The sequence below is a fragment of the Watersipora subatra genome, chromosome 8, assembly GCF_963576615.1.
Source record: "Watersipora subatra chromosome 8, tzWatSuba1.1, whole genome shotgun sequence".
Taxonomy (NCBI): domain Eukaryota; kingdom Metazoa; phylum Bryozoa; class Gymnolaemata; order Cheilostomatida; family Watersiporidae; genus Watersipora; species Watersipora subatra.
In genome coordinates this window covers 32,543,160-32,687,338 of record NC_088715.1, presented here as the reverse complement: position 1 = coordinate 32,687,338, position 144,179 = coordinate 32,543,160, and the positions used below count along the sequence as shown (strand labels likewise).

At 35.3% G+C, this 144,179-nt stretch overlaps 3 protein-coding genes across 5 annotated transcripts; 2 read left to right on the top strand and 1 right to left on the bottom strand.

Annotated features, from left to right (window-relative positions):
- Positions 1-26,867: 26,867 nt before the first annotated feature.
- Positions 26,868-94,527, bottom strand: LOC137401741 (cyclic nucleotide-binding domain-containing protein 2-like). 2 transcript variants are annotated; one of them, XM_068088209.1, is made up of 13 exons: positions 94,437-94,527; positions 92,369-92,532; positions 67,770-67,932; positions 54,311-54,462; positions 47,350-47,427; positions 47,018-47,202; positions 44,815-44,978; positions 41,036-41,227; positions 37,121-37,270; positions 33,097-33,183; positions 30,407-30,466; positions 28,758-28,881; positions 26,868-26,995 (listed from the first exon to the last, which is right to left on the bottom strand). In XM_068088209.1, exons 2-13 carry the CDS (start codon positions 92,404-92,406, stop codon positions 26,883-26,885), a joined length of 1,506 nt encoding a protein of 501 aa, XP_067944310.1. In that variant the 5' UTR covers positions 92,407-92,532; positions 94,437-94,527; the 3' UTR covers positions 26,868-26,882. The 2 variants fall into 2 exon arrangements, with proteins under 2 accessions (XP_067944310.1, XP_067944311.1); XM_068088210.1 differs by lacking the exon at positions 37,121-37,270.
- Positions 59,637-73,383, top strand: LOC137401742 (interferon alpha-inducible protein 27-like protein 2A). Of its 2 annotated transcripts, none has more exons than XM_068088212.1 (3): positions 59,637-59,713; positions 70,928-71,041; positions 73,042-73,383. In XM_068088212.1, exons 1-3 carry the CDS (start codon positions 59,638-59,640, stop codon positions 73,164-73,166), a joined length of 315 nt encoding a protein of 104 aa, XP_067944313.1. In that variant the 5' UTR covers position 59,637; the 3' UTR covers positions 73,167-73,383. The 2 variants fall into 2 exon arrangements, with proteins under 2 accessions (XP_067944313.1, XP_067944312.1); XM_068088211.1 differs by lacking the exon at positions 59,637-59,713 and adding an exon at positions 68,881-69,026.
- LOC137402125 (interferon alpha-inducible protein 27-like protein 2A) lies at positions 81,751-90,264 on the top strand. Its single transcript, XM_068088593.1, has 3 exons — positions 81,751-81,874; positions 87,972-88,085; positions 90,015-90,264. The coding sequence occupies exons 1-3, from the start codon at positions 81,796-81,798 to the stop codon at positions 90,098-90,100; spliced, it is 279 nt and encodes a 92-aa protein (XP_067944694.1). The 5' UTR covers positions 81,751-81,795; the 3' UTR covers positions 90,101-90,264.
- Positions 94,528-144,179: the final 49,652 nt, after the last annotated feature.

The window sequence follows — 144,179 nt, the reverse complement described above, 5'->3', positions numbered from 1 at the left end:
GTGGTAGTATTCAAATAATGGTCGCGTTCAAATAGAGGTTTTATGGTAAAGACACAATAATTCTGGAAGGTGAATAATTGGAGCAAGATATTAGTGCAATAGGTAAAGATGAAGAATGTAGCTGGTTGAAATCTCGTACAATACAATCCCTTTCCCAAGGATTAATCATGGCCTCAGATAAACGGACACAGCTCTTATTATAGTAAATACTAGTACCCTGATAGTCCAGTGCACTGTGAGAAATTGTCAGGTGTAATAATTATACATACGAATATTCAAAATAATCTCAAAATAATTCAAAAATCCCGTATGATGCAATATTGTCCCCAAATGTCAACCGTGGCTATGGACAGATAGACAAACACGGCTTCTATTGTAGTCATGAAAAACATGAACAAAATAACCAATATAGATAAATATTAAAAGAAATGTTTTTAAACATAACAAGAATATTTAAATGATACCTTTGTAAAAATGATTGTATGTTTTTGTTATTCAAAACATGAAATACAAATTGTTTAGCAAGAGACATAAATTTAGAACGAGTAGTTGTCCTGCTATAAAGAGCCTTTTTGAACTTAAAAAGCACACAGTTACTTGAAGCCTTTTGAGTAGTATTTGTGGGTGAAAGTATAATAACTGAGAGAAATTAAAAGTAATGCAAGCAGGAAGCGTAATAAAGATATGAAAATTAAGTTCGACTATATTTAGTGTAAATAATACTTTTGCCTACTCATTGCTAAGTTTACACTTCTGCTTACGCAATTCTAAGGCAAATACCAATAAAAGCCTCTTTTTACTAATTTATATTTTATTAATTTCAGTTTCACATATTTTTAAATATACTTTTTACATCGGTTTACTCAACTCTTTTTTGTATTGTTTTTTTTAAGTATTTAAATATAGCTTTACATCAGTTTATTCCACACTTTTTTAATGTTATATATGATTGCTTAGGATATTTATCAGTGTTTTACGATTTCAAAAAGAATTATCAAAATAAAATGCATTATCCTTAAAATTCTTTTTTGCCAATAAACAGTTTTGACATACAAACCAAATACTGAAATGGATTAAATTTGTATGATGGAATTTCGGCTGTGTGTCATATTCAAATGACTTTTGAAACTGGCAAAGTGTTTTTGTGGCGTATTTATTTTTAAAACATATATTTACCACACATGATAACTTTAACATTCTCATGCTTACGCCAGAGATAATTTGGGGAATTGTTTTCCCACTGATCCTATGCCTGAGTAAACTCAGCTGCGTAGTTTTGCTCTGTTCTTTTGCACTTTTTGTAGAAGTAGGAAATTCTGACCGCTTCTTGAAAAAACAATTTGGGAACAATCTTAAAGTTTTGAATTGTATGGATTGTTACGTCTCGAAATATTGACATAATACGGAAGGCACCTCAAGGTAGAAATGAAAAATGGCTGCTGGCAGAACAATACTTTCTAATGAGAGCTTCTTCTTCTGATCAACAAGAGCTTCACAATAGAACTAGTTGTTTTTCTTTTCGTACTAGAAACACTCTATCAGACCCGGTGTACTGCAAGCAGCATTATTTTGATACCTCTAAAACATCACTTTTTTAAAAGACTGTAAAAACTTTTTTCTCTATTTGATTTCTGCTGTTTCACTAGTTCATTCATTGCTTTCATGGTTTCATTTTCTGTTTTCATTCAATGTTTTACAAGCGTGCAGATTCAATATAATCCATCGTTTTTTTGCCGTCATCAACCGTTTGCACATGCGCTCGTTCATAAAAAAGCCGCCATATTTATGAAAAAAATGATCATTATTTTTTAATTTAATAGTATTTTTTGGTGTTGTTTTGATACTATAAGAAAAAAATTGCAAACAAAAAGATAGTTTTCAAAAATTCATCACAAAAGCTTCGTGTTTTAACAATAAAAGTTGTCTATAAAGATGGTCGACAACAATAGAATGACGTCACGAAAAAAACATCATAATCAGTTCGAATGGAATTGCGCTATTCTAATTGCTTACACAGTCGATGGAAAGCTGTTAATATGATCTAGGATCAAGGAACTGTCTTGTATCTACACGACTAAGCTTCAATGTGCTAAGTCTAGACTTATCTAATGACCGGGAAGAAAGTCATAGAAAAGCGGAAAATACTGTAAAAATTGGTTAAAAACATTTGTATTTAAGAACGCAATATAAGGACTTTAGTTCATTTGGTGGTTATTTGTAATACATGTAATTCTAAAATGACTTTGAAAGTCATACCCAAATTTTAAACAACCAATTGAAATTAGGACAAGCTACAAATAGGGCGTGTGTTAAGAAAATCAAGAGCAAATGAATGCAGATAAGTAACCGATATTAAAACTTTGAAACTTAATGTTAAAATCTAAAAATAGAGCTTAGTAGGAAATTCGCGTAAAATTTAGCATTTATCTCAATAAAATTTAGCTATATGGAAATTTGTGCAAGTGAATCGTTTATCAGGCAACTTCACATGAAGTTTTTGCATGATGATTGAGTTTATGTGAGTAGTCTGTTTACTAATCCAGGAGGTTTCAAGTTGTATACGCTATTAGTTTTTGCAATATTGTCGTAATAGGGAGCGCACATCGAGGTAGAAATACAAAATGGCTGCTGGCAGAACAATACTTTCTAATGAAAGCTTCTCCTAGTCAACAAGAGTTTTGAAATAAAACTCTTTGGTTTTCTACTCATTCTAAAAATAAACACTCGATCAGACTCAATGTATTGCAATCATTATATCTTTTCAGTTACCGCTAGAACATCCACCGTTGGAAGGAACCTTGCAGCTTGGCGATGTGATAATAATTCTTTCTCAGTCTTTAGGTCTATATCCCTAACTCATTTGATATCTTAATTAGGTGGTTGAAGCTACTTGAAGTTTTTAGTATTCTCATATCAGTATACAGTGCCGTCAGAAATTATGAGACCACCTCACATTTTAAGAGACAAGGTGGTAGCAATGATTTACTGACTTAGTTTTACAAAAAACTATCATAAACCATATACCATTAGATGCGGAATTTTCTACTGATTAATATGAAGCAAATTTCCATCACATAACAATCCATACTTATTTCTTATCTCAATCGAAAGGCATATGCAACTGATATGAATAAAAAAACGAAAAGATATTTTCGTTTTTTTATTCATCTTATTATTTTATTCATTTTTTATTTTTTTATGCCAAACTATTTGACTTTGTGAGATTACAGAATGCACAACACATAGTGATGACATCACGTTTTACCACTAACAAGCTATGTGGTCGGACACTGAAGAGATAACTTGATGACACTAATTCTAGCACCAATGCTGTAAAAGAACAATGAAAGACTCCTGATTTACTTTACTAGAACAAGGAAAAATTTCTGCATATAATGATGTACAACATGTGGCAAATGAATGAATTAATATGGTGCCAGCAGAGGTGCAAAGTTGAACAAAGGCGAGAATTATTGGGTGGTCTCATAATTACTGACAGCACTGTAGCTATCTATAGTAAATCCTATAGTTATACAATTGAAGAGCGATTAGCCAGCTTGCTAAAGTACAATATCCATGATAGTTTTCCATTAATTTGAGAGTTGTCATGAGCACTGGCAAATAAAATAGAAAGGCTGAATTGAGGTACTTCTAAAAAAAATCAGAGTGATATAGAATTAGCCGTGGAAGTGTCTGATTTCTACAAAGGCCTACTGGGCTCCTTTCAATACCAACTTGACCATCCCAGTAGACATGTGAGTACACAGATTCGGGTAATAAAATAGTGAAATAAATTTTTATACAACATTTAGCTATCAAAAAAGCTTGCATAAATGTGGTAGTATGTGTACAATAATAAGTATCAATTCAAACATTAGAACACTGCAAATGGAACTATTTAGAGCAGTGGTTCTTAACCTTTTTCAGCGTATTTCCCACTTTGAAAAACCACACTTCGAGATTTCCCCTCTCTAACAGCTAAAAATTGAGGTATTTTTGCCATTCTCAGATTGTCGGAGGAGGCTTTTCAGATAGCATTTTGACATACAGTCACAATGAATCAATTATTAATTGAACTGTGATAGAAATTATATTTTATGGATAGTTTTTCATGATAGACTTTTTATTTATGGAAAAATAAAGTTCAAGATAAACACAACAATAGAGTAATTTAAATATCCAATAAGCTGCTTGATACGTCACGAGGCTTGGTTTCCGTATTAATACAGTTTTACCCACAATAAAAGCATGTATCTGCACCATGTATGTATAGTGAAAATACAACACAACAGCTATATCCTTGAAATGCGCGTAATCAATATTCCCAATTTGAAGCTTGAGAATTTCCCACCTCAAATCCTCAAATTTCCCACTGGTTAAGAAGCCCTGATTTAGAGGATAAGCATGGACCTTAATCTTAGATATTTGCAGTTTAAACAAGCAATTAAAAACTATTACTACACGCGCAACCAGAAAAAATAACGTAAATTTTAATATATTGAAATTAGGTAGACACATGCAAACTTAATCCAAAGACTCTTCGGATGGTGTCCTATATAAGTAAACAACAATATGACTCTGCTTTCAAACTAGCTCAAGCCCCAAATAAACTACATATAAGCCGTTTATTGCTATCTTAGTTCTCTACTGCATCAAGTAGTAGAGTCACATACAACAAAGCGGACAAATAAAATGTACTTGCAGCTTATTTAGCTGTGGGAGAATGAAAAACAGGAACTGCCGAGAGGGAAATGTAGGTTGGGATAATGGAAGGGTAAAGGGAGTGACGGGGGATTCATGCAGTTAGAGAAAGGGATGAACAGGAAGCTGGACTGAAAGCAATGGTGAGGGATAAGAAAATATGGGGAAGGGAGAAAGGAAGTCGCAATAGGCTAGAGTGAAACAAAATGTGAGATTGTCCTATTTGATGGTTCAATCTAACTGCAACAAGAATGTAACCTTAAGCTTAATATTTAAACAAATCCAGCTTCACTAGTTGCGGAAATGACTGATAAGGAATGATATATATTATGATTTTTTAAAGATTTGAAACGGCACAAAAATAATTACTATAAAGATTATCCATTTTTTGTGTAAATCTCAACTTCGCTTGCTGGTGTTGACAGTAAAACAGTATCTGCTTTAGATGTGTATTAAATGTCAGGCATCCGGCTAGCTGGTGTCATGTGGTAGACTGTCTATATAAAAAGAAACTAATATATGCTGTTGCTTTATTTAGCAGTTAAGACAAACCAAGATAAGATTATGGCTTGTATAAGCATTTCCTTAACGCTATTGCTGCACTACGGCCATCTGATACATGCTAAAACGAGCAAGCAACTCATGGGCGGCTGCATGTGCGTAAGGAGAAGTAGGTGAGGTTTGTTTGGAGTCGACGTCACATTATTTCTTATCTGATATCCAATGAAAAGGTTAGGATTCTAGAGGTAGTCTAAAGAAACAAGAATTTGACAACGCATCTGTAACGAAGGCGTACCATCCAGCAATGTTTATCCTGTTATGTAGTGTAAATAAAACGGTTTACTTTAAACTTAATGGTGGCTAACACCGGCAAGTGTTTCCTTGTAGGTAGGACGGCGAGAGATCTGCGATTTTGGGTGCTCCCAGTTGTAGCAAGGATAATAGCAAAATGCTTTTAAAGGCCAGCATATCAGATCCTGATAGAGGTGAAAAAGTTGCAGAATAGAATCACTGTTTCCATTGTGTGGATGATACAGATTTGGAATCATGCACACATGGAGTTACCACGCGATAAGTGTCTCTATGGAAATAAGTGTCTCTATGGAAGTTCGCATGTTGCAGATTAACGCGGGCGCTTTGTTAAAAACATAAATAATTCTATGAAAGTGGTTATAGCAGTGTAATTCTATGATAACAGTTATAGCAGGGCACTCCTGTCTTGCTTAGCAGCTCACTTTCGAAATAGGAAGTATGAAAAATGTTTAAAATGGAATAGCTTGCATGGAATTTTTGCGCACCATACGCAAGTGCTGTTTCCACCTTTCGCAATCTTAAACATCTGATAAAATGTGTAAGTAACACAAATCGCTTGACTTTCGGGGTTCGCATATTATACAAATTTGCTGTTCAACAGCGTCATGGAGACATAGTAAATAAGTGTCTTTGTGTTAATGAGGTCAATCCAAACAAGATAATACGCTCAATAATATATACGCCTTATAATAATACAGTCACACAAGCGCCTCAACAGATGAGAAAATCAAGATATGAGCAGAATTTTGAGCAAGGGATGAGAAAAAAATTTGAGATATGAGCTAGTGTTGATGCAGCCGTTAGATGGCCTAATAAACGAGAAACCGCTTTGGAGAAGATTTCATCATCAGATCTGTCTGAAAAAATCTTCTTGTCACTGGTTATTTTCTTCTAAACAACGTCAATAGATCGTAAATAGTAAGATAATAAATAACGATAAAGCAGACTTAAAACAACTAATTAATTTTTTTTCACAACATGATTACAAATATTATGTCATTTCTAAACTCTAATGTTTCTATTTTTACTTGAAATTGAATAGCATTTTTGAAATACAATATCCAACAATACTTTATATTTTTAATGTATAATGTATTACATTATATCAACGTTTATTTGATTTTAAATTACCATTTACTATCTAAATAGTAATTATTATATTAATTATAAATATGAAATGATATTATTAATAGGTTCTACTAGTTATATTTTTATTTAATATAATTGGTATGACACTACATTAAAATATCATCTAGGCTCAGATTACAGCTGCTTTTAGTAAAAAATTATCTTTCACTTCCGTAAAATATTTATTATTAGTGTTTCAAATGTTATCAACAATTGAACTAGTCAGAAAAAATAACTAATTTTTAGTAAGTAAAATTGATGAAAAATAAATTTTAAATATTACTAACTAAATAAAGATAGCTTTATTGACTGCAGCATCTGTATACTGATGCAATTATATTAAATTTTGGCGGTATACAGATGTTGCAGTCAGAATTAAATCTCTTTTTATCTAATAATGGTTATGGTGTTGGTTTCTATGCATCAACGAACCAACGATGTTTTATGTAGCTGGTCCCCTGGTTCATAGCTATGTTGTCACATGCGGATGAAGAAGCATAGTGTATATTCTATTCAAATTTATTATTTATGCTTGTCAACAACGTGAAACTACAATAAAACAATAACTTGATTGTCAATAGAAGGTTGTTGAAAGTATGTTAATTAAAAAGTTGGTATTCTGCAAAGCCATTTCTAACATACCAAACAAAACACATAAAATGAAAGATATATGATTTACCTTAATAACATATCCAGGAGATTGCCAAATAGTATGTGATTCCCCTTTTGGTTAACTCGTGATTATATATGTATATGATATTGATGTAATGATGAAACTTAAGACAAATAAAAGAAAGTATCAGCATTGGAAAACGGAGCTGAAAAACTACATGTTGTTGGCTCAAAGGCTGACAGAATGATGACTTCAAGCACACCTAATCAAATGCATAACACTATGGCAAGTCAGACAGACCACACAAGACCCACAGACCACCTAAGATCAACAGATCAACTGGCATTCCTTCTGGGCAGGAGCAGTGAATCATACAGGGTGTATAGATTATGAAGTGCACTATCAAATTAGGAAATTCAACAGAAACAAGTAGAAGCTTCAATTTTACATACCCTAGGACACTTATGTATTCGCGGCATCTAACTTTCGCGTTTTCGCGGTGTCATCCTCTCGCGAAAGTTTCATGTGCGAAACTAAACTGTCATAACAAACGAGCGAAAAAGCGAAACTAAATAGCTTTGTTCATTGATACTGTAGAATGGAATTTTATAACGACATTTATTTTAACGTTTTTAACGACCACTATAGCATCGTTAAAATATAAACCAACAAAATAATTTGACTATCAAAATTTATTACGTTATTATTTTGCAATTAATTATGATTATTTCCCCATTAAGAATGATTTATAATGATAGGAATTTGATGTCAATGCACACGAATTAGTAGATTATTGTTTGCTGGGGACATCAATCAATGCAGTGAGCACCGTGTGTTGAAAGAAAATAAGACACATGCACTGACACTCGCAGTACTACACAAGCAGCATGGCTCTGGAAAGGTTTGGATTCACCACTGACACCTCTTCAATAACTTGTATTTTTTTTAGATTTGTTCTGTTTTAAGTGATGTGACTGATGAGACGTTTTTAAATTAAAATAGGCAAAACATGGCCGCAGTTAAAATGCTCAGAAAAAGACATCTTTTTCTTTTGAGCGTTTTAACAATGATCAATTTTGCGGATTTTATTTTAAGTTCATTCGGAGGCTTTTACGTTTTCGATGGGACATGGCCAAGCGGGTGTTTGATAAAACTTAATCTTCTGCAAACCTTTATAAAAGTCGTTAACAAAAATATTTTGCCTCTGATGATGATAATAATGATGCCTAAGAACTACTAGAAGTTGATGTTTGTCTCTATGGCTTGGAATGAAGTGATATTCCACAGCGAAAAAAACCGCGTCCATGGCCGTTAGGCAAATAACTTTTCGAATAAATGATGTTGAGGTCGAGTTATCTGAAGGAATTTATCATTGCGTTGGAACTGACCAAACAAATCCGTTTGAGTTGACCTTGTGTTTGAGATGAAATGTTACATTTTATCTGAGGGCGAGTTATCCGAGTTGGACTGCACTTACCGTAAAAAATTCCCAAAAAGTTGGGGCGGCTCAGCCGGCCAGCTAGCTGCCCCAGTGAAAACGGGCCTGTTCATAGTCCAAGAAACAAATGGCAGCAAGCGATCAAATTGCATTATTGACCTTGCCCACACCATTCTACCTGCGGTTCACAATTACAAACTAGTCGCAAATTGAAATTTTTTTTTATCAGTGAACTGAACCTGAGGAATCTAATTATGTTTGTTCCACTGCATTTATTTTCACATCACTATATTTTCGCACTCATCAGAGCTGCGAAATTAAGTTGCTTCGAAATTTTAGTCTGCGAGCTACTCACGAAACTAAATACTAGCGAAATATAAGTGTCCTAGGTTATATTGGTTTAGTAAGAAAGCACAATAATACCTGGTACAATACGCTACTGATGCAACTAACATATGCCATTTCAAATGGACCTTTAAGAAAAATGCCACCTAAATTTAAAAATTCTACAAGTTACCAAAAGCTTTGCAAAGAACAGGAAAAATGAGCCGAAAACAACAGGCAGTGGTATCATATTGATTATTACAATATGAGTGAGGAGAAGAGACAAGCTAAGAGATGCAAAGTGTTCAAGACACTAAAACAGTGTAATATATTCTCGCAAGTCAGTAAACAGGGTGTCACATCATGCTGTGCTATCGAGAAAGATCAGTGTCTTATGACTATCAAGGGTCAATTTTGTCTCATGCATTTGCATCTAGATGAGACGTTACAAAATTGTCAATATATCATGGATAAATAAACCGATTTTAAAAATTTCCAGTTTTAGATAGATAAGATGTTGTTTTAAGACATGCTAGAATTTGAGAATGTTCGAAAAACTGAAAAATTCACCAAATTCTACACAAGACTTTCATTATGAAAAATCTTTCCCTTGTTTTATATAGGAAATATTGCTTTGAGATACAGGAACATTGACATACGAGTTCAGTCTGTATGCGGTATGGCTTCGTGGTCAAATTTTTCGTGGTCAAGCACAAATTTAGCCAAGGATTGAAGTCGTAAATTTCAGCACATATAGCTTAAGCTAAGTTTGGCATGAAACCAAATTTCAGACAATCGCAGAATCAAAAAAACTGAATCACGACTACCAAAGATTGTGTGATAAAACTTCAGAATCAAACTTTGCAAACATCAAAAAATAAGTATTCGTAAACCAGCGACGAATCGGGACAAATCACAAGAAATCGCAAAGAACAACTCCTGTACTGCAAACCACAAACCAGATTGGAACAAAAGGGTGAGTGAAAATGTTCGAAAAAGCAGAGAGCACCTGAGACAACCTGTCGGAAATGATTGCTAAATACTAGTCAGGTCATTTTAAGACATTTCTCAACCTCCTGTTGAGAAACATCCCAATGATAATCTTTGACCTTTTGTGTGCTATCAGCATTAATACACGTGTGACAGCGGCATGTGCATTGAATTTATAGATAATCAGGGTTGAGTCAGAAATATCATTATTAACTAGTTGCATTGGCTTATTGAGCTTGGGAGGAAATGTCTTTATGAATTGCTGGTACTGGTATCATTGAGGTATCAGCAATTGTACATACATATGAGATTGTGACAGGATTGACATTTGCTTAAACCATAACTGCCACGAACAACTTTTATCATATTTACTAGGTGAGTCAGACATGCTGATTCCGATTTTGTAATCAAAATAAAGATTAGGCCACTAACTTTTAGAGTAATGAAGAACTTTTTATAGCGTTTTAATATCGGTCTCGAAAACAACACGATCGGCATAACAAGCTCCGCCCATAAATACTTGACGTAACCTAGCTTTTTAGGAACAGAAGTTACGTAGGGATGTTTAGACCGATTTAGAATAATAGAGATGGGCGTTTTAAAATCCATTAATATCTAAATTCAGCCTTAAAAATAATATCAGTCTTTTCTGAAAGGTAGATAAGCTATTTAGCATTGCATATTTAAAAAGCTAAATAACAACGCTAGCTCGTGATAAAACCGCGCTTTTTGAGCTGATTTTTCTCGGCGTCCAGCCCATTTAAACGTCATGTAACAAGCTGCGAGCAATTTTAAATAGTTTATATCCCTTTCATAAAAAACTGAAACTATTTTACAGGCTGGATTTAGATAATAATGGGTTTTAAGACACCCATCTCTATTATTCTAAATCGGACTAAACATTCCCAACTTCCGTTTCTGAAAAAGCTAGGTTTCGTCACATATTTATGGGCGGAGCTTGTAATGCCGATCGTGTTGTTTTTGAAACGGATATTGAAACGCTTTAAATAAGCCTAAATGACTTTGAAGGTTAGTGGACTTATCTTTATTTTGAGTACAAAATCGGAATCAGCGTATCTGATTTACATAGAAAATACGATAAAAGTTGTTCGTGACAGTTATGGTTTAAGGCTTGTCAGGTGATTATCTAACATGATATACCGTAAGTCCTTATGCTCAAGCCGCGCGGTTTGTCGTTAGGTGCGGCTTCTGGTTCAAGGTCATAGGCCGCGGCTAAAGCCAAGTTTTTAAAACCTATGCGAGGCTTAAAACGGCTTCTCGATAAATGCGGTCTCTGCTCAGTTCCGTGCTATAACCATAGAACCGCAGTCATGATACACTTTTATGTATGGGATTTCGGCGACCTACTTGTTTATTTTCAATGTCATGTTTATGGAATACTTTAGACTAAACAAGAATTCATCACTAATGTTTAACTCACCACAGTCATAGGTTATTAAAACCGTTTCATTCTTGCCCGGCATCTTTCCATGAACGTGAAGCCCTCTACCAGCGCAATAAAAATCTAGCTGAGACATGGCAAGTAAGTTCTTGATGCAAGGGTTTAGGAATTTTAATTCGAACTTGGAAGTAAAAGAAAATTCTTTTTACATGTACTGATGTAGCCTGTTTTCTTATTCAAGAGAACGGGGGTATAGCGAAAGCCTTCTCAACACTCTCGCTCCTGAAGGGGTCAAGGACGACAAAACCTCAGTCATTAGCCGCTGTCTGTGGGCATACGTGGCTTGTTGGAGGATTATTTTTTCTTTCGTGAGTCATCTGGTTTTGAGCAAAAGCCGCGTGGCTTGAGCACGAGGATTTACGGCACTCAAAAGGTGCACGAGCCCAAACTCAGCGAGCCTTAGTGCTCACGTAAACATATGATCATCACATCACACTGATTTCTCACAATACCTTGCAAAACTAGCAGCTAATTGACCATCCACTGGGATTAATTTCTGCCAGACACGTTTTTAAAAATAAACAGATTCGAAGAAAGTAAGAACACCATAAAAATGTGAAAATAACAAGAAATTGTAAACTGTGAGTTCAGACTTCTCCAGGATGAGTTAGAGCAGGTACCACGCACCTCTACCTCTGCGACTCTAAACCTACACATTATCATATCTACCTACATCCCCATTCTGGCATCTCTAAAAGTAAAGCAGCAATAAAAATATTTTTACGGATTGTTATTACTCTATAAATTCCGCTTTTAAAGATGAGACTACACCATTGAAAAGATGCAATTAAAAATAATATTGTCATAAAGCAAAGAGATCAAGATTCATTTTGATGTCATTTTTGTCTTCATAGACTTATCTACTCGAGAGAGAAAATAGTTAGAATGAGATACTTTGTTGAAACGTTCAGATTAAAACGGAACTGTCATTATTGTTGCACTTCAGTAAAGGGACTGACCAAACAGAGACTCAAAACACAGTAACTTGAGCACAATAGCCGATATCAATAAGAAGAGAGATGGACAGCCGAGCCATCTCTCAGGGAGTAGCTCATTCAATAATCAGTAAAACAAAACAATCCATCGTTTTTTTTGACGTCATTACTCTGTTTGCACATGCACTCGTCCACGAAAAAGCTGCCATATTTGTAGAAAACGATCGTTATTCTCTTGATTAATAGTATTTTTCGGTGTTGTTTTAATGGTAAAATAAAAAATTTGCAAACAAAAGCATCGTTTGCAATGATTAATTGCAGAAGCTTCGTGTTTTTAACAATAAAATGTGTCCATAAAGATGGTGGACAACGATAGAATGACGTCACGAAAAAATTAAAGATTGCAACAAACATTGCATGAATGGAAATTTTCTAAAACCATTTGATCAAGGCAAGAGTTGTCTAACCTTTATTGTCATTTTCAGAAATTCTTTAAACTTTTAATTTTTAAAAATTCTTACAGTCTATAATTTTTGTAGAACTTTCCATTCACACAGAGCATGAGTGAATAAAACTGCTTCGACAGAGATTTAGATTTATAGTTTTATCATGTCTTAGCGAGGTGAGGTCATCTATATAACGTAAAAAATCATTTATTCCACTTTTTGTATTTAAATTGTAATTTCTTTTTCAAAAGCTAAATATTTTCAAAAATATGTAGTATAGTATAAAGTACAGTATATAATGTAATGTATATAGGTCCTGTTAATGTCATTTTTCCTGCATATAGGCCTATATATCATTTAGTACATTTGTTAACTGTACCATACACTAAACTACCCACTACTCCTATCAATCTACTTGGCGATGGTCCACTGCATGGTTAAATCCATTCAAAGCATTTAGTAGACGGGGTATGTTACAAAAATAAATCAAACGAAAATTAAATTTTCTGCTCATTTAAGATTTCGTTAGTTTTACCATAAAAAAGCTTAACTTGATCGGGCAATATATTAAATGAGCAGAAATTATTAAAAAGATAAAAAACCAGTAAATAGCAATATTAATAGTAAGAAATAGTTTTTGAGCAGCAAATTTATTTTTATTTAACATATAACAACAGTTATCATTCTAACTTTTACACATCATATCATGAAAAAAGGGTACAGTTTACAGTTAAACTATACAGTTAAAATAAATAATAGAAGAAGTAAAAAAACTGTAAAGATGTTTAAATGTAAATGATAAATAATTAGCGAGTAATGTAGCCATAGCTAAATAAAATCTGGCTAAATAAAATCTGTTTTGCTACGATTACAATGAAAGATGATTTGATAATGTTGGTGATTCCATTTCAACGCATTTTTCTTCTTAAATCTTTTAATCTTAAAGATGTAGTTGCGTCAAAAATGAAATTAGGACCCATAAAAGGCTAAAACATCAGCTACAATTTGATGCCATTTTTGTCTTTGTAGACCAACCCTGTCCAGAGATATATGCGTTTGAATGAGGCCCTCTTTTAAAAAGCTCACGTTCCAGCGGGTGCCTATTTCGTGACGTCACAAGCAAGGTATCTGAAACGAAACCACGAGCAATAAATATGAGGTCGATTCGTTAGCCAATCATGCTTGCGAAATTTTTATATAGGCCGTAATATATGTTATCACTCGTAAAACGCGTTGTCTGTGATCTCGAAGATTCTCATCGTTAGAGAATTCATTTTCATCGTTACTGATTCAACGCGTTTCAACAATTACTAAGTTATACATAGTTTTAAAATGGCTTCAAGTTCGAGCGACCGCTACTCAGAGTTATCTGAGCAACTTTTAGTAAAAGATTAGAGTAGCCAGCCTATGGCCAAAGCAGACAGGCGTCAGCAGCGTTTTGCTGCAGAAGAAGACAGAATGGAGGTAAATTAACTTAGAGTCTTCTATACTTTAGTAAATGTAATATTTTTTATAGTCATAAATACATATACTAATTAATAAAATGATAATTCTTTGCTATCTCCAATCATCGTTTCATAGCTTATCTGCCGTTTTACCTAGCTATAATATTTTTTTCGAATTTTCTTTGGTACATTAGAGTCTTGATTACAAATTATTTTCACTCGTAGGAAGTGGGTAAAATCGATTGATCGTTGCAAATCTTTAATCTCCAGAACCAAAGCTTCGAATCGTTGGCTTGGCGTACTTGTGCCTTTATTAAATGTTTATTCGTTTTTAAAATTACACTCGCAATCTATTTAACTCCCAATTTGGAAGCTGTCAATAGATACGCTTTAGAATGACATATCTATGAATGACATATTTATTGCATCTACTTTGTTTACATTTACTTGTTTTACTGATTACAGAACGTTTATGTCGTCCCACCAGCCGAAGAAGCTTTGTCAGTGTGAAAACTGCCATAAAGGAGAAAGCGAGACTTGAATGCGTGCTGGATGATGTTTTGTTTGAGTTTGTTGCAGTAGATGAATTTGTCTTATTGTATCAGCTAATACTATGTGAGTGGCCACGACTTGATGAATATTTTTAATAAAAGCTTTATGCCGAGATGAAAATATTTTTGCTTGTAAAAATTACATAATAAAATAATATTGTTGAAGATAATGCAAAACATGATTTGCAGAATATTGTAGTGAATGGTATATGGGTGTCCGCAGAACTGGAGAATGTGAGTTCAAATCCAGTTTGCAGCACACTTCTCATCCTTGAAACTCTATCCCTGTCTATATTCTTTTCAAAGAGGTGGCTTGCTTATTTCACTTATTTAGTATTCGGTAAGAATACTAGTAAGAAACTAGTACGTAGGCAATAGGTAATAGGCGACATAATGTGGGCGGGGCTTATGGGAGGCTGTATATCGTTTATATGGGTAGCTGCAGAACTGTGCTGATACAAAGACCGCGTTCTACATAAAGTGACTTGACAGAATTACCGTAGACCGGTAGAATTGGTAGTCGGTACCCAAATGTTTACACAACATTTGGAGAAAGTGAGTAGAACAAACTTTCAATTTTCGTTATTTGAGGCCTTTTAAACATTCATAATAATGCATCTGTAGCAGGATTTAAAATTTTATTCTAGCCAACATGAGCAAATACAAAATAAGATATATGCCAATAGAGCCGCGTAAGACTAGCCTTTTATCGCAAATACCCGATGTGAATACGAGAGATAGAGACAGGTTGCCAAACGCGTGACATCATTTTGGGCAAGTCTGGGCACGTCTTGGTGGCCTGAGCGTTTTTACGGCGATCAGATTTTTTCGGTTGTAATCTTCAAATATCTTGGCAATGCGATCGCGTAACACAACAAACAACATATCAACTAATAGAGAAAAAAAAATGCTTTCTTTTAAGATCAACTTAAATTTGACGCAACTACATCTTTAAAACATCATTTTATTCAGATGTCTTCAAACATCAAAATCAATCAAATGATAGAAAAATGCTGACAATTTTTGATGAAATCTACTAAACTTTGTGTATGTTCATCTTTAGACAAATATTTTAGTTTAGCTTTTATTCAATTTAGTTTAATATAATAATAATTAATAATATATATTTAGTTTTAGTTTTATATAATGCACTTGTTTTAATGCTAGTTGTGACTACTGCATGGTTAGGTTGATGGGCTATGAACAAGCTACATGAAATATAGACGCTCGTTGAGATATTGACTCCAACATACAAGTTTTGAGATATTGACTCCAACATACAAGTTTTGAGAGATGAACAAATTTTAAAATGAATAAACATTACATGCAGAGGTTTGGCTGAAACATAAAATTTCAAGACATTCCTCGCACATAGCATTAGCGATATACTATCTCTTGTTGACAAGTGGACAGCACATGAAATTCAGCTGTGATAGGAATGCAGCCAAAGTAATATTGGCACTAAAATCTTTTACTACAACAAATATAAAACTATTCTACAAAATTCTACAAAAACCTGCCTCCCTTTTCGAACGATCTGATCCTTGGGTAAAAACGAAAAATTGAGCCTACAGCGGATTTTGAGCTTTTGAGACAGCTTTTGTAATAAACTTACAGCTGAGCGTCTCCTCTTCCTGGTACGATCTTTTATTTAGCACCAAATGCTACATAACTTTAAATTATTTTATTGTATTTTAAATTTGAAAATATATTTTCATTTTATAAAGTTCTATATTTAATAAAGCTGCATAAAATATCATTGTACTCATCAATATGTTTCTACAGATTGCAGCCAAAACTGGCTTTTTATGTGCAATAGAGCAGGAATTACAAGAGTCAATCAATTGTAGCAGAGTTTATATAACCACAACGATTCTATCACCTAATATGCTATAAATATGCAAATTAATGCTTATGAAAATAATCTATCAATAATAATAATCTATTTTGATTACAAACAGTTTTTCTTTATTCGCGTAAAAGTCCTACATGTATTCTAAAGTGCATCACATAAAAGTTGTGCTCCGGTAAAAATTGTTCGGACGCTAATATCCACTAGCTCAGCTGAGCAGAAAATGAGTCAGAAGTAATTGTGGAAGGTATTGAACAGTCAGAAGAAAAAAAATTGAAACTTAGAGCCCCATGCTATTGAAATGAAGGCTTTATGATATATTGAAACAATGAACTGGTTGATGGCACAAAATCGGTGTTTGCAGCAGTGACCACATTCAAACAGCATTCTTATTAATACACCCATTTTGTTTTGGCCAATGCTGAGGAAACGTGAATGATTTGAATTGAACTGATCATCCAGCTGCAGTTATAAAGCACCAAACATGTCAATGAGTATAGTGAGGAAAAAAGAACAAAAATTTGTTAGAAACGGGTGACAGGATGTGATGAAATACCTGGAGAACATGTAGTTGTGGTGGAGCTCACAAGGTGATGAGATGAGAATTTCAAGGAAGAGAAAGGCACGGGAGTCAACATTTCTCATCTTTGATGTACCCCATCCTCTATAATGCAGTTTAAACTTCCTGTTAAAGTAATAGGTGTTTGCACAATTGAGGAAGTCGATAGAACATATATTAAATATTCAAGCACATATGTTGGTTACTTCGTTGAAACTAGAGCTTCACAATTTCCAGAATCACCAGACGATTCATTATTGCAAATAGACGATTTGCGATATTTACCGATATTATTATTATATTAGAAACTTGTTAATTTCTGTTAATGTTTGTGTTTATTTTAACGTAAACGGAAACTGTTTTGTGTCCGCGATATTTAGAAGCATTTGTTTCATAAATGTCCGACGCCTGGAAGGTCATGAAATGAGCGTATTATAAGAATAGAAGGCCCATGTTTTTAGTTCCAGGATCACTCACTCTGAACATCGTCAGGTGTGAGATAAATCACCATCATACGATTATATCGTTTACACGGTTGGCGATATATCTTCAAATGGCGGTGATTCTGAAATCTTTTATCTAAAAATCGTCTTATCGTGAAGCTCTAGTTCAGACCATGGGCAGCTTTTTTCAGCTTCAAATTGGCCTTTTTGTTGCTGGCTAAACAGAAAAAAATTCAATGTATTTTTTACTGCAAAAATCGATTGTTAGTCTGGCATTATATAGAAGTTGCTTTCCTTATTGATGAAATAACACAGTCATAAAGAGCTATCACCGTGTTTGTCTTGTAGAAAAACAAAATCCCCTTTTTTCATGGGGAATCCCCTCCAACAGTTCCTTTCCATAATAAAATATTCAGCAGCTCTGCAGCAGTGAGTTTTTAGTTGCAGCAATGGCAAGTGCAGCAAAGATTATATAAAAGCAAAGCAAATAATAATGTCATTGCAATAACTGGACAAAGTTGATTTTTTTCCAATTTTTATGAAATTCTGAAATTTTATGATGTTAAAGCAATATCTGAAAATTCATGCTATGAGCATTGACATTTTGAGAAACGGTGATATAGGGAAATAAAAATTATTTTTCCTGCATTGGTCGTTAAAAGTTATAGGACATAGGTGATGGGGGCCTTTTATCAAATTACTATCCGAAAGTGGTCTTAAGTCTGGTTCACACTATATCGCCGTATGTCGGAGTTGTCACTTCAGCGTTGGTCATCGATCATGTGAACCGTAAACAAATGGTATCAACGAAGCAACGCGGATACGTCGGCAAAGTTTTCAACTGTCGAACTTTCCTGATACTTCGTCAAGCAACAACGACCGACTTTCAAATGTGAACAATTTTGGCGATGGTAATTCGCAGTCGTGGATAGCGTGATTTATTCATATCCATTTATGATAGTTGCTGCGGGACTAATTTTTGATTCCCACTTGCGAAAACAAAGAGGTGTTTTCGTGAAAATTTTAAAAGATAAATGTAATGGAATATTTCCTGATGCAAACGCGGATGGGTTTGTGATAGTGTGAGCATTTTTATCATCGACGATCACCGAAGTATTGTGGCATCAACGCCGAAATATGGCGATATAGTGTGAACCGGCCTTATACCCAAAAAGGTTGCCCACCCATGCTCTAGTTGAACTTAGATAAATATGCATTGGCTGCTATTAAAGCAGTTCTACCACTACTACTGAATACTAGTTGGTCATCACCAGACAAATCGGCTTTGAACTCTATAATGGGTTTAAACGGAAAATTTAGAAACATAGAAAGAAGCTATGATATGGAAAGAAGACAAGAGAAGAAGTGAAAGTAAAAGGTAAAAATGATACCTGACTCACAGGCAGGTATCTATCAATCACAGCATAGAAGATTATATTCTAATTCTTACTATAACAAGAGTAGTATCTGTTCATCCAACTTGACGGTCAGAGGTTGTTAAAAAATATTGCACTGTACGGGAAACCGACGGGGTAAACCGTACGGGGTAAACCGATCATCTGTCCACTCACATTGCGGAACAACTGTGTACACATAGTTATTACCATAGATATAGTAAACCCTTACTTTACTTTACTATCTCTACTATATCTTAGGGTTTACAATATCTATGGTTATTACACCTGATGATCTCTCATGGCACACTAGACAGCCAGGTTACTAGTATTAATAATAACAACTATCTTGTTACATAGTGGAATAATTGTATAAATAGTTATTACACATGATGATCTCTCACAGCACACGAGACTACCAGGGTACTAGTATTAATAATAACAACCATCTTATTACATAGTGGAATAATTGTATAGATAGTTATTACACATGATGATCTCTCACAGCACACTAGACTACCAGGTACTAGTATTAATAATAACAGCCATCTTGTTACACAGTGGAATATTTGTATAGATAGTTATTACACCTGATGATCTTTCATGGCACACTAAACAGCCAGGTTACTAGTAGATGTAACACAATAAAGCGAGCCGGCGGGGAATAGTAGACATACTACCCTAGGACACTTATGTATTCGCCTCATCTAACTTTCGCGGAGTCATCCTCTCGCGACAATTTCCTGTGCGAAACTAAACTATCATAACGAACGAGCGAAAACGCGAAATTAAATAGCTTTGTTCATTGATAGCCCAAGAAATAAATGGCAGCAAGCGATCAAATTGCATTATCGATCTCGCCCACACTATTCTACCTGCCGTTTACAATTACAAACTAGTTCCAAATTGAAAAAAGTTTTTTATCGGTGAATTGAACCTGAGGAATCTAATTATGTTTGTTCCACAGCATTTATTTTCACATCCCTATATTTTCGCACTCATCAGAGCTGCAAAATTAAGTTGCAGCGAAATTTTATTCTGTATGCTACTCACGAAACTAAATACTAGCGAAATACAAGTGTCCTAGGGTAAAAGAGAGCAGCATAATATGAGGCTAGTTGTAAACGGATCAGGTATGAAAGGCAATAACAAGGAACAAGCAACAAAAAGTGAGAATGAAATTCTGAGCCTAGTAAACTACTAGTCATCTACAAAAAATAAAGCAACTTCTGCAATAGTCTCACAAAAGAATAATTTTCAGTAAGAATGAAATTAAAGAAATGAAGATTTAAACAACTTCTCAAGCGCTCCAAAAGGCTAAAACTTGTTCATTCTAAAGTGTTCATCAGCACTGATTTACGGCACCCATTCTAAACGAAAGAACTCATCAGAATACAAATTGTACAAATTTTAATATAATGAAAGTCATGCCCGCCCGTCTATCGCCTGCTAGGTTTAGGAAAAACAATTACACCAGGGAGGAATTGAACCCAGATATTTGGAGTGTAATCTAAGCGCGCTTCCTATGCAACACTCAACAACCTTTCCATTAAAAATCTCTCAGAGCTTGTTCGAAGCCACAGTTTATATACAGTCAAACATGGATAACTCGAACTTCACGGGACCGAGCAAAAGTGTTCGAATTATCAGAGCGTTCAAGTTATCAGAGCACTGTCACAAGTCCATGTATTTACTTATTTATTAGTAGATACATGTACATATACAAACTATAATATAAATCAAAAGCACAAATGGCTTGTTGCAAACTAAATGCTTCTAATGTAAAGTTTAAAACGTTTTTATCAAAAAGTATAGAGATTTTTCAATCACTTGAGATTGGTTCGTTGTTTGAGGTGATGTTATTGCCAGGATGTTTTTTAGATTGAGATTGGCAAAACTTGATCGTTGTTGAAATGCTCAAAAAAAAAGACATCTTTTTCTTTTGAACGTTTTACCCACGATCAATTTTGCCGATTTTTCTTGAAGTTTATGCAAAGATTACCTTACTTTACCTGGGATTCGTTAAGAGCAACACTCCCAGGCAGTTCAAATAAGTATTACGAGGTTTTACGGTACGTTGTATATCACTCACGCTTTTTGAATGGATACTTATTGAATGTACACACGTATTCTGTGTTTAGGTCAAACGATGAATAGTTTTTTAGCTAAGACAACGTATACGTTTAATTACAACAATTTTTAAGACGTTTTAAACATTCAACATTCCGACGTTGATTCAACACGGAATCAACGTCGGAAAACTCTTTATCACGGGCTAGCCGGGTCACGCACTCAAGGATTTTCGCCACGCACATACAAAACAAAAACAACATGCTGTTTTTGTTTTGTATGTGCGTGGCGAAAATCCTTGCGCGCGTGACCCGGCTAGCCCGTGCTATTCATCGTATAGCAGTACAAATCAAATTTCACCAAACCTTTAGAAAAGTCGTTGACAAAAATATTTTGCCGATGGTGGTAATAACGACGCTTATGAATTACGAAAAGACGAGGTTTACCTCTATGGCTTTGGATAAAGTGATTTTCTAAAGCGATAACAACCGGTTCGGTAGCCGTTGGGCAAAAAAACAGTTCGAATTAACAGTGTTGAGTTCGAGTGATCTATAGCGATTTATCATTACGTGGGAACAGAGCAAAGAAACCGTTCGAATAAACCATGTGTTCGAGCTATCCGTGGGCGAGTTATCCATGTTTGACTGTATTTATTTTTATTTCATCATACGGATTAGGGACTCTCTTTATTGGTATAGAGACATTATTTGTATTGCATCATATGATATTGGCAATTGGGACTTTCAGCGTGGTAGACTGATGATCTATCAACTGCATGAATCTACCACTTGCTCAATCATGTTGATATAGTGCCATCAATCAGTTAACGCATACGCCTGTATTTAAACTGTTATCTCATTTTGATAGCAAGTTCAAATAGGTAACTGCACTGCTTACAGCAAGGTCAAATTAATGAAGATAGTACCAGTCAACCAGTCAATTAAGAGTTTGCAGTCAATTAGGATTGCGCTGCCATTAAAGGTTGACTTGCAACAAAATTCATATTACAGTTATTTGGAATCAAAAGATTCACTATGTCTTACTCTAGTTGTGTTGTAGGTGCAAAATCTGTGGAAATGTGATTACAAGCTCTTAAAAGCTTAAAAATGATCGATTAATCGCAGCTATCATAAATTGGTTTTTAACAGCTTGTAATCACATTTCTACATAATTTGCACCTACAACACAGCAGAATACGAAATGGTGAATCTTTTAATACCAAATAACTGTAATGTGAATTTTGATACAAGTCAACCTTTAAGGAACAGGTGTTAAATTGTGAAGCTGTTCGACAATGAGTCGCAAACAAATAGAAGCCATCTATGCCAGCCAATAAGCAAAGTCCTAAGCAAAGTGAAACTATTTGACAGTGGAGAACACTAACAGTACTTTGTAAACCTTAAGATATGAAGTTGGGACATTTAAACCTTAAGATATGAAGTTGGTACATTTAAACCTTGAAATATGAAGTTGGTACATTTAAACCTTAAGATATGAAGTTGGTACATTTACACCTTAAGATATGAAGTTGGTACATTTAAACCTTGAAATATGAAGTTGGTACATTTAAACCTCGAAATATGAAATATGAAGTTAGTATATTAAAACCTTGAGTTAGTAAGTTAGTATATTTAAACCTTAAGATATGAAGTTAGTATATTTAAACCTTGAGATATAAAGTTAGTATACAGTCAAACATGGATAACTCGCCCACGGATAGCTCGAACACATGGTTAACTCAAACGGTTTCTTTGGTCCGTTCCCATGTAATGATAAATTGCTATAGATAACTCGACTTCAACTCTGTTAACTCGAACAGTTTTTTGCCAAACGGCTACCGAGACGGTTGTTATCGCTTTAGAAAATCACTTTATTCCAAGTCATAGAGGTAAACCTCAACTTTTCGTAAATCATAGGCGTCGTTATTACCACCGTCGGCAAAATATTTTTGTCAACGACTTTTCTAAAGGTTCAGTGAATTTTGATTTTCACCAAACATCCGCTTAGCGATCGCCTTTCGGAGGCATGGAAAAGTGAGGTGACCTTCGCATAAACTTCAAGAAAAATCGGCAAAATTAATCTCGATTAAAATGCTCAAAAGAAAAAGATGTCTTTTCTTCTGAGCATTTTAACAACAATCAAGTTTTGTCAATTTTAATCTAAAAAACGTCCTAGCAATAACATTACCTCAAACAACAAAACAATCTCAACTGATAGAAAAATCTCCTATACTTTTTGATAAAAAAGTTTTAAACTTTACATTAAAAGCATTTAATTTGAAACAAGCCATTTATGCTTTTGATTTAGGCCTATATTATAGTTTGTATATGTACATGTATCTACTAATAAATAAATAAATAAATACATGGACTTGTGACAGTGCTCTGATAACTTGAGCACTCTGATAACTCGAACACTCGCTCGGTCCCGTGAAGTTTGAATTATCCATGTTTGACTGTATTTAAGTTTTGAGATATGAAGCTGATATATTTAAACCTTGAGATATGAAATTAGTATATCTAAACCTTGAGATTTGAAGTTGGTATATTTAAATCTTGATATATAAAGTTAGCATATTTATACCTTGAGGTATGAAGTTAGTACATTTAAACCTCGAGATATGAAGTTAATACATTGCGATACATGCATTGTAGGTCAAAGCCTAAAGTATTTTGATGAAAACACGGTGAATTTGTTCCAGAGGCCAAGGTTAACGACTTTAAATAACCACGTAGCATGATAAACTGTCAAATAAAGCTATAGAAAATATAACTTAAGATATAAAACTTATAAGCTAGGTAAAAGTTAAATGAACAAACCGGAACAAAATACCAACACTAAACTAATGAGGTAGTTATCAAGAAAAGGTTTTATAGTTACTATAGACTAGACACCTTTGATCAAACACAAGCACTTTACATTTTTTGCTTACAAAATTTCAATCTTTTGAGAAACTTCAAAAAGTATATGTGAGAGATTGAGTAATCCCCAATTTTATTTCTTACAAGCTTTTTGTATTTTTCCTTATAGAAGTTATAGGTACGAGTAGAGACAAGTTATGTTTTTTTACATTGCATGTAAAAAAACTGAACTATAAATCTGAGCTAGTATTAAATGTTTTGTTAATCATATGTAAATAGCTGTTAGAAAAAGTCACCATTTTATAAAATACAGCTAGTGGTCGATTTACAAATGCGTTTTGTTTCTGCCAGCTATAAGTCAATTCAGACGTAAGTAAATTCTGTATATTCTGCCGATTTTGATGTAACCTCAATGAATTTAGCTTACTAAACACATACTTGAAAGAAGTTTTCATATGTATTTTAGTGAACTTCATACTTTTAACCAATATTTTATCATTTATCTGTTTGCGAATCCGTTTTTACCATAATGGATAACGATGAACTCGCCATGGCGAGCAAGATATCTCTTAATAACGTATATAATCAGCACACAAATCGCCGAATTTTAATTTCGAGATAAATTATTGTTGATATCGTGTGCCAAAAAATTCGCACTGACGAAAAACAACGAAAAAGCTTTATGAAAATAACGAAGAACGGCCTAGGCTACGCCTCGCACTGACCTGCCTGACCTTCCCACGAATGTGGCGGTAAAGTTGCGTGGACATATGTCGCATAGTTCCTAAGTCGACGACTACCTGTAATTAAGTTTTAGCGGTAAAACATCAATTCAATCTACAAATTTACACGACAAGAAATTTAGGCTGGGCAAGTAGGGGGAAGGGTGACCTTCAAAGGACGTGATGATATGTTAACCTTCAAATGGTGATTCCCTTTGAACATGATTAAACAACAGGCCATGATTAAAATGGATGGTTCTGATAAGGAGAGCCAACCGACACCTGGAAAGAGATAAAGATGAAGACGTTCTTGACCAATCAGATCACTTACTGCATCCTACTAAAACTTAATCGTCTACCTAAAAGAGTGATAACGCAAAGTAAATATGTTGTCTTACGTCAACTTCAATATTTTTTACCCATGCTATCAGTCTGGAGGTTTAATATATTGCTGTTTGTTTGGAATGTCTCTTAAGCCTGGTTCCCACTAAAGTGCTGTGGCAGAATAACAGGGCTATCCACGAAAAAAATAGGAACCTTACGCGCCGAGTACAGCATGTAGTTTCTGGTGGTCAATGCAAGTGTTGTGCATTGTTCAACTTTTGCGAGGCGCAGCAGGCAAAACCTTCATGAAATGCAATGTGCAGGTGAAGGTCAGCGCTTTCAAAACGGCATGGCGAGCAGCCATTATTACGCAATCATCAGCGACGCTGCTTTACGTGAATATAAGCCGACAAGTCTAGCGCCGCAAGTGTTTGGCTGCGCGAGATTACTGCCGGGGTCTGGCCGCTTTATGGGAACCACACTTTTGAGCTGAACACCCTTTTACCTTTTACAAAGTTATCAAATTGATAACATCATGACACTGATCATAATATAATCGGATTAGAAATGTACTGAAAAAAAAACTATTCATTCTAAACGAAATAACTCACTAGAATACAAATTGTACAATTTTCACTGTAATGAGAGCGGTGTCCATCCGTCTGTCTGATACCATGCTACAAGCATTAGGAAAACATATGCACCACACAAAAATTGAACCCAGATATTCGGAGTCAAAGCTCGGGGCACTTCCTTTGCCCCGCTCAATCATCTTCCCATAGTTAAGAATAACTATTCATATAGTTATTACACATGACACCCTCTCAGAGCGCATGGGGCTACCAGCGTATTGGTGAATATATCTATAGTTGAAAGAACATATGTAGCAGAGTAAACATCTGCTATTTTATTTAGACATACGAGAGACCACTGATCTCTCCACTTTCAACATAACACAAAGCTTTACTGTGACATCAAGCCTTGATGAGAAGTTGCAATGTAATATCAGACCTTTACAACAAAGCATGATGACTCGCTACTTGAGAAAGTTACCTTACTACTTTTAGGATGAGACAACTTTAACTAAATTTATTTTCCAGACTTGAACAACCTCAATATAAAAATTTCTTTTAAAACTGCACACAGATCAAAATTAGGTAATATTTTTTATTAAAATTTTGTTGTATTTTTTCTGTACTGATCAAAAATTTCAATACTTCAGGAACATTTGCTTAATTTAGTCAAAAACAGCTAATCACGTTAAACAGGAAGTTATAGCTATAACTCCAGAGCAAGGCATGTGAGAGCCTTGATCAGTCATCAGAACACATGAGTGCATCTAGTACAAAAATAAACAAATACTTAAATAGTTTTCTAAAAAATAATTGTTAAATTGAAATGCAAGCAAGTTTGTAAGAGAATCTCAAAAATAATCTGTCACGCCACACAAAACTAGATGAGACCCGAAAAGCTTGAGACAAATATGCGGCAAAAAATAGATTTGTTCATCGAAAAAATGAGTTTTTCAAACAAGATTTTAAAATATTTGAGCGAAACCTTAAACCATAGAATCAGAGAAAAGCTTCAGGGTGCCTGAACTAGTACCATTATCAAACTATTTAATCGAAGCCAATACCTGCTTGGTAAAAAAACCATATAATTATTTTTAACTTGACAGTTCACTATAAACTAAAAATACAGCTGAACGTGTGGCTAATCACTGGAAACAGGTCACGGCTCAGTAGAATCAGAGCATTCATCTCAAGGAAACTCTAAACATAGAGAAATAGTGTGACCTTAGCGAGTTGAGTTCAAACAGGGAATGAAGCATGCATCAAAGCTTTTCGTTCAGCAATTCGTTCTTGTGACATTTGAAATACATCTTCTCTGTATTCCTCCCACCCAGTCTTCAGTTCTAAATTTCCTGAAAAAGTGTTGACAGATTATAAGCAATTGCTACTGAGTCCAGTGAGAATATTATGACAAGGCGTTAATTCAGTCAGTCTGACAAAGCCATTGTATTTAGCTAAAATTATTGTCGCTCTTGACATATAGTTTTTCTATGGTTGACATCCTCTTTGAACAACTCTAGATGTAATCAATTAACACCACAAATACTTTACGGATCATAGGATGAGCTAATGGCGAATCCGATAACTACATTTTACCATTTACTAAAAGTATTTGTTTGACTGTAGGTGGTCGACTATTGCAGCCTACAAAGCATTGATTTTGTAGCATATACATGTTCAGAAGGCATTTATAGCTACAGAGCTGAGCAAAGTTATGGCAACTCTCTAAACGATATGACATAGGTTATGTTTCATTTAGATTGCTGCGCTAGAAATCACCAGAACTAAACTCTATATATCAGTTTTAAACAGAATTTATGAGCAGTTCAAATATGCAATTGAAAATTTAAATACCAACTCTTTTGTCTTCATTCAAAAAAATCCTGACACGCGTTTCATGCTGCTAAAAGCTTTGGAATGACATGATGAGTTTGAGCACAAATTTACAGTCAGCTGTTTGCTTTGAGATATTTCTGCATGTTGCTAAATTCCACTGGTGTTTCTTGCATTTCTTTTAAATAAACAAATATATAATATGCAATGGTTGACATGTTACTCTGAGTCTTGTTCTGTATGCTGCTTTTGCCGTCAAAATACTTTCATCTACATGTAATTATGCGAAAAGATGACTTTTCAAGTATTTTAATTACTTTTCAAGCAAAAAGAAAAAGATGCAAAGATTTATGCACTTTGACCTAAGGTCAGATGAGATATGATAAGATCCTTCTATCAACAAAGAACTAGAGGGTTGCCATAAGTTTTTGCAGCACTGTATATTCTGACATAATCATCAAAAACACTGCCCTCATTTATCAACGATTGTTTGGAATACACAACTCCACGAACTCCCAATTTACCCAAAATGAATATTTAAACCACATAAATGATTATAACCTATAACCTTGTCACTTACTGCAACCCAATGGATTAACCCTTTGAACCCTGGCCATTCTTGACAATGCGTGTCAGTAACCCTGAGCAATTTGTCCAACAATCCGAAGTTATTAAACTTTTGTTAAATATATGTAAATGTACTCATAATACAATGATATTTGGTCAAACACTAGTAAAAAAAGTCGGGCATCCAACAGCAAATGTCATCAAACATAAAAAAACAGCACTTCATCATTATTCGGGCTAAAACTAAAAAAAACCTTTAGTCATATTATATCCATCGAGCACATGCTCATCATCATTTCATGACTCAATATATACTAGAAAACTATAGTTAATATCATAAAATTCTCTATTTGCAGTCATTTATTACCTACCAACGAACGAGTCGTGTTGACTTTCTGCAATATCGTCCTAATAAAGATTTGTTATTACAATGAAGGAAGTAGATAAATATCTTTGAAAAATGTTACAAATGGAAGTAAGATTTCTGGTCTAACATCCTGAGCAAGAATTAATTTGATTACTTTACGCTGTTACTTAGAAACAGCTTTTGTAAACAGAGTCTTGTCAATGCCGCTTTTGCGGCCACTGGGGTTTCACACACACACTATGTACGGCTGCAAAAGCGGCCGTTAGGGTTGAAAGGTTAACATATCATTTCCTAAAGTTTTGTATAAATGAACAGACAATTCTACTAGTTTTAGCCTTAGAGCTTACCTTGTAAAACCTCTATCTCAGGGTAGGGACGTACTAGAGACATCACGGCATGCCTAACCTCCTGTGGAGCATTGTCTATAAAAAACTGCTTCTCTACCATGACACACTCTGCACCTCGACTAACCTGTAACAAAAAGGGAAAGTTGGTTCAAACACAGACTAACGTATTTCCTTTTCAAATATATGATTACATGAAGCATCCTTTAACATCTCATGTGGTCATACATACATGGAGTACAGTGTCTTTACAGTAATATTGTGCTCATTCTCAGCTCGGTTATATTATAATAACTAAAACCGTACGTAACTATAATAAAAAACTAAAAAAGTCGTAACTAAAAACATAAAAAACGTAATTAAAACCACCGGTGGCAGGACAACAAGGCTATCAGCGATGAAATGGGAATGGAGGCGCCGATCACCGCAGACATTTGCAATAAAGTTCAGAGATGAACATCTGCATAAAAATTCCTAAATGCTGGAAGGCAGTCGATTGGCACAAATGTTGTCAAGCTATCAAGCTGAATGTCAAGGGTTCAAATCCTGTGTGATGCAATCTTTTTTCCCAGCCTCCAGCTGTGGCTACTGACACAGACAGGGCTTGTGTTATAGTAATGATCGTTATTAGTCTTACCTTTGAGTAGTTGATCATAAGTTATACACTGTACTTCTGCACATAATTTTATCCTGCAGAAAAATCAGCGTATGAAAGAATACGCACTAATATCCCAACAGTTTTGTGAACTGGTAGGATTCCGTGAGAAAGTGTCAGGCTAAAACTTCATCGAAATTTCAAGCGGTCACTTTAAAAAGCGTAAGCATTCTTTATGCAGGCATTCCAGAAATAAAAATTTTGTAAATTTTCAAACTAGTTCTGAAGAAAAATAAATGATGAAAAAAGAAACTTCATGAGCAGAAAGCTAGAATATAGGCCTACAAACATTATAACATATTATTAGATATTATAAATAATACCATTTTATATTATCTGAAACACCATAAAACACATATTTTATGGTACTAGTTGGCTATTCTGACAGACCATCATTCTTTTTAAAAAAGGTAGCAAATAAAGGAGAAAACATATCATTATAATTGTCACAGATTCTGAGTGCTGTATATAGTATCATAAACAATGTTATAGCAGGACAATAGCTATTGCGCAATACGCTGATGAGTCATGATCATAAATTTAGAAGCATTGTTCTATTACTAGATTTTTCCTGAATGGATTTTCTGGAAGTTTCTAGAATAATTGTAAGGAGGTATAAATAGCCTGACTGCAGCAGTTCACCAGAAGGAAGAATTCAGTTTACAGCGTGCATGGCTACAAGTCAGCAATAAAGGATTATATCATACACTCACAGCAATCTCCTGCATATTATTACTTATACATAGTTAGCCGCAATATTACACCCGGACGTCTTAACTCTTAGCCTTGTGCAGACATCAGGATACAATCACAACACCAGATATCTCGAACCTGTCACATTGCATCACCACTTTGTGACAATAATGCTTGTGACATTGTTGTAAGATATTTCAGACAACAAAATATAATATCCGTTGCCGAAAATCGCTGACAGCTCACAACGCTGCTGCGGATTATTATCGTTGATACGAAATCAATGATTGGCCTTGATACTTACCAAGCTGACATTCAGGCTTTTGTTTTCCATAAACTCATCAAACTTGATGTTGGTTAAACCCTGAAACAGTTATTAGGATGCATCAAACTTTATTCCTATGATTGGTAAGATGCCGGAGAATACAGCATAAACAGTGATAAGTTCTACACTTCACACTTGATACAGATAAAACACGAAAGAAAAGAAAAATATGCACCAAGTAGAGTAAATCTTAAAAAACATGACTAGACATGAGGGCCTTAAACCACAACTGTCACGAACAACTTTTATCGTATTCACTAGGTAAATCAGACATGCTGATTCCGATTTTGTACTCAAAATAAAGATTAGTCCACTAACTTTCAGAGTAATGAAAGCTTTTTACAGCGTTTCAAGATCGGTCTCGAAAACAACACCATCGGCACAACAAGCTCCGCCCATAAATACGTGATGTAACCTAGCTTTTTACGAAATAAGTTACGTAGGGATGTTTAGACCGATTTAGAATAGTAGAGATGGGTGTTTTAAAATGTATTAATATCTAAATTCAGCGTTAAAAATAATCTCAGTCTTTTCTGAAAGGTACATAAGCTATTTAGCATTGCATATTTAAAAAGCGCGATAAAAACGCTAGCTTGTGATAAAACCGCTTTTTGAGCTCATTTTTCTCGGCCTTCAGCCCATTTAAACATCATGTAACAAGCTACGAGCAATTTTAAATAGTTTACATACTTTTTATAAAAAAACTAAAATTATTTTTCAGGCTGGATATGGATAATATTGGGTTTTAGAACACCCATCTCTATTATTCTAAATCGGACTAAACATTCCTAACTTCTGTTCTTGAAAAAGCTAGGTTTCGTCACATATTTATGGGCGGAGCTTGTAATGCCGATTGTGTTGTTTTCGAAACGGATATTGAAACGCTTTAAAAAAGCCTAAATTACTTTGAAGGTTAGTAGACTAATCATTATTTTGAGTACAAAATCGGAATCAGCGTGGCTGATTTACCTCGAATATACGATAAAATTTGTACATGACAGTTATGGTTTAACACGGAGATATAGAACTTGAGCAGACGGGAAGAACTAGAGATCGGAGGTTCAAATCCCAGTAGCTCCTTTTCAAACGAACTAAACTGGATTGCAGAAACTGCCGAGCTGTTGGGCTTGAGCCATATTTAATCAACGGAGCAAGGAGCCTCTCATCACTCGGAGGTTTAGTTTCCAATAAACAAATGCTTATCTTTATCACCATGTTTCCACGATGCACAAATTTGATCCAATCCGCAAATTAACCGCATCATGAAACAGCATAAATCCGCAAGCTAAGCGAGTTTTGCTATTCGCAATTCTTTATCGAATCCATCATGCTTGCGAATGATGGAAACCGCCCTCGCAAATGATGCGCATTAGAATATCGCTGACTGTTCCATTATAAACATTTTCATACTTGAGTCATTATATTTTAGATTTCAGCTGTCTCACTGGCCAATGTTCCGAATGATTGCTGCTAAGCTAGCGTGACAAGACTGCAACTATTTGTAGTCATTAATTAGGCTAATACTTGACCTATGGGGTCTAGTGCTGGCGTTGAACGCATTAAACGCGGCTGCATCGTGCAGGTGTTCATTGGAACACTGGATTGCTGAAGTAACTCAACTCCCACTCGCACAACCCCAAATGTGAGAAACGTAGTGTATTTGAGAACTAACTGAAGTTCACTAACTAAAGTTCACAAGTGTAAAAATTATCTATTTGCGTGACAAAACCTTTGTTTGCCAAACAAGATAATCTCACAAAATGAATGTTTTCCCCAATAAGTTTCAATATACATACTGGTGAGGTAGTTGGAAAGTTTAAACTCAAAAAGTGTTGTTTTCAAGTAGAAAATGCCAAACGTAGTCCAGTCCCCTTCGTAATAGCAGCAAGGCGTGATAGTAACAAAGACTAGCGCTTGTAAAATATTTACTGGACAGACAACTCCAGTTAATATGAAGTATGATTGGTAATGCCTCCTATACTGTTCATAACTGAGGTTTTTATTGAAAATTGCCTCCGGGTGCTAAATATCAAAGGCCGTAAATACTGATCCAAATACCAAATCTACCTTACCAAGTTGAATTCTTTCAAGACCTGCTATGTCTAGCTGTTACAGTTACAACCTATCAAAGATTAATTTACACGCAATTTTACTAGAGTTTTTCAGAAAATATTGGTATTTTTCTATTATTTGCAATTGTTTTTTATGTTTGAAAGTGATCTGACTGGTTGTTGTTTCAAGTTTAAAATACGCAAAACTTAAATGCGATTAAAATGCTCAGAAAAATATTTGCAAAATGATATCACTAGTTAATATCATTGCTACAGTCGATATTAGCTACTGCATTCAAGTTACAGCATTATCCAACCTTATTCTGTATGCAGCTTTGTAACTAAAGACGTCATAATCGCAGTTTCGCTTAGCGTGAGCAATTTATCGGCGATCAAGGGTTGTCGATTTTCATCTAGAAGCGTCCCGAAAGTGTGTTCACCTCAAACATGAAACATTACCAAATGGTAGAAAGATATCGATTCTTTCTGACAAGATCTTAAAATTTTGTGTAAGTTCATGTATGATTATTAAACTTGTTCAGTTTGGTGATCGGGTTGCCAATTTTTAAAGAAAGCAAAAGCAGCTAATAGATCAGATAGACAGCACAAGAAACTCACGAAAACATCTCTGGGCTTAAGGAGATCCACTTGTACGTAGACTGGTGCTGGGTCTCTCCTTACATGAGTTTTTCCATTCGTAGCTTCCTGTGGAAATATCACACCTGTTACGGCATAGCGATATGACAGTGGCTATGAGGCTGTAGAGAGCATGAAAAGTATTTCGATGAAAACTATTCAACTCTGAACTGACTGCTTTCCTGCCTGATTCTAGTTGACTACGTAATGAAGATAAGCATAACGTGGCAGAGCATAACACCCCAAGGCACCACAACATAGAGCCCAATCTCACAGATCATAATCACTACCCTAGGACACTTATGTATTCGCGGCACCTAACTTTCGCGTTTTCGCGGTGTCATCCTCTCGCGAAAGTTTCATGTGTGAAACTAAACTATCATAACAAACGAGCGAAAAAGCGAAACTAAATAGCTTTGTTCATTGGTACTGTAGAATGGAATTTTATAACGACATTTTTTTTAAAGTTTTTTAACGACCACTATAGCATCGTTAAAATATAAACCAACAAAATAGTTTGACTGTCAAAATTTATTACGTTATTATTTTGCAATTAATTATGATTATTTTCCCATTAAGAATGATTAATAATGATAGGAATTTGATGTCAATGCACACGGCGGTTAGTAGCGTTATCGTTTGCTGGGGACATCAATCAATGCAGTGAGCACCGTGTGTGGAAAGAAAATAAGACACACTGACACTCGCAGTACTACACAAGCAGCATGGCTCTGGAAAGGTTTGGATTCACCACTGACACCTCTTCAATAACTTGTAATTTTTTGAGATTTGTTTCGTTTTAAGTGATGTGACTGACGAGACGTTTTTAAATTAAAATAGGCAAAACATGATCGCAGTTAAAACGATCAGAAAGAGACATCTTTTTCTTTTGAACGTTTTAGCAAAGATCAATTTTGCGGATTTTATTTTAAGTTCATTCGGAGGCTTTTACGCTTTCGATGGGACATGGCCAAGCGGGTGTTTGATAAAACTTAATCTTCTGCAAACCTTTATAAAAGTCGTTAACAAAAATATTTTGCCTCTGATGATGATGATAATGATGCCTAAGAACTACTAGAAGTTGATGTTTGTCTCTATGGCTTGGAATAAAGTGATATTCTACAGCGATAAAAACCGTGTCCATGGCCGTTGGGCAAATAACTTTTCGAATAAATGATGTTGAGGTCGAGTTATCTGAAGGAATTTATCATTACGTTGGAACTGACTAAACGAATCCGTTAGAGTTAACCTTGTGTTTGAGATGAAATGTTACATTTTATCTGAGGGCGAGTTATCCGAGTTGGACTGTATTTACCGTAAAAAATTCCCAAAAGGTTGGGGCGGCTCAGCCGGCCAGCTGCCCCAGTGAAAACGGGCCTGTTGATAGTCCAAGAAACAAATGGCAGCAAGCGATCAAATTGCATTATCGACCTTGCCCACATCATTCTACCTGCGGTTCACAATTACAAACTAGTCGCAACTTGAAATTTTTTTTTATCGGTGAACTGAACCTGAGGAATCTAATTATGTTTGTTCCACTGCATTTATTTTCACATCACTATATTTTCGCACTCATCAGAGCTGCGAAATTAAGTTGCTTCGAAATTTTACTCTGTGAGCTACTCACGAAACTAAATACTAGCGAAATATAAGTGTCCTAGGGTATGTTTCCATGATCCGCATAAAGAGCATCATACGGATTTGGAAATGTGTGAGAGTTGTGTTACCGTGCGAATTCAGTGTTTATATGGATATTCGCATGATGTGCACACTGGCGCCTTGTATGCTAAAATGTAATAATTAGCGACGCGCGTGTTTGTAACACATATAAGTGAAATTTAATCGAGAAAGGTCGATGGAAGCATTGAAAATGTTTAAAATTGAATCGCTGCCGCTGTATTTCATTGCGCATCATTTGCGAGTGCTGTTTCCATTATTCGCAAGCAATATGGATTCAATAAGGGTTTGCGAATCGCAAAACTTGCGATTAACTTGCAAACTAGCTCAAATTTGTGAATAATGCGTATCATGGAAACATGGTGAGCCTAAACAAAAGGGTATCAGCCTAATTTCCTCTAAAACAGCGTCGGCGAATGTTCGCATGTTCCACAAATTTTGCTTTTAATGATCTGCCTAAGGAATCAAAGAGCAGTGATGAATCAACATGCCTGTAATCACAATGACAATACGAAAATAGTCAAACGTCTTGTATTACAAGGGTTGCTTCAAATGAACTTGCAAATCCTCACAAGTTTCACAGTGAATAGAAGCTGGCACATCTTATAAAAATTATCAACGGAAACTCACAAAATGTTACTGGGCCCAACTTGAAGGTTGACTTGCAACAAAATTCACATTACAGTTATTTGATATCAAAAGATTCATCATGTCTTACTCTGCTGTGTTTTAGGTGCAAAATATGTAATAATGTCATTACAAGCTCATAAAAGCTTAAAAACGAACAGTTGATCGCAGCTATCACGAAACTGCCATAGATTGGAATCAGTTTATTTCTCTGATGTAGTCATTACATTTGGTTATTGTTTTGTCACGTGACGTTCTCACGTAAATTGAGAGGCCAATAAAAGGCTCGATATAAAACTTCTCGTAGCACTAGTTTATGACAAACACTTTGGGTTTTATCGAAAAGGCTGTATCAGATATAGACGCTCGCTGCTTTACAGTTTTTTTTCGGCTTGGTCTAATCGTCTAGTCGTAATCTGATCATGTGACCCAATACTTCGCGAATAAATTCTGCAACATTTTTTGATTAACACAGGTGGCCAACAGGCTCGTCATGTTTATCAGACAATGATATGTACTCTTTCGAGCTAAGGTTAAAAAATTAAACAAATTTTTACGGTAAGTTATAAGATATCAGTGCTAAAAGTGACAGCATTACAATGACGATTAAATAGACATGTAAGAACAATAGACATGGTTATATTGAATGCGTGAAGTATATTTGTGAAAATATTTCAACGAATGAGGTTGCATGAATGTGTAAACAGAAACCATCTACAACAACTGCGTCCCATTTGAGCCGTTTTGGAAAGAGATTCCAATCTACGGCGGTTTCGTGATGGCGGCAATTAACTGTTCGTTTTCGAACTTTTAAGGGTTTGTAAACATATTTCCACATATTTTGCACCTACAACACAGCGGAGTAAGACATGGTGAATCTTTTGATACCAAATAACTGTAATGTGAATTTTGTTGCAAGTCAACTTTTAATGTTCACAAGCATCTCACAACCTCTAATACAATTGAGCGCATGTGACACTTTAGATGAAAGTTGTGTGCATGTGACATACTTTTCGGACTATTAGCCATTACTTTTTTCCGACGATTTGAGCCATGCGGTTTATATAAGGGTGCGGCTATTCTGTGGTGTTTTCTTTCACCGCTAGGGTGCATCATCCAGAATCTCCAGTTAGTGCGCTTCTAGCGGTGAAAGAATATACCAAACAATGCCTAACGGTACTGTTCCGTTAGACACTAGGTTATACAAAGCGTCGGTTAATACAAAACAGTGCCATTAGCCACTGTTCCGTTTTAAACAGCGAAGTTGCTGCCGCGTTAAAAAGCAACGTCCTGAGTTCTGCGGCCTATACAAAGGTGCGGCATATGTATTGTTTTATTATGGTTTTTTGGAAAATAAAGCAAATGCGGCTTATATAGGGGTGTGGTTTATAGTCCGAAAAGTATGGTATTTATAACACCCACGCCTATCTGACCACATCTTTGTAAGAATCTAACTACAATATTTATATGACATTTCACCACAAATTGCCAACACCCGAACAAATTAATGTTGTATAAGGGGGGGGGGGGGGGTCCACTGTATTGTAACATCAGGTGAGACATGTTCCCTATAGCAGTCTTCAATCACAACTTTAGGTTTATAAATAAGAAAGAAAACCTTCGAAACAACAGCAAGTCTTAATGCTGCAAAGTAATTGCTAACTCTCCATCTCATTCATGCATGGGAAGTTAAAATGATTACCTTTGATGAAAGCGAGGTAGCCCGAGGTCTGATAGAATGTTGAGCACTTCCATTGTCATCTTCTTTAGGTGAGACATTTTCAATATCTTCAATGAACTTAACCTTTGTTTTTCTGCCCGTCTCCACAGCATAAGGGGGTGGAGAGAGAGGCTGCAGCAATACAGAGACATATTAACTGCCGTATATCGAAAGTTGGATCAACATAGGATGGGCTACTTTTAAAACTCATTAAAGATCAACTGACACAAAATTTTTATAAAAGATGTCAAAAAGTGTCAGTATTTGTCTATCATTTGTGATTGTTGATGATGTTTGAGTAGATCTGACTGCCAGGATGTTTCATGATTAAAATCGACAAAACTTGATCATGATTTAAAAAGGCTCAGATCAAGTGAAAATGTGATTATGATGTCTATATTTAAAAAGAAACAGACAGAATAGAGACACGTAACGCATTAACTTGAACACAATAGCCGATAACAGCCTTTTAGCGTTTTAAGCACGATGCAGTTTTATCGATTTTAATGGACAAACATGCTGGCAATCAGATCACCTCAAACACCAACAACAATCACAAATGATAGCAAGATATCAATACTCTCTGATAAAATCTACCAATTAAGTTCATTTTGATAACTAAATTAAACAAGCGCATTGTAAGACACCATATGCACCCATATAAACCAAAATCGTCATTACAAAAATAAATATAAATTTTACAGTAATTTTTGATACTATTTTACTATTCTATGATAACTTCTCATGTTTCCCAAGGGAAAAGCAAGATGTACCAACAACAGGAAAAATTTCTTAAAGAATGAGCTTTCTGATGTCTCATAAGACCTCTTTGAGACTCCGGCCTTGACCTCCGGCCTTGACCTTTAACCTGCGGCTGCTCTCTAATGTTCACATAAACTTATAGTTACATACACACACTATTTATGTAATTCGAATAATAAAACACAGGGGGATGATAACTGCCCAGACCTTCCAGCTAATTTATAATTGAAATTAAAACAAAGAATTGTTACAAGCATTTTTATTACCATGGGTTCATTTGAGTGATAACCACCGCTCTACATTCATAAGCCTCCGTAACGGACAAACGATAAATAATCCATGTATATTTAATTCGTTGAACTGAGTGATTCTCTTTAGACGGATTACAATTTCCACTGTAAGCTGTACTCAACTGTCCAATGGAAATGTGGTAATATGTCCTCATTGGACAGTAATCTGTCCAAAGAGGACAGATTACCATATTTCCATTGCAATTCGTTCTATGTTGAATCAGTTTCATTGGGAAAACATTTATTGTGGACTCACAAACTCGTTAATAAAAGCTGACTATTGAATTAATATCGCTTATCAAAAATGATCAGGTGCAGTATGCGCATCAAACCCTTATATTTCACGTTAAATTAGCAGTTTTTAAATGCGTCAACTTTCATGCAACCATAAAATTTTATACATGCAATCAATGAGACAACTAAGATGTTGGTGGACATGAGGCTAAAACCCTTGACATTCGGGTTATCACGTTGATCCCCCTAATCAACTGAGCTACCTTTTGAAGCACCTGAACAATTGAGCAAATCAGATGAAAGATATATGATTAAAATGCCTATCCCTGATAAAGAGAAACAACTGTCGCCCGGCAGGAAATAAATACGAGCCAGTTCTTGACCAATAAGACGGCTCATTGGCAGTCATTGCATCTTTGTATACTAAAAACTAATCTCGCAAGCCAAATTTAATCGCTACAAGCTTTTCTGTATTTTTACTTACAAAATTTATAGTTTTTGAGAAAAATCGCTCTTAAGCTAAATGTCGAGAAAGGTATCTGCTCGAATTTTACATTAAAAACTGGGCTGTAGATATTAACTGAGTTCATGATTGACTCTACAAGGTTTCGTTAACTCAGATGCAGTTAACAGTCTGAACAAGCTGCCATTTTGTAAAATTAGTTAAGTTTTAGCAGTAAAACATCATTTTAGTCTATTAACTTCGAGGACAAGACTTTATACAACAGGACATGATTAAAATGCATACACCAGATAACATATCTTTAGTCTCGAAATTTACAATGGGCTTGAGCCTGGCGCGCAGCTTTATAGACTGATACTCTAACTGCACTAATCAGCCTCTTCAAATCCCTAGAATAATCGTGCCAAACTTTTTTTCTTCGCTTTATGAGAAAAAAGTCGGGCGGGCATGGGCCAGTAGTGGTGTGATGTTGCTGCATTCATACGTCTCATACAAACTTCAGGCATCCATGCAATGCTATTGGATAGAATATTTCAGCAATGTTTCAAGGCAAATTAGAAAGGTTCATTTTGAGGATCTGAGTTGGCTGGTCGTCTATTAGGATCTATTGTACAGTTTGTTTAAAACAAGTGAAGATTTTTTGTGATGTTTCTTATTGGACCAACATAGAGAACCACTGGAACGCCTTAAAATATTACGTTTTAATACAGTTTTCTTGTATTAAAAATGCCATGTTCTATTAACTACTGTTTTATAAGCACACCTTTGCTATCAAAACCGAAGTACAACTACAGTCATACCTCAACATAAGAGTACCAAGCATATGAGAAAATTGAGATAGAATCCAAATGTCGAGCAAGTTTCTGCCTTGAGATATGAAAAATCGTTGAGATACGAGCCGTTTCTTGATGGTCATTAAATGGTCAAGTACGAAATAGCCTGTTTTAAGAACAGCATCGCTCGATCGTTCTCATCAAAATAGTTCCAAAAAATGTGAAAAAGATCGGCAAAAGGTTATAGTGAAAGCGAGGCAAAAAGCGCCAAGCTGGAAACAAATAATAAAAAATGAAAAGAAAGAAAAATCAAAGTTAGGTTTAGGAAAGACTTTTTAGCTACAAGCGTGTGTTTAGAAAGCAAAAATCCTTTATGTTACGCGACGTTACAAAAGTCTAGTGTACCGAACACGTTGTTGTCAAGTCTCTCTCACACCACCGGTAGCGACTATGTCAGTCTAGAAAGTAAGAACTCCACTCAGTACCGTACGTTTTGCTGCACGATAAAACAATATTGCACGATAAGTGTCGATTTTGTGTGGGACGATATCACTTTGGGGTGTTTTGTAGGTCGATTTCGTAATCGGGTATATCAATGTATCCATATTATGTCAAGACGATAAATATCTGTGTTTAATTGGCATAATCAACATCGATTATCGCCGGCTTTTGTGACTCAATATTGGCACAGTGCTAGTTCCTTAAAACTTATTCACGAGCCCGCGGATTTCCTTTCTCTTTGAGAATCCTCTAGAAACGGACCGGCGAGGTAGAAAACGTTTCATAAAAGTTTCTTAAATAAAGTTAGAGAGAAAGGACAACTCCTAATTTCTTTGTATTAGGACACAATTATATTCACCCTTGTATATTTGTATATTTACCCTTTTATTTGTATATACACCCTTGTATTTGTATATACACCCTTGTATTTCTGTTTTTGGTGAAACACCACAATAATCTATATCGAGAGAGCTCAACTCCAAAGTTTCGACACAGAACGATATCGATAGCTCACAGGGCCAATATATCGTTTTGGCATGTAGTGTCATAGCGTACAACACTAACCGCACATAGTAAAGTCACATTTTATTGCTGAACACAACAACTAAATGAGTATTCGTTACTTTGTGAGGGTAGGTACTCAATTACAACAATTCAAAACACATCTTTTCATCCTAATAGACTGTTTTAGGTAGTTTTTTAATAATATAGGGGTTATCGAATAATTTGTACCTAGTTATTTTATATAAGAAATACTGCATTCAGATACGAACATATTGACATACGAGCTCAGCACCAGAACACATTAAGCTCGTATGTTAAGGTATGACTGTACTACAAACAGAAAGTTTAGAATCACAGGCTATCTGCTTACTGCCAGTTGCTTCTTCTTGTTCTTAATGACTGTAAGCGCGTTATATTTGCTCTTCGTATAACCGACATCCATTTTGCTGTTTCTAGCAGCCGTGCGATGAGGAGTTGTGTTCTCCAATGGTACATCGAGACCGGCCATCTTAGCTTGGTAACTCTCTCTAAATTCTTTGTCTGTTTCGAGCTTCTTTTCCATCTAATAAAGGAATTTCTGTTAAGAAACTTATGACTAGAGTTGTTGTTAAAGGTACATCTGAACTAAAATGTACATGGTAATACAACATTAAGTCCAGTTAGTACATCTACTATATAAACGGCAATCGTTGTCTGTCTGTCTATCTATCTGTCTATCTATCTTTCTATCTGTCTGTCTGCTTTATAGAGTACCGTACTTTTCGGACTATTAGCCGCTACTTTTATATAAGGGTGTGTCTATTCTGTGTTTTTTTTCACCGCTAGGGCGCATTAACGAAAATCTCCGGTTAGTACACGCCTCTATTATAATAGGTAACCTGCTATTCATCGTAGGGATGGACGATAAATACTGATGTGCTAATAGTATGAGTTGTCTTCTCGATATATTGAGTCACCGATAACTCCCAAATATGAGCAGTATAAATTAGAGTTGCCCCGATTTTGGTAACGGAATCGGTGCCGATATGGGTGTCAAGTATCTGAATCGGTATCGGCCGATCTTTTCTTAAAAAATCTGAACCTTCCGATACTTTTTACAGATCAACCATTTAGCAGAAAACTGTATTTTAGCCTGCTATACTAATAAAAAAGCATCATCAACTGTAAGCTTCTCACTTTTACTTAATGAATTTCAGGCCTGCCACGCAATTTATTTCATGTCTATAGCCTGATCAACACAGCGAAGGAAACTTTTTAGCCAGAACGTAAACAAAAAGTGTGGTATTTCCCAATTACAGCGATAGGATTTATTGCAGGCAATCACGAACAAGATAACAAAAATGGGAGGCAAGAACGCAGTGTAATATTTCTATTTACTAGCATTACGAAAGTAATTTAAACAGTCGACACATAAAGTTATCTATCACTCTCTTGATCCTGACGATACAATGGATCGTTTGTATTGTACAAAAAACGGTAACCCCAGTGGCGTATCGGTATGTAGCCTGTCCTCCAACATCTGTGGCAAGTCAATCCCCCTTCAGTACTCTTGGCTACATTGATAATGATGGAAGAAAGAGACGTCTTACTGAGATAATTGAATCACTAACGGTAATTAAAAGAAACATTGATTTGCTCTAAACTTGTACAGGCACAGCAGTTCATCCAACAATAGAAGAGGGACTTCGTTATCACAGATAGAACTGCACTACTAACAGTAATTACCTTTATTTACAAATTACAAGAAACATGGACTGTTTTGTTACTACATGCACGGTATGTCAGTACGTGAATATGTATATATATTTTTTCCATAAATGCAAACAAATACATACAAGAATATTCATGTTTTCTTTGCATTATGTTTGTATTTGCATAATAAAATGAAGAACTATCTATGCAACACAAAAGATCTGAATCGGTATCTGAATCGGATTATTTTTCAATTAGGATCGGTATATCGGATCGGTATCTGAATCGGCTGGTGAATTTAGAATCGGGGCATCTCTAGTATAAATAAATTATATGGCGGTCTTTTTTTTCGATTCGATCGTGCGAAGCAAACTTAATTAATATGAATAAGTAGTAAAATTAAATTAGTAGTAAATATTAGTAGTGAATTAAATAAAATTTACTACTCTTTAAATAAATTAATGAGTAGTAAATTACATCTAATTAATATTTACTGCCGACGTGTACCGGGAAGGTCATGTGAAGGTTGTTTCTTGCAACCACTAGAAAAACGCTGTTCTCTATCTACTATATAAGGGGGGAGAGGGGGGGAGAGGGGGAGAGAGAGAGGGAGAGAGCGAGGAGGACAGGGGAGAGAGAGAGAGAGGGAGAGAAAGGGAGAGAGAGGGAGAGGGGGGAGAGAAGGGGAGAGAGAGGGAGAGCGAGGAGGAGAGGGGGGAGAGAGAGAGGGGGAGAGAGAGAGGGGGAAGAGGGAGGGAGAGAGGGGAGAGAGAGAGGGGAGAGAGAGAGGGGAGAGAGAGAGGGGAGAGAGAGAGAGGGGAGAGAGAGAGAGGGGAGAGACGGGAAAGAGGGAGAGATGGAGAGAGGGAGATGTAACTGCATATTTGGCGCTGTTTTACAGTATGAAAGCCAACTCTCAATAAACCTTATGCTGCCCGTGAATCTGTTACTGTAGGCGGGTAATGCAGCTAGTCTAAAATAAAATATAATAGATACAGGAGAAGACCCTACAACGTAAACACTGTAATCTGGTCTGAGAATGTCTAAGTCATACGGATTGTACATTATGCAAAGCGCAAAATACATGTAAATTGCTTAATACATTCCAGATTGTCCCAAACTCATTCCTTGGACCTTAAAATAGAAACAAACTAAGATTTAATAATACAGAATAACTACAATAAATAGTACGTAACTAGCCGAATGCCCGGCGTTGCACAGGTGTTAAAAACAGCTTATAAGCAGTGGCAGGTAATTTAGTTGCCAATGGCTCATTCGAGTAGGCTAGTATCCTTATCCTAAACTTACTAATAAAATCTGTGAGAGCAAGCTTTAGTGACAATGCTCCATATCGCAGAGTGCTATTCGTATTTTAACCAACATAACGACTCATATCGCCCAAAGAATCCACTGCATCTTGCGTAGCTCCAAGAGTTAGTGAATAGCCTATGAACAGAAGGTTCCTAGATCAAATCCTCTGCGATACGGATTTTTCACTGTTAGATACTATTCATCAAGAGCTGGAAAGACCGAATGACAGACTTTGAGATTCTCATATATATGTATATGAAACATAAATTTTACATAAATTATTTACACAAAAAGGAAGTTTATGATACAGTAGCATCTGCTGCACTGATGTCGAGAACACATCCTCCCTGCAGCAGAAATGAAAGGTCGATGTTGCTGGCAGTCAGTAAAATAACTTGAATTTATTCAAGTTACTACCTAAATTACTAAGCCCTCAACTACTAAATGAAGAAATTAACATTAAAACACCTGATTTGAAACAATACTGAATCAAGTACAAAATAATGCTGTTACTTACTAAAAAGTATGTCATAGCAATAACAAAAGCAAATAAAACAAATAAATACAATTACCACTGTAAAAACCAACAAACTGAGAATGGCCTTACAAGTGTTTCTGTTAGATTTAGTTAGCATTTCATACAAAGTAATTTATTGATTCAACGTGTCGATATTTTTGGCCAAAAATCTTGATTTAGCATGCTTCGAGCGAAAACAAATGCAACTTAATTCAAGCGGTGATTCATGTAGAGTTAACATAAATAATATGAACACTTGCACTGTGAAGGTCAGCGAAACACAGCGTTGTCTAAAACAAAGTTCTCTGTATCAGTAATAGGCCTGACTTTTGGACAGACTTAAATCGAAACAATCTGAGTGGTATAGGCAGCTACTGCCAAATTGCAGGCGCAACAACAACAGCTCGCTATACACCCAGGTGCTAGAGTAACAATGGCAACTGTTAACAGCTAACAGACACAGTGCGCTAGTATTGAGTGCACCCATCAACTTTCGGAGAAATGCGTTGCTATAGCTTCAGGTCTATCTACCGTCCCCTCCATGAAATGACAGTAAAGGCACTCCTGATGTTTATAAAACACAGACAATGCGGGTCACCTGACAAAATATGTTAACTAATGGTAATCACCATTAGAAGTGGAAGATGGTCGTCCTCTTTGGAAAGGAAGTCTCCTTCGAGAAAGTTGCTACTTGGAATCGTCGGAGACTTGCTCTTTAACGACTGAAGTCGCTGCCGAGGAGTCTTGGCCATCGGAGGAGCCAAACATTTCAACCCGCTCACTGTTTTTGAAGCTAAAATAGAGAATGAAATTGGAAAAATTTTAATCGAACAAAATTGATATATAAACAAATGCCGTATTTCCAGAAATCAGGCTTTTGCTGAAGAAGACATTATGGTTTTCTACTTAGCAGAGAATAACTTGGAAAAGCCCATTACCAGGTTTTACTTCATTCGGTTTGTATTTTAATGATCTGTGTGCCGTAGACTGTGACACTAATTGTTATCGATATAAGGTCAATACGTTAGATCACTAAAATATACCATGGAATGGCATCGTTCCAGCAAAAAGCAGTATTAATAAAGATGCGACTTAAATGATCAATACTGTAAAAATTTACTCAAAGAAAAAATCGGCCCAAAAATAACGCCTCAATTGTACCAAAAAGTAGCATAATGCCGCAAGGCGATTATACGACTTAAAACACCCAGACGAACGAAGTTAAGTCATCTATTGTCAGTCTTGACCTTGACACAACATTTGCGTTACTGCCACAGTAATTAGTTCAACATTATTCACTACAGGAAAAGAGACGACGTGAAAGTTACACCATCTGACATATATATATAACAGCAGTTTTGTAGAGTTGCCCTACCATAAATATGCATTTGAACGGAAAATTTCCGGTTAGGCCAGAAAGTTATTTTTAGCTATGCAATGATACCAAATTTGATTGGTTTACAACAGGTCATGTGACCTGGGGGACACTTTAATTCAATTCCTTTCCAATTTGAAGTATCTTGTTAGGGACACCAGAACTATGAACCTGAAAACATAATAGCCAAGTAGATAGTGTGATGATGTCATGTTGTAAATTATGATAGTATAGCAATTCAATTTTTGTTGTACATGTATATAAAATGTAAGTGCGTAAATTATGTAAATTGAGTTGAATACTCTACTTAGCCTGGGTACTGTGGGATTAAAAAGATCGCTCAATAGACGAAACTAAGAAATAATATAGAAATCTTGAATTTTATTAATTCTTTTAGAAAATCAATCAAATTTCGGTCATGTACATAGCTATGTGAAGGGTTTAACAAACCAACACTCTATATTTAAACAACTACGTATGTTGCAATCATTACACATACTGTATAATAATAAGAAATTCCATACAAATCCTACTACTAATTGATGTATAACTATATTTATGCAGTCACAGAGCTTAATTGACTGAATCGACAGCCATATGCTGACCCACTCAAAACAATGTCTCTCCAACTAGTTCATATCGTAATGTCATGTCTTCTGATCACTGATAAACATGCTATTACTATGTTCCCATGACATGCATGATGCAGATTTGGAGTTGTGCGCACACGCAATTTGAGTTACCATGAGAATTAAGTGTTTCTATGGACATTGGCACATTTAATTTCAGCGCTTTAATAAAATGACTAGACTGCGTCGCTAATTGTTGTAGCGACGCAGTCTTGTCACGTGTAGCAGCATTCAGGAGAATTAGCGCATTCGGAACCAAAGCTAAAATCGAAATAAAAATGACAAATCTTTGACTGAAGTGTAAAACTGCTTGTAATGGAGTAGTCTGCGCGATATTTTAATACGCGTCATCGCAAGTGCCAATTCCATCATTCGATAAAGATTGGCGAATAGCAAAACTCGTTTAACTTGCACATTTCTGCTGTTTCCCTGATGAGGATCTCTTGCGGATTGACTTAAACTCACGCGTCATGCCCGTCATGTAAATATTGTATAACTGTTGCGTAATTGTGAGGGTCATGTGACAGGAATCTGAAAGCCACGCAATGTACCCATTTCTCGCAGAGAATTCGAAAGCATTGTAAGTCACAGCCAGTAAACCAACACATTCGAAATAGTCGTTTCCAAATCCGTTTTTCAAATCTTATGTCTACTAGTATTTGTAAGTTAGTCAAAGTGATAAGAGAAATTATAGCCTAGTCCGGTCTTTATTTCTGTTCACCGAAAAAATGTGTTTTACGCTATTAAATTAGACAGAATTGTCCTTGGAGGTTGTCTCAAACCTCTCAGTCTATCATCAAAGCCTATACTGATCATGGTAAGCCTTACCTTGGGCACCAGTGCCAAGTTTAGGAAGACATCGGGAATAATCTGTTGGAATCCTGGTAACGGTTGGTTTGTTTCGTTTTGTTGGTTCTAGACCCTTAAGCTCTTTCAAAACCTGACAAGTGCCCGACTTTATGAAATATAGCCATTCAGACTCAAGGCTATCTTTCACAATGATTGCTCCTCGTCTAAAAATAACTTTATCTGTTATCTTGTAAAGTCAACTATGAAATACATTGAAAAATACAAAGTAATAGTATAACCATTTCAAAACAAAGTTATTCTTTGGTGGGAGTTCTATTGAAATGATCTATTAAAACCTGCAAAGGGTTTACCTGAAGAAATGTAAAAGGCACTTCTCTCGGTTTTCCACAAATAGATGAGGAGGGAAGCCTTTCAGCATTTCCAGAGAGCTAAAACAGGACTGACCATTAGCCATTGTCCAAGAACAAAATTAAGTTAATTTCTATATTTATCAGACTGACTGCTTACATAAGCTCCCAAACATTTAAAAATGTTGATCACTGAGAAAGCGTTAACTGTAATGACTGTGCCAGAGCGGGGTCGAGGTAGGCCAAGTTGACGCCAGAATTTTGTAAATATGAGTCTTTGTTGCGATTTTTATTTTTTCGCTTCAACAATTGCAAAAAGATTTTGTTATCAAAAAATTTAATCAAATTGACAAAAAGATTTAAATTACTATTGCTTCTTTATGATATGACCATTATTATTATTATTATTATTGGCAATGTATATAATCGGTATTACAGGGTCAACCATCTTTCTTTAACAATATTTTCTTGATGTGATCTTTCCATAAAAACATATCTGAACCAATGCATCGACCTAATTACATTCGACATTTGCTGTCACAGGGTCAGTCGATAGCTACATTTTATTAATCTTCTACTAGGATAAACTATTATTGCTCAAATTTGTGTCATAGAGACTGACTATAAAAAAGTGTTTTTATGGGAACACTTGAAGCTAATTTTTGCAAGAGGCAGAAAACAGGCTAAAAAGTTATTAATTCCTAGTGTTACATGCTACGAGTTTTTGAGCTTCGAAGTCCTGGTTTTGATCGCAATAATGAGAAGGACATATTTACATTATAAACAGGAGTGGTCACACAACTCCCAATTGTTCGTAGCTGATGAGTTTACATGCTACGAAGAAATTGTCGCACAGCTACGCATCTTCTATATTAGCCTGTTACGCCTTTAGCTACAGCGAGGCGCAAATTTTCTATTGTTTATGTAGTTTTTTATAGAAATCATATCATGTTTACAGTTTGAAGTTGTTTCCTCATGTTATTCAATGGAGGGGCAACTCCCTATAATACTCTTGTTTTTATCTGTGCAAACCTCTTTTACTTTACTGTTTCCTGCTCTCTCTGTATTTAACTGTTTGAATGAATACAAGACTGTGAGAGCCTAATCTTAACGAACTAGTAAATTTCTACAGGTTATGGGCCCAGGAACGTTATATGTACTGTGTAACTAGTTAGATTAGTCATCTGTGATCATTATGGACGATAAATGGAGTGTAGACAAACTTTCTAGCAGCAACTATGCCACATGGAAGTTCAAGATTAAGCATCTGCTGATTGCTGAGGAGCTATTTGTATATATTGATGGAACTACAGTTGCTCCGGCAAGCACAGCTGATGGGGCTGTGAAAGCTACCTATAATAAGAACTCGAGCAAGGCATTATCTCATATTGTGCTTGCGGTTGGCGATGAGTTGCTCTACCTTATAACTGAATGTGAAACGGCCAAGGAGGCATGGGACAAACTGTCTAAACATTTTGAGAGAGACACTCTAGCTAATAAAATGTTCTTGAAGAAGCGCTACTTTCGCTCAGTAATGTCTGAGAGCGCATCAATTGAAGGTCATCTAAAGAATATGAAAGATCTCACGAATCGGCTAGTTGCTATCAAATCACCTATTGCTGAAGAGGACCAAGTTGTAACTCTTCTAGGCTCTCTTCCGGAGAGTTATTCATCTGTAGTTACTGCTCTCGAAACGCAGAAAGATACGCCATCGCTAGAATTTGTTCAACAAACTCTTTTAAACGAAGAGCAGAAACGAAAAGAACATAGCTCTGTATCAGCCTCTAGTGAAAGAAATGCTGTCGCCAACCCTGATACTGCTCTCTTGGCTACTAGACCGCAAATTAGACGCCGGGTTACCTGCTGGTACTGTAATAAAATTGGCCACGTTCAACGTTTCTGTAGAGAGCGAAACGGAGAGAGAAAAAATGCAGAACTCAAAGATGTTCCACACCAAGCTAAGCATGCAGCAGATAACTATCCTGACACGGGTGAGTCAGCCTTTTTGGCTGGTACGGGTAGTGACTCCACCGATAAAATTAATCAACGCTGGCTGATAGATTCAGGCGCTACAAAGCACATGACTCCTTATAAAAGCTTGTTCAGCGAGTTCACTCAATTTGACAAACCTCATAAAGTAGAAGTAGCTGATGGAAGCTCTGTAGACGCCATTGGAATAGGTAACATTAAAGTATCAATGCAGTTAGGTCGTAGAGTGAATCGCAAAGCTGTGTTATATGATGTTCTGTACATACCTGACCTAAGCACAAACCTGTTCTCTGTTCGCGCTGTAGCCTCTAAGGGCTTGATTATTCAATTTGGACATAGTCGATGTTGGATTAAAAACCAACGAAAACAAGTATGTGGCCGAGGAACACTCATAGATAAACTGTATTACCTGGATATAGAAACTTCAAATGACAGTGTGCACATCACTTCTCACAGCGGTGAGCTATGGCATCAACGCCTTGGTCATGTTCATGAAGCCGCTATACATCGTATGGACAGGGAACAACTGGTGAGTGGCGCTAATCTCTCTGGTGTAAAACTAGGTTTGTGTGAACCATGTGTAAAAGGAAAAATGTCGAGAAAACCCTTTAAGCCCAATAGCGACATCAAGTCCACGCGTCTCCTTGAACTTGTACACACAGATGTGTGTGGTCCTATGCAAACACAATCCATAGGAGGTAGTAAATACTTTGTTGCTTTTATCGATGATTTCAGTAGATATACCCATACATTTTTTATACGAGATAAGTCTGATGTATTTTCTAGATTCTGTGAGTTTGCGGCTTTAGTAACCAACCAAACCGGAAAATCAATCCACTCAATACGCTCTGATCGAGGTGGCGAGTATATCTCTACAGAATTCGAAAACCATCTAAAGTCCCAAGGTATCCGTCATGAACTAACTGTTAGACATACTCCAGAGCAAAATGGTGTGGCTGAACGTTATAACAGAACGGTATGTGAATCTGCTCGTGCTATGATCATAAATGCAAATCTTCCCAAATCTCTATGGGCTGAAGCTGTTGCCACCGCTGTTTATTTAAGGAACAGAATTCCAACTCGCACACACAAAGCACCTACAACACCTTATCAGATATGGTATGGTGAGAAACCTGATATAGATCACCTTCGAGTATTCGGCTGCATGGCATATGCGCACATACCAGACGCTATTCGTAGAAAGCTTGACGACAAAGCTGAATCCATGACATTTGTGGGCTATAGTGTAAGGTCTAAAGGTTATCGCTTGTACGACCATCAATCTAATTCTGTGGTTGTGAGAAGGGATGTTATGTTCAATGAACAACAGTTGGGTATCAAAGATGAATCGTGTATCCCAGCCGCAAGTCCAAGGGTGGACAACCCTGCTACTGTAACAGTAAATATTTGCAGTGCTGACACAACTCAACTTCCCCGATCTGACCGCCCTCGCAAATCACCACAGCGCCTAGGTATAGACACCGCTTGTCATGTTAGTGAGATTGTCGAACCATTGAACCTTATTGAAGTAGAAAAGTGTGAGCAGCGAGATGAATGGTTAGCTGCAGCTGAGAAGGAGTATGATGCTCTCATGAGCAATGAAACATGGACACTCGTAGAGCTGCCTTCACAACGTAAATCAATTGGATGCAAATGGGTATTTAAGGCGAAGTACAATGCCGATGGTCAAGTCGATCGTTTCAAAGCTCGCCTTGTAGCGAAAGGATATGCGCAAAAGGCTGGCATCGATTATGATGAAACATACTCTCCAGTAGTTCGACACTCATCTCTCAGAGCTGCACTTGCTCAGGCCGTAGATCGAGGTATGCTAGTGCACCAGATGGACGTTGTGACGGCATTTTTAAATGGCAAACTCGAGGAAAAAATTTATATGTGTCAGCCACCAGACTTTGAGAAGACAGGAAAAGAACACCTAGTCTGTAAGCTCAGTAAGTCGTTGTACGGTTTAAAGCAGTCTCCTAGGTGTTGGAACATTGTGTTAGATAACTTTCTCAAATCTCTTGGTTTCAGTAATTCAAATGCTGATCATTGTGTGTATGTACGCAAAATATGTGAAGTGAAAACCATCATTGCTGTATACGTCGATGACCTAATTATTATGTCAGATACTGAATGTGAGATGAGCAAGATTAAACAAGCGTTAGCCTCAGAGTATCAGATGAAAGATCTTGGAAGTTTGCACTACTGTCTGGGAATTTCCATCCACCAAAGTGAAACCGCCATCACGCCAAATCAAAAACATTATATCGAGCAAGTTCTACGCAAATATGGAATGGAAAATGCTAACTCTGTTTCTACCCCAATGGCTACCGATGTGAAGTTTATGAAAGACGATGATAGTAAGCTAGCAAATGCATGTGTGTACCAATCGATGGTAGGTAGCCTTTTGTATGCGGCATCTGCTACTCGCCCTGATATATCTCATGCGGTGGGAGTGTTATCTAGGTACAACTCATCACCAACCGAAACGCACATGACAGCTGTAAAACGAGTACTCCAATATCTCAAAGGCAGTATAGACATCTGTCTTCACATTGAAAAACATAACATTGGTGAACTGTTCGGGTATACAGATGCTAGTTGGGCGGACAATTGTGATAACCGACACTCAACCTCCGGATTAGTATTCATGCACGGCGGTACACCTGTTAGCTGGTTCAGTAAATCGCAGAGTATTGTTGCCGTATCTACCGCCGAAGCAGAATATGTAGCGCTGTATGATGCTGCAAGGGAGGCCACATGGCTTCGTCAGCTATACGACATTGTCACCAACTGCCCGACTCCAGCGATTAATGTCTATGTTGACAACCAGTCAACTATCACAATAGCAAACTCAGGTTCAAACACGAAACGAACTAAACACATTGACATAAAGTATCACTACTGTAGAGAAGCTATCACAAACGGTGTCATAGTAACTTCTTATTGCCCGACTGAGAAAAACATAGCTGACATTTTCACAAAACCGCTCGCTCGACCCCGATTTGAAGAGCTCCGTAAACTACTCGTTCATTGACAATAATAATTCACTCGTTGGTTACGTGTATCAATTATTTTCCTCTGCTAATTGTAAAAACTATGTAGGAGTATTATTTATGTAGTTTTTTATAGAAATCATATCATGTTTACAGTTGGAAGTTGTTTCCTCATGTTAATCAATGGAGGGGCAACTCCCTATAATACTCTTGTTTTTATCTGTGCAAACCTCTTTTACTTTACTGTTTCCTGCTCTCTCTGTATTTAACTGTTTGAATGAATACAAGACTGTGAAGCCTAATCTTAACTAACTAGTAAATCTCTACATTTTCTTCCAACGTCAAATGTCAATACAGGTGGAAAAATTTTCTTTCAAATTAGGAGTTAATATTTTTCATTTCGGAGATATTACTTTTAAAACACGTGCGTTGAAAACAGAGCTGCGTAAGAATGCTGTAACGACATCACCAATGAAGACGATGAAAATGCAACCTCTGATCGCAGATTTATGCAATAATATGAATATTGATGTTTACATCATACGCAGCACTTCGTTGTTGATACGATGTTTTCAAAAATACCCCCTTGAATTGAAGGTTTGAATCGCTTCGAAGAATTAAATAAGGGACGTTTGAAGCCATTTACCTGCTACGAAGAAGAAAAATACGACAAAAATTCATGGCATGTAACACCAGGGAATTCTATACAGTACGAATTAATCTCTGTATTACTATACAGTGATTATATATTCCACAGTGAATAGTACATTTAGGTTTTACTTGATCCGATAAACCTAAGCAACGATGAGTCTAAGAGCTGTCAAGGTTCTGTAAATATAGCTATTAGCATACACACAGCGCTATTAATTGAAAGCTCCTCCAATCATATCGCTTAAATAATCCACTATGCTTGAACGACCAAATTAAAGCTTTTATTATCCATGCTAGATGTCTTTTATTATCCATGCTAGATGTCTTTTATTATCCATGCTAGATGTCTTTTATTATCCATGCTAGATGTCTTTTATTATCCATGCTAGATGTCTTTTATTATCCATGCTAGATGTCTTTTATTATCCATGCTAGATGTCTTTTATTATCCATGCTAGATGTCTTTTATTATTCATGCTAGATGTCTTTTATTATCCATGCTAGATGTCTTTTATTATCCATGCTAGATGTCTTTTATTATCCATGCTAGATGTCTTTTATTATCCATGCTAGATGTCTTTTATTATCCATGTTTATCAGTCTAGAATATTCTGCTAACAAAAACCTACAAAGTTGAAGTCATAAAAGAGAGGCTTGTAAATAGATTATTCAAATAGCAGGATATTTGTAAAAGGTCTGCCAACCCTCTTATAAATTGAATATTTGGTAATTTAAAGCGTAACCAACTACCGCCATTAGTATCAGGAAACATTAAGAGAGTGTATGTGTGGAGTGTATGTTTGTGGTGAATCTAGAATTCTCATAGAGCAATTTAGCCGTCTCCAAGCTTCAAGAAAGGAAAAAAGCATGGTATATGCCTCAACTGGTTAGCTTAAAAAGCTGTTTTAACAAGGACATATGTGACATTTCCTTCCCAATATTCTCTAAGGACAGATTATAGTCAAAGCAATGAGGTTATGTTGTGACAATAAAAGACAAACTGAGATGTGTCAGCAAGTGATTAAAACTTACAATAAGACCAGCTGACATGGCGATTCGCAGTCGGACAACGAGAATATTTATATGGAAAAGTCTGCTCTATGAGACTGATGACACAACTGACTACTTCAAATTGGCTAAATCGTGATAGAGTTAATTAGCCTTTGCTCACTAAGTTAAATTTGATTATACAAGAAAGACAATGCCTAAAAATCGAAGCTCCTAAAACTGGGATTTAACTCGGTAAATGTCTCAACACATTCTAGAAGACAGTATAATTGATAATTCAGTTTATGGTTTAAGGAGCAAACTAGACGGGAAAAGCTAACCTGAGAAACTTAATGTGGTCTGGCAGACTGTTCTCTCCTTGCGATGACATAAAAATTTTGAAAAAGGTTTCTCTGCCAACCGTCAGAAGGGTCATCGGAGTCTGGCTAACAGCGGTGCATTGCCTGCTCGAATGATGGAGCAACTCCATCTCCTGCAAAAAACAATTTCAATGTAAACCAAATGCTGCTAATTACTGCTGGAGTAGGTTAAGGGTGTTATCCCATTTCCTATGTAGAGTTTGGTCACACAATAACTGAGTCAACCCATCTACACCGAATAAGCCAATCATAGCAACGCTTCGTCGAATATCATCCCAAGAGACTAATAAATTGTTTTCAGATGAACTCACACCAAATTTTAATTAATTTTATCGAAAAATTTCAGTATTTTTATCATCCGCGATTGTTTTTTATGCTTGAAGTGATCTGGCAACCAGGATGCTTCAAGATTAAAATCGATAAAACTCAAAGCTGGTTCACACTATATCGCCGTATCTCGGTGTTGATTCCACAATACTTACGTGATAGTCGATGATAACCATGTTCCCAAACTCATCCCATTTGCATCAAGAAATACTCTGTGACAGTGTTCCCATTTCTCTTTTTAATTTTTTGTGAAAAAACCTCTTTGTTTCCATGCGCTGGAATTAAATACTAGTACCGCAGCGACTAGCATAAGCGGATATGAATAAATCACGCTATTCGTGACCGCGAATTACTATCGCAAAAATGGTTCAAACTTGAAAGGCGGTCATTGATGCTCGGCAAAATGTCGGAAAAGTTTGACAGCTGCAATCTTTCCCAGCGTGTCCGCGTTGCTTCGTCGATGCCATCTGTCCATGGTTCACATAATCGATGACGAACACTGAAAGAAAAACGCTGATAAACGGCGGTATAGCATGAACAAGCCTATAACCATGGTTGACACGTTCAGAGTGCAAGTGCGATTATGACTTCTATAGTTGCAAAGAGACCGACAGAATAGAGGCACATAACGCTGCAGCTTCAACGCCATAGCCGATATTAACAATAGCAACGATAACTATCAGTGATGCCATTTCACACGTATTCTTTGTTTGAGCGTCTGAACGGCGATCAATTTTTGTCGGTTTTAATCTTGAACCATCCTGGCAGTCAGATCGACTCAAACATTAAAAACAACTGCAAATCATAGAAAAATGTTCATCTTTAATGTTCTTAAACCAAGACAACTGAAAGCTTGCTTTACATTAAAGATATGCATCATCACACACTTATATCGGAATACACTATATATTAACATAAATATAGTATATATTATTATATTGTATTATTTTATATACACATGATATATTACTATATACTTTATCATATACATTAAATTATACTACATATTTTATTGGATCTATTCGGGAATCATCAACAGAGTAAAGCATTGAACTTAAAACCCCTGGAATGGCAAGAGGTCATTCGCGAGTACGGAAATCCGGTCGACGCCATTATCAGTTAATGTTCAAGTTAATTTCATTGTGTTCAATGTGAGAAAGAAATCTAATTTTAGATTTAACAGCTATGGAAGGTCACGAATACACCGCTCAATCAAAGGAACAGACTACTGAGATTGCTACTAATAATTTATGTACGAGAGATAAGGGTGTAGGTGCACAGTGCTATTGCTATTCCATGAACTGCAAAAACAGCAAGAATGGACTTTTAAAGGAAAAGGCATGACATTTCACAAGTGAGTCACTTCTACTACTAGTTCTATTACTATTGCTCAGGTTTACGACTACTACTAGTTGTGCTACTACTAGTTAGTACTGCCACTAGTTAGTTCTACTACACTAGTCACTGGGTGAGTGAGAGTCGATCAGTGTCACTACTGAGTGTACGAGTTTGACTGAATTTTGTCGGTGACTAGATAAATTTATAAGCTAGTGAGTGAAATGTTCTTCCTTCAGAACGAAGGTTTTTTATTATTTAAATTTTGAATTTTTTTTATATTAATATTTTGGAACTACAACCCATTAGGTTATTTCTAAATATTTATATTTAAAGGAAGTGTTTGTCGTGCTTATAATATTATTTATTGTTGTACCTGGATCTAGCTAGCAGTAAGGAGATAAGAGTAATAATACTATTGTTATTACTACTGTTGCTAACTAACTACTACAGTTTCATTTTAATTTTTAGATTTCCAAAAAAACCAACAGAGAACTCTCGTTATTTACAATGGTATCGCAACCGCAGAAGAGTGAATAAGCCTGATCCTTGAGCACTTATCTGCAACGAACATTTCAATGATCCATGTTTTGACAGCAGGTTAAAACGTTCGACTGAAGCCATTTAAAGGTAATATTTTTCAATGTTGAATGATACTTTTCAATTATTGAATTTAAAACCATATTGTCAAGCGCAGTGCTGCAAGGTTGCTCAACTTAAAGTAGCTATATCTAAAAAAAATTTAGAAACCTCAAACAGCACCCAAAACAGTGACAGCTGCCACAGCAAGTGCCTATGAATATGTCTGCAGCTTAGCAGTTGTGTGATCTGTTCTCTGTGATTCTTCATCTTCGTTTCTGGGATTTAATGTCCAACGCATAAATTATGCTGTCCTTTTGATCAAATGTTACCTGTGTTAATGTTTTTTTCATTTCCTAGCTGTTGTAATAAAACTACATAATACTCCTGCAAGTCATAAATTCCAAATTGATAGCAATAACTTTCAATTTAGAACACAAAACATCTTGTTGGAACAAAGAATCAAAAAAATCGATTTAAATAAAAAAATCAAATAAAACAATAGAAATTGATTTTTTGATTTCAAAAAATCATCGATTTTTAACAACCCTGCCTACAACACAACAGGGTAAGACATGGTGAATATTTTCATATCAAATAACGGTAATGTGAATTTTATTGCAAGTCAACCATTAAGCTTTATGCCTAAGATGGGTGTGAATGACTTCCAGTGAAAATTGCTACATTTTCATTTTACATAGCGATATGGTAGCATTTTGAGCTGTTTTATTTTCATTTATTTTATTAGTTGTATTGTTGTTTATTAAGGGTACTATATTAAGTGAATAAGACATTCATTTTTGTTGATTTTATGTAATTGTTATAATTGATGCTTTTGTTTAGGGGGTTGGAATAATAATCCTACTGTTACTCAGTTAAAGGCTACCTTTCGCAAACTTATCATCAAATGTGGTGCAGAATCAGATGCTAGTAAGACAGGTAATGTTACTGCTCAAAACGAGATTCTCATCATACAGGCTACTTCAGAAGTTGATCAGTTTGTGGAACTCAATGATTTCAGATGTCAAATTTCTGTTATAGGTAACAGTATAGTCTATATAGCTGGCTACATAGTGCAAAAGCTAACTAAAGTGCTGTCGTGACATTGGCCGTCAGTTGCTGGTTACGACAAAGTCAAACATCCAGTACCGACATCTCTATACTCTACTCAAGCTACAAAACAATGGAGGATTGGTGCGTCCATCAGACGATGTCATCAGGATCCTGCTAGTTGCAGGATCAATACTTTCGTATTCATACAAAGCCAGATCCACTCCATTGTGTGGTGTATTTTATCAGTAGTGTAAGGTCTAGTGATGTGTTATGCTTTAGGAAACACTTTACGGATATGGCAGATGGCATATCCAACCACTGCGTCATTGATGAAAAACCTTCTTGAGTCGTTTTATGATCTCCGACAGCATCATTATGCTAAAATCCTACACTCAAACTGCAAGGTGCATCTTTGTGGCATACAATACTAAAGTAGTACTTTTTAAAGGCCAGTAACAATATAATCACTGTAATATTCATCTGCAACTGTTGTTGTGCTGTTATTCCTAATCTAATTTAGTTCTAAGAAACTGATGCACATTGGCTCAATATCCACTTCTATACAAATCTCCTTTTACTCAGTTATGTATAGGTTTAATCATCTGATTACACTAATTCCTGCATTTCCTTGTTTGCATTATTTTGATTATTCTCTATTACAGCGGTTTTTAATTTCTGTTTAGTTGTTGCAGTAGTTCATTCCATCTTTTACAGATACTGTATTATACATATCATACATTCATAAGCTATTATCACTTAAATCTTGAAAACAGTTTCTGTTTTGGCAACATACCTATGTGTTGTTTTTATCGAAACACTTCATGTGCTAAGTTTTTCCATATGCATTTATGCATATGTAATATGAATTTTAATATAATGGAACAGTTGTTATTTGCCTGAATATATCATTTGCTGGGTTTATGCATTTGTAATACAACAGTTTGTATGAGTAACATGGTCCATGAAAATCTATTATGCATCTACTTATCATTTGATATATCCTACTCCATATGTTATAAATAGGTTTTCTTCTATCAGGGCACTCTAAACGTTGTGTTGGAGTAGCTTTCATTAACACCCAGCTGGAAAATAACTATTCAACATGTATATTTCTGTCATTTTTCACCGTTTGTTTACAAACGGAAATAGCATTCGATTAGCTCTCCAATATGGCGCACACGTTACGTATTATTATCAACGTAAAAGTCACGTGATTGCCATTCCAGGGGTTTTAAGTTCAATGGAGTAAAGACTGTCGGTTGCATATTATCAAAAGCGACAAGTGGAGGATAACTCCGAGTTAATGAACATATGACTAGAAGAAGTAGATCCTTCATCCTTTATCCTATACACGTGTGAAGTAGCTGCAAAGTTTGTCTTCAAAAATAGTCTTAGCATTGTTTTCGGGCCAGATCTTTTCATAACAGAAAAAAGGTGAGAGTAACAAAGACTAGCACTTGTAAAACATTTACTGGGCAGACAACTTGATTTAATATGAAGTATGATTGGTAATGCCTCCTATACTGTTCACAACTGAGGTTTTTATTGAGAATTGCCTCCGAGTACTAAATATCAAAGGCCGTAAATACTGATCCAAATACCAAATCTCCCCTACCAAGTTGAATTATTTCAAGACCTTTTATATATAGCTGTGATGGTTACAATGTACTCGATAAACTTGTTCAGTTTGTTGAGACGGTTGCAACTTTTTGCCAACTTGCCCAAAGGTTTTCATTGTCAAACTCATTCAAGTGATGAGGGCAAACTAGCATCCTTAGAATTAAATCATACAAAAAGACTCGAAACATAATGAAAAACAGACGTAATTGGATTATATGATAAAAAAACACTGTTGGAAGGTTATTCTAGGAGTTTATGATTTTTACACAGCGACCTACACTATGTTTCCATGACGACCTACACTATGTTTCCATGACGACCTACACTATGTTTCCATGACGCGTATCATGCAGATTTGGAGTAGTGAGCAAGTTATGTTACAGCGTGAATTAAGTATTTCTATGGACATTGGCATGACGCGGATTGACTCCGACGCCCTGTTGAAAAAAGGTAAGGAATTGTACGCCATAAGTTAATAATTAGCGACTATAACACATGTGAAACTTGGATCGCGAAAGGACAACGAAAGTATTGAAAATTAGAGATGCCCCCGATTCTAATTTCACCAGCCGATTCAGATACCGATGCAATATACCGATTTTTATTGAAAAATAATCCGATTCAGATTCTTTTGTGTTGCATAGATTATTGGTAATTTTATTATGCAAATATAAATATAATGCAAAGAAAATAAAAATATTGATGTATTTGTTTGTATTTATGAAAAGATATACATGTATATATATTCACATACTGACATACCGTGCATCTAATAACAAAATAGTCCATGTTTCTTGAACTATGTCATTAATAATGGTAATTACTGTTAGTGGTACAGCTTTGTGATAATGAAGTCTCTCTTCAACTGCAGAACGAACTGCTGCGCCTGTACAAGTCTAGAGCAAATAAATGTGTCTTTTAATTACCGTTAGTGATTCAATTATCTCAGTGAGACGTCTTTATCTTCTATCGCTATCGATGTAGCCAGTCGTACTGCAGGACTCACTTGCCACAGATGATGGAGGACAGGCTAAACACCGATAAGCCACTGAGGTTATTTTATGCGAACGAAGTTATTTTATACCAACGATGCATCATATCGTCAGGATCAAAAGAGAGATAGATAACTTTATGCATCGACTGCTCAAATTAATTTCGCAATGCTAGTAAATAGAAACATTACACCGCATTCTTGTTTCTCATTATGGTTCATTGTTCGTGATTGGTTGCAATAAATCATATTGCTGTAATTGGGAAATACCGCACTTTGTGATTACGCCCTGACTAAAGCCAAAATATTGCTCAGCTGTGTGGATGTTTATTAGGCTATAGACATGAAATAGATTGTGCAACAATCACCCCGGAATTCATTAGGTAGAAGCAAGGAACTTGCAGCTTATGATTTTTTATTAAAGTAACAGGCTACAATACAGGTTTCTGCTAAACAGTTGATATGTAAAAAGTATCTGAAGTTTTCAAATTTTTAAGAAAACATCGGCCGATACCGATTCGGATACTTAACACCCATATCGGTACCAATACCGATTCCGATATCAAAATCTGGGCAACCCCATTGAAAATTTTTAAAATTGAATAGCTGGCGTGGTATTTTAATGCATATCATTCGCAAGTGCTGTTTCCATTATTTGCAAGCCTGATGGATTTGATAAAGTTTCGCGAATTGCAAAACTTGCTTAGCTTGTGGATTTACGCCGTTTTCATGATGCGGGTACCTTGCTGATTGGCTCAAATTTGTGAATCGTGCACGTCATGGGAACATCGCGATATAAGAAACAACTCCTTACAATCTTTGACTGTTTTCCTGCCTCTCTGCTATAATCTGATAAAAAGGTAATTCCGTGTCAGTGCCTAAAATGAACAGATCTTTTCAGGACTGTAGTTATGTTATCGATTTTTTATGTAAGGGAGAAATTAAAATTGATTTGTGCACCCTGTAAACAATAGCTTGTACCCCTAATCAAACAGTCCTGGACTCGAAAGCCTAAGAATGCTTACACCCTCTCCATTCACGACAGATATTTTTCAATACACCATTATGTCAGTGTAGTAATCCATTAAGCCAAGCGTAAAGATTTCATTAAGAGAGGCATACATTTTGCCTTGAAAATAAAGCCTGGTCCCCATATACGTCGCAAAGCACCGGCGACAGCACCACAGGCTATTAGCGGTGAAATGGGAACCTACGCGCCGGGTACCGCCGGTAGTTGCCGGCGGCATCGCAATAGTTAAGCGCTGTTCAAATTTCGCAAAAGGCCGCAGGCAAAACCTTCCCGAAATGCACTGTACGGGTGAACGTCACCATTATAGAAACGGCATGGCGAGCAAACATTTTACTTGATTACTCGATTATGTTTAGCGATGCAGCTTAAATGTGAACATATGCCGCCGAGACTAACGTCGCAAGTTTATCTGCGCAAGTTACCGCCGGAGTATCGCAATCGATATGGGAACCAGGCTTTACGCAATGCTAAGCCAACCACTCAAGATGACTCATGATGGAGAAATCACTTTGCAAGAGCAAACATTTCACAAGTTTGAAGAATGATAGTGAAGAATGATAACAGCTTGCAGTAACATTGAACGGTATTAAAAAGGAGTTGCAATAAGTATTTAGTCAAACTAATCCGCATTATCGCCTTATAGCCACGGTTTATATATCACACATTTAGAAGTTTATAGATAGATATTAACTCTATTTGCACCAGTCGATGTCGTTTAACGCAAACTGGTATTGACACCACAAATAGAAAAATAAATCATGTGTATTGAAAGAAAAAACCCCTTTTGCATAACGCTGTTCTGTGGTGTAAGTTGGCAAGGTGTTGGTGTCTGGTAGGCCTATAAGGCAGTTCTGTGGTGTAAATTGGCAAGATGTTGGTGTCTGGTAGGCCTACAAGGCTGCTCTGTAGTGTAAAGTGGCAAGATGTTGGTGTCTGGTAGGCCTATAAGGCTGTTCGGTAGTGTAAATTGGCAAAATGTTGGTGTCTGGTAGGCCTATAAGGCTGTTCGGTAGTGTAAATTGGCAAAATGTTGGTGTCGGGTAGGCCTATAAGGCTGTTCTGCGGAGTAAATTGGAAAGAAGTTGGTGTTGGGTAGGCCTATAAAGCTGCTCTGCGGTGTAAATTAGCAAGGTGTTGGTGCCTGGTAGGCCTATAAGGCTGTTCTGCGTTGTACATTGGCAAAATGTTGGTGTCTGGTAGGCATATAAGGCTGTTCGGTGGTGTAAACTGGCAAGATGTTGGTGTCTGGTAGGCCTATAAAGGCGTGGTCACACGAGCACCGAACCGACGTAGGATCGGTTCGGTTCGGAGGCTGGTTCGGTTCGTGGCACATGTCACACGGCCACCGAAGTAACTTCGCTTCCTAGATACCATACGTAAAGAGACAGGACACGGTTTCATTAGTAGTTGTTATGTATTTGAGTTAAATATTTCTATTGTAAACAAAAAAAACTTTGAGGAACAATTATAAATTATAATTACACAGCAGATTTATCAGAAGATCGTTCAGCTGCTCAAAATAAATCACTCGATACAAATATTTTGCTAACCCTTCCCATCAACATAATTTTTTTTTTATTAACATATGAATGTTTTTCTATGCTGAGTACATAACAAACAAAAACAGTCTTTATCATAGTACTGTGGTTTTACATAAATAAATCAGTCAACGATAGTTCATCAGGATGAATATGACACATTACTTATATTCTACACGAAAGAAAATCACAACCATTCCCTTACATTTATGCAAAACTTAAGTGCAACATCTTACATTTATGCAACTCAATCACAAGTCCGGGTGAACCTTGTCGTAAATTGCTTCATGTTGTTTATTTAACGAAATAAAAGTATCGTCCCATTTCTTTTTTAACTTTACTCACACGCACGTAAGAAGAAAGGTGACGCGTGCTCGCTAGAATTCTAGAATTTTAACCAGCCAATAAGAGCAAGGGTTCGGCACGAAATTTCGAGCAGTACCGAAATAGTTCGTTTCGGCCAGAAATGTCCTCAGCCGAACTTTTTAGAGCTGAAAACGACGTCGTTTTGCGTCATTTAGTTCGGTTCGGTGCCCGTGTGACCACGGCTTTAGGCTGCTCTGTAGTGTAAAGTGGCAAGATGTTGGTGTCTGGTAGGCCTATAAGGCTGTTCGGTAGTGTAAATTGGCAAAATGTTGGTGTCGGGTAGGCCTATAAGGCTGTTCTGCGGAGTAAATTGGAAAGAAGTTGGTGTTGGGTAGGCCTATAAAGCTGCTCTGCGGTGTAAATTAGCAAGGTGTTGGTGCCTGGTAGGCCTATAAGGCTGTTCTGCGTTGTACATTGGCAAAATGTTGGTGTCTGGTAGGCATATAAGGCTGTTCGGTGGTGTAAATTGGCAAGATGTTGGTGTCTGGTAGGCCTACAAGGCTGTTCTGGGGTGTAAATTGGCAAGATGTTGGTGTCTGGTAGGCCTATAAGGCTGTTCTGTGGTGTAAGTTGGCAAGGTGTTGGTGTCTGGTAGGCCTATAAGGATGTTATGTGGTGTAAATTGGCAAGATGTTGGTGTCTGGTAGGCTTATAAGGCTGTTCTGTGGTGAAACTTGGCAAGATGTTGGTGCCTGGTAGGCATATAAGGCTGTTCGGTAGTGTAAATTGGCAAAATGTTGGTGTCGGGTAGGCCTATAAAGCTGCTCTGCGGTGTAAATTAGCAAGGTGTTGGTGCCTGGTAGGCCTATAAGGCTGTTCTGCGTTGTACATTGGCAAAATGTTGGTGTCTGGTAGGCATATAAGGCTGTTCGGTGGTGTAAATTGGCAAGATGTTGGTGTCTGGTAGGCCTACAAGGCTGTTCTGGGGTGTAAATTGGCAAGATGTTGGTGTCTGGTAGGCCTATAAGGCTGTTCTGTGGTGTAAGTTGGCAAGGTGTTGGTGTCTGGTAGGCCTATAAGGATGTTATGTGGTGTAAATTGGCAAGATGTTGGTGTCTGGTAGGCTTATAAGGCTGTTCTGTGGTGAAACTTGGCAAGGTGTTGGTGTCTGGTAGGCCTATAAGGCTGTTCACGTTGTAAATTGGCAAAATGTTGGTGTCTGGTAGGCCTATAAGGCTGTGCTGTGGTGTAAACTGGCATAATGTTGGTGTCTGGTAGGCCTATAAGGCTGTTCTGCGTTGTACATTGGCAAAATGTTGGTGTCTGGTAGGCATATAAGGCTGTTCGGTGGTGTAAATTGGCAAGATGTTGGTGTCTGGTAGGCCTATAAGGCTGCTCTGGGGTGTAAATTGGCAAGATGTTGGTGTCTGGTAGGCCTATAAGGCTGTTCTGTGGTGTAAGTTGGCAAGGTGTTGGTGTCTGGTAGGCCTATAAGGATGTTCTGTGGTGTAAGTTGGCAAGGTGTTGGTGTCTGGTAGGCCTATAAGGATGTTATGTGGTGTAAATTGGCAAGATGTTGGTGTCTGGTAGGCTTATAAGGCTGTTCTGTGGTGAAACTTGGCAAGATGTTGGTGCCTGGTAGGCCTATAAGGCTGTTCACGTTGTAAATTGGCAAAATGTTGGTGTCTGGTAGGCATATAAGGCTGTTTGGTGGTGTAAATTGGCAAGATGTTGGTGTCTGGTAGGCCTATAAGGCTGTTCTGTGGTGTAAACTGGCATAATGTTGGTGTCTGGTAGGCCTATAAGGCTGCTCTGTGGTGTAAATTGGCAAGATGTTGGTGTCTGGTAGACCTATAAGGTCTGGTTGAGAATAAATCTTTACTAAAATACTTGACAGGCGATGAAAAGGTTTTGGTAATTAATGATTGACGCCTAATCAAGTACTCTCTTCCAAGTCTGCCAAAAAATTCAAGTACGAGTCAAGTCCTTTTAACTTCCTGCATCATAGGGCTTTTCGTCGCCTTCCTTTGAGTAAGTATAGCAACACTAGCAACTAGCTAGTTGTTATCAGCGATAAAACAGAATCTCTCCATGAATAGCTCATGATTGCTCATTAGTAATAAGTTATTACTATGCAATGGGATTTGACCATCCCTTCATCTACCGAGAATCACTGATAAGTAATTTCCATTAATTTGCTATCCAGACATTGATTGATTCAAGAATATTTAGCTTTGCCTTGGCCTCCTTGATTTTTACCCAAATCATGCTTCAACGTTCAGTTCTCTTTAACCTCTCGAGGATATCAGAAGTCTATACCTATATACAAGGCCCTATACGATATGGTTGTGGTACAGATACCTGTACAAATTACATATTACATGTATAGAAATTGCAAACCTTTGTAAAGCATTCTAGTTTCAGAAAGTGCGTAAAAATGATGGTTCATGCTTGAAAACCTAGTTTCTATTTGAAGGAAAATTCCATTTCTCGGATGCGGCTGGAACATAAATGCATTTAGGAAACAGGGATTGCTATTCATTGTAGTTTATAATTTCTGGTGCTTTCATTTGAGAAAAGTATTTAGAAAGACTACAACGACTTGATTTCATATATCAAACACAGCAACGTTACATCAAAATAAATAATTTTGAAAAAATATCAGACAAAATACCGTGTCGACCGACACTCTTTTTCCCCGTGGCACAATTAGGCTATAAAACAGCAGCAAGTTACTCACACTGTGAATTTAAAGTTTCTCTCGTAGCGGCTTTGAAAAAGAAATTGAGTAACACATGGCCTTCATTGGTTGTATAGAAAGTTGCCCGGGCGTACTTCTTCAATGAGGAAATGACAACTTCAACATAGATATCACTAGAGCAGCTTAGTAGACCATTGCATTTAGCAAAGAGGAAGATGACAGCATTATAGCACCATACTATTAAACCCTATGCAAAAGTGAACATTACTTCAAGCTCGCATAAGAATTAAATGAGAGCAAGGCTAATCAAAGCAGAGAAAGGAAGGCGATCTGGTACACCCCTCTATTCTACAAGGGCAACAACTAATGCAGGCAAGCAATTATTACCTCATTTACTAGCAAATTAATTTTTTACCTACACATAATTACTTATTCTTAAAAACCTAATGTTTGACAAGGCGTGTGTAAATTGTCATAACTTTAAAAGCATGACGCCTATAACAACTATATTAATACCAAATTAATCAGTATAAAATTTTACATCAGCTGATGCCATAAAAATACCAAAAATGTGTTGGAGAATGAGCTCGAGCCATTTTTTGGCATTTTCAAAATGGGCAAAAACTGTGAGCATCCACGGTCACACGATTTATCAATTTTATTAAAGCTTAAAGCATTATTATTACTAATAAAAATAATCATTTTAAGTAGTACTATTGTTCAATACAAATCGCCCAAAGTCCATAGATCTAAAATTAGTAGAATTTCGTAGCTGTAATGAGTCTGACACGACTCAGAAAAAATGGCAATGAAAAATAAGTTCAGGATTGGTTGTTAACATATTTTTATTGGTTTAACAAATGCAAATAACTGTTTCCTTTTGTTCAAGTACAAATAAAATAGGGTAATTAACTGCTCTCTAATCAATTTGTACGAGCTCTGTTGATGCCGCATCATGCAGCTATTGACCACACAGAAACGCTTTGCCAAGCCGTAGTATGAGGCTCGTGGTCGTGAAAGAGTTGAAATGATAAAAAACTGTTATAATTCCCACGGCGTGTGATACGAAACAAAGCTCACAACAATTGAGTTTGACTGTATTCATATCAGCCTGTACATCTACAACCATGCACTAGTACAGTTCTTGGTAACTGTGCATCTTAGGTCGGTAAAACGCGCATACAACGCATGCGCAACGCACATACAAGGCACTTGCAATGCACAAACATTGCGGAAACAACGCGCATACACTAGCAACACAATGAAAAAAAACGCATTAAAGAGCTCAGGGTTGCCATAAACAAAGGAGTTGTAATGTTTTAAACCTGTTCTAAAACAGATAATAAATAGAACACCTTGTGTAATGTTTTAGACCTGTTTTATTAACAGATAATAAATAGAACACCTTGTGTAATGTTTTAGACCTGTTTTATTAACAGACTAAATATAAATATGTTGTTGTTAATGTGTTGTTAATTACTTGTTTCAGCGTTGTATCCACGATGTATGTGTGTTGCAAGTGCCTTGTATGCGCTTTGCGCATGCGTTGTGTGTGCGTTTTACCGACCTAAGATACCCACTTCTCTCTTCCATTAAATTATGGAAAATCTTCATTTGTTTGAACTAATAAAGCCTGGGCCATGCGATGACATTGAAAAGGTCCGAACACTGAATTGAGTACTGCCCATAAAACTACCTATATTGTCTCGCACAAATACTCCTAGACTACAATATGGGATAATATACATATACGGTAAGCATGAGGTAGTAAAATATAGTTATACCTGCAACAGGATACAGTATGATATTAATAGCAATAATAATAACAAACACATATTACAGTACAACACTCACACGCACGAGTCGCTTGGGTGTCTCTCACGAAAGCGCAGACTTTTGAAAGCCAGGGGAAGCGGTGGTCAGTTGCCTACTCTACTTACCCCAAAGCTGTCTCCCTTGGTGAGGTATCTCTCAAACCTCAACTCTACTTTCCCAGCATCCTCGTCCTTGACCAACTTCGTAACAATCGCTGTGCCCGACAGAATAAAGTAAAAGTTTTCAGCGGTGTGGCCTTCACGGATGATGACTCGCCTTGCGTCAATTCTAGAATATTTTAAAGAAAGCCAGTCACTAAGCTACCGAAACAATACAATATACGGTAAAACATTGAACTGTGTTATAATGAATTCAATATTTTCATAAAAATGTATTGTATGTTGTCAGATTCATTCTAGAGCCCAAACCTCTGCATACTTTAAAGAAATGATTAACACAACTAAAACAAATACATTATAATAAAACTGCATAACTAGAAAAGAAAACTTGCATAAGGTATAAAAATTAAATTAGGTGCTGTGGTTGATTCATTGATATAAATATAGTATCCACCTTACACCAACTCCTTCTAGATATAATTACTTTATGATTATGATATAATATAAATGAACTAAATTTATATAATGTTTCCAATTTTACCTTCAATTTTTCCAGTCTTCTATACCTAGACTTGAAAAGCTTTTGAGAAGTAAAGCGAAGTAAAGTAAATGTGTAGTATTTTGAGAGTTTGGAAATCGTATCTTAGAAATTACTTCTTACGTTGAAACAAATATATGCATGAATATGAAATATACAGCAAGCAAAATAGAAACTAATACATTTTCTTCAAGATATACATGAGTTAATTTAAAGAACCCAATCGAAATGATGTCACAAAACATAATAGTGAAATCGATAATTTATAAAAACCTTTCAGTTCTTAAAATTTTAAAAGCTAAAAACCTTTTGTTTATCTACAATTTCCCCTAAGCGGAAAATCCATGAGGGAATAACCAACACAGGACTTCCCAAAACATAGCCTCAATGTTTGTTAATAGCATTAACACAATTAAGGGTTGACCATACGGCACCCGAACTATAGCTTTCCACTATTCCAACTATCCTACGAATGATAAGCTTAAATGATTCAGCTGCCTAAGAATAATTAGCAATAAAATCAATAGTGGAGGACTACAAAGCGCACACGCTGCATACACTCACTCGCACACAGAAACAGAGCACAGACAGAACCATGGGATTCCAAATCAGTCGAATACGCCTTACTCAAGAGCAAAAAGAGAAGTTGAAAAAGGTTCTAATAGGATTGGGCATCGGGGCTGGAGCCATAGCTATTATTTTAGCCCTCTCTCCTATTGCTCTTGGTAAGTCATAGCTCTCTAGCATTGCAATCAGACAAAAATATAAATATGTAAATATTAATATTTCATATTGAATATTAATATTTCATATTAATATATATACCGTAAAGCCTCTGTATGAAGGCAAATTTATTTGAATGTTGTCTCCATTTGAATGCCACTAATTGAACACAACTAAAGAAGGTTAAAAAAAGAGCGCCACCCTCTAATTAAACGCCTCCTTCATTTGACCGCCATTTTCAAAATCTTTGATCTTTACGAACCCATAATATCATCAAAATGAATGTACTGAATTGTTCATAGATCAAATAACAGCACACCTAGTCCTGTAGGACACAACACACAAAAATTACAAAGATACCCAGTAGAAAACCAACATTTGGGAAACAATTGCTGAAGGTTGACCATCTTGACAATGACAAATATTTATTTTCTTAAAAATTACTAACTACTATTAAGTAAATTACATGTACTGTATATACAAAAATATTATAATAAAAAATATAATAATCGATTTTTGTTTTCTTGTAGTTTGTAGTTCATGAACATGTGATATGCCTAACAACAGAAATGATTTACTCGTTGTCTAGAAGGCGCTATATTTACTTAAATTTATTAAGCACCCTGAAGAAACTGGTAATAGTGAACTTTATTGGCTTTTTGCGAGCGGCCAGCGTTATCCCTTGCTGGTTAATCGCCAAAGTATGTTCAGTCACATCTCCGAGTATGTTTGCGCCTAAAGTCTGCATCCATAAGTGGAAGTAAATTACAAATGTTAGGTAATATCTCACAGCCAGGAGCTAATAGGTCAAATAGGCTATAGCGCTTTGGCGAAGAGTCTGCCTAAAGGCTGGTTCACACTACATGTATATCGCCGTTTGTCAGTGTTTTCCTTTCGGGGTTCATCATCGATTATGTGAACCGTGAACCCATCGAATCGACGAAGCATCGCGGACACACCGGGAAAGTTTACAGCTGTCAAACTTTCCCGATATATTTCGCCGAGCATCGATGACTAGTTTTCAAATGTGAACCATTTCGGCGATGGTAATTCGCGGTCGCAGATAGCGTGATTTATTCGTATCCGTTTATGACTGCGGGACTTTGATTCCTGCATGCGAAAACGAAGAAGTTTCTTCATGATTCAATAAAAGAAATGAGAACTCTACGTCACGAGCATTTTCTGCAAACGCGGATGGGTTTGTGATAGTGTGAACATCGTTATCATAGACGATAACAGAGGTATTTTAGCATCGATATAGTGTGAGCCAGCCTTGATTAAAACAAGGCAATACACCACATGATGCTGGGGCTGCCAGAGATTACTGGCATGCTTGTAAAATATTTACACATACAGTATGCTCCAATAAACACTGCCTGCTGTCAAAAAGGCTTGCTAAATCAGCCTAGGTTGGTCCGAGAATCAGCTACAGTATGTGGCATATCTCTGAGCTCACTTTGTACATCCAATCTCGGGAATGTAATAATCGTAAGCGTCTTAAAAGATAATGAATTTACATTTTTTAATAATAGATGAGGTGTCAGCTATTGCCAACTAAGCAACATGAAACTGTAGAGGCGTTATGCAGGGTTTTTGTATCTAGTTTTTACAAACAAAGATTTGGGTCTTCCTAACTTATCTATTGTAAATGTAGGCAGCCTCTAGGTAACACCAGTGGTTTGAAGAATGTCACCAAGCACGATTGCGACAAAAAATCAATCGATTCCAACCCCAGCGATAAACGCGTAACAGTGATTTGTTTCTAATTGGTTACTCAACTTTGATTGCAAAATACTTTCGTAAATATTTCGCTTGTCTCAATAAATTCTAGTTCAGCTAAACTAAAATTAACTAGATAAAGACTTATTTAAAGCGAGAAAACTAACGTTGTTAATGATTGCAGGTGCTGTTGGGTTTACTGCAGGAGGAGTTGCTGCTGGCAGCATAGCTGCTGCCATTCAATCAGTTATTGGTAACGTAGCAGCAGGGTCAGTATTTGCGGCTCTTCAAAGTGCAGGTAAAACTTCCTTTCATACAGTTTTAAATTAGCCATTTTCCTTGATGCCAAGCTGATTGCCAAAAAGTTCATATGCTAAAAATATACTTTTGCAAATAAATTGATTTTGTCAGAAGGTATAGCAAATTTTTATCATTTGCATATTTTTTGATTTTTTGGAGGTCTGACTGCTAGTATATAAGTTTTATAAATTAAAACTGACAAAACGTGCTCGGTAACAAGTGCGATTATAACGTCTATAATTGCAAATAGATCGACAGAATAGAGACACGTAACGCCTCAACTTTAATGCAATGGCGGCTCAAATCGCAACTACCCTAGGACACATATATTCCGCTAGTATTTAGTTTCGTGAGTAGCACACAGAGTAAAATTTCGCTGCAACTTAATTTCGCGGTTCTGATGAGTGCGAAAATATAGTGATGTGAAAATAAATGCAGTGAAAAAAACAGATTACATTTCTCAGGTCCAGTTCGCTAATAGGAAAAAAATTCAATTTGGGACTGGTTCGTATTTGTAAACCACAGGTTGAAATGTGTGGGTGAGATCGACAATTCAATTTGATCACTTGCTGCCATTTGTTTCTTGGACTATCAATGACGTCTAGGTCCCGCCCGCCGTGACTTTCACACTCGAATCCCTAGAAGAAGAAAATAGATAGGTAGCAACCAACTTCACAACCAAAACTGTATAACCCTTTCGCTGCCATAAACGCATTTATGCGTTTTCTAGGGGCCACTGCCATAAACGCATTTTTGGACTTTCTCAGCAATTGCGTGGTAACCTGATTTTATTATTCGTTGACCACATAACCCACGGTCTTTAAGAGTTTTATGAAATTGACTGTGTTGTCCGAAGATTTCTCTATAAAATCAGCCTAAAACAACGAAGCAATTTTAAACTTTTGTTTGAGAACTTCTAATCTAAAAACGAACATTTTTCTGTGAGTTCATTAACTACCCGCGAGAGTCATAAAACAGGTAATTAGTTGTTGATGACATAATAGCCAATTTAGATTTTCGTGATTATACAGATAATTAAAGTAGAACTTGAAAAAATACTGTATACATATCATGAAGCAATATCGGAAATTTCGGTAAAATGGCTGGAACTAGGCCGATAGCGAATTTGTACATGGTTGGCAGTGAAAGAGACTTATTTTTGTCTGTGGTTGGACCTGATAAGGGTTGATATTGTTTTTGGTTGGTAATAAAATTCATCACTACAATTATTATTCTTCAATTTTATGACTTCACCTACCAGACTTTCATCCTCATCAGTTACAAATTCGGTGACTAAACTGATATAATCTTAATTTGCTTCGCCATGCTGCTCAGTCGGTGAATTAGCTATAATGAGTTTACCAGAAATTTCCCATTGAGCCCAACCACAGACAAAAATTGCCTGCATTTCTAATATGACAATTTTATTGTGGATATCAATGAACAAAGCTATTTAACTTCGCGATTTCACTCATTCGTTATGATAGTTCAGTTTCGCTCATTAAATTTTCGAGAGAGGATGACACCGCGAAAACGCGAAAGTTAGATGACGCGAATACATAAGTGTCCTAGAGTATCACAACCAGCAGCGTCGGTTTTTACACATTTTGTTCCGAGCATTTTAACAGTGATCAAGTTTTATCAATTTTAATCTTAAAACATCCTGGCAGTCAGATCACGTCAAACATCAAAAACAATCGCAAATGATAGAAAAATACTGATACGTTTTGATAGACTTTACGAAATTTCTTTGGCTAAGTTCATATATAAAAGATCAGTAAAATATAGCCATCGACTGAGAACCATCAGCAGTGATTGAGTCTTTAAAATCATACGAATGTATACTACTTACAGACACGAACAGCGCAAAGGTTTTGACATGTTTGAGAATAATTTCTGGTGCAACTCAATTTTATAGCCTTCATTTTAAACCAAATTATAGCAGAGTGATTCAATATTTTTAACAGTCATGTATCATTTTAATTATTTATTCTGCAGGTGCTGTGGGAATTGCTGGAGCTGCTACAGCTGGTGCCGCAGCGACAGCAACAGTTGGAGCAGGGGCTGCAGTTGCAGGCGCGCTTATCCAAACAGATTCAAACCCCCCTACCAAGATTGATTAATTGGCTACATATAAAGATATGTCATCTAGACATCCATCTGCATGAAACAAAATAATTTGTTTCATTATTAAATATATCAAAAGCATATATCCATAGCTTCTGCGTGGCAATACAAGCTTAGAAGCACAGTTAAGAAACACAATCACGGACGGATTCAATCGCAATTGACTTCGCTTTACCTTCTCCTGAAGTGCAAATTATGGGAATGGCAATTGAGTGTACAAATATGTGTAGCTTCCGTTATAAATCCCTTAATGAATACAAGCACAGTCTCCATTGATTAGATGGCTATTTATGCTAGTAGACATCCGCAATAACTTTGGTTCACTTAACACTGACCAGAGTCAAACCTGGTTACCACTTAACAAGTATTTATTGTTTATTCTTATTAGTATATCATGTGGAATGATCTGAACAATCCCTCTTAGGGTAGAAAGTAAATAAGAAATTATGCTCACTTATTGAAGATAGTAGACAACTTCCTAATGTGTGATGGTAGTAAAGCATTATGTATTGCACCAAACGCAAGCAAATGAAGTCATCACCAAATTGTATAAACAGTACAATTTGTACACATTTTGGTGATGGCTGATCACCAGAAGAGGTACTAGTTAGTGAGGTTTTATGGTGCCAACCGGTAGCGAATATATTGCATGTTATTATTTTAATTTACCGATTAATTATTTTCAATTTTATTAAGCAACATTTGGATTTACAAAAAATCACTTTTCATGAGAACTATAGACCTATACTACACACATTTTGAGCTTGAGTAATGCTGTCTTAAATATTTGTGTAGAAGACATGCGGTGTTTTTCAGCGCACACAACAAAAAAACATACTCTAGGATTTATTATCATACACAAGTTAAAATCCTGTAGGATGCTACCTTCTTCTAATTAGCACCCTGACTTCGGACAGACGAATACAGCTTTTATTATGGTAGATTGTTTACACAAGAGTGGACAACTCTATATTTGGCAGGTTGGACTTTATAGGCTAACAATTCTAATCATATTATATAGGCTACATGCCAAAATCTTAAATAACTTGCCAGATGCATATGCGGCGTTTGTCCTTAATTGAGTTAGTCTTACAACAGCAATGCTGTTCAACAAAGCACAGTGCACTCTCATGATACGATTACCCTGTTATAAGATTTTTTCAAATTATGGAATGGAACATGATGATTTTCCCACTTCGCCATAGAAATCTTGTTTCACCCTACGAATTCAACGAAATTTTTGCCCGAGTTAAAATTTGGCAGTCGATGTGCTTATGACATACGTCAAAATAACATAGATGCCAAGATTCTGTTCACCAAAAACATTTTCACAATGCATGAAAGAGACACAATGACCGATTTTTCTCAGTTCAGCATTTTCGTCTGAAAACTGGTAATCTTTTTCCTTTGAAATCAGAAGCAAAGTTGAGAGTAGCGATCTCTCAGAAGGTCAGTGGTCAGACAACTTCTCTCAACCTGCTAACAAAAAATCCTTTCATTCTGTACTAAAACAGCGTTTTCTAAAATAGCATTACTCGGGCTTGCGTGGTGAATTATGTTGAAAAAAGTTTTAATAAGGTCTGCTAAAAGTTATGGTGAAGACAAAACCGGAAATAGACAGGTAATAAAGTTTTAGTGATAAAAAGTTGAAGTTCAGTAAATAATATAAAATACATGCCAAAACTTAGCTTTAACAGTGTGTTTAGTAAGCTAAACTTATTTAAAGCTAATTCAAAGTTATACACGTATATGTCTGTCTTGAAGGTAAAAACTCTCCATGGTACGTACTGGACATAGCATAACACATTTTAATGCAGATCATAAACAATAAATACATTAAATATGCTAAAGTTACTGTATGTAACTATAGCTACTAAGGTTAACATACTATTTGTCCCGAATTTTAAATATGTACAGTACTAATGTAAATTTTTGATGATTTTTCCCAAGGTATGTTTCCATTATATAATTATTGTGGTTTCTATATCTCTCCATAGTTTTTTCAGTATACGGTGCCAACCCTAGAACGGATCAAAATCATATCCTGAAGGTGCGCTGTACAACTTTTTACTTCCAATATTGAATTATCATCTTGGAATCCAGATATAAACATGTAGCTAAAGACAAGGCTATATATTTTGAAATAATGATATTATGTCCATGAGTCAAACTTTATCGATAATAAGATGTGTAAAAAGAAAAACGATATATATATAAAAACAATAGAAAAACGACATCACGCCAGCGGAAAGCAAATAAAACTTCGGTTGGTAAGATTGTTGCGATTCAATTTTATCAGTGATATAATTAAAAATATTGTGTGTGAAAGATGGTTAGCTTAAATTATTGATCTGGAGGAATCCAAGATGGAGTTGAAGCATCGTCACTATAAATGTTAAAATAACATGACATTTTGCAATTCCAAGCCAAAACATAGAAAACCAAAATCACAATGAGTAACTGGGGAAGGCTGCAACGCCTACTCCTGACCATAACACAACTCTGGCAACTGCTACAGTTATTGCTTTTATTATCCTCCATGACTAGAATAATGTGGGATGAAACTCATCTAAAGATATCGAGCTTGCCCAATGCAATGGACTAATCTTCAAGGATCACAACTTGATATTTGACACAAAAACATCAAAAACCTATACAATAATAGGAGCAGTGCTCTTTGTCTAAAACCGCAATAAAGGAGATAAAAAGATTTTTCCGCATAGGAATCGAACAAGGATGTCAGAATCAATAGCAAGCACTCTACCATCATACCACTTGAGACCTTAACGAATCATTGGATAACTCTCCATATACTTATGACTCATGACAATCTCTCACGTTCCATGGCACTGACAAGCGTATAAGTGATATAATAATATAAAACATGAATCTAATTTCGGGCAACGGCAGTGACGAATTTACACTACACTGCGGATTGACTCTGACGCCTTGTTGAAAAATGGTAAGGCATTGTATGCTATAAGTTAATATTTAGCGACGCATGTATTAGTGACGCAAACTCATGAAACTCGATCAAGAAAAGACGACGGAAGTATTGAAAATGTTTAAAATAGAATAGCTAGCGCGGTATTTCCATGAGCATCATTCACAAGTGCTGTTTTCATGATACGCAAGCATGATGGGTTTGGTGAAGTTATGCAAATCCCAAAACTTGCTTAGCTTGCGGATTTATGCCATTTTCATGATGCTGTGAACTTGCGGATTGGTTCAAGTTAGCGGATCATGCACATCATGGAAACATAGTGAATGAAATGAAAAGATGTTTTGATGTCTGCCCACAGATCTACCAAGGTTGTTTACAGAAGATTGTTACGAAAGAAGGCTACCTTGTTTAGGGTTTAGTTGAATACTGAAGAATTGGTGGTCAGGCTAAATATTTCAAAAAAAGACTTAAAGGTTTACTTGCAACAAAATTCACATAACAGTTATTTGGTATCAAAAGATTCACCATGTCTTACTCTGCTGTGTTGCAGGTGCAAAATATGTGGAAACGTGATTACAAGCTCCTAAAAGCTCAAAAACAACAGTTGATCACAGCCATCACGAACACGCCGTACCTTGGAACTCTTCATTTTGATTATGCTGTCAAAGGGTGTGGTTATTATTTTGACATGTGATGTTATTACGTGAAATTGAAAGCCAATGAAAGACTCAATGTAAAACCTCTCGTAGCACTAGTTTATGACAATCACTTCAGCTTTTACAGAAAAGCTCGTATCAACTATTGTATAAATTCTCGCTACTTTACAGTTTTGTTTCGGCTTGGACTAATCATCTAGTCACAATCTGATCATGTGACCCATACTTCCTGCCATATAGCGCAAACAATTCCTGTAGCGTTTTTCGACTATCACAGGTGATCAACAGGCTCGTCATGTTTATCAGAGGATGATAGGCACCCCTTTGAGCTGAAGTTAGAAAATTGAACAAATTTTTACGGTAGTTTTGAGATATCACTGCTCAAAATGGCAGCATTACGATGATGATGAAACAGACGCGCAATGACAATAGACATGGTTTTATTGAATGTGTGAAATTGAAATTGTGAACATATTTCGACGAATGAGGTTGCTTGAACGTGTAAACAGAAGCCATATTGTTCATCTGCGTCCCATATGGGCTGTTTTCCAATCTACTGCGTTTTCGTGATGGCTTTGATTAACTGTTGTTGTTGAGCTTTTAAGAGCTGGCAATCACATTCCCACATATTTTGCACCTACAACACAGCAGAGTAAGACATTGAGAATCTTTTGATATCAAATAACTGTAATGTGACATTTGTTGCAAGTCAACCTCTAAACATGTACCCAACTTCATGATCATATGAATGAGTATTACGACACAGCTGAGAGCTGGACTGGTTATATACCGGACTACTTAAATATAAACATCAGTCTGTATAACTACCTCTCTACTTAAATAAACATCAGTCTGTATAACCACCTGTCTACTTATATAAACATCAGTCTGTATAACTACCTCTCTACTTATATAAACATCAGTCTGTATAACTACCTCTCTACTTATATAAACATCAGTCTGTATAACTACCTCTCTACTTATATAAACATCAGTCTGTATAACCACCTCTCTACTTATATAAACATCAGTCTGTATAATCACCTCTCTACTTATATAAACATCAGTCTGTATAACTACCTCTCTACTTATATAAACATCAGTCTGTATAACTACCTCTCTACTTAAATAAACATAAGTCTGTATAACCACCTCTCTACTTATATAAACATCAGTCTGTATAACTACCTCTCTACTTATATAAACATCAGTCTGCATAACTACCTCTCTACTTATATAAACATCAGTCTGTATAACTACCTCTTTACTTATATAAACATCAGTCTGTATAACTACCTCTCTACTTATATAAACATCAGTCTGTATAACTACCTCTCTACTTATATAAACATCAGTCTGTATAACTACCTCTCTACTTATATAAACATCAGTCTGTATAACCACCTCTCTACTTATATAAACATCAGTCTGTATAACTACCTCTCTACTTAAATAAACATCAGTCTGTATAACTACCTCTCTACTTATATAAACATCAGTCTGTATAACTACCTCTCTACTTAAATAAACATCAGTCTGTATAACTACCTCTCTACTTAAATAAACATCAGTCTGTATAACTACCTCTCTACTTATATAAACATCAGTCTGTATAACTACCTCTCTACTTATATAAACATCAGTCTGTATAACTACCTCTCTACTTATATAAACATCAGTCTGTATAACCACCTCTCTACTTATATAAACATCAGTCTGTATAACTACCTCTCTACTTATATAAACATCAGTCTGTATAACTACCTCTCTACTTATATAAACATCAGTCTGTATAACTACCTCTTTACTTATATAAACATCAGTCTGTATAACTACCTCTCTACTTATATAAACATCAGTCTGTATAACTACCTCTCTACTTATATAAACATCAGTCTGTATAACTACCTCTCTACTTATATAAACATCAGTCTGTATAACCACCTCTCTACTTATATAAACATCAGTCTGTATAACTACCTCTCTACTTATGTAAACATCAGTCTGTATAACTGCCTCTCTACTTATATAAACATCAGTCAATATAACCACCTCTCTACTTATATAAACATCAGTCTGTATAACCACCTCTCTACTTATATAAACATCAGTCTGTATAACTACCTCTCTACTTATGTAAACATCAGTCTGTATAACTGCCTCTCTACTTATATAAACATCAGTCTATATAACCACCTCTCTACTTATATAAACATCAGTCTGTATAACTACCTCTCTACTTATATAAACATCAGTCTGTATAACTACCTCTCTACTTATATAAACATAAGTCTGTATAACTACCTCTCTACTTAAATAAACATCAGTCTGTATAACTACCTCTCTACTTATATAAACATCAGTCTGTATAACTACCTCTCTACTTAAATAAACATCAGTCTGTATAACTACCTCTCTACTTATATAAACATCAGTCTGTATAACTACCTCTCTACTTATATAAACATCAGTCTGTATAACTACCTCTCTACTTATATAAACATCAGTCTGTATAACCACCTCTCTACTTATATAAACATCAGTCTGTATAACCACCTGTCTACTTATATAAACATCAGTCTGTATAACTACCTCTCTACTTATATAAACATCAGTCTGTATAACCACCTCTCTACTTATATAAACATCAGTCTGTATAACCAATTCTCTACTTCTATTAATATAAACATTGGTAGTCCTTCACATCAAAACTGATTTACAGGCACCCAGGCTAACTCATGATTTCTGAGACTACACCTTGTAAGTAGTGTAGACTTCAGTCTTGTTCAAATACTGAAATTTAAGTCTTGACAGCGTATTTGTTAGCCTAACAATTCTTATCTGGCATTTATTAGGAACAAAGGTAGCTGAACTTAGTGCAGGGAAATTCATAAAAGGTGGACTTTAATCATACCGTAAAATAGAACAAAGTCCCCAGGGGAGTTCCGTCTTTATCGATGGTAATCAGTTGCTAATATCTAGATAACAGTCACATCATCAGTATCCCTATTTTACCCTACATGCATCAGAACTCCTATCTCCAGTGACTGTTTGTTAATAATTGGGTCACCATGATTTGTACTTCATACAACCTTAAACCATGAACAAAACAAGTTTGAATTCATGAAAGATGAATCTTACAACAGCCCCATTAATAAAATGAAACAATAGGGAAAGGTTTCAACTGATATGAGCCATGTTTACAATAAAGTATTTCTTGCTTGTGTCAGATATATAGTAGACGCTCCTACAACGTAAATAATCCACTAGGAGAATGTTTTCGTTATCGAGATTTTGCATTATACGAACAGTAAAACACATGCAAATCGCCTGATCTTTCCCAAAATCTTCACAAACTCACCTTCTGGTCTTTGGCAAAGGAAAAAGCTAAACTTTACTTTTTAATTTAACGACTGAACAGTAACTGTGTTAGTTTTGGTTTGTATTAACAACTTATCACTCGCACTTGAGTTCAGATCAGCGGTTACAGTAACTTTACGTCAAACCATAACTGCCACGTACAACTTTTATTAAATTTTCCAGGTAAATAAAACAAGCTAATTTCGATTTTGTACTCAAAATAAAGATTGGCCCACTAACTTTCAAAGTCATTCAGGCTTTTTTAAAGCGTTTTAATGTCGGTTTCGAAACCAACACGAACGGCACAACTAGCTCCACCCATAAATATGTGACGTAGCCTAGCTTTTCACGTACGGAAATTGGGGATTTTTAGTCCGATTTAGAATGATAGAGATGGGTGTCTTAAAACCCTTTATTATCTAAATTCCGCCTTCAAAATAATATCAGTCTTTTATGAAAGGTGGATAAGTATTTAAAATTGCTCGTAGCTTGTTACATGATGTTTAATAGGCTGAACGCCGAGAAAAATGAGCTCAAAAAAGCGCGATGTCACCCCAAGCTAGCGTTGTTATCGCACTTTTTTGTGCTCATGTTTTCGAGATGAATATTGAAACCCTTTAAAAAAGCCTTAATGACTGAAAGTCGGTGGACCAATCTTTATTTTGAGTACAAAATCAGAATCAGCGTGTCTGATTTATACAGAACCTACGATAAAAGTTATACCTGACAGATATGGTTCAAGTTAAGGAGATTGAATACTCTCATTGTCTATTTAATCAATTTTTTTCCTTTTTTAGATAACAAGATCTGTGCCACAAAAAAAGAAAATTGCAAATATGTTTAAAATATAGTAAAAAGAAATACATTTTACTATAATAAGAGCAGTGTATGAATGTCTGTCTGTTTGTCCGAAGTCGGTGTTAACAGGTAGGATAAAACATTGTTTTTAATGAGACTCCTCGTGACATCCAGCTTGATAGACCGACACTCTAAGAAATGCCACAAGCAACGGATTTTAATGTTTCTAAATAATTGTGCAATTGCTTATTATGTGTTTTCTTGGCGCACATGAAGATCTCTAACAGCGCACCAGACTACACTCTACCAGTATACTAGCATATGTGATAGTGATACCCCTCTACTCCATTTTCCTTCCCAAGTGCGGTGAGAGAAAACAATATTTCTAAGGTTAAACATGACATTCTCATAATTCAATTTTAATTTGAGCCCATGCACCGGTTTGCCGCTTTATGGTATATGGAATTTTCTAAGTAATAAGAAGTAAAAACTACGTAAATTATTTGCGTTCAGTGGAATTAATGTGAAAGGATGTTTACGTCACATAAAAGTCTTTACTCCAACTCCTCCACACTCTTGCCTAGTCATAAAACATATCAACATAAGTTCTAACCAAAGCATTAGGAGAGCACTGATTACTAGGCTTGCATATGCAAGCTATCTGAGATTTTGTTGGTAAGGCAAAAAGCAGTCAATAATATGGCACCCACTGAAAGAGAAATCAAGCTCGCTGATATCATACACCTGAGTTAACACCGCGCCAATTGTTTTTCTGTAGTCATGACACGTGACCAATTAAGTTGGCTCACCTAGAAAGCCAGTCCTACAGTACGTAAACGGAGACACGCTGTTACAAAGCTAGTTAGAATGGACATCGCTCTTAAAACTCTCGCTGTCGGCACAGCAGTGGCTGTGGGAGGGCTAGTCGTTCCAGGAGCTGTTTTAGGTAAGTTGGCTTGAAAAAAAAGTCATATTGTATTTCCTTATTGTCAATTCTCTCACAACTAAACAAGCGAATGTCAAAGTTTGGCCACGAGGATAAGCTGACCTACCACTTGGCTTACATTCCTAGAGAACCATTTTCATACTGTTATCGCAAGGATTACATCTAGATGTATTAACCAGAAAATCTCTAGTCATGCTACCCATTAGGTAAACCTTGTGCGGGCCGCCATTACAATTTAATGATGCACTTTCACAAAGATTTTCAGTTGACTATATCAGAAAGTATGGGTAATTTTCAACTATTTGAGATTGTTTTAAATGTTTGAGATGATTTGACTGCCAGGATGTTTCTCGCTCACGGGTGGGCAATCTTTTTAGGCATAAGGCCACTTTCGGATGGTAAGTTGATAAAAGACCACCATCACCTGTGTACTATAACTTTTAACTTGCAGTGCAGTGGAGGAAAAACAATGTGCAGGGAAAATAATGTTTATTTTCCTATATCAGTGTTTCTCAAAATGTTAATGTTAATAGCATGAATTTTCAGCTATCGCTTTAACATTATAAAATTTTAGAAATTCATGGAAATTGGAAAAAAATCATTTTTCCAATTATTGCAATGACTATTATTATTTGCTTCGCTTTTTTATAATCTTTGCTGCACTTGACATCGCTGCACTTGCCATTGCTGCACTTGAAAACTCACTGCCACAGAGATGCTGGATATTTTGTTGTGGGAAGAAACCGTTGGAGGGGATTCCCCATGTAAAAAGGGGATGTTATTTTCTGCAGACAAGAGCAGTGATAACTCATGATTGAGTTATTCCTTCCTTCCCTAAGAAGTTATTCCTATAACAACTTATCACTCGCACTTGAGTTCAGATCAGCGGTTACAGTAACTTTACGTCAAACCATAACTGCCACGTACAACTTTTATCAAATTTTCCAGGTAAATCAAACAGGCCACGAGGATAAGCTGCGAGTAATCGATTTTTGCAGTATTTAGATTGTAGTAAAAAGTACATTCAGTTTTGTCCTCTTTAGCCAGCAACAAAAAGGCCGCTTTGAAACAGCAAAAAGGCGACCGCACTTGCCTGAAGGCCGCGCGCTGCCCAAGCCTGTTCTAGATTAGTCAATTATATCAGAAAGTATGGGTATTTGTGTCATGATCACAGAAACCATGGTAAAGTCAGAATTATAAGATTTAGAGTTATCTACACTAGCAGATGGACAAAATTCTCACGGTTATTTTGCAAAAAGAATTTTGATTCTAGCTTATTTACAGCAGATTTTATGGTCAATAAACTGAATGCACGTTTACCATTAGTGCGAAAACATAGTTCCGAGAAAACTGGTGTTAAAGTCTGTGAAACGAACACCGATGCAAAATTTTGTTTACATTTCAAAACGTCATAGCAACCAATATTAAGAGGTTGTGATATTTATCTAGATTTCTGTCTCTGTATCCAAAACATTATGCTGAATTCAAAAATGTAAACAGTTTTTGGCTGGTTGTCATAGAATTAGCTGTATATCTATAAAAAAAAATGTATTACTTAATTTTGCAGATTTTAAAAACGGCTTGCAAGTGCCGTGATATTGTGCACAACCGTAGCATGATCAACAAAATCTTTAAAAAAAATAATAACAGTAACATATTGCACACCATCGGTCATTATATACTTCGATCTTGTAAATTCGAATAATTATTCTTATAATTAAATCTTATAAAATCAAATAATTATTCTTATAATCAAATATTGTAATATTCTTATAAGAATTGTTAGGTATAGATCATGGTCATTCCCTTTACTTTCACTTCTTTTGACATCAGCTGGAACACTAAAGTACTCTTTATAAGTGTCCAAAATGTCAGAATTATATTTCAAACCGGCAAAAAATAAACGATTACGTTTTTCGGACGCCATTTTTAAGTACTTCCTGTTTAGCATAGCAACGGTATCAGTATCCCAAAATAACTCGGTATACTTGATCTACCAGCATCACGCAAGGGAGAGAGTGTCTACTTGTGTACAATACTAAGTACAGTCAAACATGGATAACTCGCCCACGGATAGCTCGAACACATGGTTAATTCGAACGGTTTCTTTGGTCCGTTCACTCGAACTCAACACTGTTAACTCGAATTGTTTTTCCCAATGGCTACCAAAACGGTTGTTATCGCTTTAGAAAATCACTTTATTCCAAGTCATAGAGGTAAACCTCAACTTTTCGTAATTCATAAGCGTCGTTATTACCACCATCAACAAAATATTTTTGTCAACGACTTTTCTAAAGGTTTGGTGAAATTTGATTTATACCAAAAATCCGCTTAGCAATCGCCCTTCGGAAGCAAGGTAAAGTAAGATAATCTTTGCATAAACTTCACGAAAAATCGGCAAAATTGATCGTGGGTAAAACGCTCAAAAGAAAAAGATGTCTTATCTTTTGAGCATTTCAACAACGATCAAGTTTTGCCAATGTCAATCTAAAAAACGTCCTGGCAATAACATCACCTCAAACAACAAACCAATCTCAAGTGATAGAAAAATCTCTATACTTTTTGATAAAAACGTTTTAAACTTTACATTAGAAGCATTTAATTTGAAACAAGCCATTTGTGCTTTTGATTTATATTATAGTTTGTATATGTACATGTATCTACTAATAAATAAGTAAATACATGGACTTGTGACAGTGCTCTGATAACTTGAATGCTCTGATAATTCGAACACTTTCGCTCAGTCCCGTGAAGTTCGAGTTATCCATGTTTGACTGTATGCCGAAATTGGCATACAATCTTTAGTACAAAATCCCTCCCAGCATCATGCAAGGGAGGGAATGTGTACGTATGTACAACACTACATAATCCGAAATTAACATACAATTCTTAGTTTATTATACAAAACATCATTAAAAATTTATTTGAAATTTTAATTCACACGATATTTTATAAGCTTATATTTCAATTTTTCCTTTTCATATTAACTATTGAAACTAAGACACGTTGGTTGCATATCAAAAGTATCAATATTGGTTGCATATCAAAAGTATCAATATTGGTTGCATATAAAAAGTATCAATATTGGTTGCATATAAAAAGTATCAATATTGTTTGCATATAAAAAGTATCAATATTGGTTGCATATAAAAAGTATCAATATTGGTTGCATATAAAAAGTATCAATATTGGTTGCATATAAAAAGTATCAATATTGGTTGCATATAAAAAGTATCAATATTGGTTGCATATAAAAAGTATCAATATTGGTTGCATATAAAAAGTATCAATATTGGTTGCATATGAAAAGTATCAATATTGGTTGCATATAAAAAGTATCAATATTGGTTGCATATCAAAAGTATCAATATTGGTTGCATATAAAAAGTATCAATATTGGTTGCATATAAAAAGTATCAATATTGGTTGCATATAAAAAGTATCAATATTGGTTGCATATAAAAAGTATCAATATTGGTTGCATATGAAAAGTATCAATATTGGTTGCATATAAAAAGTATCAATATTGGTTGCATATCAAAAGTATCAATATTGGTTGCATATAAAAAGTATCAATATTGGTTGCATATAAAAAGTATCAATATTGGTTGCATATAAAAAGTATCAATATTGGTTGCATATCAAAAGTATCAATATTGGTTGCATATCAAAAGTATCAATATTGGTTGCATATCAAAAGTATCAATATTGGTTGCATATAAAAAGTATCAATATTGGTTGCATATAAAAAGTATCAATATTGGTTGCATATCAAAAGTATCAATATTGGTTGCATATAAAAAGTATCAATATTGGTTGCATATAAATTGCATTGGTTGCAATTTTTCCTTTTCATATTAACTATTGAAACTAAGACACGTTGGTTGCATATAAAAAGTATCAATATTGGTTGCATATAAAAAGTATCAATATTGGTTGCATATAAAAAGTATCAATATTGGTTGCATATAAAAAGTATCAATATTGGTTGCATATAAAAAGTATCAATATTGGTTGCATATAAAAAGTATCAATATTGGTTGCATATAAAAAGTATCAATATTGGTTGCATATAAAAAGTATCAATATTGGTTGCATATAAAAAGTATCAATATTGGTTGCATATAAAAAGTATCAATATTGGTTGCATATAAAAAGTATCAATATTGTTTGCATATAAAAAGTATCAATATTGGTTGCATATAAAAAGTATCAATATTACATAAAAACGGAGAATCCTTTCAATAAACCTCTCCTACTTTGGTTTAGAGTTAGCTCAACTAGTTCTTGAACTATCAGTGATTTTTGCAATAGGAGAGCAGGTACAGCTGACTTTAGCATCAACAAGTTGATTATATTTCTTATCTTCGTATATGTTTGTTATTTTATAATTGAAAATTATTGATTATTGTCAAACAACACCTCATACAAAGTTACTTTCCATTGTACTGCCAAACTATTACTCAAAAGCTACATTTAAGCAACTTCCTATAGCATTTAGTCTCCAAATTCGGTTTATAAGGACCGGTTTGATCGACATCAAATATATTTTTCAGTTTTAAAATGTACTTACTGAAAATAATATCGAAAATAATAGTGAGGATGGAAAGTAATTATTGTAGGTTTCCTTTAGTTATAAAATCTATTGTAAGGTCTGCTTCGGTATGATCACCTTGCATCTTAAGTTTTTGCTGTGACGTATGCTAGGTTTCCATGATATTGATAATTCACTAGTTCGCGTTTACTGCAAGATGGAACTGGCACATAATCTGCAAGTTATGCGAGTTTCCTTAATAGAAAATTTTTATCGAATGTTTTATGCTTGCGAAATAAAGAAACGGTACTTTCGAATCACATACAAGAAAATGTGGTACAAGAAAAAAGCTTACAAGTTTTAAATATACACAAGTATTGGCACTTACTGTATATACACAAGTATTGGCACTTACTGTATACACACAAGTATTGGCACTTACTGTATACACACAAGTATTGGCACTTACTGTATATACACAAGTATTGGCACTTACTGTATATACACCAGTATTGGCACTTACTGTATATACACAAGTATTGGCACTTACTGTATGTACACAAGTATTGGCACTTACTGTATGTACACAAGTATTGGCACTTACTGTATATACACAAGTATTGGCACTTGCTGTATGTACACAAGTATTGGCACTTACTGTATACACACAAGTATTGGCACTTACTGTATGTACACAAGTATTGGCACTTACTGTATATACACAAGTATTGGCACTTACTGTATGTACACAAGTATTGGCACTTACTGTATATACACAAGTATTGGCACTTACTGTTTGTACATAAGTATTGGCACTTACTGTATGTACACAAGTATTGGCACTTACTGTATGTACACAAGTAATGGCACTTACTGTATATACACAAGTATTGGCACTTACTGCATATACACAAGTATTGGCACTTACTGTATATACACAAGTATTGGCACTTACTGTATGTACACAAGTATTGGCACTTACTGTATGTACACAAGTATTGGCACTTACTGTATGTACACAAGTATTGGCACTTACTGTATATACACAAGTATTGGCACTTACTGTATGTACACAAGTATTGGCACTTACTGTATGTACACAAGTATTGGCACTTACTGTATGTACACAAGTATTGGCACTTACTGTATGTACACAAGTATTGGCACTTACTGTATGTACACAAGTATTGGCACTTACTGTATACACACAAGTATTGGCTCTTACTGTATACACACAAGTATTGGCACTTACTGAATGTACACGAGTATTGGCACTTACTGGATATACACAAGTGCCAATTAATCAATTGGGCATTCTTCCTGATTGATCAATAATCTGAATGATGAATGTAAGAAATATGAAGTTTTAGTAAGGATTCAGTAGTATGTAAGTGGGTAGTAACTGTTCAATAACAAAAAGTATTAGTCGAAAGATCGGACAATTCAGTTCTTAACAAAATCAGTCCGATCTTTGCGTTATGGTCAGACAACTTCACTTCAGTGAGCCTTGGTTCATTTCCCTAGTAATCCTATGCGTTTAAAATAGCTCTACCTAATTTCAAGGAGCTGTTGGATTCACTGCGGGAGGTGTCGCTGCAGGCAGCATTGCTGCTGGAGTTCAAGCTGGAATTGGCAATGTAGCTGCTGGCTCATTGTTTGCAGTATGTCAAAGTGCGGGTGAGTAGCGCATAAACTCAATAACTGTGTTTGGCAAAATCAATGAACAATATCAATATTTATCTGCCTTTGCTTGCACAGTGATACATGGTTGGTTTTAGAGTCAATTAAATTTGTAGTAAAAATCACATAGCGTGCAGACACCATTGCTACTTTGCAACTCCATGATATACTAGCTTGTGTCGTACATGATACGTTTCTGATTTATATAACACACTTGCAACATACATAACATGATTGTGACCTAGATAAAATGATTGTGACCTAGATAATATGATTGTGACCTAGATAATATGATTGTGACCTAGATAATATGATTGTGACCTAGATAATATGATTGCGACCTAGATAATATGATTGCGACCTAGATCACATGATTGCGACCTAGATCACATGATTGCGACCTAGATCACATGATTGCGACTTAGATCACATGATTGCGACCTAGATAACATAATAGCGACCTAGATAACATAATAGCGACCTAGATAACATAATAGCGACCTAGATAACATAATAGCGACCTAGATAACATGATTGCGACCTAGATCACATGATTGCGACCTAGATCACATGATTGCAACCTAGATAACATAATAGCCACCTAGATAACATGATTGTGGCCTACATAATATGTAACCTTTATAATAAACTGAACTCAACCTTCATTCTATTAGTAAGTTTCAGAGTTGATGATTGTACATCAATGAACTAGTCGCACAATAGTCGCACAATAACAAGGCAGTAGATTTTCAAACTGTCAGCATAAATAACGATAGATGAGATCACGACTTTCATGTTGCTCTAACCACAAAAAAGCATACACAATAAAAATGATAGCAACAATTTTGCCCAATATCAATTTTGTGTCGCCGAATAATAGGTGTTTGCCAAAAATTGGTAGCCCATCAATTGGTAACCCATCGGATCAACCCAGTATCATCGTATATCACAGGATCATTCTTGGGCTCAGTGGTTTAACTCTATGCAACAACCTCATTAAATGGCATCTTGTCGAATGTGAACCTGTTGCCACGAGACATAATCACAGCATGAACCGCTGTCTGAGAACTAGACTCCAAATAAGGAGTTAATGAGATAGTTTAACATTAATGCAAAATCAAATCTGCAACTTAAAGTTTGACCCGCAACTTAAAGTTTGACCTGCAACAAAATTTACATTGCAGTTATTCGGTATCAAGATTCAATGTTTTACTCTGCTGTGTTGTAGGTGCAAAATATGTGGAAATGTGATTACAAGCTCCTAAAAGCTCAAAAACGAACAGTTAATTGCAGCGATCACGAAACCGCCGTAGATTAGAATCTCTTTCCAAAACGGCTCAAATATGATGTAGCTGTCGTAGATGGTTTCAGTTTACACATTCATGCAACCGCATCCGTCCATGCCCATTGCCCATGCCTATAAAACCACACCTATTGTTCATACGCGTCTACTTTATCGTCATTGTAATGCATTCACTTTCAGCACTGATATCTTATAACTTACCGTAAAAATTTGTTTAATTTTTCAACCTTAGCTCAAAGGAGTACATATCATTGTCTGATAAACATGATGAGCCTGTTGGTCACCTGTGATAATCGAAAAATGCTGCAGAAATTACTTGCAAAGTATTGGGTCACATGATCAAATTACGACTAGACAACTAGACCAAGCTGAAACAAAACTGTAAAGTAGCGATCATCTATATTTGATACGGGATCTTCGGTAGAACCCGAAGTGTTTGTCATAAACTAGTGCTATAAGAATTTTTATATTGAGCCTTTTATTGGCCTTTCAATTTATTTTGTGCTAGTTGTGCATACGACTTACTTTTTGCTAGTTGTGTATTCAACTTAATTTTGATTAGTTGCATAATAATTACTTAAGTTGCTTGTGTGGTGATCAGTTTATGTGATATGTTTCTGTAGGGGCAGCTGGAGTTGGTACTGTCGTTAGTGGAGCAACGGCAGCTGCCTCAGGAGCAGTTGCAGCAGCCATAGCTGCAGTCGCCTAACAACTCGACAAAATATAGCAGACATGTTTTACTAACTTTTGTTGTGATTACTCTTAGAGAGGTAGTTGTGGTGAAATTCTTTCCCATTCGTCCTTTGGTTTCCACCCTCTTTAGAATGATTTATTGAGTGTCAATGTGATAATATTTGAACCAAAATAAAATACATAGCAGAACGTGAATATTTTGGCTCAATAATATTAACTCAGTCACCATGAGTTATATTAAATTGGAAATGAGCATCAATATTGCATCACTCATTAAGTTAGTACCAAATTTAGCCCTGAGGGATAATCTGCTGTCATCATGCTGTTATCTGCTGTTCTCTGATATTTAAAACTCTTAAAATTGACAAAGCCGGATACAGCTTTTTGACGGAAATGCCAAACTTCTAAATAACCATCATAAGCATTGACTATTTAAAAAAGATTTTAAAAGTAAAGCTCCGGTGGTTTTATAGCCTTCTTGCTACAACAACCTATAGTATTAAGCCACTCGTCAGAAACCTTTGCTTTGAAACTTCTAATCTAAGCATGCTGTATATGGTGCATATATTTTGAAAGAAAATATATATATTCATTCAGAGTGCAAACATTTTGCCATAGACAATGGCAAATCATGGGCATTAGCAAAACATGACTGGCCCCTCCTACCACCTGCCTGCAACTGACTCACTTGGTTGATCAAGCGAATACAAAATAATTTTGGCTTTAATAGTCATAATTTCTCAAAAAAATATGTTCAAGAAATGTATACTAGGTGTAAAAGGTTGTAAGTTATAGAGGTGTTTGATTATTAATGATAGCTAAGCCTCTTGCCTAAGTAATTTTACACTTTTGGAGTTGTTTGACCATGTTCTTAAAAGGGGAAACAACTCTAACACATGTATGTATGCCTCTACATGATTAACGATTGGTTCTGGTTTATCATTTATTGCAACGCTGTATGTCAGTTAAAATATTTGTTGTCATCTATTTTTTATTCATTACTTGAATTAAATCTATTTCAATTTAACAATGGAAAATTATTGTCACAAAAGTGACAATATATCATGGATCAATTATAGGCCGATTTAAAATTTGTTCAATATTTTAGATAGATAGATAAGATATTGTATTACGACAAACAAACATTTGAGAATGTTTAAAAAACTGAAAAATTCGCCAAATTTTACACAAGATCCTCATAATAAAAAATCTTACCTTGCCCTTAGCTCAGTCTCTCTACCACTACTATATTGCATTGTAAAAGCCATTGATTTCTAAGAACAGGTGATATACATAGGCCTACATGCATTTAATCTTAGGTTATATTTGACCGCTTTTATTAACTGAGGACAATCTATTGTTGATAACAATCGATGCTATTGCAAGAATATTATCGTCAAACAGTGACATTAATTAATAAGGTTCTCCACAGGTGCTCAACAAGCATTTAATACAATTTCTCTTCAATAAAAAGTCCGAAAAAAATATCTAAAATGACAATATGCTACAATTTGGAAAACAGATTACCTAAATGCGCAGCTACGAAATGCATTTGTGGCAAAGGCCCATACTTTAGGCCGTGGCACACTGTATTCATGAAAGATGTGAGAATGGATTTTAACAGTTTGTAATAGGCCTATTCCAAAATTAGTACGAGAAACTAAAATGTTTGAATTTATTGGAGATTTTTCCTTGCACCACCCTATAAGGCCATCTTTGCTATAACTTGGGTTTTATGTCCTTGACCAAATTTTAGTCAAGAAAAAATTTATATATCTAGACTTACTTTTAAAAAAAATTGGAAAATAAAAAATTACCATGGTGGCACTCGTTTCGAAGTTTACGTCACCATTTTTACTGTTACTATTGCTACGAAATAGATCCAAGTAATAAAAAATAAAAACTTAAATACAATATAAAATAACAGCTATTATCCTTGCTAAATCTTAATTGAATGCTGACTTGCACAAATCGCATCCAGGCACCCTTTCCAGTCATTAATTACAGAACTTGAATATTTTTGCTGAACTCATTTTATGCATCGTCTACCGAGAGTGTTTGTACAAAAGTTGAAAACACTGGCAAAACAGTTTTAAATTGGCAAATGCCCAATGAAAGCAATGTACGTGAACAGGCCCTAAACTATTCAGAAACTGCAAGGAAACCCAGGGATAGTGGCCAGACACAACTGAAGCTTATAAGCAAGTTGCACACCACTTTTTGCTAACTGCACACATCTTTTTGTTAGTTGCACTTCACCTTTTGCTAGTTGCACACCACTTACTCTTGGAAGTAAGCAACAGTAGCAAGCTTCTCCTGCATATGCAGTGGATACTCGGAAAAGCTCTGAACATGCTGCAGTCCATATTTTGCCAGCTGCACCTGTTCTTTGGTTCGTAAGGAAGGATGCTGATTAAGAATGTCCCGCACGTCAGCACTCAACAGAATCTGCATAGAGCAATCATAACATAGTAGCATAACATAGTAGCATAACATAGTAGCATAACATAGTAGCATAACATAGTAGCATAACATAGTAGCATAACATAGTAGCATAACATAGTAGCATAACATAGTAACATAACATAGTAGCATAACATAGTAGCATAACATAGTAGCATAACATAGTAGCATAACATAGTAGCATAACATAGTAGCATAACATAGTAGCATAACATAGTAGCATAACATAGTAGCATAACATAGTAGCATAACATAGTAGCATAACATAGTAGCATAACATAGTAGCATAACATAGTAGGATAGCCGGTAAAATCTTGTGATTGGACAAACATTATGAGCCCAAACTACATCATCTAGCTTGCGTTTATTTTACAAAAGAGATGCTCTTTCTCTCACATAAAAATTAAACAATAGTCGACTCAACGAAGAAGTGCATGCATCATTATTGCCATCAGATCGCTATCTGAGACACAGGTATGATATTGTTCACAGTAAAGATGTGCACCTTGATCATTAGAGCCAGTGGAACCTGTTTTCACAATATCTTCTATCAACAAAGTGCAGGGTTGGCTCGGTTTAAACCAATGGTTTAAACCGAGTTGTTTAAACCCGGTTTAAATCAGGGTGAAACAACCAGTTTTTTTTGGTTTTTTCATTATTTTTGGTGAAAAACATAATATTTTAAGCTCCTAGTGGTTTATGTGCAGTAGAAATGCAATTATATGTAATTATCAGCTGTGAAAGTTTATTTAGGACACAGTAGTAAATTGATGGCAGAGCTCAAGTTGAAACTACATGAAATCCTAGCACAACAATGACTTAGTGAATTTCATTTTCAATTGGTTTTATCAAGTGATATGAGGATCTCTTTACTGATGCAATATAAAAACCATGTGAAATATACTAATCTAATCATCGTCTCTAATAATGAATGAATACTTTCTCAAGTCTGGCCAGTGAGAAAGGATTACTTATAATTAGAAATTAAAACAATAAAATCTTTTTGGGCAAAAGCTTCAAGTTTGCAAACTAATATTTCATTTATTGGGCACAAGCCAAAGTAGTTGGATTGTTAGAATTCCGTTTATCAAGTTTTTTGTTTTTTGAAAAGTTAAAGTTTTGCCTCAAACTTTCAACATGCCTCGCAAACAGGATCCCGTTTGGCAGTTTTTCACTTGAACTGCAAAAGGCAAAGGTTTTAAGGCAAATGTAATAGGTGTGCGGTCGTAACGCGAGGTCACGCAGATAGGCTTAAAGCTCACGTAGCAAAATGTCAAGCCGAAAACACCAATTTAGACAGTCATGCTAGTATTCAGGTGATAGAAGTTGAGTCATCTGCCACTGCTCCAGACACTAAAAATGCATCTGCATTATGCTCTGCCCTACACTACAACACGACTAATCACTTGGATTAAAATTCATACTTATACATAGAGCTGTATGTAAAATATTCACTTTATGCGATAAGATTTCTGCTCTGTATTTCATCGATCATGTTTGATTAAAGACTCATTCGGAAATTTCCATATTGCCATCTTCAACAGATGATTCCACATATGTATGTTCAATACTCAATCATGTAGCTATGGTAAGTGATGTTAATTAGACTTAAAATTGCAAAAAACATTGGTAAAATTATAAAAACCATAAAAACTGGTTCAACCAAAAAACCTGGTTTTTTCGGTTTTTTCACAAAAACCATGTTTTTTTTTCCAATCCATGACACTTTGTCAAAGTGCCATGGATTGCAAAATCGAACAGTAACCACACGTTAGAAAAAAATACATGTTTTGATGCGTTGATTAACCATCGATTGGAATTTGCAGCTGTAATCGTACTTGATCTAAGCTACTACATACGGTACCTGTAAATCATAAATTATTGTATACCTGCAAATACAATGAAAATCTTCACAGCATTCCACAAGTTATTGTAATGTATGACAAATTACTAACGCAAATCGTGCCGAAAACACGCCCGCGACTCTGTAATTAACAAAAAGAAAAGGTTCACTCGCTACTAAATTTCTAATACGCATAGTGGGTAGTAGGCTAGTAGCTTGCGAGTATGTAGCTACCTATAATCGCTATTGGTAAATCGTCAAAAATTCGTAGCTTTGTTTTATCTCGAAAATACATGTACAGTACCGTGATAATTTTTATGGTCTCTCTCAGTATGCACGTGTACATCAATACGCATACATGTAAAAGCTTAGCGAAACCGGCTACGCACTTGAACTGTATATACAGTACATAGCGACTACGGCTATTGTAGAACAAACGCATTGACACAAACGTCAACTCGTTCAGCTTCATAAGCAAGGAGATTTATCTAAGTAGAACATAGAAGAGTATAACTATAGAGTATAGACAATCGTGTAAACATCGTTTTATATAGAGTCTCACTCCAGCGGCAGCGTCTGTTCAGGTCATTTACATACACCTGCGATGAGCTGAACTTCTTTTTACATTTTTGAAGCTTAGAACTACTGCTAAAAATAAATATTGACGGGGGGACTTTACATCAGTCTAAACTAACAGAGAAGCCTAACTTCTAATAATAATCAAAATAGTAATTACCGTATTATTCAACAAACGGATTTTACCAGTTACGGTATATTATATATAGTTTAAGAGTTATATTTTTAAGTATCTAGGAAAAGAAAACTCCTAATATCTAAAAGTCAACAACAAAGTAAAGATTTAAGAAGTAGAATTGTTGTAGTTAAGTAACCCTAGCTATTTTTTGAAATGGGTTTTAGAGGGTAAAAGTTAGTGTCTCATTAATATGCTATCAATTGGAGGCGTGGCATTTCCGCCACCACGGCTGACGAGCTATGACGTCATTGTCTAAACTTTCATAATCGTAAACTCAGAAATTTATCAACGCAATCTATGTTCACGTATTACCGTATATGTACAGTTCTAGCGCGTATGTTGGTCTTGTAGGAACGGTAGTTGAAGGGGCATGGAGAACTCAAACTACACCTACTACCCTCTAACCAATCATGCCATTCACCATCTATCCTTCCCTATTTTAACATTTTTATAGTAACTATACGTTGTTTTCATAACTAGAAGTTTGTTGTCATAGATATGCATAACTATTTTCACAAAGCTTTTATTTATCCACTTTTTGTTTAAATAATACTTATATCAATCCTCAAACTTGCTTTTTACATTTTTATGCATTCTGTTCCAACATTACCATATTGTATTAGTTAGACTATTCATTAGTTTCTTAGGTAGATTATAGTTTTTTTGTGTTGTTCTTTTTTACTTTTTGTTGTACACTGCTTTTTATATAGTTTATTCGCTGTGGTACCTTGTGGAAAACACGTAGTAAAATATGGCTATTGATTACCACAAGAAAGATTGCTCATATATATGTATATATATATACTAATAAATTATTTAAAAGCAACACTTATCTTTTTTTCTCAGCTGAGAAAAAAGATAAGTATTGCTTTTAAATAATTTATTAGTATATAGCTGCTCCAATATATTGTTGAGCACTCTAATTTTAGTAATACTAGTTCATAATTCTTAGGAATTTATAGTGTATATATATATACAATTGAGTAAAATAAACGTAAATAATAAAATATATAGAGAAATATATATTTATTTCTCAAAGTATGTGTGTATGTGTGTCCCTCTAGCTATAGTTATTAAAATCTTGATAATGAAATTTCGCATTCTGTTGGATGTTTTAATGCATTCTGATGAACTCGCGACAAACACCACGAAGGCTACGACAAGTTTGTTATCCGGACGCTCTACCACTGAGTTAGAACGGCATAGTGACCATGTACCTCGTGGAAAACACATAGTAAATAATGGCTATTGATTACCATAAGAAAGATTATATATATATATAGTATATGTGGTTTACACTGTAAAGTAAAGGGCTCAATAATCGAGTCAATTAGAGCTGTGTATAATTGAGCTATATATATATATATATATGCTATATATATATATGCTATATATATATATATGCTATATATATATAGCATATATATGTATATAGCATATATATAGCATATATATATAGCATATATATATATATTTATGGCATATATGTATAGCATTATATATACATGTACATGTATATATGTATGTGATTCCTGAATTATGTGGGCACAAAGCCCTATAGCTTCACAGAGTCCCGCGACCACATCTGGAAACAAAAACTCCTGTTTCCAAACAAACCCGATCAACATACTGATCTCTAATAGAATATTCCTACCTCGCTTTTAATACCTCACTTTTTTGCATTTACTTTAGAATTTTACAAAAAATTATTGGTAGTTTCTTGTAGGGAAACGTGTCATTTTTCAAATGGTGTTTAATACAACAATTAACTTCAGAGCGACTACCAATGGGAGTAATTTTTGTTGGGTAATGTTGCGGTCTCTCGATTATATGTAATTTTTCTTTTACCAAAATAGTGGGCGCAGCCTGTTTGTTCGGAAATGAGTGGGCTCCCATATACGCTTCTGTTGGTAGCGGGATTCTATGAAACTATACGGATCTGAGTGGGCCTATAGGAGCCCATTGTCTGCCTACACGTTCTTTTTGTAACCTTCTATATATAATACAGTAGTTCAGCTTACGGAGAAATGCGGTTTTTAATTTGCTATACGTACTGGTGAGTGGGCATTAATTTTAACAGTCATCGCATGTGTCAATATAATCTGCATCAGATTGCTGACTTTATACATGCATATTGCGCAATAGTTACATAGCTGATGTAGTATTGCGCAATCCATGGTTGAGTCATACTATTTCTTTATTGACACGGTTCACTTACTTAGTTATTATGCAATATTCTATTTTTAGCAACTGACTAATAATACTGTTTTCTCTGGAAACTACCGGAATAATGTTTTAGTATATAATGACTGACATGCTGCTGGCTTGATTCATTCGTTATTCACTTGCAATAAAGACAGCATCTAGCGAAAAGTCTGAATCTTCTCTTGATAGACCCGCACAAGGGGTCGCATATAAGAACTCGGGGTGTCACCACATCTACTGTGTGACACCCAACAAAGCTTGTTCGAAAGCTGATCAAAACCCAACCTTTTTGGTCAGCAACGAAAAGTTACTACTCGGAGAATGCTTCTAAACAAAATGTTAGTTAGCAACAGTCGTTGTCAAACTGGATTGCCAGTTTTATATCTGAATGTTGTAAAATGTAATTTGCATTCGTGAATTATGTCTGTTTTTACTGTACAAACAGCTTTTATTTGTTCTGATTAATACAGACTGGAAAATGTACGGACATTTAAAAAGTTTAAACTTTAAAAAACGTCTGAACAGTGAGAACTGAGTACTGTGCATTAAACAACCTCTATAGTCCCACACACAAACTACTAGGCTACAATATGGTACTGACATGCTGCTGGCTGTGTACTTTCATATTCATGATTCACTTGCAATAAAAACAACGTCTAACGAAAAGTTTGAATCTTCTCTTGATAGACCAGCACAAGGGGTCGTATATAAGAACCCGGGGTGTCACCACATCTACTGTGTGACAGCGCATATGGGTAAATGAACTTTAAACTTGAGCTCTTGAACTCTAAACTGCTACCACATTCCAATTGTAATGGTAATTAGTTGTATATAAAATAATGCAGCTTTGCGAATGTTTGGCATGACTTTTTGTAACTAAGTATTTGTTACAGCAGGGTTTTCCTGTTAATGCACAAAAGGGTCTTTAGGATTGGGCAAAATTGATGTTTCCTGTAATCATATGTCAGGTTTAAAAGTGCTGCCTGTTATCTAATTTGGTTGCAATTATTTCATTTTAAACATTTATAAAACTTTTTTCACCCAAAATTTGGTAAAAGTAGTGCCCAACAGCCCATAAATAAAAAACAAGATTGACAAAATGTGCCAATGGCAAAGTTAATCTTTGAAATGTCGCATTATATCAGATATTTACGATATCTATTTTCAAAAGCATAAATTTAAGCTCAGTAGATTAAATAATAATTATGGATACTCGTTGTTGATAAGTTGTTTTAAGATAGAGTACTTTTGAAATGGTATAAAAGTAGTTTTCAAGGTAAGTCAAGGTGCCAAAATTTTAATTGACTATTTAAAAAGTTTTCTGTTTCGACTTCACTAAATTTACCATAATATAAATGAACTTTCGGTGTTTCAGAATTTGTAAGCCTATAAAATATTACTGCCGGAAAATTCAATACATTTATTCGGAATGTCAAAGATATTGCTGCAATTTTATTACCTACACATTGTGTTCTCTGTATAAATATGAAGCTTTTGAATACACATATTAATTGAAAGCTGACACATTTGCAGTGATAGCTTTCCTGGATTTTTGACAAAAATTCAGTTGCCTTGTTAGATTGCTAAAGAAAACATTTACACATTCAGCATGGTGTGAGATTAAAAGCATTAATATGTTAGTTAATGCTGTTAAAGTGCTTTGCTTAATTAAAATAAAAACATTAATTCATTCGATCAGCTTCCTATGTCTGACAAGAGAAGGAAGCTATTCATCTACAGCGCTGTCTCCAATTTTGAGTTGTTTTGAAAAACTCATTTCAATGCTCGAAGTTAAACTTAGTTGACTCAAAATAATGCTATGGCTAGCTGCAGAACCTGCCCAACATCGAAGTGAAAGCTGTCACAGCATAAATCTTCATTACAGGCATTAGCTTATGAATAGTCTCCAATTTTGAGTTGTTTTCAAAGTCCTATAAGAGCTGTCAACCTTCGACACACCCTATTTTTAACAATTTTTATACCAATGTGTGCAAAATGCTGCACTCTATGCAATGGTATCTAATAAATTTGTGTCAAGCTATTTAACCAAATCCAATTAACAGATTAGTGGCACCAGATTAAAGTAAGACAAATCTATTAAAAGCTAAGTGTGACTGGAGCCAACAAAATATTAATTAATTTTTTATCATATATTATTTAAATGTTAATGATATCATAATATAGCAATGAAATATTAGTTTACCAACCATTTAAATTATTGTTGATATGGGTAATAACATGCCATTTACAAAATACAAAGTGTGATAAGTTGAGTAGCTAAAAGTATTTTTGTCTATATACAATGCACATAGTTGCACCTTATACCATTCTCTTTAGCACAAATTTCTGAGTCTGTCGATATGCATATTGTAGGAATAAGTAGACATTTAAGGCTGTAACAATGATCAAAATAGAGGCATTATGATTTTTGAGAACATGGAAGGCGGTCTCATTATTTTGCGCAGTGCTGTATGTGGAACAAAAACAGGGTAGCACTCACTTTAATGAAATAAATATGTAGTTTGAATGTCACTTTTAAACCTGCCAAAAAGTGATGAGTAATATAGACCAGAAATTGGCATAAAATGGCTAGTTACTGAGATGTATTAACATCTTACCTCCTTCTTTGATTGAAAATGCTTAGGATCAAAGGTCGTCCCATCAGTAGACATCATAGCCGAGGCAAAGTCCTGTGTGGCCATGCCAGTGATCGCTTCAGAACCGCCACCACCTGTTTTCTCAGCTCTGCAAAAGATTGAAATATATTGATAAAAAAAGCTTATTCATATTTTTTGACGCTAAAGCTTTGTCAACAGATTTCATGTTCAGACAAGAGGTCCAGTTGCGTAATAGCAGAGTATATTAAAATACGTAATTTGATTGGGAGTCAATCACTAGACGGCAAATGAACCACTGTCTTCAAATCATGTGACCTTGCGCTATCTATACATCTTCAATACATCATCATTTTATTGTTAGTCAATTGCAGATATTATTTATTAAATAGGTATAATTCTTTTGTTTTGCTTGATATTATTGAAACGTGTTATACTAAAAATCAATAGCTTTTCGAAGTTTTATCGTCAGCTTTATCATTGGTTTGTACAACCTCATCTATCGAGGCATTGTGAGAGTCAGTCAATAATTGAGCGTTTTGCATTCCTTATCTCTATGTACATGTACTTGCTCAATAAAATGAAAGAAAAACAAGGAGTTGTTTGCTCATTATAACATTTGATCAAGGTTTTGAGAAGTTCCAAATAAATAAGAACAAGAAGAAATTGAGGAGTTGTGTACACATTGTCACACTTGATTCAAGTTTTCAACATTAAGGAAAAAAAATAGAACGTGCGAAAAGAAAACTAAGATTTGTTTACAAATCTTAGTTTGTTTACAAATCTTTACAAAGTTTCAACACTCTCAAATAAATAAAAGAAACAAGAAAGTGACAAGGAGTTGTCTACACATTGTAACACCTTACCTAAATTTTCAACACTCAAATAAATCAAAAGGAAACAAGGAGTTGTTCACGCATTGTAACACTTGACCTGTATTTGCAGTGCTTCTTAAATGAATAAATTTTTTTACCGCTAGAAAAACTATACTTTTTTTTGTTTTTGGCCACCTAATATTTTATTTTAGTGCTGAAAACAAAATATTGTTAAAATTGTGTAAGCTTTGATCGAAATGCTCTTATTTAAGAACTCATGGAGCACAAGATAATTACCAAAAATCATAATCCCCCATTGTACTGAATTGTCAAAAATAAAAACGTCCATTGAAGATTACAATCTTTAATTCGTCTGTCCAACAGTTTCTTAGCAGAAAACTAAAATTTTACATAAAGTGCAGAAAACCACTTTTAGCATGCTCAATTTTTTTCCATTTGACGTTTTGAGAGCATTTCATTCTTAAATAGAACAATCCATTGCAGCGCAAAAGAGGATATTTAAGAGTTGTAGGGGGATGGTACCGAACAATCCTACAACGTTTTTTTAATATTTCTACAAGTCTAATTCAAATATTAAGTCTGCAATTTTCATAATTGGGTTTTAAAACAATTTTGATTTCAAGTTGAAAATTTTAGTTTTTCCTGAAAGTATATAGATTTTAACTTGTTTTCTGCCAATTACATTTCATAATTAAAAATGAAAAACGCCCAGCCTACTTACATGTAAATAGATGTACACTCATTAGAGCGCCTTAGTGAATTTGTGTGCCATTTATTAAATGAAGACCTTAATGGAAGAACGATCAATGTCACAATGCTCAAACATGAGATATAGCCATTTTAAAGTTTAAAAACTAGGACATTGATCAGTTTTGCAAAGAGGTAGTTTATTTTAAGTAGGGATATCCTTAGACCTGGATCATTTCTGCTGAAAGTTTGTCACAGATACTAAGCTTTGTGGCCAGAACTATCTAATGGAAAATAAACCTAGTATTTTGAGAAAATGTACATTAATTGTTTTTCCGTTGAGGTCTTCAAATAGAATTTAATCTCTAGATTTTACAACCTGGTTATTTATTTCAATATTATCTTTTATTTTAACTTAGCATTATTAACATTTTGTGAAATGTTAATCAGAGGACTTCCAACTCTCAGCTGATTTTATAAATGGAAAGTGCGTAAATATGACAACTTACTCTTCTCTCAGAGCTGTGATCCATTTCATGAATACGATAACATACTTGACAATCTTCTTAAAGTGGGTCAGGGGCTACAACAATACAATAAACTGCTTGTCAAAATACACCTTAATTTACTACTGTTCCATCAAGGAAAGTTTGACTTTATTAAAGAAAACATTGGTATGATCATTTTCGGATTTTCGTAAGTTTGAGACCGGTTATTTTATTACTGTACTATAATCTGTACTGTATACAGTTCTGTGGCTGTGAATGTCTGTTAATTTTCATTTTGAGCTGCATAAAAGCTACAGATTATTTGACATATTTTGCCCAAATTAAAAAAAACCCATGTTTTATAATTTTTCAAACAACCAGTCGAACTGTAGTTTAACCTCGCTCAATTCAAAACTGGTTTCTCAGGAATGACAACCAATCAGAACAGATTAGGTACGGATTCGACTTCAAGCATTATTGCTAATGAGCAATAATAACGATGAAAGTAAATGTGTGTGTAATATCAGGGGACAGTGTACATCAGGCAATTTACATACTTGCTAAGCAAATTGTCATTCATAAAAATCAATGGAGAGCTGTTCCCAGGCTACTGGCTTAGCATACACCCAGCTTAACATGTTTGGAGTCTAGCCCTACGATACCTCTTGACCTCTTACGTAGCTACACTTTGTAAGATTCGACACCTCACAATGTTATAATTTTTTTGCATAAGTTTAAAGGGTGTGTGTTTTGAAAATGCTAAATAAAATTACCAAAAAGTTGTAAAATTCTGATGTTTCTGCCAAATGTGCTTAATTTTAAAACACAGGATGCTTGAAGAAACATACCTAAAAAACTACATTATTTGCTTTGAATTTGGTATGGAAACCGCTTTATTCTCTTGTTTTGCTTTGAAAGTATTAATAAAAAATAATTTGCAAAGAAATATGCTATATATTTATTGATTAGAGGCTGATAGATATAGCAGTACTCAATGACTGCAGCATAGCCAACAAAGAAATGAAAAAGCTGATAAATGTCTCCAACTAGAAAAGATTGAAAAGCGCTTGTATGGGAGAACAACTGTAACACTGTTAGTAATTGAAGCATTGGGTGCAATAACACCTGCAAATCATACTGTATGTGGTATATCCAAATACTTGTGACAACCAACAGAAGTGAGTTGTAAAAACTGTGCTATAGGTTTTTATGTACATCTCAGTCAGATAATTGTCATACATATTATATATTATCATTGTTATACATATCATCTTGTTTATTCTATTGTTTGTTCTAATCCCCATAGGGATTAAAGGATTAAAGGGTGTCAAATAAAAAGTTGCTACTTATTTGTTCTAATTCAGCTCTCTAAAGTTTTTGAGTAATACCAGGTACGGCCACATGTAACGATTTTTTTTGTTATTTCTGACCAAAATCACAAAATGAACAAAAAACACAGAATTATTCGGTCGAAATTCACAGAATTGTCTGAGCTGTGCATGCGCACCGAAATCGTCGACGAAACGCTTTTAATTGGTTAAACAAATTATCAGCGCGCATGATTCTAGCAGCTTTTACAAATTTATATAGACCAAGACATGTATTACAATCCACAGTAAAAGTACTAGCGCAATTCGACATAGTATATACGATGAAACTGCCTAGTTTGCGCTAGTGTTGATTCTTTATCGTTCGGACACTATGGCTATGAATTCCTTTCTTTTTTGATAATAATAATTTCTTTTTTAGCAGCATAAGTTCCGTTGTAGAAAGGGTTGCCATCTTTAGTGTAATCACGTCAGTTGCATCATCTCTACAATATCATATCGTGTTAGTATTTTTTTACGTGTTGTGTTATGTGGATTGGACAATATAAATTGCAAAAGCTGCTAGAGTCATGCTCGCTAATAATTTGTTTAGCCAATTAAAAACATTTCGTCAACGATTCCGTGTGCATACGCAGCTCAGACAATTCTGTGAATTTCGGCCGAATAATTCCGTGTTTTTCGTTCATTTCGTAACTTCGTTCAGAATGGACGAAAAAATTGTTACATGTGGCCGTCCGTACCTTGATAAACTTTCAACTCGGTGAGTATATTTTTAACTCGTCAAATATTTCTAACTGACCAACCTATAAGTAGCCATCATTTCTTACATCAAAGTTTTGTCGAACAAACGGTGCAACTTGGTAGAAATATGGCAACATCGTAGCAGGTGCTGGCGGTATGGTTATATCCTGTGAGCATATCGGAGGCACACATGCATATCCTGTGCTGGACGTAGATATAAAAGTATTCCTAACATTGCAGTGATCTTGTAGATGTCTCTTTCTTCTTCTGATATTATTATTAATGTATTTCAAAGGTGCTGCCCAGATTTTCTCTGACGTATAATCCAATTTCTGCCATTGCTTTCCTTTGGTAAGCTTTTTGCCATTCCTGTCATAGCTGATTGCCATAGCAATTACGCTGGTGAAGTGCCTCACTGTAGTAAAGTTCTTAACTAGTAACGTTCTGAACTGTAGTAAATTGTCTAACTGTAGTAAGTTCGAACTGTATTAACCCAACTAATGAAGTCCTTAACAAAGACCCTCTCTCTCTTTCTCTCTCTCTCTTTCTCTCTCTCTCTTTCTCTCTCTCGATCGAGCAATCGCGCTGATGGAGTTCGTCTAAGCAAATTCACCAGTGTGTATTTCATTTCAATGATTTCAGTTGCTCTCAAAGTTAAGTCCATGAGTTACTGAATTATTTAACGCAATGCGATTATTTCTCGTAATTCTCCCAATTCTATTGTCATCCACTTATAAACTTTGTTATTATGAGTAGAAGTGTATTGAAGCGAAGGTGAAAATTCTACATTAAAAGGCAGAATCTAGACAGTGAGTTTATTGCTCTTATAAGCCTGGGGGAGCAATATGCTTCGTTCTTGAGTAGATTACTTTACCACAATATAGAGGCAGTCAAGTTTTCATAGCCAGACATAACTAAGGGATTCAGAAAAAAATTAAGTACCACTGCATAACAGTTTACCATTTCACTGAATTAACATATTTAATTCGATCTATTTTCACTGTTTACTTTTAAAAAAGTTAATCTTTGTTGTGTTAGCTGCATCATGACATATTACATAATACATGCATATTGGCCAGCATTTTACTCGACTCATTAATACATGTAAAGAATTTGGTGATTTTGTGATAAATGGCACATTTAAAACAGCTATTATTATGCAACAATTATAATAGACCTTGACATTCGTACTGCATGTTTTCATTTCTAATAATTTAACATTGATTCAAAAGTCACGTTTACCATCGGTGAGCCAGAGAGCTTTCTTCGGCGAACCTCAAATATAGCTGATTTCAGACTATCTCTTTAGATGGCTCAAGTGTTATGAGAGACAGAGGTGTGCCAATAATAGATCACGGAGATTAACTTCTTGTATATACGCATCAATTGTCAATCTCTGGAAGATGAATGGTTGGAGCGCATAACTGCGCACAAAGTGTCTATGCTGATAGTTGTGGGTTCAAACCCTGTTTGCAACGATCCTTTTTCCAACCTCTATCCGTGGCTTCGAACAGATGGACAAACATGGCTATTATTATAGTAAAGATTTTTGTCTGTACAATGAGGATTCGACTCATTCGACCGGATTCGACCACTAAATTTGATGAACTAAATATACATAAATTTCTTTTCATTCATCATATACATATCATATTATATATTACACCATATCATATATTACAGCACTAAGGGCTTGTTTTTATAAACAATCAAAAATTGCTTAGTAACTCTTTGAAAAGTATGCTTACTTGTAGCTGAAAGTTTACAAAAGTCATCTCCTCTTTAATCATTGCTTATTCGTGAAATTTGCCACTTTCTTTTCAATACTTACATTCTAAACTTCAATTCTTCATCACCCTTGAACTCACCTTTCCTTGCCATCGCAAACAATTGCTAGCTTGTAAACTTGCCAAAACATGCCTCCGCCAAAAGTTATTCAATCTTGCCCATGTACTGATAAGCAAACATTCAAGACACTGCCAAGATGATGGGTATCAACGGCTGTCTATCTGACTCTAAATAGACTATACACCCCTGTCAGTAGTTGTAAATTATCACAAACTTTACCTTGAAACCTTCTCGAATGTTCCATCCTTTTGGCATGGTTTTCTTCAGTTCCGATTCTAATGTTTTCATTGCTATGCTTCCTTTTCGTCGATTTCCTCTTGTCTGTTGGTTCGACGATAGCTCTGTGTTTCCTCTTGAAACAGCGAGCTTTCCAGGTCTCCTCGCTTCTTTCTTAGATGGCCGGTTTGACATGGTATTCTCCCTCGTTGCTGAAAGATTGTCATTGTACATGTCAAGTTAAGCAGGCAAGTTTTAGTATGGTGCATACCTGCAGCGTCTGTCAAGCTGTAGTTTACCTCAACAAAGACTAGGATGTGTGTGGCTTCTATTTTGGTAACCAAGAATCATCAGCTATTTCATTTTCTTCAAGTTGACGGTGAAAGTGTTTATGTCGTGTTAACCTGTTTTATAAAAGGCCTTGCAATAGATCTTGTATAGTGTATCTATTGCTTATGACATTCGCAAGGAGATACATGTAAGTTAGTGTATTTTTCTTACAAAAATCAAAACTTTTCCTGTACTCTGAAATCTAGCGATATTTTAAAAACTTAATTTGAAAAAATATGATGGATTAACGCAGGCCTGGCAATGCATCATTGCAAATCGAGGCCAAGAGTTTTCGTAAATAGTTTTAATGATCGAGTATGTGACATATTTTTGCTAGTCGTACATATGACTCACTTTTTGCTAGTTGTGCATATGACTTACTTTCTGCTAGTTGTGCATATGACTTACTTTCTGCTAGTTGTGCATATGACTTACTTTTTGCTAGTTGTGCATATGACTTACTTTCTGCTAGTTGTGCATATGACTTACTTTCTGCTAGTTGTGCATATGACTCACTTTTGATTAGATGCACGATAATTACTCAAAATAATCTGTTTGCATCAGTCTACCGTAAAAGTAAACAGATAAGCTAATATTGCTCTGCTAAGACATCAGCCACTACCAGTTTGGTAGCAATATGCATAACAGCTCGTTTTTATTAAAAATCCAGCATCTATAAAGCAAGTAATAAAGCCCTCATGTTGTCGAGCAATAAGCAAGAGGAGATAACAACCAAAAACATAGTGAATGCCAACTAACAATAATTATCCTTAGTTACTAATGAGCTCTGAAAGATGTCTGTGAAAAGTACCATCATAATAAGGCCTCATTCATACATTTCTTGTAGCTTATGATAAAGTACCAGAATATTCCAGAAAAAATAGTCTGTCTTTATTACAAAATATAGCATGCTAGCCCATTGTGTGGTCCGTTGACAGGCTGGTCTAGTTTGTTTTAATAGTTAAACCGCATATTCATTCAATATTTTGTGCGTAATTAGTTTCGGAAGAAGTTTTTTGTTTAAACAGTTGCCATGGTAATTTAGGGAATTCCCTCAACTGGCTAGTTTTGTTTGTTCTAAGATGAATAGCATCTATATGAGCGAAATAAAACTCTATGACTATGTTCTAACTCAATACAGAATACATACATCTACATTTATAATAAGGAAATGCTTACTCTATAGCAAATAGACGTCTATGCATTGATAATAGTTTATGGATGTAGTTTATACTATGATACTGATAAGATCAGACTCATTGATATACTGATCTAACTAGACAGTAAATGTATGATAACTCTATGATCAAACAATAACTTCATGGACTCACAACTTATCTATAATGGATTGATTAGTGGTTAGTTACTGGATTTATCTTCTTTCGAGTCTTGGGTAAAGAAATTTTGAGTATTTTGATCTGGCGGGTTCGGGTTTTGGTACACGAATTTGTAGAGTAACAGCGTAAAAGGTGAGTAAAAGGTATATCAACAAACCCGATACCAGAAAAACCCGCTAGCAAAGAAGTACACGTGCCAAGCACTACCAGCTACCCGATACTCAAAAAATTCAAACTGAAGAAGGCGAAGTCTAAATTCGTTGGCCAAGAAGCAGTTGTCCCCAGCACTAGTACATACCAACTAGGTTTGAGAAAATGTAAGTTATCCACATGTACTCTACAACTATGTGATAGCTCTCTATTTAAAAATTAACCTCATTCAAAAACAAATATATTCAAACATTCTATTTACTCTATGACATAATTCTATGAAAAAGATCTATAGGGCATATCTGCATGTAACTTGGGGAAGGCTAGGTAGCTAATTTATTAGGGTAAGAGCACTCTTTGGTTATATAATAGCTTCATGTAAGCACAAGTGATCTGTGAGGTAAAGTAGTTAACTACTCTATAGATTCGGGATCGCTTTATAGTTATGTTGTAACTTAACGGATCTCGCCCAAGTGATCTATTAGGAATTCTAGAGCGCCGCTCTATTAGTGTAGCGTAGCTCTGTGGTTATACAATGATTCCATGGAAGCACACATTATCTTTGAGGTAATACTAGGTAGCAACTCTGCTGATGCGTGATAACTCTATGATTACGTGTAAAGTAATGAATAAGTACTACACAAGTCATTCATAACAGCCCCAGCAGTGACTCTTTGGGTTAAGACTCACCAGTAACTCAAGAATATAAAACAGATTTTTGAATAACTGCCAAATCGCGATTACATAAGTATTCAATATAGACATAATCCAGTTTGTTCTAAGTAAAATTTTGTTAATTAGAATGTTTAACAGAGTATAGATTACTTCTTATATCAGCTTCTAGGTTTCAAAAAAGCCTGCAAACAGCATTACAGATGATCACTGTTAGCAATTTTAAGAGGAAAATAGTACTTAACAGCGACTTTTCAATACGATTGTATTTTAAGCAGCGGATATACCAAGCAATTTCAATGCAAAGTGTTAGGTTTGTAAATTGTTGACCCATCCAGAGTTGAATGATCTACTTTGTTAGTTGATGCCTTCTGCAACTACTAACACAGAGCAAGCATATACCTCCTTTGACGAAATTTCTATTTCCTTCTCTTGAGAGAACTGGACGGGCACCTTCCCTGCTGGTACGGGCGCCCTCTCTTGATAAACTAACACGCCTGTCCATTTTAAGTAACTCCTTGTCTGCTTCACTTAGAAAAGAGTTGGGCTCAACTCCTTTAACCCATTAGTGACACACTGTACTGATTTCATATTGTAGTAAAGCCAGCATGTACATGTAACTAGGGGCTGGTTTAATCAAGTGATATAATGGTTTGTATTCAAGAAAAAAATGTAACAAAGCCTTTTGTTTTGTTTGGACGGTCTATTTTCTGTATCAGCTTCACTCTGTTATACTGTTTTATAATAAATAAAAGCTTTGAATAAAGCTATTATTTGGCCTTTCTCAAGCAAATCAAAGTTGAATTGATAGAGCATTGAGTTGAATAGTTAAACTATGCCTTCTATAAATAGAATCAATGCGGGTTGTTATTTTATTATACTGATTACTCATACTCGTATAACCTCGAAGCTGGCTAATAGGTTTAGCCTGCTTACTCTGTATGCAATTTTGTGTATCAACATAAATACATGTAGATCAGGCGGCAACAAAATTGCTCATTTGTAAAAATAATTTTACATCTTTCTTGCTTTTGGTCTATGTAAAATACCCTACGGAGGTTACCTCGCTGAGTTTTTCACAAAGCTTTTATCCTGTAAAACTTTTAATAAGTATTGAATATAATTTCACACTTTTGAGCTTTCGCAGAACATGTATTTGAGCCAACAAATTTTCCTTTTGATTCAAAGGTTCATGCAGGTGGACATGTAACAGCCAGGCCTAATTTTATGCCGAGAATGTGAACTTGCTAAAAATATCATTGGTTGACGAAAAGACCCGATTCAATAGAATCACTTTTCTCAGTAAGATAACTAAAATATGAAACTAGCGATTGAAAAGTTTCACCAAAGTTCTAAAAGAAATGATCAAGAAACTTCGGAATAAGGCGGTTCAGAAAAAGCATTGATTATGAATACGGAATTAACACAAACACTGAGGCCACTCGAGATGAATAACGCTAGATAATTGGCCGATGAGAAGGAGATATAATTTTAAAATTATTACATCAAATATCAATAAGCACTTAGGAAAGTGGTTTTATTTTTGAAGATATTTAAATATTGAACAGCTGTTCATATTCATCCCACTTTGCCATAGTAAATTCATTAGTCTGGCTTATTGATGGTAACATAAAGGACAGTGTACATGAATGACTCATCCAGTGTCATGTACAAACAGAACAAAGTTGAACACAGATATTTAACAAAAATAACACAAAGGGTTACAAAGAGCATTAATTGAGCAAAGACACATCTAGTTTATTTTGTTGTTAGTAACTTGGTTAATACATTTGGTATACTTGATATATATTCTTCTGGCAGCTCAGCATTTAGTTTCTTGTAACTCTCATGAGGGAGGAAGTAACGGGATTCTCGTAAGCATACCAAACCCTTCCAGGGTGGTACTCTCTGTTCAGATTAACTCTGTCACAACTGTAGTACTACAGGCCTCCTGCAGACATGTAACATAGTAATTGAAAATTAGTTAACAACTCAGTACAATTTATGCTAAATATTTGAGGAGAAGGTGTATTTGACAGATATACAGAGGGGTTTACCATCATGAAACAAAATAGAGAGTAATCAATATATTACACAAAGCACAATGAGCCATACACGGCGTGTTAAACCAACAATGCTCTGTACTCATACATCGTGTCTGATTGCCTCACAGCGTTTCATGCATGCAAGAACACTTTCCTTTACACCTCTCACAAGGTAAAAATTATTATGCAAACAAATACTCTGGCAGTCATGTAAAGTGTCGATAAAATTTTTTAGTAAAATGAAAACTAGCATTTGAAAAGGTACAGTTAGATGTTTAAAGTCTGAAGTTGTTTCTACTTACCATGAAAGATTTGAGCACAATGTCTATCTTCTCTGCTGTCATTGTCACTGTCGACTGCACTGAACTGCATTCCACCATGACGCTGAGCGAATTAACCTTCTGGTAGATTTTCTTTGTAGCCTGTTGCATCCAGCTGTAAATGAAAAAAATAAACCTCTAATGTCTGAAAGCTTTAGGAAAATATGCTATATTACACAAACTGTGTAATATTTTTATTCTGTATCCTATGAATTTATAAATTATAATATAATTTTAAATATTTAAATATAAACTATAGTATAATTTTATAAAGAAAATATTATACATTACTATTTTGCCCTAAATTGTATAGCACTAAGTTGTATTAAAATGTGTTGCACTATATTACAATAAATTGCAAAACACTATATGAGAAAATCTTTATCGTAATATTGTACGCTATATTATAATGCATGTAAGTATAATTTATAATTAGAAGTGCATTACACTTCAAACTTAGTGTTGTAAAACTCAAAAAGTTCATCGTGATTAGCTAGCTGCCAATTTCTTCTCACATTTATATATTTTGTGAGAGTTTTGCATTGTAAATTCTATTATGTATTCAAGTTTATTATAATATGTTTCAGAATATAGTATAATGTTTCATTAGTTATATAGTAGTATATTGTATTATATATACAATATATTAAAGTAGACACCTTATCATATCATTTATAATGTTGTGCAATTTATCGTATTATACATTATTATATCGCACGTCATTTTTTGAGCTGTCTTGTAATATAATGAGTGATTTTATATTACAAAGTATTATATAATGAAATGCAATAACATAGTATTTTTTGCTATATTATTTTGTATTTTGAATTGAAAGTGTCTTCAATCTGACTTTAATACCATAAAAACTTGTGAAATCGATGGTTGGTACTTGTAAATACTAATTTTTTCTCACATTCACATGTTTGATCATGGGATGGGCAAAAACAAAAAAAAATTGTTATATTTGTATGAAAAAAATGCCTAAAACTGCTGTATGTATTTTTAAAATATTTTTATAGAAGGTTATCGAGAGTGCAAAAATTTATCCTTACCGTTATTCTGTATCTGTCTGCCTCATCAGCAACAGTAATAGGTTGTCAGGTTTATATTCAGCTTCTGATTGGTTTGAGTGATGAGATGGATTTTATCATTTTTTAAAAATGTTTCTTAAGCTTTTGTAAAAATGGCAAACATAAAAGTAAACCAAAACATTCAAAGTAGCAAGTGGCGTACACAATATCTACTCTATCATTTTAGTTGAGTTATTTCTGCATAACAAATTAAAAAATTAATTCTGGAAATGATAAACAAGGAGAGTAAGTACTATAAAAGCATTATATAACAATTAATCTATTACCTAGCGAGTGCTCTCCGCTGATATCACCAAAACCATCCTTGTGTCACGTGAGAAAAATTAAAGATAATAATAATAATATGTAATAAATAAAATAATATAATATATTTAAATTATATAAATATATTTTTGCTTTTATAAATATATTTTTGTTGTTGATATAATGTATTTTTAAATTACTCGTAGTGCGGTGCAAAGCTTCAGCTTTGTCACTGGAGAAAATTTAATAATATTTTATAAATATGTATATAATTATTTCAACTAAATGAAAGTTTCAAAATTTAATAAAACACAACTTAAAAATGCAATTGTGTTTTTGTGTGGTTCTATATAATGCTGTGTAAGGTAGCACTGGCAAAGTGGCTCTTCTTGCCAGGCAAAGAAATGTTTTCTATATCAATCAACTGTCAAATCAATCCTGCGAATTTTGTGTATGATCTGTTACCGTATTTGCAATTCTGACACAAGTTGTCTTCTCCTGAATATTTTATACTTATCTGCCAGCTCAGTAGTTGTCTTGCTTCGCTTGGGCACCAATGTATGTTCCTCTGTAGAATGAGTGTTGTTTTATCAGTATATAGTCTCTCTAGGGCGTCAATTTCAAGTGCTGGTTGCAAACTCAAATATCGTTGTCGTATCAATAATAAAGTATATATAAAGTATATTTATCAATAACAAGCCTCACTTGGGCATAAAACGAATAAAGAAAATCGCTCAAATAATTCGTAGTAGAATAAGTGTATGTCTCGTCAAAATGAGCTATAGAAATGTGTCCTCAGAAATGTACAAGTATTATCGTAGTATTCAGCCAAATGGTTTTATCTCCTCGAGGTAAAACAGTGGTAAAAGGGGTATACAATTTCACCCACTTGGCCTCCCTGGCCTGCTCTCTCTGGCCTGTCCGGCGTGGCCTCTCTCTGGCCTGTCTTCTGAGTTTTAATTACTCTCAGAGGCTCCTTATATACATGCTGTCTGAGAATAGCAACTTTTAATTGGCTTCTAGTCAGCATTTTGCAAACTTTGTGCAATTTCTGACTGGGCATATCGCAACAGATCAGCTGTGGTGGAGCGTCTGAGCTCATCTTTCTGGAAAGCCCATGATGATTGAAAAACTTAGCCAATTTTCTGGATGTGGAATTTATAAAAGTGTCTTTAGCTCTTTTGTTTTAGCTTTAAAAATCTAGAAAAATTCTGGAGTATGTATTTTGCTCCATTCTTTTCATTACTATAAATGCCATATTTAAAAAAAATTTATTTTAGCTGTGAAAATTAGTAAGGCTTATTTTTTGAGGCTCTGCTTGCTGCTAGAAGCCAGCTTCTTTGGAAATTCCATGATTAAATGGAATCCCATGGAGATATAGTTAAAGGGACTGTTTTTCATGAGTTTGATAGTTTCTGAGGACTGTTTTGACGTTGCTAGTGTATAATAAAACAAAAATTAGCATAAAACATTAAGTTTAAAACATAAAATACAAAGATTAAAGTGTAAGCTCAAATCATGCAGTTATTGTTTATGTAACATACTCAATCTTTTTATTGTAGCTCGGGAAGGTACATATGGGGGCTTTCTTCTACTCTGTTCTGGCTCTTTATAGGATCGGATGGCTGCTCAGCTCTCTTTCCGATGTTTATGCATTTTTTTGATGAATTGTGTTGAATCTGAATAAGCATATAAATAAATGTATATATTATGGTGAGATACAGTGATTTGTGGTTTTCCAGTCCAGTTAGCATCTGACATCCTGGCGTGGTCTGTTTGTTGTGCTAAGATGAATAGGTGATTAAATTTCCTTTCTGCGTGTATTGTTGTCTTCATGGGTCATAGTAGTCGCTGGTTTCCTTGGCAAAATAGGTTCTCCTGGTTTTCTTCCAGAACTGATATCTGACACTTGTATCTCATGCCCACAGTTGATTATAGTCTTCCGATCCAATTGCATTTCTTTGGAATACAGTCCAGCCATGCGAATCCCAAAAGTCGCACCATACATTGAAAGGTAGAAATACATTAGATTGTTGGGCGGGTTTATTTCATAGATTCCAGCATCAATGAATATAAACTCATAGTATTGCTGACAATCTAAAAACATATCATGTTCACCAGACTGTAAAAAATTGATTACCTATTGTCACTGGTATCAAAGGTTCAAGAAAATATTATGTTTCAAGAATTGCGAAAATGCACTTCACTTGATTGGAGCTCAAATAAATATTTATAACTTATCAACTCTTTTGCTGCAATCATCATGTATTTACTAATTCTTTTTCGTTTTTAACATAAATAGTGCAAAGCACAATTAGATTTCTTTCTTATACATTTATGTTATGTAATAATAAAAACTTCAGCGCAATGCAAAAAACCTTTAGCACAAAAAACAGTATTATAAGGTATTATAATGTATTTTACGCTTTCACTGAATAAAAAATATTTAAAATAAAAACTCAATAATGAGAAATCAAAAATAAAAGTAACAAAATACTGCAGTGTAAAATAATGTAATCATAAGTTAGTTTTAAATATTGGGCATTCTTAAAATACGATAGAATATAATACATTTAACCTTTTGTGATTAAATAGAAAATGGTGTAAAATTATATCACATAAAAATACAGTAAAACAACACAATATAGTATTATGTATCATAGAGTATTATTATATATTATAATATAACATAATATAATAACATACAATAGAACATATAACAATATAATATAGCAAAATATAGTTCTGACTAAAATAACATAGCATGAGATAATATGCAAATGCATGTAACATATTATCCCACGACCAAAGACGAGCGGAGCGAATGTTTGAGAGTTTTATGATAAATGCATGTGCACACAACTCACGAAAATTATTCATCAACGTCGCAAACCCTTGTGCCGAAATCTCATCAACAACTTTAACTATTTTTTAATAAATTCGTTTACGTATAATAACGATACAAAACACATAAAAAACTTATTTAAATATGTTACCAAGTCTTTGTAAATTTTCGGCAATAACTTAAAACTTACCAAGTTGATCGGATTATACACAAATAGACAGATTAATTTGGTCGAAAATTGTTATTAAAACTTGCCAAGCCTTGCTTTTATCAAAATTAAAATCGGCAAACAAAACGCCGAGCGACAGAGAATAGAACCATTAAGTCATGCGCATTTCCCGAAAAAATAACGTACACATTTCACCAGTCTATAGCATTGTCGATATGTCGAAGGTTTCTGTAATAAACTTAGAAGTACGGAAATATAACCGTTTCTTTTTTACCGATTTCAAAGTAACTGACAGAGTACTTTGGTATTCTAACTGATGTCCAAAGCAGTGAAAGTAAAATGATGATAATATTTTTTATGAGATTATTACAATATTTAATTATAAGTTTGGATGACTATTAAAGTGTAATAGTCCCACTAACAACATCGATGATGGGTAATATATTACTCTTATTATTTTTTTTAAATAGTTTTGTTAAATAGATTTTCTAAAAATCTATATAAATATCACAACTTCTTGATATTGTTAGCTATGACCTTTTGAAATGTAAACAACATTGTGCATTGGTTTTCTATTATTACTGTATTACCACATTAATAATATTGGTTATTCTAATAATATCAGTGCATTTTACTTCTAATATTGCATTTCTCCAAATGCAGGGGGAGAGATATAAACATATAATCTTTTCCTTTCATTATTGCTGTTTGTTGTACATAATAACACCCACACCCAGTACATTACAGCTACCATTGCAGCTATCTTTATGCACGGAAGTGCTAATTGACTGCTAATATTGCATTTCTCAACCATCAGTACCCTTTTTTCAATATCACTTTGGTCGTAGGCTGTATGACAGGAGAATTTCTAGTTAGCTAGTATTTTAGCCACAATAATTCACTAAAGTATAGTAAGAAATTATTCCTATATAATGATAATATAGAATTTTAATGCAAACATGAAGAAAGTTCATTACTGCTCAATTTTAAAGAAAAAGCTACACCAGTTAATCACCATGGCAACGTGATGATTGATATTTGATCCCTATAATAACTCACTGCATGGCAGAAAACTGGTTTTGAAACGGAAATTCTTCCTTCTAAGAAAATTCCAGAGTTAGAGATTAGGATAAACAATACAGTCGCAAAAATTTAATATGTAGCTTCTAACATTCTAACACCTGCAACAATTGACCAACTTTTAGAGTTTCAGAATAAATGTGGGAAATAGTTATTTTCAGTACTTTAGGATAAAGAAAAGTGAACAGAAATAATATACATGTACATGTAGATAAAGCTTGAAAAACTATTAATTTCCCATGAGATACTGAAATAATTAACTGAAAATTTCCCATGAGATACATGATGATTTGTCATGGCACACTAGACTACGAGGGTACTTGAAGTTATATATTTACATTATTTGCAATATTTAGCCAGTTAGTTTCTGAATTTCATGTAAGTACAACATCATGCATGAAAGTACAAAACAGTGGTAAGTAATTTTCTTTAGTTATAAATACACAGCAGTTTTTGACCGAACAGATATTTTAGTTAAAGAACATATTTGAATGAAATCAATTTCACACTGAAGTAGCTGTCAATAACGTATTCTCAAGGTTAAACAACTCCAAACTTGGTTCACAAATACTAAATATCTCATTGTTTAAAAAAAAGTGGCGCTAGCCAATTAGTTCTGTATATGTTTTTATCTCACGAAATAGCAACTAGCCGGCAATATAGAGTCTAACAAACGCACCTGCAACAGAGTGTCAAATAATCTATAGGAAAAAGAGATTATAGCGTATGATGAGGAAATTATTCTTTTAGGAAGTTTATTGCATTTGGTTAGAGAACAGCCTTTCTTAGAATTGAGATAATAATACAACTTTAAACTGATTTAGTTTACTTAAATCAACCAAAAACATGACTAATATACAATCTTGTACCATCAAATGTCTAAAGAAAATAATTATAGACAAGGAGATGTATAAACAAACAATGTTTTAAACTGACTGCCTTTTTTCCCATTTGTTCGCAAAGCAAAAACTTTCTAAATTTTCCCATATTCAAAACAGAAAAAATAATAATATCAAAATAATAATATGTGAAATGGTTAATAGTATTAGCTCAGTCACAATGAGTGATATTATATTAGAAAAGAGCATCAATAGTGCATAACTTGGAAAGGTAACACTATATACATCACTAAAAAAAATCTTCTTTTCACGCCTGGTTCACATTGAGAACTCCTGGTTAATACATGTATTGTGCCATACACACATAAAACATGCTATAGATTAAATTGTTGGCTTGGTCAGAAATCTCACTTTGTATCAATTAAATACCTCAACGGGAGAATGATCAATGTCACATTTTCTCAAAATACTATGTTTAATTTCCATTAGATAGTTCTGGCCACAAAGTTTAGTCTCTGTGACAAACTTTTAGCAAAAATGATCCAGGTCTAGGATATCCTTACTTCAAATAAACTAGCTCTTTGCAGAACTGATCAATGTCCAAGTTTTTAAACTTTAAAATGGTTATATCTCATGTTTGGGCAATTGTGACATTGACCGTTCTTCCGTTGAGGTCTTCAATTGTTTCAGGCATTAAGGGTCAAACACACTGGGTGATATGTAGCATGATATTGCACGATGTAGTGCCAATCTGCGCTGGAACTCGCGCAGCTAGTTGATGCTGAGCAATAACGCTAGACTTTCTGTATTAGAACTTTATTGCAAGCGAGATACATTTTGATTGGTTAGTTTTTTCCCGAAAGCAACGATCTTGCTACTAATTTTGTCATGTCAATGTTCACCAATGTACAGCAAAACATTTTGCAATGTTGTTATGATTGAAACATCATCAAAGTAGACGCTGAACTGTTCATAGATTTAATAAGAGCACATCCAGTCCTACACGACACAACATACAAAAATCACAAAGAAACTCAGTTGAAAACCAACATTTGGGAGTCAACCGTGGCACAGGTTGACCTTCTTGAGAATGGTTGTTGTTTGTTTGTTTTATTTTACATTAAATCATGACATAACAAGATTATAGGAAAAATAAGGTGCAATGAAGACTCATATGCGCAGTAGCATGGCTATTCGAGGCGCAGAACCCGAGTTAACAGATGATATTGATTGTCAATAAAGAAAACTAGGTTGTCTAAGCAACGGAAATGAGAACAAATCTATTCCAGAGAGTCCAGCAAGTACTGCTTTAAAGCAGCCCTAAACCTACCATAACTATAAATTTTCCTTAGCCGAATTAATTGGCAAAGATTTCCATGCTGATGACACACAATAGGCAACTCGTCTATGGCCACTAGTAAAGGAGGTGGGTGGAAGGGGTAATAAAAATAAGGAATGAAAAGCCTTGTGATGTGCTGACAAGTTAGTTTGAGATTTAAATTGTGTGAAGGCTAAAATACATATTCGTAGTTGGTATAGTTGTTGTAATAGGCAACAAATGAGATCTTTTAAACAGAGGAGTTGATGGAAAATAAGAGTTTTTATGATATATTATTCTAAGCAATCGATCCTGGATGACTAAGATTTTGTTGCAGTAGCTCATTGGAGCATTTCACCATGCTTCCAAGCAAGAAGCTGTTTTACTGTTAATTAGAGTATTATATAAAAGCAAAAGAGGCATTTCTGGTAAAATCAACGATACCTGGTAAATAATTATTGTATTACAAATACAATAATATTTAATTTTTTAAAATATTGTTATATTTTAAAGACAATTAAGAATGTTGTTTTTTATGAGAAAGAAAAAGACTAAACTAGAAATTCCACTGTCATAGAGCTCACGACCAAAGTGATATTGGAAAAAAGAAAGGGTACTGATGGTTGAGAAATGCAATATTAGCAGTCAAATGACACTGCAGTGCAATAGGATAACTGCAATGGTAGCTGTAATGTACTGGGTGTGGGTGTTATTATATACAACAAAAAGCAATAATGAAAGAAAAGATTATATGTTTATATCTCTCCCACTGCAATAGGAGAAATGCAATATCGGCCAATATTAGAAGTAAAATGCACTGATATTATTAGAATAACCAATATAATTAATATAGTAATAATATAAAACCAATGCACAATTTTGTTTAAATTTCAAATTGTCATAGCTAACAATATCAAGAAGTGATATTTAAATAGATTTTTAGAAAATCTATTTAAAAAGTGTTTGGTCATGACAAACAACAATAATGACAGGAAAAGATTATATGTTTATATCTCTCCCCCTGCAATAGGAGAAATGCAATATTAGAAGTAAAATGCACTGATATTATTAGAATAACCAATATTATTAATATAGTAATACAGTAATAATAGAAACCAATGAACAATTTTGTTTACATTTAAAACCGTCATATACTGTCCGCATCTCAACCTTCTGTAGTGTTGTGCTGGTTGAAAACAACTTTAAAATACACTGCTAGAAGTTTGTTTAGGTTTGGAGTTACTATTATTTGCTTCTCTCGGCTCTCCTGAACTTCTATAACCAATAGCATTTTCCAATAGCACAAGCTAAATGAAATATTAATAAATGTGTTTTGCCAACGGGTTACAATGCCCCTGTGATAAACAAAATTTTGCTACATAAGTGTGAACTGTAGTTTCTTGAAGTTCGAGTATGTTTTATAATAGATATACGCAGGTATATATGTATGTAAATTTAAACGCCACGATAAAAGCAAGCTTAAAATTAGAGAAATTGACATGATACGAATGCAGCATCTATTAGAAGGTCAGATTGTATATTGGTGTAAAAAGACATTACGATGAAGGGAGTTGAAGCTAGCTATTCACTTTTTTGTACAATAATTATTTCTTGTAAATTTAATTTAAAAAAAACAGCACTAAACCAATAGACTCATCTCCATTGAGTCTCTCTATTATTATTAGTATAATATCTGCATCAGGAGTGATCAGTTTATTAATATAGCTGTCAGTATGTATTTCAGTTTAAGTGTTTTTAGTTTTGCTACTTGTTAGCTATAAGATTGTAAATAAACATGAAGTAAAATATCGTGAAAATTAACGTTTAATAAGTTCACTTCAAACTGTCGGACTTTTTAGCTACTTATAAGCATAAAACAGACTTGTCCGCGAGACTGCAAGAAACAAGTTGTACATAATTACACACCCTTATGGTTGCAGCTAAATTGCTGAGCGGAATGACATGAGTGTAGATGCCATCTGAGATAATGTTATGGTAAATGTAAAAGAGAAACGGTAGACTGTAACATGTTCAGTGTGGAACAAACAGTGTGGAGGCAGGATGACCAGTAGCTAAATTAAATAAACAACCCTATCTTTCATGACTATAAATAGATAAAATATTCAAAATTAGCTAATAAATACTGAAAACTAGAATAAGATGTAAAATTTCATGTAATAAAATTTACTCAAAATAAGTTTAGCAGTTTAGGTTATCTGTTAGGCTTCATAACTTACTTTCAGCTAGTTTACAAAGAATAATCATGAATGTTGGTCTCTCATTTGATTTTAACATGCCATCTTTTAATAAAAAAGGTAACTTACTTCTGGCTGTCCTTGTCTGCATAGTTCCTGATTTCAGTTTCCAGGAAAGCATATTTACCCTGTTTTTAACTAAAAAATTATCATATACTTTTAATAAACCAGCCAACAGATAGATCAGCTTTGCGGTTCAAAAAAGTATCAGCTAAAAAACAAAACAGTTTTTTTCTACATTGAACAAACCAACAGAAAGCAAGTATTTTACCTTGGTAACTCACTACTTACAATATGTTCTATATTAAAGTTTATAATTTTTGCTCACATGTTAAGGCATACAAATTAAATGGGGTTAGACTGAAACATTTGCAGGTGAATGAAAATAAATATGTTTATGATGGCAGTTTAAAACGGAATTTGTAGTATATATATATATATCAAATGTACACACATATTTATATACTCATACGTACATATATATGTGTGTGTGTATCAAATGTATAGATGTGTAAGTGCACTTACTCCAATTCTCTAGAGAGTGTCATGAGAATAACATGACGTTGTTTTGGCAAGCCTTATCACTCATGGGACATTCCATTTGAGCTTCGTTGTCCTTGTATATTCTACTACTAAAATATCATATTCACTTTTGTCAAACACGTCAATAAAAAACCTGATGTAGGCCTACTAAGTTTTTGCAAGTTGCCAACTCATATGGATATAAAATAAAAAAATATTTCAATTCTTCTACAAACAATAATTGAGTTGAAAAAGGCATTATAATGAATGCAGTTGAAGCTAGCTATTCACTCTTCTGTCTATTAATTATTTCTCACAAAATTGATTTAAAAAAAACAGCACTAAACCAAATGCCTCACCTCCATTGAACCTCTCTATTATTATTAACAAAATATCTGCAACGGGAGTGATCAGTTTATTAACATAGCTGTTGTTATGCATTTCAGTTTAATTGTTTTTAGCTTTGTTACTTGTTCACTCTAAGATTGTAAATAAACATGAAGTAAAATCTCGTAAATATTAACATTTAATAAGTTCACTTCAAACTGTCAGACTTTTTAGCTACTTATAAGCATGAAAACAGATTTGTCCGTGAGACTGCAAGAAACAAGTTGTACGTAATTACACAACCTTATGACTGCAGCTAAATTGCTTAGCGGAATGACATGAGTTTAGAAGCCATCTGAGAAAAAGTTATGGTAAAGGTAAAAGAGAAACGTGATAGTAGCCTGTAACATTTTTAGTATAGAGGCAATATTTATTTCTGCATGCTACAGAAAACCAAGTTTATACTTTTAAAAATATCTTGAGCTGCATCTTGAGGTCTTATCTCAGTATTACCAATATCGCAGGTTTAATAGTTAGAGCAGTTTCAAAGATTAGTAGTTGTAGAGTCAGGTATTAGGAAAGTGCAACTGGAAAAACCATCAGCATGCTATATAAAAAGGTCAATTAATATCTCAAGATAACACTGTGCTAATTACACTACATGATGACTAGTAGCTACAGTAAGTAAACAACACTGTCTTTCAATGTGTTTCAATTGATTGCCGAGTTTTTAAACAATTATTGAAAAGGTTTTAAAAAAACATTTTGACGCTTCCAGTTTTTTGTAATAGAATTTTTTTTACTCTTCAAAGTCATTGTTTATAAAACAGATACGTTAACTATTCAAACTATACTAAGTGACAGAACTGATTCAGTGGTGACCCAATTAGCAACTTGTTACAACCAACAAAGAGTAACTTCACCAAGTCTGAGCTATCCTCTCTGTCGCACCACTTGAAAAATCTTCTGTTTGGCCCTTTCTCTCATTTGTGTCGTTGCATGGGATATCATAACGCTATACTTTTGCTAATGCTTTTTTCTGCCCATGAATCCTTTACCACCTAGCTTATTGCTAGCATAAGCATTTTCTTTGCTTTTGCTAGCACAATAATGTAGTAAACCATATATAGGAATGCATGTTAAAACCAATGAATTGATACTAATTTACATTATTTTATTAGTTATCGATGAAACATGAAACCAACCATTTATGTTAGAGTTGAGGAATTACAATAAACAAGGAAAAAAACTGACTAGCAAGTGTTTTGGTTAGTTTTTACTTACTGAAGCATGTTTGGGTTAGATATGCTGGCTTTCTTGATCCTCCAGTACACTCTGACTTTTGAAGCTGTGTTGATGAGAGTCTTGTATCTGACACAATGTTTTTTTGTCAATGCTGCCTGTTTTTATTTTTTGTTAGAAGTTTTTTTTTCTGAAACCTTTTTGTAATCTATTGACCGCCATTGTTGCATGTTTTAATGTGCGGGTGAAGAGGTCAGCTTTAGACTCTCACAGAATGTAAAAACCTTTGAAAAATTACCTTGGAGGCAGCTGCCTGGTTGACTTCATCATAGCTGGAGAAGTTGTTGCATGAACGAGTGCCCCTAGTTTTAATGTTCTGTGTTGTTGTCTGGCTGCTTTCTTTTTTCATAACAACATCTGTCATTGCTAGGTAACTCGGTTAGCTGGCAGGGCTCTGCGTGAGTGCTTTATCAACTTTATCAAAGTTCTCTAACTATTAATGTATTTGCCACAGGAACATACGGAACGAAACAGGACAAACTGTAATGAACAGGAACTCGTTCCATCAGTAACATAGCACATTATAAAAAAAACATAATATAAATTCATAAAATATAAAAAAATGAGTTTAATATGAAGCAACGTATTACACAATGATATCTCTAATATTATGCTTTTTACTGTAATTTAGTTTTACATTCCTTAAATTCAACTTATATGTACATGTAGTATGTTTTGGTTATGTAATTTATTATTACAAAATGGAATTCTAAAAGGTCATATAGTGGTGGTAATAATTTATGTTGCACTGCGATTTAGCAAGTAATATGATATTACAGTATTTACTATTTAAAGATGGTCAATTGGAGCACATTTTAGAGTTAGGTTATGAGATTTTATGAGGGGTTGTCTTGTTAAAGTTCACATTTTATTCTAACTACAAATTCTAGTTTTGGACAAATGCACAGAAAAAGGTGCACAATTTTTGGTATATTACTATGTATGTTTTCCTAGTTTTGGAACTATATTCCTGTAATTTTATTTTTGCAACATTCAATATTCTACTTCTGAAATAGTAAATTATGTACCTCCGTAATTTATTCCTGTAATTTTATTTTTGCAACATTCAATATTCTACTTCTGAAATAGTAAATTATGTACCTCCGTAATGTTCAAATTATTACTAAGTTATTTTTAATTGTCCATAACTTATTACACTATGTTAGAATACTCCTCCAATGTACCTCATATATCGCATCATATTAAACGGCTAGCAGTATATTTGTACTGCCATGGTCTCTGGTTCGACTGTCCACATTTCAACCGTCTGTAGTGTTGTGCTGGTTTATTTTGTTTTAAAGAGTGGAGGTAAAGAAGTGGTTTGAAAGGTTAGAGAGCTATTATTCCTTGCTTCTCTCAGATCTCTTGAATTTCTATAACCAGCAATTTATCTGCCATCACTATTCACTTATTTCAAAATGATAATGTTAAATAATCAGGAATATGTTGTACGTTCAAAGAAGACTCAGTAATGCTATAGTAATAGGAATTATTATATTTTGTAGTATTTGGCTAGTCACCCTGTAACACGCATAAAACTCTGAGGATTCACTGGTTTTATTTTTTCATGCTAAAACGTAATTTGTCGGCTAGTAGAAAATTGAATAGCTAAAATAGTTTTCATTTGCAGCTTTGTTTGCAATTTTTCTATTTGTTTATTTACTCATGTAAATAACTTAGCTTCTTTAACCATTTCAACTCTGATCATTTTTATGAATAGATGTCAGTAACCCTGGGTGATTTGTCTAATTATAGCGGGGTTTTAACTTTTGAAGCTCTCTGTTGTACAACTTCCATGATAAAAATCAGGCACTCGTGCTTTTCTGATAGCTTTTCAAAATACTTCAGCTTAAAATATGCCAAAAAAACTTAAAACATTGAAATATGTTGAAAAGCCTATTACGAGTTAATCCAAAATAATTTAGTTCAAACGGTTTAACCAGAATATTAAGTGATGCCCTTCTTCACAATATGTTTGATACAGAGTTTGAACTTTATAAAGGCTCATAGTGGATAAGTTATTAGTATGTTGTATAAGTCAGTGTTAAACTGCCATGAGAGCAAGCAGTGAGCAAGTCTTGAAATAAAGAAAACTAAAATACATACTGCATATATAATACAATAAAATTTATACAATAAATATATAAACAGTGATATAAAATATAATAAAACCACTTAGCTGGTATAAATTAGCCATACTTTATTACATTAGATATAACACCTTCTCATTTCCTCTTATTAGGTGATATCTTGAAAACTAATTTAGAAGTACATGATAACGTACCGAAATGTATTGAGATTGCATGACACACTAGAGAGTAATCTAGAGTTATCTAGATTATTCTATCTAAAGATTATGTATTACTCTATCTAAATTATCTAGAAAGTAACACATATTTAAAAGTTGACTAGCCACAAAATTCACATTACAGTTATTTAGTATCAAAAGAATAAGTCAGAATAAGAATAATCACCATGTCTTACTCTGTTATGATGTAGGTGCAAAATATATGGAAATATGATTACAAGCTCTTAAAAGCTAAAAAACGAACAGTTAATCACAGCCACATGAGACCGCCGCAGTTTGGATTCGCTTTCCAAAACGGCTCAAATGGGACGTAGTTGTTACAGGATGGTTTCTGTTTACACTTTCATGCAATCTCATTCGTCGAAGTATTTTCACAAATACGTATACTTCACGCATTCAATAAAACCATGTCTATTGTTCTCACGCATCTGTTTTATCGTCATTCTAATGCTGTCACTTTTAGCACTGATATCTTATAACTTACCATAAAAAATCGTATAACTTTTTAACCTTAGCTCAAAGGAGTACATATCATTGTCTGATAATCATGACGAGCCTTTTGGTCACCCGTGATAATCGAAAAGTGCTGCAAAAATTAATTGCGAAGTATTGGGTCACATGATCACATTACGACTTGATGATTGAATAATGCCGAAACAAAACTGTAAAGTAGCGAGCATCTATGTTTGATACGGGGTCTTCGGTAAATTCCGAAGTGTTTGTCATAAACTACTGTAGTGCTACGATAAGTTCTATATTGAGCTTTTTATTGGCCTTTCAATTCACGTGAGAACATCACGTGACAAGACGATAACCAAATTGTCATGACTACGTCAGATATATAAAGAGATTCCAATCTATGGCGGCTTTTCGTTTTTGAGCTTTTAAGAGCTTGTATCACATTTCCACGTATTTGGTACCCACAACACAACAGAGTAAGACATGGTAAATATTTTGATACCAAATAACTGTAATGTGAATTTTGTTGCAAGTAAACCTTTAAGTAAAGAGTACAAGTCAAATGTTTAGTAAACTTGGCAATCATAAAATCACTCGCTGGTTGCCAGCCTTGTAAGTTTGCACATTACTATTATTGCAGCTCATTCGTCTCTCTCCTTGTACACTTCACTACAATAATAATTTGCATATTTTAGTAGCCAAACAAACGCGAAACTTGATAAAATACCGAATATAAAAATGATTATTGATATTATTTTATCAAATTAATATCTAGTGAATAAGTTTTGTATAATAATATCAGCAATGAGCACTAGCCAGTCATTGACTCTTGAAATAAAATGTAAGTAAAAGTGAATTGCAGCAGAATACAAAGTCTGCTTTACTAAATTTGGTCCATAGTCAAGTTTAGTATTTGATGCTACTTGTTACCTTTGTGCTGTAATTCAACTAGTTTCCAACAGTTAATCTTAAACGTTAAGGAGCCATATACATGTTACTTGTACTTACCGGGTGTCAACCAATGATAACTTACTTCCATCAATGTATTTCTACTTCATCACTTTTGTTTATTCATCTTTGGTGACTTTACAATTATTAAATTGTATATAATTTTAGCAAACTGGAATATAAAATACACTATTGTGCGCTTTTACTTTTAGGATGTTTGCCCAAATTCTGTTGTTGACAATCTCTATGCAAAGGTCCTTCCATTTTTTATCGCCTATAAGCAAATTTATTTGATTATGTTTAGCAAATATTTATTTAATATTTGTTTTAGAGTTGTCTTGCCTAAAATATTATGTTTTAATTTACTTCAGCAAAATGTTAGTCAGCAGAAATTGTTGCAATGCTGCAACTATTAAATTTTACATGAAGCTCAAAAAATTTAACTGCAGAAACACCATTAGTTACGCTAGCTAAAATCAATATTTTTCTAGCCATTACCTAAGATTTCAGTATAGCTAACCTCTTTGATTAGTCATTTTTTGCGATAATTGCTTTAAATTGCTACATAAGTTTATAATAAAAAAACTGTCGTGAAATGTTTAATGTAACAAATGAAATAATTTTTATTGTATTTCACTTTTTTCATAACTTGTGTAAAATTATATGAAATTTTTGCAAATAAAATGTTAAGTACCAATAGATGGAGATGGAGAGTACCAACACAATTTACCGGAATTTTTGAAAATAAAAGTACAAAGCTATAATTTATGACTAATAAATTTTACAATATATGCCAGCTTTCTTTAAATACCTATAAAACATATTATCTTTATTAAATTTATCATTAAACTACTAGCTCTTACCCTGAGTCAACTCTTAACTTTTATAATCAAGAGAAAATTTATTTATGTGTAGTTTATAATTCTACTAAACTTTAAAAGAATGTGTAAATTGATCAGCTAAAGATTAAAGAAAGAACTCTTTAGAAATATTTAGCATGAACTTTATAGCATTAATTGGCGCTGTTCATGGAAACTGCTATGGAAAATGTCCATTTCTAAAAAGAGATGTCTAAAAACTTTGATACGTTTTAGATAAATTTCTAAAACATTACTTCAAACTGAATAAATATTGTTTGAGGCTACAGAAACTTTGAAATAAAATTGTAATGAAATTCTTAGAACAAAATCATAGAGTCAGTTATACACGAGTAGAAGCAATAATTGTAAGTGATTATTGGTAATTTTATATTGTAAACCGATAACAGCCAAACTCAGATTGGAATTTTTGTAGCCCAGCTATATTGTTCATATTGGTCCAATTAGGACTTTTAAGTATAAATCTAAAATTCTACATTTAAGAGATGAAAGTTTACAAAAAAATAAAAGGTTAGGTGTAAAAAGCAGAACCATAGCAATTGTTTTGAAAAATAGAAAAACATTTCACATGGAGCCTTTTCGGTCAAAATAATTTTTTTAAATTTTAATACTATAAACTTTGCCACAACTCTGAAACAGAGGACTTGAAAGTAGAATAAATAGAACTTGTAGCTGTACTAGATGGTGAAAACTGGTGTAAGGATATTTCATAATGAAGAATGGCCACAGCACTAAATGTAAGAGCATCTAGATTTGTTGAGTTCATCATGGATTATCAATTTCAGAAAACCTAATTATATTGGAGGGATATATGACCGGAATATATTATGAAAAACTTTATTATGTTGAATGGGTACTGACCAAATGCTTACATGATATCAAAAGATGTTTAGCTCTATCAAGTATATTGACAAGATTCTAAATTAAAATTTAAATTGATATACAGTCTGCATCTTTTGTCAGCCTGTTTAGTTCCTGTGCATATTTTGTCAGCCCCTTTAGTTCCTGTGCATATTTTGGATGTCAAATTAAAGTACAGTAGCTGATTCTGTTGCTGTCACTTGCATTGCTGTTGGTGATTAATTCTGCATGACTGGAATCTACTTCTATCTCATCAATTCTTAATTTTAATCAAAAGGACTTACATCTGGCACCCTTTACACTTTTCTTTGTTCTCGGCATTTTTTTTCTTGGTTCCGTTCCAATACCACAACATTCCGGCTCCCACGGTTGTCGCAAAAGTGATTGCTGCTAGCTTAGTTAAACTCATCATGCAACATCTGTCTTAAAACAAAGAATGAATAGGTTCTGACATCTGGCACCATTTTCCCCCTCTCTTCCTTTCCTTTTTTATCTAATGCAAAAACATCCAAGCTACTCCCATGGTTGTGGCAAAGACAATTGTAGCTAATTTGGCTACAATCTTTATTTTAAAAGGATTATTACATTATTTTAACTATTATTTTGTCAGAAAGTGAGAAAAATATTTTTATCTATTTTGTTGATTGATTTTTGCACAATTTTTTTCTGTGCATATTTTGAATGCCAAATTATAGTAGCAGGCTCTGTTGCTGTCACTTGCATTGTTTCCGATGATTAATTCTGCATGACTAGAATCTATTTCTAATTCATCAATTACTAATTCAAATAAATTGAACTTACATCAGACAGCCTTATCTAAATAAAATTGCTACAATGTAAGTTGTCAACGATTGCTATAAGTCAATTGTTGACTAAACACTAAAAAACTTAGCAGCTTTGACTAATTTATAAGTAATAAAAAATAAGAAAAATGTGAAAAAAAATTATCATTTATATACAAATAGTAAAAAGTAAAAAAAATGGTAATGAAATTTATACCAAACGAATCATAGTTATTAATTATTTTTGTTAATATAACTCATTTTAGATATTGTTGTGGAATGTGATCCTCTGAGAGCTGAGCCTAAGGCTATGCTAAGTCGAGCCGGGCTGTGCTCAGTCATGTGGAATAATGAGATGAAGAGAGTTAAGCCAGTCAGAGCCGAGCCGAGCAGAGCCAGGCTGAGCCAGGCTGAGCCAGGCCGAGCCAGGCCGAACCAGGCCGAGCCAGGCCGAGCCAGGCCGAACCAGGCCGAGCCAGGCCGAGCCAGGCCGAGCCAGGCCGAGCCAGGCCGAGCCAGGCCGAGCCAGGCCGAGCCGAGATAAGCCAAGACAAGCTAGTTGAGTCCAACCAAGTAGAACAAGAGGTAGAGCGGGGGTTGTGGTCTCCCGCTATATAAAAAAACATTCACAGAAGAGAGCAGAGCTGTTCTGTGCCTGTTCATTACATGTTGCATGCTTCCTATTATAATCCTTTATGAACGAAGCAGACAAATATATGTATAAACTTTGGACCTGAGTTTTGTACTGGTGGAGCAGTAAATGTCGCACACAAAAACCTTTACAATATAATGAGTGGCCTAATTACAAGCTATTATGCAAAATTATACATTGAACCTGTTTAATAAAATAAAACGATTACAATTTTTTTAAAATATTGTAGTAATCTGTTGTTCTAAAAACTTTTGCCTATGAAACTAACATCCAAATTATTAGTTATCAATACTAATACGATATTATACCAAAAACAAATAATCAGCTTGAAGCTGTTTAATTTAATTATGCCTACTAATAATTAAATAATATATAATATATCATGCTGCCTTTATCCATAAAAGTGTTAGTAGGTAAAACCAAATGCGTATTTACATTTATTGTCGATTCTATCCAAATTCCTTTTGCATGCGCTCAGTGTCTTCCGTAAAGTAATTAAATATTTTTCCCGAAACTCAGCTTCTCAAACATTTGTCAAAAGATCTCTGATTACAAATTATAATTTATTATATGATGATTGGTTATAATCAACTTTCAATTTCAGACGAGTGTTAAAATTATCGGTTCTCCATTATATATTACGTTTATCAGTTTAAACTTGGTTGAAATATTTTCATCGCTTCATTGGCTTCATTAATTTGTTATTACTGTATCATGTTTCCTGATTGTTTTCTATAATTAAAAAAGTGGTGCCAGCCTTGAGCAATTATCTATCATTTAATTTTCCTCGCTCAGTTTTATTTATTTCTCTCCAACGGTCGTCAGATTGATCTTCAAAAGAAAATTCTGTTAATAATTTACCGTTTGAAAATTAATCTATGCTTTGATTTAGAGCAAACTCAGTTGTTCTTCAGTATTGAATCATTGTTATTTATTGTCTATGTTGCTATCAGTAAATTTGCTAAAAATAATAACATCCCTATTTTTTGGTGAGTAAGTTTACGGTGTCGTTCCACTTATTTTGCTATAACATAATGGCATGACTCTTGTGCTTATTTGTTCTAGACCTGCATAGAATGCAAAATAATAAACATGTTGATATTAAGTTGTCATGAGATTAATCTTTATTGACCTAGTCTTCAACAGCAACTGTGCTTAAATATAAAAAAAAGCAGCATTCCAAATTTAGATTTCAGAAAACTGAAACAAGGCCTCATCTTGATAACCTTGCACTCTGCTTTCCCGTCTGCCAGTTTGTATGCCACCTCTATCAAATCTCATTTTAACAATGGTTGCAAATTTCTCAACCTCAGATAATATATAAACTACGATGACTTTAAATTTTGAAAGCTTTATTTGTAAAACTATCCCAAATGTTGTAATGAAAATTGAACAGTAGTAATCTGACTGAGTAACAAGAGAAACATAACAACTTTAAAGTCTGATGTAAATTTGAATAGCTAAAAGATCATTTTAATATTTGAAAACTATAAAAGGCTGCAGAAAGTTTCACCATGTTAATCTTATTTCAATGTAAACTGTATTCATGCGGATAATTAGACAGAGGGGTTCACGTCACAACATAATTACTAAGATGTGTATTATGATAATGATATCTAATAGCCAAAGTGTATAGTAATGTAATTCTGTTGAACATTAAATATTGTAGAGAAATGGGCTTAGTTATTTTAGAAATGAGCATAATTTTTTGGTAGTGTTTTTGCAGCAAAGTAAACTAGTTGAAGAAAAAAATATAGTTGGAAAAATTGTTACGATGAGGATTTTTGTGTTTCATGGATTATTACTGTAAGTCCAAACGGTGTCTCCACACTAAAAACATGAAAGCATTTAAAGTAGCAACAACTCTAAAAATATTAACACTCATATATTTACTAGAAATACCCCTGTCATACAGCCCACGACCTGATAATAGATTAAGTGATAATGGAAACAAGAAAGGATAGAGCTGGTGTTTGAAAAAGTAATTGTCAGCAGGAATTGACGGGGACTACTGTCTCAAACTTATGTTTTGCAACAATAAAACAAATATTAATTAAAGCTGTAGGCCTAACCTACTGTAATGTATGTAATTTAACAAAAGGAAATGTTTATTATATCTCTGAAATGCATTATTAGAAGTAAAATGGCAAGCTGCGGTGGAATATAAACAGTTTGAAAGTTGGTTGTGTTGAATGTAGAGTGGTTTCGATAGCGATCTTTAACAGAAAGCAAGTATGAGCGTTTACGCGTCTGGTAGTTTTCTGCAAACTGGAGCAAAATAAAAAATGTTTTCATCATAAAGGGGCACTGCAGTTTGGCCCCAGCTTGTAAATAAGATATCGCCTACAACATCTGCTAAAGAATTCTCTGAATCAGATGAGTTGTTGTTATTAATTTGGGTAGCGTGTTGTTGAACATTAGCATTTGATGTTGATGGTTGCTTTGAGGACTTTCTATTTCTGCCCCTCCGTAATAATTGGGTGACACGTGGACAGCCACTGTGACGACGTGGTGTTCTTAGAGGTTGCATGTCCATGGTAGTTGTCATGAATCCAAGCTGTAGACTTAACCTACCATACATAATTTAACTAACAACAGCAATAATGAAATATGTTTATTATATCTCTGAAATGCAATATTAAAATTAAATTGGCAAGCTGCCGTGTAATATACAGTTTGAAAGTTGATTGTGTTGAATGTAGAAATGTTTTGACAGCGATATGTAACAGAGAGCAAGCATTAGCATTCACGCGTCTGGAAGTTTTCTGCAAACTCGAGTGAAATAAACAAATATTCTTGTCACAAAGGGGCTTTGTAGTTTGGCCCTAGCTTGTAGATGAAATTTAAAAAAATCTGGCTGATATTCTAGATAATTTAAAAACCTTTGGTAATTGGACAAAAAATGTAGGCTGATAAACTGTGTACCACATTTTCGTACCTGTAAATCGGTCTACGCCTCAAACAGTCTATGTTTATTACAGAAACCTTCAGCAATTAGACAATACTATGCACTGGTAAAATGTGAACGCTTTTCTCGTGAAACTTGGACGACACTGGTTATACTATTTGTCGCACGGCCTTATTGGCGTTTTGTTGGCCGGTCCTAATTTTGATTAAAAAAGGCTTCTCAAGTTTCTATTTTGATTTTAGGTCGAATTAATCTGTCTTTTTATGTGTCATCCGATCAGATGGATTAGTTTTAGGATATTGTAGTAGCATTTCAAAGGCTTGGTAACATAATTAAATAGGTTTATATGTGTTTTGTATCATTATTATACTTTAACGACTCTACCGAAAAATGATTACATTTGTTGATGAGATTTTGGTACAAGGGTTTGCAACGGCCGTTAGTGAATAATTTTCGTGAGTTTTGTGCACATATGCATTTATCATAAATCTCCCAACCAATCGCTCCGCTCGCGTTTGGTAGTGGGATAATGAACAATGAATACATCTTTTGGCAGGTCAAAAACAATCAAAATAATTTGACAATGTGGCAGACTAGGTTTCTTTCAGCCAAGACATTATACCCCCATAGTATGAAAATCTTGTGGTCTTTCTAATCAATTCAAAAGTAGCCACAAACATTGATAAACCAACTAAACTCATAGTACAAGCAACCATGTCTAAGCTTTTTGCCGGCAAACAATGTGCCTTTGCACATCATTTTTCTTTTTAAATTTCAATTACCTTCAATAATAATTATTACAACAAAATAAAATGAAGCCTAAATCTTTGCTTGAGACACCAAGCAAATCTCATAAAAATTAATTGAATAAAAAGCAAGATTACAAGTTTTATTTCCTGATTAATAATATGTATTTAACTGAGCAAAATATAACAAAGTTATATGGCTTGATGAGAAGTTTTGAAACAACTTATACGTTTCAAAACAAATTTCATTTTTTGAAAAATCCTATCGAGTTTGCAATGCCAATAGCAGAAGTCTAAAAAAGTAAAATGCTTCACGCAGGCTTCTTTAAACACATTATTCATTTGATTTGATTTTTTAAACCTTTGGTAACTATGCTCAAGGAAATTGTAACTATTTTATATCTGCATTAGAGATTATACATGTATATTGATGAGTTTGTTGTAGATTTAACTAACATTTGATAAAAGTTTTGTGCTTTAACCCTATTAATTGATCTAAGAAGAGCTGAAACATTGCTGGAACTTTTTTTTAAAGTTATAGTTTGGAAACATTTACAAAAGCAACAAAAAAGGTAATAAAAGCAGACAAAATTGAGAGGCTAGCAAAAATTCTGAAGTACAACAAATCTGGGAGTGCAATCGTTAATCAAACCAACAATTAAGTGAGTTGCATGTGCCCACAAGCGATTATATATTAATGGCAGATTTAACAAGTTGGATGAACAAAAATAGGCTAAAATCAATCAGTGTTTCTTTTGTAAATATAACGATTTACAGACAGACTTTTTTAATAGAGTGGCACCGATTTCAATATCGGAATCGGTATCGGTGCCAATATGTGTGTTAAGTATCTGAATCGGTATCGGCCGATCTTTTTTTAAAAAAACAGTAATTTTAGATAATTTTTGCAGATCAACTACTTAGCAAAATCCGTATTTTAGCCTGCTACACTAATAAAAAATCATCAGCTGTAAGTTCCTTACTTTTACCTAATGAATTCCTGGCCTGCCACACAATCTATTTCATGTCTATAGCCTGATAAACATCAACACAGCTGAGGAATCTTTTGTTTTTAGTCAGGACGGAATCGCCAAGTGCGGTATTTTCCAATTACAGTGATATGAGTTATTGCAGCCAATTACGAACAAGAGACCAATGATGGGGAAACAATAATGCGATGTGATATTTTCATGTACTAGCATTATGAAAGTAATTTGAGTAGTCGATGCATAAAGTTATCTATCTCTCTTGATCCTGATGATATGATGTGTCGTTTGCATCGTATAGAATAACCTCAGTGGCTTATTGGTATTTAGCCTGTTTTCCATCATCTGTGGCAAGTGAATCCTTCTTCAGTACGACTAACTACATCGATAGTGATAGAAAACAAAAACGTCTCACTGAGATAATTGACTCACTAACGATAATTTAGAGAAACATTTATTTGCTCTAGACTTGTACAGGTGCAGCAGTTTGTTCTGCAGTAGAAAAGAGACTTCATTATCACAGAGAAAGCTGTACCACTAACAGTAATTACCATTATTAATAGCAGATTACAAGAAACATGGACTGTTTTGTTATTAGAAGCCCGGTATGTCAGTATGTGAATATATATACATGTATATCTTTTTTCCATAAATACAAACAAAGAAATACATCAATATTTATATTTTCTTTGCATTATATTTGTATAATAAAATTAACAATTATCTATGCAACACAAAAGATCTGAATAGGTATCTGAATCAGATTATTTTTCAATAAGAATCGGTATATCGGATCGGTATCTGAGTCGGCTGGTGAAATTAGAATCGGGGCATTTCTACTTTGTAACAAAACAGCCTAATATTTGCAGCGCATTGAGCCCATCATTAACTACTAGGACTAAAAAAAAGCGACAAACATAGACCATCATTTTGAACCTCTGAATGTTAACAATTCATGTTTGTAATTTAACAAAATAGCTCCCATTTATACATTCAGTTTTCCCATTCACAGATATTTACAAAAGATTGTAATAGATTAGAAAATGGATCTAAAAATCCATCTGGAAACGAACTAATCTACAAACTTGTTTTATTTGCTTTTTAAGGAGAAAACTTAAACGTCCCGTTACAAAAATATAGAGCATGGAACAACAAAGTGCCTTGTTATTCACATTTTATGTTTGTGTTTTGTTTGATCAATATTTTTGGTAAACCCAAAATATATCTTTAAAATAATTAATTACTTTACTTATGTCAGTTTTGTTATTCTACCTAGGTTACAACTGTTTTTATGTCATTCATTGTAAATAATAGGTTATATATTACATGTTACATGTATATATTGTATACTTAGGATAATGGCTAACACAGTATAGACTACAATAGATGTATAGTATATAATTTTGTTCATAAACTATAGATCACATATCACATGTGGTAGCTTGTAGATCTTAGATTAAAAACTAAAAGTCATTAATTATATTCTTTAGATGCTGTAGTAAAACTTACAGGTTGAACATTGTAGATTTGAAGTTATGTTTTGCAGGTTACTGTAGATATTGAAAGATAGATCTTGTAGGGGCTGTATAGACGATGTATATACACAGATAGCATGAAACTCTGTGCCACATCATAGATTATGGGTTATAAGTTATACATTTTAGAATATAGATTATCTATTATGGATTATCAGTCATATATTATAATATTTTAATTGAAGGCTGCATATCACTGATTACAAAATATGTGATATAACTAAGTCAATGCCAGGGTGAAAAAAGTCTTTACAAAACCATTCATTTGTTTTTAACATATAAATATGGTTAACATTCTAACTTTCCAATTTCACACCACAAAAAAGTGATTTGTGTAGTTTAATTAAATTAAAAGAGAAAAACAAATGTTATAGTTTTCAAACTTTGTCAAACAACTGTAACATTCAAATTTTACATAATGGGAAAAAATGTTTTGTGCAGGCAAAATAAATTAGAAAAATAATCAAAAAGTGTTCAAATGAAAATGTAAAATAATTAGCAAATAATAGCTAAACTAAGCCTGTTTAGCCACAATTACAATAAAAGATGATTTGGTAGAGATACAATTGTTATGAACTGAGAAAACAAAAAAAATCCTGAATATGTTGAGTTAATAATGACAATCTGTGAGTAGAACTGCGTGTGCATGAAAAAAGTTACTGCTCCAGCAAAAGCTATCCATCAAAATTGTGAATATGACGATACTGGTACAAATGTAAAATGAAATATCGGACTGTGTTTGTCTGACCGAATAGAGAGAAATTGTAAAGGCTATGCTTACTCAAGATAATAAAATAGTCTGTGAGAAAAAAATTGGTCTTGACCATGATTTAGTAACTGAAACTTACGAAATTTGAAAATAAAACTTTAGCCTGTGTTCGAAATCGGCTTGGCACAAAAAAGTTACAAATTAAAAAAAATTGTTCTGGTAACAAAAAAATAGTTTTTGAACAATCTCAAAAAATAAAAATGCAAAAGGCAATATTAATTAATAATCAAAAGTTCACATTTGAGGTGCACTGTTGCTCTGTGAATGTGTGCACCCAGCAAACATTATATAATAAGTACAACATATTTATAAAATCTGCGTAGCTCAGTGGTTGAATGTGTGGATTGGAAGATTGTGGATGCAATCACTGTATGTTCGAATACAGCAAACAGTAAAATTTTCATCCAAGATTTTAGCAGCGATAGCTAGACATACTAAATTACACAAAGACCAAATTAAATATTTATATATATTCATATACATATATATTTATACATATATTTATTTATATATACACTGTATATAAATATATATAAATATATATATATATAAATATATATATATATATATAAATATATATATATATATATATATATATATATATATATATATATATATATATATATATATATATATCCAAACTGACAAGCATGTCCTAGCAAACCAACCAGATATAGTGGTGGTAGACAAGGAGAACAAGAGGGCTACTATAATAGATATAGCAGTACCCAATGACTACAATATAGCCAGCAAAGAAAAAGAAAAGGTAGAAAAATATCTCCCTCTTGGAGAAGAAATTGAAAAATGCTGGAATGTAAGAACAACCGTAATCCCAGTAGTGATTGGGGCACTGGGCGCAATAACACCGGCGCATAAAATGTGGCTTGCCCAAATACCAACAACAATCAACTCAGGTGAGTTGCAGAAAAGTGCGCTATTGGGAACAGCTAAGATCTTGAGACGAGTGCTCAAACTCCCAGGTCTCTGGTAGGAGACCCGAGTTAGAGCAGAATTTACCACCCATACGGGGTATCCGGGGTGAGGAAACAATTTTTTTTTTTTTTATATATATATATATATATATATATATATATATATATATATATATATATATATATATATATATATATATATATATATATATATATATATATATATATATGGTTGTTTGTTGGTTGTTGGTTTTGTTTGTTGCAACTTGGTTGTTTCGTGGCAGGATGTCAACTTTCATTGGTAATGGGATTTGTGTCTCTTGCCTAAGCTCTGAGCTGCACTGATGAGGCTTCAATAGCCGAAACAGTACTGTATGTAGCATATGTCTATACATATATATACATATATATACATATATATACATATATATACACATATATATATATATATATATATATATATATATATATATATATATATATGTATATATATGTATATATATGTATATATATGTATATATATGTATATATATGTATAGACATATGCTACATACAGTACTGTTTCGGCTATTGAAGCCTCATCAGTGCAGCTCAGAGCTTAGGCAAGAGACACAAATCCCATTACCAATGAAAGTTGACATCCTGCCACGAAACAACCAAGTTGCCTCACAGACTAAGAAAGCCAATGTGCTGACACCAGAGTGCTCGAATCACAAAAGTGATGAGCTTTGCACAGAGGCTAATTGTGCCGCACTTCTCACAGAGTGCTCAACCAAACCAAAGTGAGGGAGCATATGCTCATGCTACAGACAGTAGTGTTTCGGCTATTGAAGCCTCATCAGTGCAGCTCAGAGCTTAGGCAAGGGACAAAAATCCCATTACCAATGAGAGTTGACTTCCTGCCATGAGACAACTAAGTTGCCTCACAGACTGTATATGTATATATGTATATACATATATATATACATATACATATATACATATATATATACATATACATATATACATATATATGTATATATATATATGTATATATGTATATACATATATATATACATATATATATATATATTTATACATATATATACATGTATATATACATGTATATATACATATGTATATATAGCTATAGCTATATGCAGCTATAGCTAGACATACTAAATTACACGCAGACCAAATTAAATATTTATATATATTTATATACATATATATTTATACATATATTTATTTATATATATATATGTATATATAAATAAATATATATATACATATATATTTATACATATATTTATTTATATATATATATGTATATATATGTATATATATACATATATATAAATATATATGTATATATACATATATATATATTATATGTATATATATACATGTATATATATATGTATATATACATTTACATATATTGTAAAGGTTTTGTGCGACCTTCACTTTCCTCCACTAGTACAAGACTCGTGCATAAGTACAATACATTTCTGCTTAGTTCATCAAGGTGTACAATAAAGAGTCAAATAACAGGCAATGAACAGGCCCAGAACAGCTCTGCTCTTCTACACAAATGTTGGAGCTTATATAGCTAGTAAGCTCCGCCTCCGTTCTACTTGGCTGGACCCAGCATGTCTTTGGGTGGGCTTGGCTAAACTCCGACCTCATTAACATGCCTGACTGAACACAGCTTAGCTTGGCTTAACTCAGCCCTATGCACAGCTCCCAGTGGACCACATTCCACAACACTCTCCCCCCATTGGTGACCATAGTCTCCAATCTAGACCTTGGTCGAGAGCCTACGGTATCCACGTGGCAGACCTCTTCCTCTCCTGTCAGGGTTCTGCCCGGATCCTCCACATCCGCGTCTGAGGCAGCTGCCTCGGGGCAGCTCGTGTCAGCCTCGACAGCCACCATCTCCTACTCCCGATCTCCCTGCTCTGCCGCCACACCAACAGGCTTGGTGCACCTAGGGCTTCTTCAGCTTCTTTCAAACTCCTTGTTACCAAAGCCAAAAGCCCCTCGGGGGAACCTCCGGCACCCAAGTTCAATCTTGCCACTGTTGGGGCGGGAGTCCTGTGCAGGTTGCCGGCTGGGCCCCCGGGGTATGCGACATTGCCCAGGGTCAATCCCGCTCTATCGAGGGCAGGAGTCCCATCCAGGAAACTGGTCGGTACCCACGTGGCTAACGGCCCTTGTTGCTTTGCCAGCTCCTTCCGTGAGGGGCCTTGCAGGTTTGCCTGCTCAATCCATCCGCATTCCTGTGGCGAATCCCTGACCGTTGCTCTAGGATGTAGCGGAACTCCACCAAAATCTCAAGGCACTGGGCTACTTGGTTTGAGGGTTCCCTCTTACGGCATAGCTACTAGAGTCACGCATGGTCCGTCTGTAGGAGGTACCCCTGGACATACAGATACGGCCGGAAGTGCTTGACTGCCTTCACTACCGCAAGTAGCTCCCGTCGAGTGACACAGTAAAATCGTTCCGAGGAGGTGAGGGTCTTGCTGTAGTAGGCAATGAACCTCTCGCAGCTCTTCTCTACTTGGGACAGCATGGTCCCACTCTAAATCTGCTGGCATCTGTGTCCAGGATGTCCTGCCTCCGAGGATTCGGATAGCCCAAGATTTGGGCGCTGCTGATGCTCTCTTTCAACGTGTTGAAAGCGGCCTGTTCTCCCTCAGTCCAACTTCAGGGCTCTCCCTTCGCAGTCAGTCGGTGCAAGGGGTGCGCTATAGTGCCAAACTCCGGAATATATTGCCGGTTGTAGCCGACCGTCCTGAGGACTCCTTGGAGCTCCCTCACTCCGCGTGGACTTGGCCACTGTGCGACTGCCTCCACCTTGTCGGGGTCTGTAGAGACTCCGTTCTGGCTTACTATGTGACCCAGGTAGCGGACCTGGGAGTGCAATAGCTTGCACTTGGAGGGCTTCAGCTTCAGTTCGGCCTTGTGGAGTTTCTGGAAAACCTCTTCCAGCCGATGTAGATGCGTATCGAACTTCGGGGCGATGACGATAATATCATCCAGATATAGCAGCAGCGTTCTCCGGTGGACGCTATGCAGAACACGTTCCATGAGTCTTTGGAAGGTTGCGGGGGCGGACGTCAGTCCAGAAGGCAGCACCTTTCATTTCCACAGTCCGGACCGTGTTGAGAAAGCCGACTTCCCCTGCGCCTCTGCATCCAGGGCTACCTGCCAATACCTGCTCACCAGGTCGAGCGCGCTAAAATAGCGATTGCCGGACAGGGCATTCAGGCTGTCGTCGACTCTAAGTAGCGGGTAGGCGTCTTGCTCCCTGACAGCGTTGAGACGCCGGTAGTCAATACAGAAGCGCCACTTCCCAACCTTTATCCGGACCAACACCACTGGGGGAGCTCCAAGCTCTTCCGGCTGGCTGGATGAGCTCTTGTTTTAGCAGATCCTGGACCTGCCTCTTGGCCATTGCCTCCTTTTCCGGTCCGAGTCTGTTAGGGGTTGTCAGATTGGCCGAGTGCTATCTTTAAGTAGAATAGAATGTTCCACCTCCGAGGTCCTTCTCACATCGTCATCACCCGTACTAAACACTGTGGCATACAGACGCAGTAGGGATGCCAACCTTGACGTTTGTCCCTTGCCCTCACAGTTTGGCCGAGCTGCCTGAAACAATTCCTCAAGGTGAGCCGGCACTCCATTGATTGAAGTTGGACCGGTGTCACACAATAAGGGATCGTCCTCCTCGACCTGTGGGGTCTCCACTCCCGTGTAAGTGCCGATAGTGGCTCCGGACCGGAAGGTCAAAGGTCTTTCTGAAGTGTTCATGCAGCGGGTGAAGACCCGTCAATTGGGTCCCAGCTGGTTCAGGCTACTGGCTACTGGAGGACCGTCGAGAAATCCCTCGATTAGTTCCATAGGGCAATAGTTCCGCGTGGTGATGCGACAGTGTATTGCCATCTCTGTCCGGGCGGGAACCACTAACCCTCTTATCACCTGTACTTTGCTCTGTAGCAGCTGCCCATGCCGGTTTGTACAGACTAGCTGTCTGCCATCTACTCAGGCTACCGGTTGCTTAAACTCGAGAGCGCATTGATGGGCCATGAAGAACAGCATTCCGAGTATGGCATCTTCGCTCAGTCGGCTAACTATGAAGACTTCGTATGTCCTCACATCCCTCAAGCGGATAGTTAGACAAATTATTCCATAGAAGGAGAGCCGTGTTCCGTCAGCCAATAGTCCGTGGCTATCACTCTCCTTGAGTCAGTCCCGCACGGCTCCTGGCAATTGATCAAATATTTGTTTATTGATCAGATTGGTTGTGCATCCGGTGTCCAACAGGAACTGGATGGGCTGCCCCTCCACTTTTCCCAAGATGAAATAGCTGGTGGAGTGGGATCGACTGAAGGCTTGCGCCTTGTTGGGATTCTCCAATACACCCTCCGTGAGTCCTGGAAGGCTTCCTTTTCATGGTGAAGCAAGGTCGGTCCCTCGGGCAGGCCCATGTCCGGAGTAAATCTGCTGCTTCCTTGCTTGCCACCCATAAGGTGGAGAAGGGGTCGGCCTTGCCGCTTTCAAGGCAGGCTTCTGACGGTCCAGTCCAGTGGGGATGGCTCTCAGTGTTTGGGGTAGATGGGATTTGGGGGTCACCCTCCTGTGTTTCGGGTTACGTCCCTGCTGTTTGCACGAAGAGGCATAGGCCGTGTCCCGAACAAAGGGGCTGTCCAGACTAGTCTCACCAAAGAACTGGTAATAGTTCCGTGTCACCACAGGCCCTTCCTGTGCAAGAACTTCCCTTGGCCTAGTCCTTGCTGGTTGAAACCAGCTGTCAGCTGCCACCGAGTCCCGCAAAATCCTGTTGTTTTTCCGTGTTTGTTTGGCCTTGACACAGCCATTACTCGGAGCTACTGCTGTGGCTGTCCTTCATTTCTTAAAGCCGGTTTGGTGTGGTAAGGGCAATTTTTCCGTATGTGTCCCGATGACCACATCCCCTGCAAAGAGTAGCTGGCTGGCTCTTCCTCTCGGTTTGATTGCGAATCTGCTCCTCGAGCCATTCTACCTTGTCTGCAAGAGTTTGAACCAGCCGGGCTAGTTGTCTTATAACATCGGTCTTGGCCGAGTTCACCTGGTTGGAGGCTCCTCCTTCCAGGGCTCGTACTGAAGATTCGGTGGGTCTACGCTCACCTCCTTGAATTTGAAGGTAGTCATTCTCGGCCCGTACAAAGTACGCCAGTGTGGGTGTAGGTACGGCCAACAAGCGTCTCTGCAGGGCAGGGTCCCTCAGCAAGCTGCAGAAGGTTTCCATAGCCATCTTATTTCGGTGGCGATTCGGTAGGTCACCGTGTGCAATGCGCACCAACCTTTCGACATCCATAGCATGCTCCTGCAGCGTCGTTCCTTCCTCTCGCCTAAGAGTGTTGAGCTGGTTTAGCCCCTGCCTGGCAGATAGCCCGAACCTTGCCCGGAGGGCATTAAAAATGGCCTCCTGGTCATTGGCCCGCCTGCAGTTTTTAGCCTGTTTGCCCAGTGCTTCCTGGAGGTGCAATAGGGTTGCTCCGTCCATCCACTGGTTAGCTTCGGCTACCTCTGTGAAGTGAGCAATAAAATACTCCACATCTCCTTTTCCAGTATACTGGGAAGTCCTGAAGCATGGTGCCGGTTCCTGAGCTCTTGGTATCAGTTACACCTGCTCTAGTGCCTCGACTAGTCGGTCGGGTCCCGGGTTAGCCCTCCTGGCTCTCCTGTTAGCCATGTCTGGCTTCCAGTAGATTTTTGCTCTTCTCCCAGAGCAGTGTCTCTACTGTGTCAGCGGCCGCTGGCTTTTTTCTGGGTTTTTTCCCGTAGGAAGTTCTTCCAGTAGGAGCACGCCGCTTCCTCAGATAAGTCCTGTCGGAGCCTTCAGTAGGTTTTTGCTTCCGGAGCAGTGTATCTACTGAATCCGATCCTGTAGGGCTTTCCACAGCTCTCTCTGGGTTTCTTCCTGTTGCCAGGAAGTTCTTCCAGTAGGAGCTGCGTTGCCGTTTTCAGACAGCCCAGTTCATCCAGAGTCCAGTGATGAACATGCGAGTCCTGTGGTGGAGTTCTTGGGATCGTGACCAATCCCACTGCTACCACCAGTGTAAAGGCTTTGTGCGACCTTCACTTTCCTCCACTAGTACAAGACTTGTACATGAGTACAATACATATATTTCTGCTTAGTTCATCAAGGTGTATAAGAAAGAATTAAGTAACAGGCAATAAACAGGCCCATAACAGCTCTGCTCTTCTACACAAATAATAGAGCTTATATAGCTAGTAAGCTCCGCCTCCGTTCTACTTGGCTGGACCCAAGTAGAACGGAGGCGGCATGGCTTTGGGCGGCATGGTTTTAGCCCGCCCGGCATGGCTTTGGGTGGGCTTGGCTGAACTCCGACCTCATTAACATGCCTGACCGAACACAGCTAGTGGACCATATTTCACAGCAATATAAATGCATATAAGTATATAAGTTTGATG

Excerpts from the sequence above, each read along its gene's own strand:
- LOC137401742 (XM_068088211.1), top strand. The coding sequence starts at position 68,897 with ATGGGATTCCAAATCAGTCGAATACGCCTTACTCAAGAGCAAAAAGAG. Across the intron at positions 69,027-70,927 it reads CCTCTCTCCTATTGCTCTTG|GTGCTGTTGGGTTTACTGCA; the intron begins GTAAGTCATAGC and ends TAATGATTGCAG. Across the intron at positions 71,042-73,041 it reads TGCGGCTCTTCAAAGTGCAG|GTGCTGTGGGAATTGCTGGA; the intron begins GTAAAACTTCCT and ends TTTATTCTGCAG.
- LOC137402125 (XM_068088593.1), top strand. The coding sequence starts at position 81,796 with ATGGACATCGCTCTTAAAACTCTCGCTGTCGGCACAGCAGTGGCTGTG. Across the intron at positions 81,875-87,971 it reads CGTTCCAGGAGCTGTTTTAG|GAGCTGTTGGATTCACTGCG; the intron begins GTAAGTTGGCTT and ends CCTAATTTCAAG. Across the intron at positions 88,086-90,014 it reads TGCAGTATGTCAAAGTGCGG|GGGCAGCTGGAGTTGGTACT; the intron begins GTGAGTAGCGCA and ends ATGTTTCTGTAG.
- LOC137401741 (XM_068088209.1), bottom strand. The coding sequence starts at position 92,406 with ATGCAGGAGAAGCTTGCTACTGTTGCTTACTTCCAAGA. Across the intron at positions 67,933-92,368 it reads ACTGTTGCTTACTTCCAAGA|AATTGACGCAAGGCGAGTCA; the intron begins GTAAGTGGTGTG and ends AAAATATTCTAG. Across the intron at positions 28,882-30,406 it reads AAAGCCTGAATGTCAGCTTG|GTTAGTCGAGGTGCAGAGTG; the intron begins GTAAGTATCAAG and ends TTTTTGTTACAG.